Raw genomic sequence first — 144179 nt, 5'->3', positions numbered from 1 at the left:
AAAATCGATAATTTTCGGTGAACGTTTTTGGGTGGCCTTTTTTTTAGTTGTCCAGTGTTGTAACAATCAATTATTTTTTGTCATCCTATATGTATATATGTTTGGCTTGTGCCACTCTTCGCAGAATACCGCCCCGGGCCATAGCCCTTTTGGCCTTAGGATAAATGCGTTCACGGTTATCATTATCTAGTTTTTTGTATTTTGATATCTTAGAAGTGTAGTGTAATAAGTACATTATATATGGTCTTTTTATTGACGGAGTGATTTGTTTTAGGTAATTACATGGTAGTTAGTTATATGCATGGCGGGATTACCCATAAGGCAGAGTAGCAACTGCCTAGGGCCCCCGTTTTTTTTTATAGAGGTCTCGTGCATTAACTAAGGATTCAAAAAAACATGTCATTGAAAGACATTTATTACCTCTTTTTTTTAAAAACAATATCGATCCTCTTTTAGACGTACGAAACACTTCTTTCATACAGAGAAATCTAGTACCGAGATTTAAAATGAATGTACCAATCTAATAATTCGGACTTTAGCTGGTAGTCAGCAAGTAATGAACTGATTGGTTTTATTAATTTACTCTAAATCAACCTATTTCTAGCATGTACGCTAGTCAATTACGGGTATGGTGGCGGAATCAGTAGATGTTCAGAATTAAGTGTTCAGAATCGAGAATGAGGCTGAAGCCGAAATGCAAATTGTATTTTTATAATATTAGGAATATAAATAATTGGATCCATTTAATGGATGTAACAAAAGTAATAATTTAAATACAATGTAAATAAACCAATAAATTAAAATACTGTCCAACGATAGTTAATACCTTTCCTTCAGGTGTTAAACTCAGTAATTTATAAGCCGCAGTCAGCTACAAAGCCCATAAGTTTAGTTTCAACTACCCGATAGTCGACTATATAAATGCGTGATTACCGTATATTTCCAGTGCCGTTCTTATGAAAAAAATAAGAATAATAAAATAAAGTACATAAATACTTTTTTTTTAAATTATGCCTCGAATTTATCATAGAACAAAAAAACTATTAATTTTATTCGTCGTAAAAATGGGAAATAATAAATGTACAAATGTCTCACGGAAATTTAAAAAGTTTCATCATAAAGTTACAGGAGACTGTAGCGTGACATTAATCAAGGGTTGCCAACCATACGTATATAAAATCATATGTTTTTTTGATATTTATATGTACTATGTACTTTTGAACAAATATATATTTTAATACTATATAAATAATATTCTAAACTACTTTCAATGCTGTCGTTTGGGGATTTGGGTAATAGCTATTTTGATACAAATGTCGGTTTTGATAAATTGTCTATTGCCTAATTTGACATTTAAAATGGATCAAATGATATTTCAATATAAATAAAAAAAAATAAACATAATGCGGATGTTCAGCTTTTTTAATAAAGAAATATTTTTAAAGTGTTTTTGTTAATGTTATGTCCAAAAGTTATATCATCGTATATCATATCTCATATCTTTATAGTATCTTTATATCATAACGAGTACCTACCTACATTTTTTTCCTTTCTTTCCGCTTGTCTATGCCTTGTCCTATAATAAACATATATCCAAAGGTTATCTGAAAGAAATAGCTATTTTAGCGATAATGCCGCCGCTGTACATCTTCCTCTAATTGTACTACTTTATTTTTTTTTTCGTACCATTCAATGGTGTATACTTAAGAATATTATTATCGAAAGCAAAGGAATATGGTACAAAAGTATTCAACCAGCTTTATCGCGGGGTCCCTGGTTTGTCGATACAGGTTTGAGTAGACAAGAGGTCATCACAGCACGTAGGCTTCGATGTGGACACATTCCATTAAATAGAATTGTCTTCCTAATGAAGAAATTTGATTCGCACTGTGGATAGAATGTGACCGAGTAGAGGATACATATCATGTTTTAATGGAATGTGTGCGAATCGAAACTGAAAGAAGTTTGTTTTTTATGCAGTACCTAGAATATAATTTAAACAATGTGGGTGTATTTAACAGACCCAGAATATAATTTAAAAAAGGGGGTTCAACAGTATCTTGGTTTCACCAACTTCTGAAGAGGCTAGAAATGTTTATAAATTAGTCCTAATATATTTAAAGAGACGTTGTTGATTTAGTTAAGAACGATGGAGGTTACGTGGTCACTGTGTGACAAAACCTCCTATTATTTTAAAGAATAAAAAAGGATATTATTATTACACCAGAATTCGCTTTGTTTAGCCTTTAGTTTCTGATGTATTCGCTAAATTGTACCCTTATACTTTCTCCTACGATTTTTAAATTTATTCAGTAAATAGACGACATCAAGAACACATCAAACATTAAGAATTATGGTTCATCTACTCTGATTTTAGACAAGACCGATCGATAGCAAAAATTTTACTGTTGTAAATGATAATAAAAATTTCTAACTCAAAAGTCAAAATTATTGTATTGAAGAACAAATCAAAACCGAAATAAAAAATTATTTTATTCAAGTAGGTTTCAAAATCACCTTTACTTGTCATTTTAGAAATTAAATTAAATTTGTTTCAATTAATTAATTATCAAGTGAAGCTGCCTCCAATTCGGGATGTAACATCTGCAAAAAAGAATTGGCAAGAAACTACAGCGTTAGCAGCCCTATACTCACTACGTATAAAACCACGCGGTGCTAATTACTTTTTTCATGTCAGGCATTTTTTTTACTATCATCATCGAGTGACTAATGAGTGATTTGATTAAAAAGATATCTTTACGTATAACATTTTATCATTTATACAATATAAAAATAAGTATATTGTACTGTTTGTTTAAAACATATAATATAGAAAGGTTAATAAATATTTTTTGACGTTATTGAGTTAGAAACATAAAAAAGCGAATAGTTTTGTCATTATTATTATTATTCATTGAAAGGCGTTCTCGCATAATGACTCTAAAATGCCAATGCTTTTTATTATATATCATGCATTATGGTTATCCTACAGGCGACTTATTACTTAATAATTAATACTACAGTTCGACAGTCCTTGACGCCCGATGACGACGGTATTTTTCTGTTACAACATGTTATTTTTTTATGTGTACCTATAATTTTTTTTGCGTATAGCCTAGCCTCAGCACTATGGGCATATACCGTTTTTATAGCGTGTTTTAATAATTTTATTTTTTAATACACACACTTTATTTAATAAAAAATTATTTATCTATATACCTACGCATATGACGCATGTGACGCCGCGTTGGCGCAGCGGTCACAGCTATGGATTGTGTCGGTTGCGCTGGCGGTTGCGGGTTCGATCCCCGCACATGGCATACATTTGTATTGGCCATACAGATGTTTGCCATGGTCTGGGTGTTTGTGCAGTCCTTGTGGGTCTCCCCACCGTGCCTCGGAGAGCACGTTAAGCCGTCGGTCCCGGTTGTTATCATGTACACCTGATAGCAATCGTTACTCATAGTAGGGAATATATCCGCCAACCCGCATTGGAGCAGCGTGGTGGATTAAGCTCTGATCCTTCTCCTACATGGGGAAAGAGGCCTATGCCCAACAGTGGGATAATACAGGCTGAAGCGACCTACGCATAACGACTTGTAAGTACAGAGAAAAAAAGATTGAAAAACAAATATCATTTGGAGAACCAGCAGTTCAGAAGATAGTGCGCTTAACGCGTGCTACGGTTCTGATAAATATTGTTGTATTTAAACGAGAGGCGTGGTCGCCGTAATGACAAACACTCCCTTACGTAACATCTATAAATAATTTGAAAACAATTTTAAATACTTTTTATATCTTTAATATTTATGTTACTGTACGTATGACGTTGTTGGTTTCTCTAGATTGCGGAGATTATGTTTTATCTGTTTCCTGTATGAAAATGCGTAGAATATTGTTGTATGTTTTTAATATGACTAGTGGTCGCCCAGTGGTCAAAATTCGACTAAAATTAAAAGTTGAAATAAAAAAAAACCCCAAAAATAATGAAAAAAAGAACCTTTTTTTGTAAATTTTTATTTTGACTTCAGACTTTAAAAATAAACATAATTGTGTTTGCTGGCAAACGAAAAAAACCCGACTTCAATTATATCGACAAGTAATACAACGTAGGTAGACAAAAAAATTGTCGAGTAACGCATTATCAAAGATTACTAAAAAAGTTGTAATCAGATCTCGATGAAATTTAAATGGGACCACATGATAAACACCGGCTTTCGATTAAATTAAAAATTATCAAAATTGGTATACCCAGAAAAAAGTTATTGCGGATTTTCAAGAGTTTCCCTCGATTTCTCTGGGATCCCATAATCAGATCCTGGTTGTCTTATCATGGTGCCAAATTAGGGACACCCCCTTTCCAACAAAAAAAGAATTATAAAAATCGGTACAACCAGTAGAAAGTTATGCGGTATAATACAACGTAGGTCGACGAAAAAAGCGTCAAGTAAAAACGCATTATTAGATATAACTCGAAAAGTAGTTGTTAGATCTCAAATAAATTTAAATGGGACCAAATGACACACACCATCTTTCGATTTAAAGAAAATTTGTCGAAATCGCTCCACCCAGTCAAAAGTTCTGAAGTAACATACATAAAAAAAAATACAGTCGAATTGAGAACCTCCTCCTTTTTTGGAAGTCGGTTAAACAGTGTATATATGCTTGTATGTGTCAAATACATGGTAGTGTGTGTAATGTTTTTTTTATTGATTTAACGTATTTTAATACGTTATTAAAAAAAAATATATATTAGAATTCTGCACTTCTTCTCTATATAAACTATTAGTGATAAACACTATACATACATACATATATATATATATTATATACAGTATTACTTACTCTTCCGTCTGCGCAAAAAGGGGGTTTCGTGAAAAGGGGTACAAAGTTTTTGCTTCACGTATTTAATTTATTAGTTAAGGACTCCCCGAGGAAGTAACAGCAATAAAGTAGTAGTAATTACAATTAAGTAGGTTTTTGATGTGATGAGGTTTTTATAAGAAGTTATAATATTTATTAATTCTCCTAAAACATTTCTAAGACAATTATGAAAAGCGATCAACTCATTTGAATGTGTACTAACAAAAATCCGTTTGGAAAGTTAATACCTGTATGGTATTTTTTCGAACTTCTGAACAATACATCAAAATATTTATTAGCAAATTAATGTTACTTTGTGCTAAATTTGTAATCAGTATTATCTGGCTATGTTACTGCGGACTGAATAATTTTGTACACGCTTTTCTTTAACAGAACATAGTCTTTCCCCTCTACTGTGGACAGTACAAGAATACAGATGAGGTTTTTATTCTGTTAATAAGGGTATTGTACTATTGCTCTCTACTTACCAGTAGAAACTAACTAAGTCAAAAAATCTCATCACTCATCATCACTTCAGCCTAATATAGTCCATTGCTGGACATAGGCCTCCACAAGTTTGCGCCAAAAATGGAGTGAACTCATGTGTTTTGCCCATTTCAAAAAATCTAATATAGCTAATTGTCTTTATCATTTATCCCTCTTTTTTCATATTTTTCGTTGAGCGCCTTGCAATCTTGATGTCTGTCTAGAAAATTGTATCACGATGGTTAATTTTTCAAAATTTAATCAGATCCTGTATTTAAAGATAATATTCTCAAAACTTCAATTGCGTGTAGGCGTTTATTTATTTATTTACTTTGCACAAAATACAGTTTGTAGTTAGGTAAATACCTATTAGTCTAAAACCTCACCAAACAAGGAGGGGTTGGAGGGGTTTGAATTCAAAAAGTTGCTAGAAAACATCAAGTGATTATTGAACGATCCCAAACTAGGTGAATCATATTTAATTTAATTAAATATACATATACACCCACATATGTAGGTATGTTTTTGTAGCTCTATTTTTATGTTCTACAGTTTTGATTGTCACAAAGTCTGATCTACTTTTCGAGTACGTTGTCTTTGTTCAAAATGATAAGCCAACACATTTTCTGGACAAATTTTTGGCTGTTAATTATTATGTTCTTTCTTACATCAAAGAACTATAAATATTTATTGCCAACGTGATTGATGAATCTAAACATAAATGTTGCGCCATATCTCTGTTAATATGTAAATATTCTTTCATCACTTTATCGAAACGTATTTTTATATCACAATAATATTTACGATATTTTAGTGGGTGTGTTCCGAAGGGTTACCGTTGATACCAAGGACATGCGATTTGCATGTTAGAGCCGGTCTCACCGGATGTGAATAAAATTTGAGTTTATTTTGCAAATAAGTTACGAATAGACTTTAAGAGAAGTAGGAAAAAAAGCTCATTAGGACCTGTTTCTCCAAACTTAATAAATTAAAACTTTTAGATAGATCTTTGCTAATCGAAATATCTCATAAATAAAGTGGAATCTGATGGTAATAAAGAATAATATAATGGGAATTTTTATAAGTATCGTTATACACAACTGGGGAATAGGCCGTAAGCAGTGCTAGTTTTCAGTACGTTAATTTTGGTTGACGTAAATCTTACTAGTAATATTTGAATAGTCTTGGAATTTGATCGTCAATGCTCCCCACGTGTTAAGAAAAAATTATCAAGTATTTTTTAATGACTATGACTTCTGTCTATTGGAGGTAAAGTCCCTTTATTAAGTTTTGTGCGTACACAATATTTTGGAGATAAATTTTTATTGATATAGATTATACTTCTTTTTTGTTCAATGGTGTTGAATAAGCGTAATGTTTCGCCTTACGGTAAGCGGATACTTATGTAATTTATGGACTTCTGTAGTAACAGGTGCATTGCGAATATCTTGTTATTCCTGATCCTCTCCGGGAGCTATGATCATCTTACTGACCAAAGGAACACAACACCACTTGGGAGCAGCATTACTTCGCTACGATCTTCTGTAAGATTGATTGTGGTACTGCCCCAGTCTCCAGTGTGACACACACCACCTTTCGATTAAAAAAAATTGTCGAAATCGGTCCACACGGTCAAAATTTCTGATATAACATACATAAAAAAAAAATACAGTCGAATTTAGAACCTCCTCCTTTTTTGGAAGTCGGTTAAAAAACTATTCGATAGCGAAAAAGTCAACCAATTAATTTCAGTATTCATAATTACGTATACAGGTCAATCAGTTACATGTACAACCTCCGTGGTCAGCTCGTGACCACGCCGTTGTAATTTCGCCGTAACATCGTACCATTGTAACCTCACAATACTGCGATAACATCCGGACATATATTTGATTAATATTTTAATCACACGCACACACACAGAAAGTTATAAAATATACGAAAAAAATGATAATATATAGAAGTCATTTACAAATTGAAGTGAAAAATACAATCATCAGATAGGTACTTGAGATTTCTTTAGCAGAATGTATATTGATTGCAAATTAAGAGGGTGAAATTAAAATTTGTGCAGCGAGAAGAGCCGAAAGTCAAAATAGGGATATATAGGGATATTCGTACATGTTTGTATATCTTTTCTAAAGTTTCATTGCACATTTCTATTTGACGTATTAGATCTAACAGGCATGACATTGTGTATATGGGCGCAAATCGCCGACTATCGGCAATAATTGGAAACTATTGATATTTATGTTTTAGTTTATTGTTAAAGTGAATATATTATAGGAATATCTAAAATGTATAAGATTTAAATAGTTACTTTGTAAACATAAAACCGTTACTTATTGAGATCTGATATTTAATAGACACTGTTTTGACTGTTTGAATGCTTTGAAGACTTTTAATGTTTCATTTATTGTTAAAATACTCAATTTACTGTGTAAATATTCAAATTAATATCTATTTTAATTAATATAATTATTTTGTACTGAATTTTATTATTTTATGCAATAAGTCTTTTTTTCATTTCATTTCGAATCTTGCTTGCAGCGCCATCTTTACATTGCTAATGTTTGTTCAAATTAATGTTTGTTCAGATTAAATTAAGTAACCTTTATATTATATAAATCATTTTAACTTATTTAAAATCGTTAAAACATTTATTATAAATATTAAGATGTATTTCAAGAATTATTTTACAGTATCTAATTTATTTGTTAATTTTAAAAGGAGTTGTATTTGATTGTATGATAACTATAAAAGCAGTCGATTTATGAAAAGATCAGGTTGTTCTATACGAGCAACTGTGCGTTAATAAACGAGAAAATCTTAGTGTGTTTTTCACTTTAATGGACTCCGAACGAGGAAACTCTGGCGTATCGCCGACAGCAGCGGTGGGATCACAGCCCCAAGACTTCACAGGGCCTCCAGATGAAACAACCTTTACTATGGAACAAGTGATGGGTCTCCTAACCTCCATAACGAAAACTGCTGCGACAAGCGCTGCGAGAGCGACGTTATCTACGGAGACTGCACCCTTACGGCGGCACCATGACTTTTATCTACCGCCGTTCATCCCTGATGAAAGATCGCATGACATCAGGGACTGGTGTGCTAACGTGGACGAAACAATTACGAAATTGAATATTTCGCCCCATGAAGCTCGAATGAAGGCCATCTTGCAATTGAGAGGACGAGCAAAGACATGGGCTGACACCTGGTCACTACATTCAACCACGTGGGAACAAGTGAAGGAAGAGCTGATTCATACGTTTGGTACTGAGTTCCGGTACGCGGACGACGTGCAGAAAAAGGACGGCACGGACAGACTGCGTTGATTTCCGAGAGTTAAATTCAAATACTGTTAGAGATAATTATCCTTTACCCCTTATAGCAGACCAAATTGATAGATTAGGCAAAGCTCGATATTATAGTTGTTTAGACATGGCTTCCGGTTTCCACGGTATTCCTATAGCAGAAGACTCTATCGAGAAGACAGCCTTTGTGACGCCGGATGGGCAGTTTGAATATCTTCGAATGCCCTTTGGTCTATGCAATGCCCCTTCCGTATACCAACGCACGATAAATGCCGCCTTAGGTGATTATAAAGATAATATTGCTTTAGTTTATGTTGACGATATTTTGGTTGTATCTGAATCTGTACAGCAGGGTTTGATAAATTTGAATCTTGTTTTGACTAGGTTAACTCAGGCTGGGTTTTCTCTAAATATTGCCAAATGTTCTTTCCTCAAAACTAAAATTGAGTATCTTGGTAACATTATTGAAAATGGCACTGTTAGGCCAAGCCCGAAAAAAATCCAGGCTCTTACTGACTCTTCCACGCCTAAAAATGTAAAAGAAGTTAGGCAATTTAACGGCTTAGCTGGTTATTTCCGAAAATTTGTACCCAATTTCTCTAAAATCATGGCTCCTTTATACAATCTAACTAAAGCAAATGTTTCCTTTAAATGGACTGAACAACATGAACTTGCTCGACGAGAAGTAATTACCATTCTCACGTCTTCCCCAGTTTTAACTATATTTGATCCGAAACTGCCAACGGAGCTACATACAGATGTCAGCTCAATTGGTTATGGCGCCGTATTGATTCAGAGACAAGACGGGAATCCTTTAGTAGTAGCTTACTTTAGTATGAGAACTTCAGATACAGAGAGTAAATATCACTCGTACGAATTAGAGACTCTTGCAGTTGTGAAAGCTATAAAACATTTTCGCCACTTCCTTCATGGCCGGTCATTTAAAGTAGTCACAGACTGTAATTCCTTAAAAGCTTCAAGGCACAAACGCGACCTAACCCCCAGAGTGCATAGGTGGTGGGCCTTCTTACAAAATTTTCAATTTGAAATTGAATACCGCAAGGGCGATAAACTTGCCCATGCTGACTTCTTCAGTCGTAACCCAGTTGAAAATTCTAACGAACGTCGATTAAACCAGTGTTTAGAATTTAAAAAATCAAGACCCTTAATATGGACCGTTAATACCTCTACTCTTGACCACAACTGGCTCCTTATAGAACAAAAACGCGATTCAACTCTGGCTAGTATTGTTGAGCAATTGAAAAGTGATTCGATTCCCAAAAATATCTCCGATACTTACGTTATACTTCAGGATAAATTACTAAGACGTAAAGTACAGATTAATAACAAGACTCATAAGTTCATTATAGTCCCACGTAATTATAGATGGAATCTTATATCTCATTATCATGATAACCTTCAACATTTTGGCTGGGAAAAGATCCTTGAAAAATTACGAGAGCAGTATTGGTTCCCTAATATGACCAGATTAGTTAGAAAATTTGTAGAAAATTGCGTCATGTGTAGAGTAAGAAAAGGAGCATCTGGTGCTAGACAGGTGACTTTACATCCCATTGACAAAATAACTGTTCCTTTCCATACCGTGCATGCAGATATAACTGGAAGAATGAACGGAAAACGCAATGAACCAGAATATGCTTTTGTGTTTATTGACGGCTTCACGAAGTATGTCCATATGATTTACACAAATGATCGTACAAGCGAAACTGCTATTAAATGTTTTCAAAATCTAATTTCAATATTCGGCTCTCCATCACGATTAATTACCGACCAAGATAAAAGTATGACTTCTACAGAGTTTAAAAACTTTTGCGAACGATATGGCATTCAACACCACGTAGTAGCAAAGGGAGCGAGTAGGGCTAATGGTCAGGTTGAACGATTAATGAAAGTTATAAAAGATAATATGTCTGTTGTAGAACTAAGTCGGCCATGGCACACAGCTTTACAAGAATTACAATTAGCTATAAACTGTACAATATCAAAAAGTACAGGTAAAAGTCCCATGGAATTATTATTAGGAAAAAGATGTTCCCCACCTGCCATTAAAATATTTCAAATTGACGATGACATACTTACAGACGACTTAGAGGAAGTTAGATTAATTGCTAAAAAACGGATGGACGAGCGGTCCCTTAGCGATAAAACTCGTTTTGATAAAGGTAAAGCCACAATCCATCCATTTAAAGTCGGTGACTTCGTCTTAATGCGACGCCATGAACGACACACTACTAAGTTAGGCTCTAAATATGAAGGTCCAATGGAAATTTTAGAAATATTACCAAATGATCGATATAAACTTAAGCATGTTAATCTTCGTGGCTGTTCAGAAAAGATTGCAAGTCACGATGCCTTACGTCCTGCTCCCATAGCTCAATCAGACCCTTTCAATGATTCTGACAACTCAGACGAATTGACCGTATGGGCAGAGAAATCAGTGGAGACCGAGGGTGCCTCCACTTCCCTTGCGGGCAATTTTGATACTGTATAATTGCATATGTGTTGATAATTTATATGATTTGTGATTCATTGTAATTATTAATGTGTGTGTGAAATTTATTTTTCCTATCCAGTATCCTTCCTAAAACGCTGGCTGGCCACCATGCGTATCCTTTTAAACCTGGTCTTATTGGCTAATTCCCTGGAGGGGTGATGCCTTGTGTGTTGGCTAGATCCCAGGATGGGTGATGCCTTGTGTGTCGGCTAGATCCCAGGATGGGTGATGCCTTATGTGTTGACTAGATCCTAGTATGGGCAAGGTCTCACCTGAAATTATGTCATAAAAGCAGCGCAAGGGACGCGCTGGAGTCAGTATGGCCGTATGGGCGCAAATCGCCGACTATCGGCAATAATTGGAAACTATTGATATTTATGTTTTAGTTTATTGTTAAAGTGAATATATTATAGGAATATCTAAAATGTATAAGATTTAAATAGTTACTTTGTAAACATAAAACCGTTACTTATTGAGATCTGATATTTAATAGACACTGTTTTGACTGTTTGAATGCTTTGAAGACTTTTAATGTTTCATTTATTGTTAAAATACTCAATTTACTGTGTAAATATTCAAATTAATATCTATTTTAATTAATATAATTATTTTGTACTGAATTTTATTATTTTATGCAATAAGTCTTTTTTTCATTTCATTTCGAATCTTGCTTGCAGCGCCATCTTTACATTGCTAATGTTTGTTCAAATTAATGTTTGTTCAGATTAAATTAAGTAACCTTTATATTATATAAATCATTTTAACTTATTTAAAATCGTTAAAACATTTATTATAAATATTAAGATGTATTTCAAGAATTATTTTACAGTATCTAATTTATTTGTTAATTTTAAAAGGAGTTGTATTTGATTGTATGATAACTATAAAAGCAGTCGATTTATGAAAAGATCAGGTTGTTCTATACGAGCAACTGTGCGTTAATAAACGAGAAAATCTTAGTGTGTTTTTCACTTTAATGGACTCCGAACGAGGAAACTCTGGCGTATCGCCGACATGTACTTACTAGCTTGGATCGATCAGTCATTCGTATGTTGTTTTCCAATTTATGCTATTCAATCATCATATCATCACCATCATATATATATTACGCTTAGGTTAAGATGTTTGCCTCCCTTTTTAGAAAAAAACCGCACAATTACTCCACATAAATTATATACTATTTTATAGACAATTGCTTGCTCTACCGGAATCCATAACAAAAAAATTATTATTATTGCTTTTGTTTTTTGTATATTAATTAATTATTAAAATTATATATATGACGCTTTCAACTTTAGAAACAACGTCAACATGATTGACGGTCGGTAATTTTTTGTTAAATTTCATATCAACACTAGTATAAATATTTTTGAAACTTGCGCTCCTTCGATCTGTCATCTGAGCTTCATCATGTACTACAAAAAAAAGAAAGAAAAACATTAAAGCAGTGTGCAAAATTAACAACAAATTGAATACCTGAAATAAATTTCTGATTTATAAGTATAAGTTGAATGATTTATTAACACAATAATTACAAAAACGATAAAATAAAATGCCTAAGCGACGAACACTGGAGAATCAAGCAGAAAGATGTTGAAGTAAGTCAGTCCGTACTTAGTCGTGAGACACCCGAGCAACGAAATATAAAAAGGAAAAAAAAAACAATAAAAAATATCAATTAAACTAGTATTTGCTATGGACCTAGTATGAGCTAGTAGGATTTTTTCTGCCATCACCAGTATTCACTCATGGACAGTTATACGTTACGCTTTCCAGAGTTCGAGATTTCAAAAATTTAACTATATCAATTACAGATAGTGACAAACAAATTGTTACAGATGAGTTTATCTATACTTCGAATATTGTTTCTAAAGAAGTTTTGCAATAAAGAAATAAAAAAAAAAATGTAATTTTGTAAAGTGAATATTATTATACTTATTTAGTGCGAATTATTCGCACGGGTATTGCTAGCAAAAGGAGAAGTCCTTTTAAGATTCGCAAATTAATTTTAATAAGTTAATTGATGTAAATGGCATTATTAAATAAATTTATTTATTTTAAATACATTGAAAAATTTGAATTTACTTATGTAACATACTTAAATGTTGCGTCAGCCATATCAAAAATTATCTTTCTATGATGTAAGTGCCGGTCAAGTTACATGAAAGTGTGAAAAATCAAGCACAGTGTAATAAGCTAAAATGAAACTGTTACATGTCCAATTATGTATCTAAATTATTAGATTTATTTCTATAAATATCATTATTTATGAAAAAAAAAACTATAGAGGGAGTATATTGAGTCTCCTGTGATTGTGGCATCTGCAGTGTCACCGAAATATTGGCCTAAGTCTGAAAATCAAATAATCATAGTTGTTAGGAACAGAAATTTTGATGCTTCTCCGTGGATTCCTTGCAACGAAAGAGCTTTGTCGGTTCGTTAATTCCAAAATTACCGATAATGTGACGCTCAGGTTAAAATAACTTACAACCTGGAACGTTACAGAATCCTTTGAACGTACGGCTTAAATTATATTGGTGTTGTGTTTTATCTACTCTAACTTTAACTTTGATAAAAGGGAGACTAAACGCGGTAGAAGGCGCGTTTACAGTTCATTAGGAAATAATATCGTATCATCCTATTCATACTGAAACGTCCAATTTCTGGGCATATACTTCTTTTCATCTCGATCCGTCCAAGTAGAAGAAGGGTCAGAGTATTCTCCACCAGGCTACTCCACTGCGGTTTGAGGAAGAATGTCCTTTATATATATATAGTATATTAATTTTTAGCAATAACGTTTGCATCCATACCAATTTCCTCTCATTGTGCACGTTGGGGTCGTTGGGGTATCCCTTGTCAAAGGAAAATTGTTAAAAAATATGTTTGTTAAAATGTTTTAATTAACTGTTAAACAGTTAAAATTAAGATATATATCATCTATAAGACTGAGAACATTACGTATTAAATAAGATAACTCCTCGCCATATGCCTCCACTGATGACAAGAGGGCTGGTGCATTTTTTACCCAGAGCCTTGGCACAATACCACGCGGACATGATTTATACCAAAACTATCTGTAAATATTTAGTTCTTAAGTTGTGAATTGTTAATATATATAATGTTTAATAAAATATTAGGATATACGTATTAGATAAGTAATTATATTTGACGCAAAATTGCCAATATCTATATAAATAAAAATGAATCGCTGAAATGTATGTACGGTCCTAACTCTTTTTTTTTAGAGCTTACTCCTTAAGAATCAATTTTCATACAAGGCCCCCGGTATATAAGGTCCCCGGTATATAAGGCCCCCGGTATGAAAAAAATATGAGCAGTAAAATCTACTGAACGAATGACCTCGTTACGTATCTCGTAACGCCATCAACGACGTTTATTGGAACCCCGATAGACGACGCCATCTATCGGAACCCTATTGGGTACCGATAGATGGCGTTATTTGATTCGTTTATTTACCACTTGATATGTAAGCCTTTTTTGTGCATATTTAGACAGTGGATTTGAAAGAGTAAACTCCAGTCGTGCGTCAGAGCTGACACACACACACACTTTTTTTTGTTCGTATTGTTAGGAGAGCGTTTGTATAAAAGAAAATTAAAAAGAAATTGACATATTCACGATTCACGGATTAGCTAAGTAACTAATACATTTTTTACACATTAAATATAATCTTTTCGTTTTTTACTAAACATTTTTTTTTAATTTAAAATTAACATCCATAGGTTCTATGCCCATGCATTTTATTAAACGTCATGCATTATAATTATGGTTATCCCACAGGTGATTATCACTAAAGGCTACAGATCGACATTCCTATATATACCTAGTAAAGCTCCGACCTTATATATGGCTCATATTGTCCAACGCTGATGGTACTTTTACAATATGATTCAAAAATTAAGAACTAATAATCAAAATGACTACTACTAAAGAAGTCCTACTATTATCCTCCCTGGAACAACCTTCTTTTGCTTTTGTTTTTCTTTTTCGGACGATTTTTCATATAGATAGGTAATAGGTTGCACTACCACCTTGGAACTTAAAAAGCCGACCGATGGCGGGATAAACATCCAACTACTGGCTTTGAAATCCACAGACCGAAGACGGGCAGTAGCGTCTTCAGTGCGACAAAGCCAGACCTGCGGTCACCAACCTGCCTGACCAACGTGGTGTCTATGGGCATGATGGGCATGACACATGAGTTCACGCAATTTTTGGCTCGAACTTGTGGAGGCCTATGTCCAGTACTGGACTGCGATAGGGTGATGTGATGATGTGATGGTAAGAGGTACCAGGTATCTGACATACAATGATTAAACAATGAATGACAAAATCATTAGAAAATACTAATTTAGACTAACACTAAAAACGTGTACTATGAACTAAAGTAAAAAATATCCTGTCTAAAATCTAGAGCAGCCCAACTGGGGAAGAACCTTGACCTTACAGAAGATCACAGCTAAATAATGCTGCTTTCAAGTAGTATTGTGTACCTGTGGGGAGTAAGGTGACCAGAACTCCTGGGGGGATTCGGGGCTAAGGTCAGCAGCACGCTTGCGATGCTTCTGGTGTTGCAGGTGTCTATAAGCTACGGTAATCGCTTACCAGTGGGTGAGCCTTGGACTTGTTTACCGACCTAGTTGTATAAAAAAAGCCAATAAATTGCTAAGTGTTTCCTTTTTTCCGAAAGTACGTGTATTGTACCGATGAGTATAAAATCGAAAATATGCTAAATACGTACGTGATTATCAAACAAATATATGCATAAAGTAAAAATATAATAAGTACAATACTATCAGGTCATAAAATCGCTCATCAATTTTCAAAAGATGTAATGAATATACTTTGTAATTAATGAGTCATTGGTTTTGTATCAAAAAGTCACAAATATATTATTTAAGCTAATAATAATTGGACTAATTTTTATACTTACATTATTGAAATGAGAATGTTAAATATAGTTTTACTAGCTGTGCCCGCGGCTTCGCCCGCGTTGAAAATAGTGCGTAACAAAGTTTTCCCGGCAAACTTCCAGTGGAACTCTCATCAAAACCGGCTTAGCCGTTCCATAAACCTTCCTCTTGCCAATGGTGGAGCCCTCTCTCCAATGGTGAAACCGCATGAAAATCCGTTCAGTAGATTTTGAACGAATCGATCACATACACTTTTGGGGACTTTGTTTTATAATACACTAACTGTTGCCCGCAACTACGTCCGCGTGGTTATGAAGATATGCATTACTATTGAGATGTTTAACGCAAATTATTTTTTTATTTCAGTCATATAGTGCTTATCACATTGAGAAACTTTTTAAAATGCACAATTTAGTATAATTTAATGGTTATTTTTATAAAACCTCTCTATACACCACATTTTTCGTTTTATTTTCAGTTTTCAGTATAAATAACCTATCAGGCGAACTTATAGCTGCTGTATATGTTTCATACAAACTATCAACCCCAACTAAACCCCCTTAGCGGTGGAATATCGCAAAATCCGTTCTTAGCGGACGTCTACTAACTATAACCTACCTCCCTGCTAAATTTCATCTTTGTCCATCCTGGATCGATGGACCATCCAGCGGTTTTTAAGTTCTCGTGATGAGTGAGTCAGTGACTCCCCCCCCCCCGATTTATCCCCTTAGGGGATGAGTTTCATAAAATCCGTTCTTAGCAAATGTCTACGCCCTATAAGGAACCTACCTGCCAAATTTCAAGTTTGTAGCTCTTAAAGTTTTGGAGATTTTGTGATGAGTGAGTCGACCTACCATCCCCCGTTGTAACCCCAAAAGGGATTTGTTTTCTAAAAATACATTATTTAGGTACCTTCTCACCATCTATAGAGCATACATTTTAAATTTCAAGTCTCTTACTTAAAAAACATAGGACTTTCATACAAACTTCCAACCCCCGTTTTACCCTCTTAGGGGTCGAGTTTCGTAAAATCCGTTCTTAACGGATGTCTACGACCTATAAGGAGCCTATCTGCCAAATTTCAAGTTTTTAGGTGTTATAGTTTCGGAGATTTCCTGATGAGTGAGTCAACCTACCATCCCCCGTTTTAACCCCAAAAGGGAGTTGATTTCTAAAGATACATTATTTGGACACCTTTTCACAATCTAAAGAGCTTACATTTTAAATTTCAAGTCTCTTACTTCAAAAACATAGGTCTTTCATACAAACTTCCAACCCCCGTTTTACCCCCTTAGGGGTCGAGTTTCGTAAAATCCGTTCTTAGCGGATGCCTACGTCTTATAAGGAGCCTACCTGCCAAATTTCAAGTTTGTAGGTGTTATAGTTTCGGAGATTTCGTGATGAGTGAGTGACCTTTCGCTTTTATATATATTATAGATTAAATCTAAATTAAATAAATTTATATGAATATCCATAGCATACACACACAGTCTTCTGTTCCTAAGGTAGGTAAGCAACTTAATGCAAAAAATAAATATTTTCTTCAATAATTACATATCTACATCTTTATATATATATATTTCTTGTGTGCGTTTGTATGTCACTGAACTCCTCCTAGACGGCTGGACGGTTTTGATGAAATTTGTTGTGTGAGTTCAAGGGGATTCGAGGATGGTTAAGATTCACAATTTGGTCCACTGGAAAATGTTTATTTAACTAATTTTTCATTTATAAGTAGTTGTTAATTTTGGAATGTTTTACATTGGATCCGGTAGACTGCGCTACCATCGCAGCATCAAATATTAAATACTATTCTATTTTAATTTCAGTTTGTCCCGATAGTTGGTGCTGCGATCATATTGAGAAAAATATTTGAAATTTTGTGTTATGGCAAAAAACGTTTGCGGGGTCAGCTAGTATATATCATAAATACAAATATCAACCTTAGACTCGAGGCGGCAAAAAAACTACGCCAACGGCCTAGTTAAAAATATATAAAAATAAAAAATATATAAAACTATTAAAAAATCCCGAAAACTAAGAAACTTTTTTTAAAATTTGGTTGTTTTCGTGATTTTGTTATAATCCGGAAAAAATAATCGTTCGTTTTAAACGTAATATCGTGTTTGAAGTAAGCGCCATTTCATATTCTTCGTAAACAATTTTTAAACTTCCGGTGGTTCACCATACGTGTGAAATTCAGTTTTAGATCTCTGTATGGTGTTTATTGAATTTCGAGGCCAGACGCGTGTACGTTTTACGTAAACATCAAATTTATAATCTATACAAATAAATAAAAATGGAGTGTCTATTTGTACACGGTACATATACCGAAATAACATTTTTTACAATTTTTGTCTGCCTGTCTGTTTGTTACGGCTAATATCTGAAATGTCTGGACCGGTTTTGACGGGACTGACAGATAGCTGATGTAATATGGAGTAACTTAGGTTACTTTTATTTTAGAAATTTATTCATTTTATAACTCTGCGAACTGAACAATAACTTTTTTGTTAAATTCCATGCGGACGAAGTCGCGGGCACAGCAAGTATGTATATAAAAATCAATTGCTGTTCGTTTGTCTCACTAAAACTCGAGGATAGTTGGACCGATTTGACTGATTTTGATCTTGAAAAATATGTGGAAGTTCAGGGGAAAGCTTAACGTTTTAAACGGTGAGAAATATTAATAATAAGTATTAAGGTACCTGCGGCATAATGAAAAATATGTGGAAGTTCAGGGGAAAGCTTAACGTTTTAAACGGTGAGAAATATTAATAATAAGTATTAAGGTACCTGCGGCATATAAGGCCCGAGGTGTAATAAGGCCCACATTTGAAAACTCGCGCTAAAATACTTCTATTCCGATTCAAACTTAACTCAGACATGCATAAGACCGATAAGTATACCGCGACATTAGCTTGCGGCCGGTTCGCGCTGCCATCTTGCCAGTAGCAAACGATTTGTGACAGGCTACGCTACAGAACTCGGATTTATAATTATTGGTGACAAATAAATGTAAGTATTTTGATTGAATTTCTATTAATTAATAACGTAAGATAATTTTATTACACTTGAGATATAAGAGTATATAATTTCTATGGTTTTAATCCAAAGTAAGAGCTTTTTTGTCCTAAATCGATGGTTTTATTAAATAATGCTAAGCGGCTAATAAGGCCCAATGGAGTAGGTCATGGGCCTTATTACCCTACCTTTCTTATATAACTCAACATATTTTTTCGACTCACAGATTTAATAGATATGCCTCCACGACGGGCTCAGTGGACCCATGAAAACTTGCGTTCTGCTATGGCAGCTGTAGAACGAGGGCTGTTGACGCAGTGTAGTGTAGCAGACCAATATAACATTCCTAGATGTACGCTGAGGATCCACTTGAAAAGTGGAAATATAATAAGACGCTTAGGACGCATTTCAATTATAAATGAAGCTCAAGAACTCGATCTTGTCAAGAGAATCATAAGATTTGCAAACGTTGTGTTGCAACTAATCCCTAAGCTTATTCTTAGACAAGCATTAATGTTTTTCGACAAATATTTCGACAAAAAAAATATGAGCTAAAACATAACTTCAACAAACACGTTGGCCTTGCTGGCAAAGATTGGCTAAAGATGTTTTTGAAGCGGCATCCAGAAATTTCAAAAAGAAAGGCACAGTTCATGAATGAAAGCCAGGGCACAAAAATTGAACAGACCAATCGTAAGCCAACAATTTGAAGAAGTTAAAAAATTATATGACGAACTGGATGTACATATTAACATACCCGGAAAAACTTTACAACGTGGACGAAAAGGGATGCCGGTTGACTTTTATAATCAGCAGACTGTTTTAGCGCAAAAAGGAGCTCGACGAGTCCATTTCATTGTACCAGAGCATGCTGAAAATGTATCAATCGCTATGTGGATCAATGCTGTCGGGACTCTTATTCCGCCAATGATAATATTTGAAGAGCAGAGGCAGAAACTTGAATTTAGTGACAATTTACCAACTGGTAGTTTCATAAAAATGTTACCGAATGGCATGACAACCGAATTATTTCTGGAATTCATAGAAGAATCTTGGTTTTGCTGCGCTTGCAAAGAAGATCGTGTGTCGGATATGAGACGGTGTGTTGAATGTCACATATGGTACCACGAAAAATGCCTAGGATTGACCAAAATTGATAAGAAATTATTTTATTGTCAAAACTATGATGAATAAGTATCGTTATCGTTAGGTAAATTAGTACCTGTTTTTTAAATGTTTTTTTTTTGTTTGTTTACTCGTAAGTTCTTAGTCGTTAAAGGACAATATTTCCAAATGAATATAGTTCCGAAGCTCCTAATTGCAAGTTTGATTTAGAATATGTTATTTAAGTCATAAGAAATTTTGTGATAACTTAAATAGTGGCTTAAGTTAAGTGGAGTTTTAACTCCTAGGGAGTAACCCTAGGAGTTAAAAAAGCCCATTGTCAATATCTCTTAAGTTAATGCTAAAAAAAATGTTGGAATGATTAGCTGAAAATGTCAAATACTTTATTTTGTTGATAATTTCATAAAAAAAGAAACTTTTAATTTTGGGCCTTAATTTACAGTGGTAGTTTAATAAGGCCCATGGCAAGAGTTTTTAAAAATGGTTATATTTCTTTTCATGCTGATTTCTATATTACTCTTTATCTTTTATTCTCATCTTAAATAAAAAAACTTTTTCCTGAACCCATTTCTTTTTAATATTTTAAAACATTTTTGGAGTTTTTTAGTTTTAAAGTTAGGTGGGCCTTATTTGTCGCAGGTACCTTATATACGACAACGAATAATAACAACGTTTGACGTCTTTTGTTGTTGTTGTTTTAAAATTTATCCCCAATAGGGAAAGGCAAAGGACTATAATCCATACAGCCTTGACGTCTTTTGTTGTTGTTGTTTCTCATTTTGTCGCCTTTCGGGACAGGCAAAGATCTAAGACCATACAGCCTATAACGTCTTTTGTCTTTTTCGAAATAAAACATTGTCACTTGGTTGTCAAATATTTATCGGTGCGTTCAGAAAGTCTTTTCAATAATATATGTGAGCGATACGAAGTTCACCGGGTCATCTAGTCTATCTATCTACACTAATAAATGGAGAGCCGGTTTTTTGTTCGATTATGCTGCGAAAACTATTGAACCAATCGGAATAATACTCATACAATAAGATGCAGCGTGTTTCGGAGAAGGTTAGTATATGATATGTTGGTAATTACTTATCCTGTAAAAAAATATGGACGAACAGAGGTCTTTAGTCAATACATAAATTAAGGTTTTATTCCATAGCACTGGGTACCATGTAATACCTAAGTCTGTCATGAACCTAATGTATGTTAAAGCAACTTTGATATTATTAGCTACCATGACTCTTAATTTTTTATTGTACATTTTTGACGTTCGTTAAATGAGTGTAATCACCTAATACATACATTACATTACAACCTATACAGCCCACTGCTGGACATAGGCCTCCACAAGTTTACGCCAAAAATTACGTGAACTCATGTGTTTTGCCCATAGTCACCACGCTGGGCAGGCGGGTTGGTGACCGCAGTACTGGCTTTGTCGCACCGAAGACGCTGCTGCCCGTCTTCGGCCTGTGTATTTCAAGCCAGCAGTTGGATGGTTATCCCGCCACCGGTCGGCTTTTTAAGTTCCAAGGTGGTAGCGGAACTGTGTTATCCCTTAGTCGCCTCTTACGACATCCACGGGAAGAGAGGGGGTGGCTAAATTCTTTAGTACCGTAGCCACACAGTGCAATCACCTAATAGCGAAATAAATATTCACATTTCATTTGACATAAAAATGAATTGTTGAAATATGTGTACACGCATAATTTTCGATAAGGTATATAAAAAAAGAGATGAACCCTGTTTGGTGATTTATTTTTATTTATACAGGATTCAATTGTCTGTATTTAATGTAGCTCACAGATCATTACATTTTACTTAGGTGCTTGTAATAATTTATTTCCCAAATTTTTGAAACGATTAACCTCGATGTAAAACACGTTAAATTTCTAGTTTTAACCGCAAAACGGCAGCGCGGGAACGACCTTTCAGGTCAATTTGACATGTACGATTTTATGCTTTGATAAGAGTCGTAAATTTTATAATTTTTATTATCTTTTGTTATCACTGTTTTAAAAAATTAATGAACTAAATTAAATTGATGCGTAGATTGCCATCATCGGCGTACTGTTTTATAAATGACGCCCGAGTACAAAAAAAAGGCTGAGGTTCTCAATTCGATTTAATTTTTTTAGTCTGTTGGGTTTATGTTACCTCACATTTGTACTGGATTTACCGAATTTGATGATTATGTTACCTCACATTTGTACTGGGCTTACCGAATGTGATGATTCATTTTTAATAGGCTGGTTGCCATGTGGTTCTATTTAAAATTGATCGTTGAAATAGTACTTTTTGAGTTATCTATTATACAATAATGCGTATTTACTTGACTATTTTTGCGTCTCTATACGTTGTTTAACACTATAAGGTTAGTTATGAAGTATACCTCGTAGCTTTTTACTGGGTGCATTGATTTTAATGATTCTTTTTTAATTAAAGCTGGTGCTTGTGATCCTATTTTGTCGCACTGCTCTAAAGTTTTAGCAAGATATTTCCTGTTGGGTAATACATCGGTAAAATTTCTGTGATTGAAACCATAATTTTTGGAACATTGGGTTGTCTGGAAGAAATGGCTAAGTCCACCGATTTTTTTTATTTAAACTCATTTTAAATAAAAAAAATTACAGTAATATACTCCAAAAATCGCAGAGATTTGTCCGGAGTGTTAAGTTTGAATACAGTTCATTTGGGCAATTACACATACGGTCTGTAACTATCTTTATATTTTTTTTTGGTAATGTATTTGTGGTGTACAATAACGTATAGAATAAATAAATTATTATGGTGATAGTTTACGCTTAATTAGCAATAGATAGTTATTAAAGTTCCTTTAGAATATTGAAATAAAAAAAAAAAACAAGGAATCTAGTGCTGTATAATAGCCCTATTCGTGTCTACTGTCCTGCTGAGGCTGTTGAAGCTGCCCCGGATACGGTTCAACAGGGATGCGTTGCGATGCGTTTCAATAGCTGTAAAACTGTCGCATCCAGCTTCTACTAACATCTCCGATGCACTGCAGTTCCGTTTATTACATCTCAATTAGTGGCTTAGGATGAATATAATATTATAACAGATACAACCAAACCTTTTCTATTGGAATCACGTGTCACGTGCTACATGAAGATAACCACACATACTTAAATATAAATATATACGAGTTGTAGCGGAAGCGCGGGCGGTCGTTGGCGCTTTGTAATAATTCTTTTTGTATAAAATATAATAACTAATAATTTTCAGCTTTATTTTAACGCTTATCTATAATGGTATAATGATTTTATAAATAAAGAGAAAATAAAAGTCCCTTAGAAATTTAGGAGTTTGTTTTGAAAAACAATTTAGAAAGTGAACGATGTTTGTTCTTTTTTCAAATTTATATCAATCTGGATATAACTGGATAAGAAAACAATTAGAATAAATAAATAGAATTATTATGATTTAATAATAGTTCTCATAAATGTCGATGTCACGTACAACGTATACAACGTATAACGTAATAATAACTTTTATTTTTGTGACGGATATTGAGTTAACGTTTGTATAAGAGAAATTAAACTTACACTTATATTTAGGTACTACAAATATATAGATTGAAAAGTAGTGAAAACGACCGTTAATTCACCATTGATTTGTTGCAGTTGGTCTGCTTATAATTTTTTTAATTTTCCAAACTTACGGTATAATAAATTATTAAAACAAAATCTTCAGTTTCTACAGAGTTCGAGTACAAGTATATCTGATAACCATGAATAGTAAAAAATTTTTATTTTGTAATTAGCTATTGTGATAATTCACATGATTGATGGATTATTAATAAGATAATTTTTAAATATTTAAATCGGCCCAGCTTTAGATATAAAAAATTACACAGTTATATAACAGACTTACCAAAATTGCGCATTATTTGCTACTAGCGACCCGTCACGGCTTGGTACGACTACTAAATTATTAATTATTTATTTACGACATCACATTAGAAACTTTTAAAACTATCAGTGTTCCTCTGCTATATTATGCATGTATTATACATATAAATCTTCCTCTGGAATTTCTCCTCTACATTTACTAAAGAAAACCTTCTCCACTCTATTTACTAAAGAAAATCGCATCAAAATCTGTTGCGTAGTTTTAAAGATTTAAGCATATAGCCAGAAGCGACTTTGTTTTACTATGTACTATGTAATGATAATACTTACTAATGGGTTATTATATTATAAGATTATAAGAAAAAATAAGTCAGAACTGTCGTTTATTATAATTGTTTAGAATCCTTAAATGAGTGTAGCCAATAAGGTCCAGTTTCGAAATACAATTATATCAGACCTGAGTAATTACTAGTATTATTGTTACCTAACCCAGTTAGATAAATACTGAAGTCTGTCCAAGATGTTTACACAAGTCAAGGTTTTTAAACCTCATTGACCCAATTTTAGTTGTGTTTATGAGGTGTGATAATCGAGTATTTGGAGGTCGTGATCGAACCATTGGGACGTCTAGACGTAATTTCAATTGACCGATTTAGAGGTTTAAAATTAATCTTGTTTTAAACTTTTCTTGGTTTTTTTTTAATTTTTACCTATATGACTGTGAAAGATTATTTACAAGAAACTTCCTGTGCTGTTTTTTAACCGACTTCAAAAAAGGAGGATGTTACTCAATTCGACCATATATATATATATATATATATATATATTTATGTTCGGGGATAACATCGTCGTTTATGAACCGATTTTGATAATTCTTTTTTTGTTGGAAAGAAGATATCCCCGGTGTAGTACCATGATAAGGAAACCAGGATCTGATGATGGGATCTCAGAGAAATCGAGGGAAACTCGCATAACTTTTTACTGGGTGCACCGATTTTGATAATTTTTAATTTAATCGAAAGCCGATGTTTATCATGTGGTCTCATTTAAATTTCATCGAGATCTGATTACAACTTTTGGAGTAATCTTTGATAATGCGTATTTACTTGACTATTTTTTCGTCAACGTAGGTAACGTTGTATTACTTGTCGATATAATTGAAGTCGGTTTTTTTTTTCGTTTGCCTGCAAACACAATTATACAGGTTGATAGACGTAAGAATTTCGGCGGTGGAGGCGGCGGTAGATTAGGTTTTAACATTTTTCATCTGGACGGTCTTATTTTTCATCAGTATGATTTTTGTCACTGATTTTCCTGTTTGTATATTTTAAATTTTTTATTCTAATTAAAAAAAAAGAAACATAGCTGTGTGAGATTATTTTTATTACAAAAACATGAGATTTTTTATCAGAAGTCCATTGATTGAATAAGAGTTGATTGTCGACATTTTTTGTAAATGTAATAATGTATCAAATATTTAAATGTTAATTTACATATATATTATAAAATTTTAAAATCTGATTTAATCACAACGATAATTGCGTCATAGTAAAAAAAAAATATGCAATATCACTTAATTGTATTTATTAAAAATAAAAACACCAACTAAACGTGAATGAAGTTGTCAAAAATGAAAACATCTTACGAGAGACACGGTACCATAACCTACCTACCTAATAAAAGATAAATTTACTACAATGAATCGAATGACATTGAGCATCAGTCATCGAACTTAGCGTATCACAATTTGGTGGGTTATCGCAGTATCACACACGCGCCAGATAACCTCGCCTCCTATATAAGACTCAAATACTTAATAAAATCTTCAGTACACATTCAAACGCCAATTGATAAACTCGAACTGACCGTGCTAACTCCATATTGCATGTGGCCTAGTAATACCCCGGCGATTTGAAATCGATTTGTGTTCAAACATTGATACATTATTTACTATTTTAATAGTAATAATAATATACAACGAAAAAGAAAACAGTGTCAAGATGCGTTTCTTTAATATTTTTGTTGTAATCTTCGCCATTCTATTGCTTTCGGCGCAGACAGAGGGACGACCTTCGAAGAATCCTAGGAGGCATGTGCGCTCCTGGTGCCTACTAAAACTATGCAGCTACCCGCCAGTCCCGCACAGGGTGCACAAACTACACTAACTTCGAGGTGTTGCAACATTGAGGGCTTAATGAACGATTTAATTAATTTCATGAAAATTAATTGCTCTATTTCGAGTATTCACTCGTTCACTTGACCTATATTAGGTCGCCGCCTAACAGAAGTAAAATCTGTACTTAAAATGTAATCAAAGTATTTTTTTTTGGTTATCGTCATTAGAACTACGGTAGCTGAGTAAGGTATCTTTAGATAGTATTGGATAGTTGTAAGCGGTAGAATTATGTAGCTTTTAAGGTTGTATTTAAATTTAGTAGGTATAGTTTTATAATGTAGAATATCAAGGTACTAGCATTATATATGCATATCTAACCCTTTTGATGCTGATGTTTTGACATTCAATAATATTTAAATTGTAACCTTTATAATAAAATATATAAACCTTTCGTGTATTTTTTTATTTTCCTTCTAAATTTTAAAGTGTTTAAGTACTCGTAATATTAATGTGTATAATAAATAAAATTAGCAATTCAAGAGATATGAAAAAAGATCTATTCAAAATTATGTTTTAAATTATTATTAAAAATTTAATGTTTTTTTTTCCAAATACAATTTTTTTGTTGTTTTTAAATAAATGTTTTAAAGAGATTATATTTTATTATAAATGCTATTTTCATACATAAATTCTTTAAGCAATCGTATCAATCTTCACATTTTTGCTATTAATTAAAATGGCGATTAAGCCAAATAATATTTGAGTGGAAACCACAGCAGACGAGACCGAGAGGAAGATCCAGGAAAAGATGGAAGGACTGAATAGAGGAGGATTTAAGGACGATGGGCAAGTTTACGAACTGGAGAAGGGTCGTCAGAGATCGTGACAAGTGGAAAAAAATCGTGGAAGAGGCCAAGACCCACAAAGGGTTGTAGCGCCACTTGAAGTAAGTAAGTAAAGAAAGTAAAATGGTGTTATATTGTAATGAAATTTGCGATCAATTGAATAAAATTCAGCAGCTGATTATAGTTATGATTAACTTATTATTACATTGTCAGGGGTCAGTTATTCTAATGCATTATTAATGATAGTTCTGTAATAATTTTTATACAGATACAATAATTGATAAGCGTTGGGGTTAATAGTACCGATGTTACCGGGTTAAGAACTACAATGTTGAGTATAAGTTATATGAGAAAGGCGTGACTACGAGTGATAACTTTTTTTATCAAGCTGTTTAACGAGCATTATTGAACTGAATCGTTTATTATTAAAAAAAAGGCATTTTTAAGGCGTTACGAATTAAATTTAAAATATATATATATATTTGAAGAACGCTGCATGTCTTGCAATTGTAAAAAGTTGCTAAAAATTGTTAAAAATTTTTTTATATCGCAATAAATATATAAGTATATTTTTATCAAGTCAGTATTAAGAAAGATCACGTATAATTGTGTTTGTTGGCAAACGAAAAAAAACCGACTTCAATTACATCGACAAGTAATACAACGTAGGTAGACGAAAAAATAGTCAAGTAAATACGCATTATCAAAGATCACTCCAAAATTTGTAATTAGATCTCAATGAAATTTAAATGTGACCACATGATAAACACGGGCTTTCGATTAAATTAAAAATCATCAAAATCACCACGATTACGAGGGTTTCTCTCGATTTCTCTGGGATCCCATCATCAGATCCTGGTTTCCTTATCATGGTACCACATTTAGGATATCTCCGTTCCAACAAAAAAAAATTATCAAAATCAGTTCATAAATGACGAAGTTATCCCCGAACATACATAATATATATATATATATATATATATATATATATATATATATATATATATATATATATATATATATATATATACGGTCGAATTGAGTAACCTCCTCCTTTTCGAAGTCGGTTAAAAAGAAGCAGTCAGTCGGTCATTTTTTTAACACAACTAGGTCGGCAAACAAGCGTACCTATGGTCTACCGGAATAAGCGAATAAGTGATACTGGTGCTTATAGACATCTGCACCACCAGAAGAATTCTACTCCCAATTTCCCCCGGTAGCTCTGGTCACCTTACTCACAAACAGGAACACAACACTGCTTGAAAACAGTATTGTTTAGCTGTGAGTTTTTGTAAGGTCGAGGTACTACCCCAGTCGGGCTGCTTCATATTTTGAGCAGGAAATTTCTTGCTGTGCCCTACCTCAGTTAAAATAATATATATGTATATATTGAAGAAGCATATCCGCACGATACCCGTAGTATACGGCGGATTTGACATTATCTCTTTCTCTCGCGATTTTTTTTTACTAACATTTATTTAATTGTCATTATAAAGGAACAATCTAGAAAGATTCTACCGCGCATGATCGAGGTTTTATAAGCGTCTCAAAAACCGTCACTCGCATAATTTTAGATCCCAATATTAAATAGCTTAAGTAGCACATAGATTAAAAAAAAGTGCGTGCATACAAAGTACACATATCAGAAGTGAAACTTCTTTGGTAAACTAATTTTTAAGTCTCGTTTATATGTATACAAATCTAAAGCTTTAGATTTGCGTTCCAGCGCCATCGACAAAAACGTTGTCGTTTCGTACGTAACAATTTTACCCTCATGCGCCTAAAGAATTTTGACTTAAAAAAATCGACGGGTGCAAAGTAAAAAAAGTTAACTACAATTTTGAGATTTTTTTTTTTATTGCAGTAACTAACTAAAAGCTTAATATTTTACAACATGGCAAAATAAAAAATACAAATATCACCTCATTTCTTGTACTTTTGTCAAGTAAAAGAAGACAACTACTGCTGTTTTGTAAAATTACACGACGTACATGCGTTCAACTACCACCTGGCCGCTTTTACGCAGTCCGCACGGGGGGCGCACGTTCATTCCTATCGTGTCATCAGTCAGATGTCATGTGCTTCGCCGGCCGGCAACAATGTTTGTTTGTTTTGGTTTTATACGTATTAAGGTTTGTGTGAAAGTGTTATCATAATAATAAACCATTTGAATAGATCACAATAGACATGGAAAGACGTTTTTGGAAATTTTTTGAATTGGAAAAGTCATACTTATAAAATAATATATAGAAACATCTTTATTAAACCCAGATTTATTAATTCCTATGTAGAAACGACCAAGTGGTAGTTAACTCAGTTGTCATATTTTTAAGCACAATGTAGAGGCAGACAACTGCAATATCTCGTAAATTAAACATAATTAGAAGAAATAAAATATACATTTGTTTGTCTTTCTAAAAAATATAGCAGTGATGAAAATTTCAACAAATTTGGTTTGAAATTGACAAAATGGGAGCACTTTTTCCTATTTTGCGCTCTCCTGAAAAGTTGCTGTTTTGTATATAACTCTTTTTACTTTGCACCCGTCGAAATTAAAAAGCTAAAAATGGCCCTGACGTATATACGAACTTAAAGAAAATACGTTAGTCTAACACTATTTCGATTTTATCATAGATATTTGTTTATCTTAGAATTAAACGATGAGTTGTATTTATCTATCATCAGTTTAAACTATAATTGAATCTCGTATTAAATAAACTTTAACACTTGACAGGTCGTAATAACATAACGTCACAGATAAAAATTGATGCTTTGCTGTATTCGAACCGCTCTGGGTCTTTGAAATCAATACATATAATAAAAATGTAACGGATCGCTGTCTGTAAATGGAAGATATATGAGAAAAAATATTATTGGGACCTTTATAAAATAAATAGCACCCAAAACAATGATTATTACAATTTTTTTCTGTATGTCTGTGCATTTGTGCACGCTAATCTCAGAAATAGCTTATCTGAGTTAGATGTGATTTTCACTAATATATTATGGTAATTGGTTAGTTAAAAAAAAGTTATGCCACCTTAAAGAATCAAGTTGAACATGTAAATACCTAAACGACGGTGCTTATAAACCAAAACAAAACAAAAGATATACTCAAAAAATGTCCAAAGTCAGTATTCCACGCGGACGAAGTCGCGGGCACCGCTAGTATTTAATAAGACTAATATTTCATCACTGACGATACTTTGCTCACATAAACCAAAATGTGTTAAATTTAAAAACTGTGTTTACACCGTGGCTTGTTTCTTTAACTACAAAATCTGTTTTTAAATGTATGTCTAACATAATTTAAATTTTTCGACGACAAAAAAAAATAACTTAGCTTAAAGTATTTTTTTTTTTTTCATAAAGTGCTCAATGTGAGGATTTTAACATGATTGTGTCATGACCGTATTTAAAAAAATATAAAAAAGGTTTTTTTCTTCTTTTCAGTGTATATTTAAAGCAAATTTTTACGCAGTCGAGTTTTTTATTTTATTTTTTAAATATGCACTACTTGTTTATAAAATGTATTTCTGCGAGATATTTATTGTTATATTGATATATGATTTAACAAACAAGCCGTGTATAAATACAACATTATTATTTATGGTCAATATACATATAAAAAAATTGTAACTTTCCGATATCTGTACTTTTCAGATATTTAAGAAAAACGACTTCTCTTATATTTTAATAGAGATAACCCTATGAGATAAGTTGTAAACGAGTCATTTAAGCCTAATCACGTGAAATAAAATATACCTACTTTACGACTTATTCTCATACCAAACAAATATACAAAAAAGTTTGAATAGTTACGGGTTTCTGTAAAGAGCTCACTATAGACGGCGCCACGGTTCGCTTAAACCGAAAATTAAAAATTATCATATCGAAAAATTTCGCTCGAGCGGGTGCATCGTTCCATAGCTTAATTGGCTAGAGCGCCGACACGGCAAGTCGGAGACGCGGGTTCGAACCCCGCTGGAGCGGTCAATTTTTGATATGATATTCAAAAAATGTTTAGAATTCCTAATGTGGGTAACACAAAAATAAAAATCTTAGATATTAAAAATAGCACGGTGTCGTCTCCTGTCAAAGATTTTCATTGTTATATGAAACTTTGAATAGTTACGGGTCTCAGTAAAGAGCTCACTATAGACGGCGCCACGGTTCGCTTAAACCGAAAAAAAAAAAAAAAACATCATATCGAAAAATTTCGCTCGAGCGGGTGCATCGTTCCATAGCTTAATTGGCTAGAGCGCCGACACGGCAAGTCGGAGACGCGGGTTCGAACCCCGCTGGAGCGGTCAATTTTTGATATGATATTCAAAAAATGTTTAGAATTCCTAATGTGGGTAACACAAAAATAAAAATCTTAGATATTAAAAATAGCACGGTGTCGTCTCCTGTCAAAGATTTTCATTGTAATATTAAACTTTGAATAGTTACGGGTTTCTGTAAAGAGCTCACTATAGACGGCGCCACGGTTCGCTTAAACCGAAAATTAAAAATTATCATATCGAAAAATTTCGCTCGAGCGGGTGCATCGTTCCATAGCTTAATTGGCTAGAGCGCCGACACGGCAAGTCGGAGACGCGGGTTCGAACCCCGCTGGAGCGGTCAATTTTTGATATGATATTCAAAAAATACAAAAAAGTGTATGTGTGCAATTCACACACGGCAGAAGTGAAACTTCTAAAAAGTAGCATACGAGAAATTTCTTTTCTCCAAGAATATGAAATACTGTATAATGTATTCTATCTCATTTTTTCGCGACGACTTAATCCTATACATTTATATGTGTTTGTTTCTTTATCGTGACGAATTTTCGTTTCATTGTGTTTCAAATTACAACTCTAAGGAAGTTTCACTTTAAAAAAAATTACAAAAATCGGTCCGAGAGAAGTGCGACTACGAAAATCGTGCGTGATACGAGGTTTTTTTTTATATTAGACTAGCTGGACCTAACTTTATCCTGTTTTGCGAACTGACAAGTGCTTGTAGTTGTAATCGTTATTTTTCTAAAATTTTCCTATTTCTTAAGCAGTTTAGCTTAAAAAAAATCTTTCAGAATTTCAGAAATTCTCGAGAGGCAATACAGGTAAAGCCGAAGGTATCATCTAGTATTAGATAAACGAACGAAAATGACTCGTTTCGTTTATGCAGAAGTTGATGCACTTCGACACAGCGTCGAATAACTGATTACAACATTAGCACGTTCCAACATTGCCAGACGATTTTAGATCTTCAGCCGTCGCAATAGGAACAGTTGATAGGTCAAGTTTAGTTGACACGAATGCAGCAAATGTTTTCACTATCGTAAGATTAAAAGCGACGTGGGTGGGAGGTGGGTGGGGAAATATATATATATTGCAAGGTCATCTTAGTGCTTTTGCACTTCACTTAGTTTTATAATCTATGGCCTTTATAATTGTTACAGGAGCATGGACATGCACTAGTCATTAATAGCAGTCTTAAAAAACAAAGTAATTTTTATCTTCGACATTTGTATGCTGGGTGTTTTATCATTAAAATTACTATTTTTCATATCATAAGTGTACGGTCCCCTGATGCGAAGCGGTCTGCAACAATAGAAGCATTGCAAGCGTGCTGTCGACTATGGGCGTACCCACAGATGGATGAGGTGGGGCATTTGCCCCACTCTGACTCGAAGCTAATAAATACTTTAAATTATAATAGGGGAATATTTAAGTGACGTAGATCACTTCAGTCTATCACAGTCCACTGCTGGACATAGGCCTCCTTAAGTTCGCGTCAAACATTATGGCGCGAACTCATGTGTTTTGTCCACAGTCATAACGCTGGGCAGGCGGGTTGGTGGCTTTGTCGCACCGAAGACGCTGCTGTCCGTTTTCGGCCTGTATATTTCAAAGCCAGCAGTTGGCCGCCCGCCATCGGTAGGCTTTTTAAGTTCCAAGGTGGTAGTGGAACTGAGTTATCCCTTAGCCGCCTCTTACGATACCCACGAGAAGATATCGGTGGCTATATTCTTTACTGCCGTAACCACACAGCAGAAGTAGTGTAGATAGTAAAGGTTAATGAAAAGTTATAGTAAATAAAATGTATTTTTAATTTCTACTTCTTACTGAGTTTTTACATTTATTTATTTTTACCTCACCTTTATAAAATTTTGAGTACACCCATATTGTCGACTTTAACTCCTATGCTCCTAAGAAACTCCGGCGGCCTTACTCATTACAGGAACATAGTACTAATTCAGAGCCGTTCTTCTGCAGCTGTGATTTTCTGTAAGGTTGAGAAACTTCCCCAGTCAGGCTGCTCCAAATATTGAGCAAGATATTTCCTGCTGTGTTCTATATCAACATAATTATTTCCTATAACTCCAAAATTTTACAGAATTGGGCCTTTTTCAGAATGTATACTAGCTCACTTCTTTATTTATTACAAATGTATTTTTTATTCTGCCGTTTGAACTTTTTCGAAATTGGAGAATTTTTTGAAATTTTCGAAAAGTTTTTTCTAAATATACATTTTTTTGAAATGCCTTTTCATTTTATATCTATACATATTATCTAATTATATCAATCTAGCCTTACTTAACCATAAAACTTTTTTCTGTAGAGTAAGCTTGTCATCATTGGTATTATACCCATATCAGCCAACCCGCAATGAAGCAGCGTGGTGAATTAAGGTCCATTTCTACTCCTTCATGGGGAAAAAACCTGTGTCCAGCAGTGGGATATTACATGCTGAATTAAAGCAGGTAGATATATTAAAATGTACATATTAGAAAAAAAACGAGCGTGCTTTAGACCACACGACTGTAGTAAAACTTCTCTGGTTGCCCCTACAGTAACATACGAAACGTAACTCTCTCTCTCTTTTTATCTTCACTAACTTATATCTGTTAAATTTCGTTCGCCTCACCTGATCACACTCTTTATAATGCTCTCGTCACACATTCGCCAGCTTACTCCCCAAATCAAGCGTACGTAAAGAAGTTTTACTTCAAAAAATAAACAATAGGACATTTATAAATATTTGATATTAGTATGTATTTGATATTAATTTTTAATATTAGTATTTCCTTGTAACTCAAAAAATTAGAATTTGTACTTGAACAGTATACTGAATCGATCGAATCTACCTAGTTTCAAGTGCAGTTGCACTCGCTCAGTACACATGCACTATAGAGATCAAGCCCCTTAGTATACGCTGTGCACTCGTACGTCACACTAGCTATACTAATTGTTATTGTCAGTAAATGAAAAATGCCGCGTAATAGTTTTACTCAGTATTTTATTGCGTAAGCCTACGTCATCATTTCGTAAATTATATTTATCATAATTCATTTATATAATCTATATTATAAATATCCGTAGGTAGTAGGTACTAAGATAATAAATGTGTAAGGGCCTGCTCCACCAGTTTGTTTTTTGACGGATGACAGTATGCAATCCTAAAAAGTTTTTTATTCGAGTTTTGAGTTTTTAGCTAGAGAGTTTTTGGCATTTTCCAGCTAGTTTCTATTTGCAAATAATCTTAGTTGCAATTAATTAAACATAAGGAATAAAAAAAAAAAAAAACGGTTGTAATGGCCTATTCAACCTCCAGCTGTCAAAGTCTATATAGCGTTATCCACAACATGTGTAATAGGCCTTAAGTCTACTTGTATGTTTCGGGTATATTTTATTGCTAAACTGTCAAATAGATTACATTAAAAGCTAGTGTGTTATATACCTAATAAAAAAAGTGTGAGTGTGCAATTCAAATATGGCAGAAAGAAACTTCTGAAAAGTCATAGGAAGCTAGGCCGTAGCGATTTGTTCTATCGACGATCATCACAGTTTCGTAAAAAAGGTCACCAGCATCATGTAATCGCTTACGCGTCTTTCATTCTCTCCTATACATTTACGCGTTTGCTTATTTATCGTGACGTATTTTTGCTTCATCATCATCATCATCATTACTACAGCCTATACAATCCACTGCTGGACATAGGCCTCCACAAGTTTACGCCAAGAATAACGTGAACTCATGTGTTTTGCCCATAGTCACCACGCTGGGCAGGCGGGTTGGTTACCGCAGGGCTGGCTTTGTCGCACCGAAGACGCTGCTGCTCGTCTTCGGCCTGTGTATTTCAAAGCCAGCTGTTGGATGGTTATCCCGCCACCGGTCGGCTTTTTAAGTTCCAAGGTGGTAGCGGAACTGTGTTATCCCTTAGTCGCCTCTTACGACACCCACGGGAAGAGAGGGGGTGGCTATATTTTTTAGTACCGTAGCCACACAGTACGCTTTTTACGCGTTTTTGCTTCATAGAGTTATAAATAACAACGATTCTAAAGAAGTTTCACTTCAAAAACTTTTTATATCCAAAATTATTATGAATTAAGTTATTACGTATAATTTTAAAATTATTATGAATTAAGTTACTACGTATAATTTAAAGTAATTTGTAAGGTTTACGGAGAGCATTATTAAAGTAATTTTTAAATTACTTAATCAATTGTCAAGAATTTTAGCTCACAATATAATTATATTTGAATAAATCAATAACAATTACCAAATATAATAAGTAATTACAAAATATAAGAATACTTCACAAATTAATCAAATATTACTCAAACTGATATAGGTTACGCCTTTGCCATTTCATTACTTATTTAACCGACATTAAAGAGGAGGAGATTATATTTAGTAAGATTGCTTGCAGTTGTTACATTTTATCGTAATTTCGCTGACCAGACGTACTTCGTAAATTCGTATACATATTTTTTCTTGATTACATTGATTTCACTTCAATTTTCTTTAGAACAAACCTTGACCAAAAAGCAAGAAAAAAACTTGAAAAAGCAAGCTATACAGTCTTCAAATTTCTATTGAGGTTGTAACCTATAACTCATCGAACAACCTCCGTGTCTTCTTCATTCTATGTGACATTGGCGAAGTCATCTGTGTTGAAGCTACATAAATTAATCAAAAATATATAATAAGCCGATATTGGTACTGCTACTTTACCTTTATAACATACACGTCTATCACTCGATACAAATAAATAAAATTGGAGTGTCAACTTCTAATAATAAAATAACCGTTTTTTACTAATTGCATATGGATGTATACACTGTACATATACCAAAATAACATTTTTTACAATTTTTGTCTGTCTGTCTGTTTGTTCCGGCTAATCTCTGAAACGGCTGAACCGATTTTGACTTAACTTTCGCTGGCAGATAGCTGGTGTAATAAGGAGTAACTTAGGCTACTTTTATTTAAAAATGTACTTATTTTTAACTCTGCTAACTAAAAAAAAACTTTTTGTCAAATTCCACGAGGGCAAAGTCGCGGGCACATCTAGTATGTAATAAATTTTATCACCAGTAAAATTATTGCGAGGCCAAATAAATATGTTAATTGTTCAACTCTTTATACAGTACGTATTTTATTAACACGTTGAGTATGATATCGATTACATGTTTGGGAAAAGTACAAAGATATTGATAAAAAAACAATAACAATGTACACATAACATTGGTTTTTGCATAACGAAAACAATCAAAATATATTGTAACTAGCTGTGCCCGTGACTTCGTCTGAATGGAATATAACAAAAAAAAATATATATATTTTTCAGTTCGCAGAGTTATAATATAAATTAATTTCTAAAATAAAAGTAGTCTAAGCTACTCCTTATTACATCAGCTATCTGCCAGTGAAAGTCCCGTCAATTTCATCCAGCCGTTTCAGATATTAGCCGTAACAAACAGACAGACAGACAGACAAACATTGTAAAAAAAGTTATTTTATTATACCTACCGCGTATACAATTTGTAAATATATATGCATTTAGTAAAAAGCGGTTATTTTCATATTACAAACAGACACTTCAATTTTGTTTATTTGTATAGATGTCAAATATTATATAATAATTAGCTGATGTTAAAATAACAACATTTTTAGAGTTGTTCTTTCTGTATTGTTCTAGAACATTAAATTTAGATTATACTCGTAGAGAGCTACGAATTCAACGTAGCACGTGCTCAGGCACGTGTCTTGGTTTCGAGTTCATTGATTTTTATTTAAAAAAAGAAAATACGCGCAATTTTAGGACTTAGGTACATTGGTAATCTGTATTTTTTGTATATAATGTAGGAATCTTCGTTTTGAGAATGTATAGCTGTCGCTAAGTTGTTGTTGTTCATGGATGTCTTGAAGAAATTTTAAATAATTGTTTTTCACTTTGTAATATGACAATAATTTTAGGTAGAAGTTTTAGTTTCTGTTAGTATTTTTTTTTAATAATAGTTTAATAAAAGTAATTATTATTTCTTAGATGAAACTGTCATTTACCATGGCAACTTTTAATAAAACCACACAGCAAATAACTGTTAAATTTTTTGTAAAATCTATATAAGTATATGTTTTGTAAGTTGTCCACACGACTGAAGTAAAACTTCATTAGTCAACTAACTAACATAAATAGCTCTCTCTTTTTATCGTCACTACACTTTTCGTAACGCATTCACCAGCTTACTCCCTCGTCAAGCGTGCATAAAGAAGTTCCAAGCAATGTTCTCGTGGGTAGCTCTAGATCCCGAGGAGGGTTTAGGTTAGGATCGACCACGTGGGGGTGCTATGTCGGTGACCTCCTCGCGGTGTATCCCGAGCACAGAGCACGAAGGCTTCCAGGCTTGCTGGCTACGACTAATGACCGACCAAATGAGTGAATGTCGCCGCAACCCGCTGGGGTGACCCTGGATCATTGGAAGCAGTGTGATTCTTCTGGTCCTCCTACTTGGGCGGCGGAAGGTTGCGATCCCATGTCACCCCATTATCTACGTAAATATATTTCTTATTTAAAAAAAAGGGTTGGCAATGCGGTCGGATTCGCTAGTGGGGGTAGGGTCTGCACACTCTTGATCTTGCAAACATCTATAACTAAGCTCACTGCTTACTATCACATACCATCTAAAGATAAAAAAAGTATATTATATTTTCAAAACAGGTTATTCGTTTATAATATTTTCAACTGTAACATATCGCGTAAAAACGAAAAATTTAAGGTATTTTGTAAAAAAAAACATAGTTTTTTACCAAAATATCACCTTTATTAAAATCGTCAAACAAAGTCACATAACGAGCGCTACAGTTTAACTTACACGTATTAAGAACATGTAATACATATTACGCATAATTTAATCTTTTAATTGTAAACAATTATGCAATTATCAAAAAATATCAACACTTCGCTTATAGTAAAAAAAATCACAGATAACATCAACAATGACAATACGCGGGTATTGTTTAACCTTTATATATTTAATAATAAATTTTAAATAGGTATTATATATATAGGTATAGGTATTTTAATAAAATAATCTTTATTTTTTTTAATTATTTACTATTTCAAAGATAATTTAGAAAGATAACGCTTGTTATTATTTCAATTTATCTACTAAAAAGAAACACTCTCATTGCTATTCTTAGTAGGAACATTCTAAAGAGCCGAGGAGTACATAATTATCTTATCACAGACATTAATTCATTCATTCATTATTCTGTTCATTCATTCATATTAACTATAGCAAATATTTATAATGGCAAAACATCATAAATGACGCTTCAAAGCGTTCAATTTTTTAGCGTTTTTAAGTATTTGTACGAAATATTTTAGTATGGGTATAAAAATTATATTATCTATTTTGTTTGTATTTTTTTTTCTAAATGATAATACCTACTTTTGTATTGTATTAAAAATGTTTTTACATAAGACCGCACGAAGTTTATCTAGAAGCCGTCAAATGAAAATATTACAAATGTATACGCTATTTTTAGGCCCCGTTTTCCCTGCTTATGATATCTTTTGATGGCTTATCGGTATAATATAACTTTAGTCTTCACAGGTTACGAATAGACATATTTGATACATATGGAGTTTGAAGGAGAATCAGAAAAAACTGAAACTGCATTAGAATTCCGATAATGAGAAACTAATTTTAATGTTTTGAAACGATATTGATTTAGCGTTCAATTATAAGCTAACATTTAATTTAATTTCAAATAAATTACGTCACTACATATCATTTGTTTGATTTTCACGGTATTTTTAATAGTAAACTTTATTACAAAGATATTAAGTCATTTATATCGACCAAAAGCCTCAGACAAAAGAATATGTCTTATATAACATATTTTTCAGTCTGAGACACAAGCGTAAAACACAAAGTTTAAAAAATTTACCGAGGCACCGCCTGCCTCAGTAATTTTTTTCTGAGTAGTCACCTCGCTTTAGAGTTGTTTAAGAGCTGGTCGTATTTCTTCATGTGCTTCGAAGCGATTTCCACATCCACATCTGTCAGAAAATAGGCCTCGAAATTCGGAAGCGGTCGCATTATAGCATATAGGCGTTCAGCGTATTTCCTGGCAAAATTTCTAGGTAAGCTTTAATTTGTTTTGGCTAGGTGATGTAAAGAAACCAGCGATGATGTTGAAGATTATTGCCTAGGGTATATATGTATATACCAGACTGGTATGTTAATATTGCGAAGTCCATTTAGGCTCAAAATCATCATTTCAAAATCTGAAACAGCCCGACTGGGGAAGTACCGCGACCTTACAAAAGATCACCTCTAAACAATACTACTTTCAAGTAGTTTTGTGTTCCTGTGGTGAGTAAGGTGACCAGAGCTCCCTGGGGGGAGGGGGACTGGAGGTAGAGTCAGCAATGCACTTGCAACGCTTTTGGTGTTGCAGGCGCCTAAAAGCTACGGTAATCACTTACCAACCAGGTGAGATGCACGCTTGTTTGCTGACCTAGTTATATAAAAAAACTACCATATCCTGCTGATATTATGAATGCGAAAGTTTGTGAGTATGTATGTATGTATGTATGTATGTCTGTGTGTAAATCTTTCGCGTAAAAACTACTGGACCGATTTTAATGAAAATTTGTATGTAGATAGTTGGAGGAGAGAGAGGACTTTTTATCCCGACATTCCCATGGGATCGGGTGACACCGCGTTCGCAACACTAGAAATATTGCAAGCGCTTTGCCGACCCTATACCTACTTCCCCCCAGAAGTTCTGGTCACCTTACTCACCAACCGGAACACAACACTGCTTGAAAACAGTATTATTTAGCTGTGATCTTCTGTAAGGTCCAGGTACCCCAGTCGGGCTGCTCCACGTTTTGAGCAGGAAATTTCCTGCTGTGCCCTACCTCAGGTAAAAGTTCTTACCTTGTATCGTTATTCTTATCCTGCAGCAATTCCGCGAGTGATCGCAATGCGTGACGACGCGCGGTGGCGGCGGAGGGCGGGCGTGTGCGTAAGATCTGCCGCCCGCCCTCCGCCAGCGCGCAACACACCACTAGGAGGCGTGCGGACGCGCAGCGGACTAGCACGCTCTTGTGACTGAAGCAATGGGAACAATGACGAATTCCTATTATTAGTACCTATATATATGTATTCCTAGTCACAGCGCTGTTGCGCTCATTGTAGTGGTTTCAAACCCCGCACATAATAAACACTTGTATTGGCCATATAGATGTTTGTTGGGGTCGAACCCGCAACCGCCAGGGCAACAGCCACAAATCAGTGCTGTGACCGATGCGCCAATAAGTCAAGGTATCTAAGGTTCTACGCATTTTCTTTAAAAATAAGGGTAGAATATAAAATAAGAGCCGTTTAAAATATGTTTTCTGTACATAAGCTAAATAAATTATCTCGTTACAGCTCTACTTCCAATCATCACACACAGTTAAGCACAGGTCACGGCCAATATAAATTAATTGAAATATTGACAAATAATTGATAATTTACATCATGGTATGTTCTTTCTTCCATGGTATGTTCTTCTTTATGTTCGTTCTCTTTTAACCGACTTCAAAAAAGGAGGAGGTTACTCAATTCGACCGTGTACCGAATATATATATATTCGGGGATAACTTCATCGTTTATGAACCGATTTTGATAATTCTTTTTTTGTTGGAAAGAAGATATCCTCGGTTTTGTACCATGATAAGGAAACCAGGATATGATGAAGGGATCCCAGAGAAATCGAAGGAAACTCTTTTAAGGATTTTTAATTTAATCGAAAGCCGATGTTTATCATCTGGTCACATTTAAATTTCATCGAGGTCAGATTACAGCTTTTGGAGTAATCTTTGATAATACGTATTTACTTGACTATTTTTTCATCTACCTACGTTGTATTACTTGTCGATATAATTGAAGTCGGTTTTTTTTCGTTTGCCTGCAAACACAATTATCTTCATAGAATATAAATCTTGTTCAGTAGTGGAGTTAGTGAATTAGTTGTATAACACTGTTTATACTGTAATATTTATTGATTAAAATATTCCGTCTTTCTAAGTAGACAAATTATAGTTTATTGTCATTACCTGACCCCATAAACGCAGATGGCGGTGACGCAGTTGGTGACGTCAACGCTGCACACGATGTCGTCGAGAGCGACGTTCGCTTCTCGTCGAACTGGACGATTGTAACTACCGGTTTTCGCCAGTAACGTGCACATACATTCGCAAAAGTCCTAAAGGATGAATTATCAAAAACTAAAGAGACCAGTTTAACTGTTAAGTCGTGTTGGTTTCGATATTTTAAATCACCCACCCTACAGTCTTGATCTGGCCCCAGTTGATTATTACCTATTTCCGAAAATGAAAAAAAAAAAAAGAATTGCGTGTTAAGAAATTTTCTACTGAAAATGAAGTACGGAAAGCGGTTTAATTATACTTTTTTGGTTAAGGACAAAACTTTTTTTACGAGGGAATAAATAAGTTTATTAAAAGGTCTGAATGATGTATTCGTCTTGCAGATGAATATATTAAAACGGAAAAATAGTTTGTATTTTTATTTTTACTCAATACCCTCTATTCCGCGAGTATAAAAACGCACCCATGTACTTATACATTTTAATCGAAATACTAAATCCTACGCAAAAGCATTTAGCTCCCGACGCAAAAAGAGGGGTGTTATAAGTTTGACGTGTCTGTCTGTCTGTGGCTCCGTAGCTCGCGAACGGATGAAGCATTTCAATTTAGATTTTTTTTGTATGAAAGGTGAGTTACGGGCGAGTGTTTTAGATATGTTTGATGAAAATCGGTTGAGTCGTTTAAAAGTTGTGGGGGGTGAAAGTGGGAAGAATAACCGAGTGTCTGCAAATTTAATCTTGTGGGGTCTCAAATGAAAGCGCAAAGCGTGCACATTACAAAATAATGTATTCAATGAAAATCGGTTGAGCCCTGTAAAAACTTTGGGGGTAAAAGTGGGGAAAATACCCAATATCTGCATATATATGTGGTGGGGAGAAAATGAGGATGGAAATCCGAATGTCAGTAAATTTACCCAAGTACCAAATGAAATAACATCATATACACTTTACAAAATTAATAATAAAAATAAATGAAAAATATTAAAAACAATTGGTTGACCCGTTTGAAGTTAATGGGACTAAAAGTGGGGATGGAAAACAGAATGCCTGTGAATGTATCCTAATGTTGTATCAAATGAAAGAGTATGAAAATATTAATGACTTAATCGAGAGTGTTCTTAGTTTCGTTTGATGAGAAAATTGGCGAAAAGCTGTTTTAAAGTTATGGTTATGGTATCAGAAAATTGGGACATAGAAATAAAAGTGTCAAGTAAAAGTATCAATTACTACATCCCAGTCTTTGTAATTCTGCTAAAGATACAAAATCTTCATTATAATAAGTGTACCTATAAAAAGTATAAAATAAAAATGAAATTAAAAATTAAAAAAACCCTCGATACAATAACCTGAGTTGCCTTTAAAATTAAAAAATAATTAAAGAAACTCAATCTTATCAATTGTGCTGTGTGGCTACGGCACTAAAGAATTTAGCCACCCCCTCTCTTCCCGTGGGTGTCGTAAGAGGCGACTGAGGGATAACACAGTTCCACAACCACCTTGGAACTTAAGAAGCCGACCGATGGTGGGATAACCATCCTACTGCTGGCTTTGAAATACACAAACCGAAGACGGGCAGCAGCGTCTTCGGTGCGACAAAGCCAGTACTGCGGTCACCAACCCGCCTGCCCAGCGTGGTGACTATGGGCAAAACACATGAGTTCACGTTATTTTTGGCGTAAACTTGTGGAGGCCTATGTCCAGCAGTGGACTGTATAGGCTGTAATGATGAATCTTATCAAAGTACCTAAGTATGTACGAGTATTAATAAATCTTAAAAAATATATACATCGCGTTGGCGGACCGCTCCAAACCTAACAATTCAATGAAAAGAAGTCGGTTAAATAGTCTAAACTAACCTAACTTAACTAAGCAACATAGATGAATTTAAAAATAAAATTAAGAAAAGAAAACTTCTATAAAATTACTTCAAAATATTGCGTTTCGGATACGACCGTCAACGACGTCTGCCAAAATAATAAGGCTCGGGTAAAAGACTTAGTTAGGTAGGCATGTGATACTAATGAAAAAATAAATAGTAGATAATAAATAACTAGGAGTGGTCCCCCAACGCGATGTATTACTAGGTTACTTAGGTATTTTAAGATTGAGTTTCTTTAATTATTTTTTACTTTTTAAAGGCAACTCAGGTTATTGTGTCGGTTTTTTTTAATTTAATTTTTATTAACAGCCTATGATGACTTTTAATTGAAATTGACTCGATATTAGTAAAATCTGTCCGTATCTATCGTAATAAAGTCATAATTCAATCACTTACAGGTTTTTTGGTGTAGTTAGTATTTTTTAATATTTCGGCTAGAGTCTTGCATGCTGCGCGTGCTACTTGTGTCCTTGGCGATTCAATATGACCAGTCACCTGGACAATACTGTAATGTATTTACCTAGATATGAAGTAACTAACATTACAGAGATTATATGAACACTGTTTTACTTGTCTTAACAAATCCGCTATGCGAGTTTCAGTAATAATCGACCAGAATTTCTCGAGAGCTTTTGGCAAATCCTCCAAGGTTTCTGTTATTTCGACCCTAGAAATGTATTAAATAATTCAATAATAGTAAGGATTACAAAAATAAATGGTTAAAAGTTACCTGTATGATACTTTTCGAGTTTTATTCACAAATAATTTAAGAATAAACTTTACCAAGAAGGTGATTGCAGTCTACGTAGCAGTTCAACACAAAGAACTTCACATCCCTTTTCAGCTGCGTTACATATTCTGGATTCATCAGGTGACGATACACTAGTAGGGGATCCACTTCTGCTTGATAATTTGGCCCTATTTATTAACTATTGGTAATGATAATGCTTTGTATTTTTAATTAAATTTAAATATCAACAACTAATGAAAATGGACAAAACCGAGATTAGCTTTTTTGGATAAGTTTGAAGATTTTAACGAACAACATTAAACTATTCATGATGTCAATTTCTTTATTGTAATTACTACATAACCTAAAAGCTTTTTGCAATCGTATTGTATTTGTATCCTTTCTTCATTTTTAAGTGCTAGTTTCTGCTAATTAAGCCACAACTTCCTATATAATGCTATTAGACATATTCGTTGACCGTTTTTTGCAAGTAATACCTACTTCAGTTCTAAAGAATGTGTTTGTGTGTGTGTGTGTGTGTATTTTAAATGTTTACTATTGATAAAACATTTGGTTATATTTCTTTTGGCGTGTTAGGGAAAAATTGTAAGCGTAAATTCTTACGAAGAGCGCGCACACCGTCACGTAAAAAACCGACACCCTAAAGCAGCAGTTGGCAACCATTGACAGGGTGGCAAAACAAACTAAAGACGGGCCGCACTTGTGATAAATACCCTCGATTCTACTTGATACCTACGTATAATTGGTCATATCCCATAGAAATAATGAAAATGGTATTTAAATTGTTAAAACCAGCCGGGCCGCGTATTGCTGACCTAAAGTTGGCTAGTCAACGAAAAAGAAATTAGCAACGTGAAGTTAGCTAGCCAATGAACTGTAACTTCTTACGTGCGTATATAAGTACATACACACTTTTTTATATTTGGCCATGTGCCCATTCGTATTATTCATACCAACCTTGTTTTTCTTGTACTAATCTTTAACTCTTTTATTTTGTCTTGAATACTTATTGTATCACATGAATCACTTAGTAATGAACGCTTCAAGGACGTTGAAACATTTTTAGGGTAGTTTATACTACTGTTACCGTCGTTAGTAATACTTTCTGATTGGATTGATGGCAATTGAAGAGGATTTGTTTTGATCTTCAGAGAATCTAAAACGAAATTTTTTTTTTCTAAAAGATCTCAGTGATCTCTATATCTACATATCGCTAAGCTAATTTTAACACACGTTTGATATAACGTTTTAATTATAAAATTATTACCAAATACATATTCCTTACCGTTTTTGCCAGTAATACGCGGACTTTCACCTGACGCCAACTCTTTGTTACTTATCTCCCATCTATCAAGATATTTATCACTGTGTCTATCATATAAAGATGGCAGAATGCATGTATTTCCGAAGGGTCTTTGATTGTTTAAGGGAATAAAAAAGTTTAAATGAGGACTGTTCGGGTACGATTGGTTGTTGTAAATGGGAGGCAACTTAAAATTTCTTTGTTCCTCTGAACTAATATTATTATCTGATAATACATTTACTTTTACTCCACAATTATTGACAAACATATCATTATTACTGTTTAATTCACATGCTTTCATTAAAGTCCGAGCACTTGGAGTTAAATCGACGATACTTTCTTTTTTCTGTGCAGTTTCTTCTGTGAGGGGAGTCAATATAGCAAAGTTTCGAACAGCTGGCTCTGCAGATAAAATTGGTGATAATAACCGAGGACTTTCTGACAACCTGTTGTAAAGCTCCTCAACATCACTATCGATGCAATTGGGTATCTCACTTGTTTCACTATTCTCATCCCTTCTCCTAGTTTTATCATAACAATATTCGTTTTCCATTAACGAATCATTTTCAAAGTCAGATTCAAAATTATTTGATTCAAATTCACTTGTATAATTATGTTCTGCGTTATGTATAACTTTGCTTTCCGAATTATCTTTTGAATCATCTTCAATAAAGTGGATTACGTCGTCATCTGAATTGTTTAAGCTTCTTCTATCAGTATTATTTTCTATCGCTAGTCCACCGAAAATGGGCGACTTACCTTTGGAATTGTTTTCAAGCATCGAATATACATTTTGAATATCGGATTTAATTATATTTTGATCTATTGTCTGCATACGAGTATCTGGGTAGTTTCTAATTGCTGGTGTATCGTTACGATTTGTTCTAAGTACTTGTATTTTGTACTCGATTGATTTATTTTCTATAATAGAGACGAATGAAGTTTGCGTTTCCAATGTTTGCTTAGCTAATGGTATGTTTATTTCATTTTGAGCTAATTCTATAATAGTTTTACTTGTTTGTGTGAATATTTCCTGAGCTATAATATTACGTAACGGTAAGCTCGTGCAAACGGATCTATCAATTGAACGTATTTGATTATTTTCCTTTGAGTCTCGCTTTAAGTTTATTGTTGATCCTTTGGCAAATAAATTAATGATGCTCTCGCTTTTATGGACTTGAAATGTTTTGTCACTATCATCACTGTCGTATTCCAAGACGTAAGTTTCTTTACCGGAAGAGTTGTTTTTGTCTGAACTACTGTCTGTGAAATCTTGTGAATAAACGACTGACGTGGTTACACTTTTTTGGGAATCGGTGTATTTAACTTCCCCTACGATGTCTTCGACTTCATCATCCTAGAAAATGTTTTATTAAATTGATAATATTAATATACAAGCCTTACAAAGATGAAAATTTTGCTTGTATACTTTGTTAGTTAGATTCGAAATATCATTTTGGCCCAGATGACCTGTTTATTTAAGACACTAAAGCTACGCATAAATTAATATGTTTTTGTACAAAATCATTGCGTTAAACCATACCATGGTTTAACGACATTTAAATATTTAATGTAATTGATCTGTGCAAATGAACTAAAACAAAAAAATGGCAATGCAAAATACTGTACACATCAACACAAAACTAGACTGAATAGAATTTATGATTATAAAAATTGTGTTCTATTATGAAAATTATTAATTTTTATTTGCAAATTCATATGTAAATGAAAGGCATACAACGTATCCATAAGTTGTACTAATTTTTTTCAAGACTGACTTTAAACAACGTCGAAATAGAATTATAAGTAAGCCTTACGCACTACATGATTTGAGCCCTCGAGATACTTGTCATAATTACGTTAGAAACTTAATACTTTCAAACTCTTTACGTACTACTGTTTTAAACTTGTTAGCTTTTAGACAATACTTACCATAATTCTAAAATTTTGAACAAAAAACGAGACAAATTCACAACATGTAGCCGCCGTGTAACCACGAAACAGCGTTTTAAGTATTTGTTAATATTTACATGTAATTCTGACGGGCCATGACACTTTGAACTAGGAAACTGTCAGAATATAATTTTTTACGTAAAAACTGTAATAGGTTTTATATTGAAAATAAACGGAGCATTTTAACTTGTATTTTAGTAATAAAGGTCAACTAGGACTTGCATATGGATTATTAATTACAAATCCTCTTTAACAATTAACTATACAACTTTCACGACGCTAACATTTTCGAAAAGGAAAAGGGAAGTAGCAAAGCAAAGTAAATACGAATGTTACGCTTAGACGCCTGAAATTACTGTAATATGGTATTTATGGTAAGCTATAGAAATTAAGGGAAGTATGAGGTAGGCAGGGAATAAAAGAATATTATAGAAGGGGTATAAAAGAATTGTCGTATTTAATGAATGAGCTCGAATTTAAACAAAGTATAACACAAATATATAAACAAAGTAAATAAGTTCTTATTCTTCTTCAGGTTAAAATGGCATTTAATAGTGCCAAATGAGCATAGATGATTTTGCCAATGTCACGTAGTACAAAGTATAATGTTTATGAATTATTAAATTTTGGATGAAAATGTCGCCGTCTCATTTTGTGATCATCCGGATTTGGATAAATGAAACAGGTTTGAAAAGGATTTTGTATCATGGCTATTATATTATTTAAAAATATAAAAAACGAGTGTGCTTTAGACCACACGACTGAAGTAAAACTTTCTATCTTCACTAACTTATATCTTCCTCTCAACTTCCCTTCGCCTCGCCCGATCACACTTTTCATAACGCTCTCGTCACGCACGCACCAGCTTATTCCTTAAGTCAAACGTGCGAAAGAGGTTGTACTTCAATAATGTTTAAAATAGGACAAAGAAGACACTGTGCTATGTGGCTACGGTACTAAAGAATTTAGCCACCCCCTATCTTCCCGTGGGTGTCGTAAGAGGCGACTGAGGGATAACAAGGTTCCACAACCACCTTGGAACTTAAGAAGCCGACCGATGGCGGGATAACCATCCAACTGCTGTCTTTGAAATACACAGGCCGAAGACGGGCAGCAGCGTCTTCAGTGCGACTAAGTCAGCCCTGCGGTCACCAACCCGCCTGCCCAGCGTGGTGACTATGGGCAAAACACATGAGTTCACGTTATTTTTGGCGTAAACTTGTGGAGGTCTATGTCCAGCAGTGGACTGTATAGGCTGTAATGATGATGATGATGATGAAAGAAAACACGATATTAAAATGACGAAATATATATTCGGGTCTAATAAAATCTCACCTAACACTACAGCATCTTTGTAGAACATTATCACAACAAGATATACCCATTTTACGATATAAACAAAGACGCAGCCAGATATTCGATCATTTTTATACACTTCTGTTCAAAAATTAAAAAATAAAATAAAATGTGTCTTCATTTTTACTTCATCTGTGACTTACATAAGAAATAAAATATTTTGACAATATGTCATAACGATAAAAAAAAACAAAACACTGGCTACGTCAATAAACATTAATAACACAAAACGTTTAGATCACGGTTTAGATTCTAGAATATGTATCTGACTTGTCACTTGAAGTTGACGTTAAATCATTTCAATAGTAATAAATATTTAATATCTGTGCCCTTTTCGCGCCATTGAAACACTTAAACAAACCAAAAAAAAAAAAAGAAATAAATATTTAATTCTATGTTACCAAGTATAAAACACATTTCCGCCTTTAGTTAATAATTTACCAATTTTATAAATAATATATAAAAACATGAAATAACCCATAAATAGCACCCATCACATACATATTGGCGTCATTTCTTATTTACCAAATTAATCGAAAAAGGGATGCCAATTAAAAGTTTATGCTCTAAGAAAAAGAAGAACGGATATAAAAAAAATCAAAGATCAGGGACTATTACGGGTGATTTGTCTAATAAATTAATACATGTAACATTACATTATATGACATTTTATTGTTGGATTATGTTCCAACCAAAGGAGGCACCTACATGGAGAAAGAGGCCTATGTCCAGCAGTGGCATGTTACAGGCTGAATCAATCGACTGATCAATACAACCATCAAAATAATTTAACGTATTAATCGACTGATCAATACAATCATCAAAATAATTTAACGTGAACTTCCAAGCTTACAATTGGCCACTCAAGTAAATGTGCCAACACCTAAATTTCTTATTGTCTTAGAAACACGACGACGACGTCATCAAAAGACTAATGTCCGGTTGCTATATTCAGAAAACGAATCGTTTTACTCACGAATCGTTAAATTAAGAGTAGGAATGACTTCCTCGAACAACTTAAATTTAGAACGTACTTATCGAATAAAACGTCGTATTCCTATTATAACGATTCGTAAGGAAAACGTTTCGCTTCCTGAATATAGGAAACCAGGCGTAAACGTGCGACGGTCTTTTCATTAGAAAAATTTGAATGAAATATGACATCTTATATGGTTTTATACTTAAATAGTGATCATTAAATAGTAAATGTTGTACAAAAATCACGATACAGGGACAATTTTTCTTTTTATCTTAATTTTAAAATACATATACACAAGACAAAGAGTAGACGCTCATAGAGTACATTTTTAAGTTTACTTTTTTACTTTATAATTCTGACCACAGACATGAATTATTTATTTATTTTTTATATTTATAGAAAACTACATATTCTTCATTATACATAAAAACACAATAAAAATAGTCATTAAGATAATATAAAAAATAATATTCAAATTAAATTGAAATTATCACTCGTGTTATGTATTTTAATGTTTAATTGAAAACAAAAAAAAAAAAAAAATATATCTTTTAAGAATATCTTTTTAGTTATTTTGTGTAAAATTTTTATGTTTTACAATTTTCGAATTTGCTAAAAACTTATTTTATCTATATGAATTACTAAAACACGAGGCGAGGCACACATATATTTTTTTATACATTTATTTTATATAAAACCTCTATGAAAAAAAGTTTGGAATATTTTTTATTCGAATTTCGAATAAATATTCGAGAAGTTTCATTGCGTATGTTTGATGAAGTTTCATTGCTTTTTTCAGTTTACTCCTTAAGGCGCGCTTGATATAAGACGCGTGGTATGATAAAAAATATGGGGAGTGAAAGTGAAACAACGAAACAGCAGTGAAGCTGAGTCGCGCTTTACAGCGCTTTTAGTTAGCTGTAGGAGGGTAGGTACAATAGCATTTACTGTACCGATACGAATAGCAAGGGCCAATTTGTGTTTTAATTTTAGGTTTCTTTGTTTTAATTAATTACAATTAGATACATTTCATAGAACATTTTAATTTTTAAATATCACGGAAAACCTTCTTAAGGTGTAAACACCAGTCGCGTGTCGGAACAAAAAAAAAAGAAGTTACAACATACACTTTTTTTTGGGGATCAACAACGAGATCGGAAAATTTTCTGCTTAATTTCATAGAGGTTTATTACATCTAGAAAGATTACATGATAACAAGATTTCCAAACATTTATATATAAATACCCTTTATATCCAACAACAATAAAAATGATTATATAGATTACACAGGCAAGGTATAATACACACACTAAAAACTTTCACATATACATTTTATATATAAAACTTTTTTAACATATAGTTAATGACTATTAACATATATTTTAATAATCATTAGCAGGGCCGCATTTAGAGATCTACAACTTCGGACCCTTCTCGGGAAAGGAATACACAGTAAATAAAGAAAGAAAGACACAATAAATAAGAAATCTACTCTACTTTCGACGGGTCAAAAGTTTTTTCTTTTTTTTTCGATAAATATTTAGGGAACCCCGATCCTTCGTTCAAGACCTCAAAATCCGACCCTGGTCACTATTATAACTATAATATATTGGGGCGTCACATATTATAAAACACAGTTAAAAGATTTTTCTAGAACACTCACCAATCGTAAGTAAATTACAATACCTTTTTTTAATATACATAAATATATTAAAATTTTGACATTATATACTAACTACTTTGTTTTCTTGATCCATTTTATATAGGGATAAATGCTGTTGATATGTCACGAAATATGTTAGATAGTCAGATCATTAATTAAAAAAAAACCTTCAAGAACCTTTTTGCACTATTTAAAAATAATAAAATAATTAATAAAAAATAATTAATTTAATATATAATAATAAACTTAAAATTCTTTAACATACAAATTTCATGATATTTTTTCGAGCCAATTGGATTTCTTATATTTAAATTACATAGGGCATCACAGCGTTGGAGACAATATACACGCTTATTTTTTCCACAGAATAATAATGGTTATTTGCAAGTCATACTGTAAGTAACAGTATTAAGCTCTATTGTCCAAGAAACCATTTGATAAAAAATTATGTATATATATTTTATAAGGAAAAATATGATTCCATTTTCAAAAATAAATATGTTTGACGAATTTATCTAAGTAGGTTGTTGGTGAAGGTGAAGGTAAACAAAGAAATGTCAACATAATCGAATTTTCAGTGAAATTGTAAAATTATAATATTCGATATATCGAAAAAAAAAACAACGTAATATATTCCATATATAGTCAAAACCAAATAGCATTTTCAATAAATTTACATTATAATATAATAATTTAACATATATCTAAACATTAACATAACAATATAATTTTAAAAAAAAGCAAAATATAAAAAATGTCAAATACTTTTGAGTTAAAAGTGCACATCATTAGTATCGATAAAATCTTTATACACTTCAACACCGACCAAATAATAATCACTTAATTATTTCCGATGGCGTGCACATCGCTTTTATCGATATAATATATAGTCTGATATATATAACAATTCACCCAAGAAGAAAAAAAAACCTTCAATTCGAGACGCAGTGGTGATCACTTTTATCAATACTATATTCTCTGACATATAGCACAATCACCTAAAGATTTAGGAAAAAAAATTAACACCCACAAACCAGATCTAACTAATAGCCTATTTTAAGTCACAAAGTACATCACTATCGATATCGATATCGATGTCCATCTAGTCGGTCAGGTAGAGCCGCACTAGACGGTTTCTCGAACCTCAGCGAGGTGCGATACCCGCCATGTGGTCGGCGTGGAGACGCACGATTTCAGCCACTATCGTAGCCTCGATATCAACACCTGATAGGAATGTGAAGTTTTGTCACAAATTTCAACAGATGATAAATAACTGAGCCCGCGAGTTTGTCCGCGTGGAATTTAACAAAAAAGTTATTTTTCAGTTAGCGTTTATAAAATAAATAAATTTCTAAAATAAAAGTAAACTAAGTTACTGTTTTAATATATCAGCTATCTGCCAGCGAAATTCCCGTGAAAATTGGTCCAGCCGTTTCATAGATTAGCCGACACAAACAGACAGACAGATAAACAAAAATGGTAAAAAATATTATTTTGGTATATGTACAGTGTATACATCTATATGCATTTAGTAAAAAAGCGGTGATGTTAATATTACAAACAGACACTTCCAATTTTATTTATTTGACTTGGCTGAGGGAAACTCAACTTTACGGAAGATGGCTTGCAAATAACTGCTCTCAATTGTTGTGTTAGTGTGGTAAGTAAGGTGACCAGAGCTCCTGGGGGGATTGGGGGTAAGGTCGGCAACGCGCTTGCCATGCTTCTGGTGTTGCAGGCGTCTATAAAATACGGTAAACTACCAACCTGCTTTTATTAAAAAAAATAAATAAATAAATAAATAAAAAAAAATTGAATACACTAAAAAATATAATTTAATTGTTTTCTTCAAGAAATTTTCGTGAAAAATAAATGAATTGAAATATTCATACCTGCGTGCAGTTCTTCTTTAGTGAGAATGATTTCTTGATTCGATTCCGGGGTGACCAGAATAACTCTTTGGTGACGCGTTTGTAACAGATTCGCTACCACCATCTGTTGATAACAATTATGAAAATGTTTCGGTAGAACATACTTAGAATGAGAAAAAAAGGTTATTTTGAGGTAGGACACAGCATGAAACATCCTATATACTAGGGCAGTATTTCGACCTTACAGAAGATAACAGCCAAATAATACAGTTCTCAAGTTTATTTCTGTGCTAAGGGTGTGGTGGTCACGGTCACCAACCATTTTTGCCGTGAACTTGTGGAGGCCTATGTCCAGCAGTGGGCTACGATAAGCTAAAGTGATGAAGGGTGTGGTGAGGTTACGATGCTCCTGTGTTGCGTTCATGGGCTGCTTAAGTTTAGTCGGACGGTACGTTTGTATTCCATTATAAAAAAAAAATAATAATACATTTCATTTCAATGTAATGCTTACCTTATGTTTATATTTTTCTAATGCAGCCCTAGCTTTAGTTATGAGAAGATTTTCATCAGTTTCTAATTTGAAGGAAACTACATATGCTTCGGGCACCCAGAGATTTACGAGAGGCGCTAACATTTTGGGCACTAAATTTAGTTGTATCACGGGCGGTCCACTCGCAGATTGTAATTTATGTGTAGGCTGTAAAAAAGGACAAATGATTAAATTATTTTGCCGTAAGCTATAGTCCAACAACATTAGGAAAAAAGTAATTTTTGTGTAGATGTATCACCAATCTGGAAAATAGGTCAAATTGAGAGACAGGAGTTTTTTTAAGAGTCAAAGAGATTTTAGACTATATTTGATTTGCTCGACATAATCTAGAATATAAACGAGCACCATATAAAAGGAAGCTTCTAATTTTTCTGAAATATTGAAATGACACTTACAGTTAAGTACAAAATGATAAAACCAATCACTTACAACTCTATCCTTAGGTATGTAGAAGTCAGACACTGCCGCGGCCAGATATAGCAAAGCTCGTGCGCCCGTGTGTGCTAGACATTCGCAAGCCGCACGTAACAGCCAGAAGTACTCAGACACAGTAGTGAACGATACATGCAGTAGAGCGCCAGCAGCGTGGGCCGCTTGGTAGCGGGCAAGTACTGGAGCGAGGGCGAATACGCTGTCAGGTTTCACTGGAACCATTTTACAGAACTTCTAAGATTTACAGGTATACTAGCTGTTAGGTTAAGCTAGAGAAAATTCTAGGTATAATAGAAAATTATAGGTATAGTGTATAGGGTTTTCCAGATTTAATGCGACACTTTATTTGGACACAGTGGGAATTTTTGTTTCTACAGGACAAATAAACGTTTCTCACTCAACTCAACTCAACAGCCCCCAGTAGGATTTTCTCCTGTGTCGAGGGTCCGGAAACACACACAATACACAAACACAAACGCCTCGACCAAATTTTCCGACTATAATCTTATATATAAAATTCTCGTGTCACAATGTTAGTGAAAATCCTCCGAAACGGCTAGACCGATTTTTTATGAAGCTTTGTGTGCATATCGGGTAGGCCTGAGAATCGGCCAACAACTATTTTCCATACCTAAGTTATAGAAGGGGGGGAGGGGGCGTTAAGGGTTATTTATTTATTTATTTGGAGAACGGTACAGAAAAAATTACAGAATAACAGCGTAGCATAAAACAGAAAAAAAAATAGATACAAATTGTCCCCTCTATGTCTCATTAAGAACATAGGGATAAGATTTACAGCAAGGACAGTAATGATGATTAGTTATTACTATTAATAGTCTAGAGCTAATGAAAACACGCTTCAGCCTGTAATATACCACTACTGGGCATAGGCCTCTTTCCCCATGTAGGAGAAGGATCAGAGCTTAATCCACCACGCTGCTCCAATGCGGGTTGGCGGATATATTCCCTACTACGAGTAACGATCGCTATCAGGTGTACATGATAACAACCGGGACCGACGGCTTAACGTGCTCTCCGAGGCACGGTGGGTAGACCCACAAGGACTGCACAAACACCCAGACCACGGCAAACACCTGTATGGCCAATACAAATGTTTGTCATGTGCAGGGATCGAACCCGCAACCGCCAACGCAACAGGTACAATCCATGGCTGTAACCGTTGCGCCAACGCGGCGTCAATGAAAACACCAAGGCAACTAATTGATCTAACTAAATAGCTTCCTAACTTTAGTTTTAAAAAGATGCCGGGAGCACGAGAACATATCTATATCATTAAATAAACTATTGTGTAGGACACACATTCTGTAAAGTGGCGCGCGTTGACCTATATTTGTTCTAGTTAATTCTATATGGAAAAGGTTTTTAGAACGAGTTGGTTTAGCTGGAGCTCGAAAATACAGTTATGCAAGAAGTTGTGGTGCGTTTATTTCACCCATGCAAATATGTCTGAGGGTGAGTGCATCAGCCATCGAACGCCTATCGCTAAGAGAAATTATGCTGTATCTATCTAATAATTCATCATAAGAGCACCTTGGGGAATGAATACGGTAGTTGAAGATACGTAAAAACTTTTTTTGTACAAGTTCTAGGCGATTTTTGTATGTATCGTAGTATGGGTTCCAAATGGGGGATAAATACTCAAGTTGTGAGCGCACTAAACTTTTGTAAAGACACATAAATGTTTCTTCTCGCTTAAAAGATTTCGTGATGCGGCAGATAAAACCTAACATGCGGTAAGATTTTTTTATTATATGATCAATGTGTGTATCAAGCGTAAGCTTTGTATCCAGATAAACACCTAAGTCACGAATCGACGGTTCAGTATCGAGCATATGATCTCCCAGCGAAAAGGTGGATGTATTATGTTTTTATTTCTTGAAAATCGAATATGTTTGCACTTGCTATAGGCTAAAAATAGTTTATTGGCTCTACAGTATTCATTTAGTCTATCTAAGTCTTCCTGCATCAAACAGATATCATTATTGTTTGTTACGGTGGAGTATATTTTTAAATCGTCTGCGTATAAAAGAAACTTTAAATGTTTAAAGCAAGGCGAGATGTCATTAATAAATAAAGTGAATAGTAATGGAACCAATATCGATCCCTGTGGGATACCGGATGTCACATGTGCAGGAGAAGATGCGTATCCATTCATGACGACAACCTGGGTACGATTTTCTAAGTACGAAGAGAGCCACCGAAGAAGATTACCTTTAATGCCATTGTACGATAACTTTCTTAAGAGCAAAAGATGATCCACCTTGTCAAACGCTTTTTTATAATCAGTGTATATAGCTTCAACTTGGCCCTTTTTGTCTAAATTTTTAAATATGTAATTTGTGAAAACTAATAGATTTGACAAGGTAGATCGCCCCCTAACGAATCCGTGCTGCTCCTCGATAATAGTATGCTTAAGCTTCGATGATATGAAATTGTGAACTAGTTTCTCAAACACCTTCGGAATAGTTGATAGGAACTAACTTGAAATAACATATATGTCAAAACAACGGGGTCAGCTAGTTTTGATATAAAAAAAATAACTATTCAGAACGGCGGTAAAATTTTCTTGCGATTGTCTCTGTTTAAATAAAACTAAAGATAAAACAACTAGTTCAAGGTTAACGAAGCATCAACCCAAGTGCCTCTCTTTGTCCGGTGAACTGATGTTATAACAATAGAGCTTTGAGATGAGAATTTTTCAGACTATTCTGAATTCTTCACTAATGTAATAAAGTCGAAGAGTTAATTTTTTTAATGGACTTATCTAATTATCTAATATGTTAATTATATATACATTTAATTGGTATTTAATTAAGGTAGAATAAGGTCAACTAAATATATACCAGGTGGTATATTATAAGCACTAGAGAAATTAAATTGCACATTTAGATTATAACATCGACTCCGATACCGGAGTTAAACGAAAGGACGCCAGGTTTAATAACACATTGTATATATAGATTATAGATATTTATATTATTTATCTTGCAGTTCTAAATAACCGAATTTTAAACCCAAGCAAGATATGTAAACAATGATACAAGGAAAAGGATCAAGGATCATTACGTTTAAATACGATAATTTTAACTTTATTATTCAAATATGGGATATGCAGGAATTATTAAACATACCTGTAATAGTTGTATTTGGTCCCCGTTCCTGTAAATCAAGCATATCCAGTAACTTCTGTCCACTGAAGTGTCTCGTGAAAGGTTCCAAAGACTTCTGACGATGCATGAAGATGACCGCGTAACCACGTTCCAGGAAGTATTCCGCTGATGCTGACCCACGTGTCCCCGCGCTGAAGTTATCCACAAACCGTACGGTATTGTGTTCTAGTGGCACTGTCGTTCCACCAGACTGCAAGGTTAATGTTATAATTATTTATTACTATTTATTCACTCGAAAAAAAATATATACATATACATATATATACAAATTATGTTCTGACTATAAATACGGAAAACTGTCTACACATATTGTTGGCGAAAAAGGCGTTCGGGTTTTATACATACCGAAGAAAATAAAATATATTTGTGTTTGCTCGCAAACGACAAAAAAACCGACTTCAATTACATCGTAGTAATACAACGTAGATCGACGAAAAAATAGTCAAGTAACTACGCGTTATCAAAGATTACTCAAAAAGTAGTTATCAGATCTCGATAAAATTTAAATGTAACCACATGATAAACATCAGCTTTTGATTTAATTAAAAATTATCAAAATCGGTACACCCAGTAAAAAGTTATTGCGGATTTTCGAGAGTTTCCCGCGATTTCTCTGAGATCCCATCATCATCCCTTTCCTTATCATGGTACCAAACTAGGGATATCAGTTTTCCAACGAAAAAAGAATTATCAAAATCGGTACATCCAGTAGAAAGTTATGCGGTATAATACAAAGTAGGTCGACGAAAAAAGCGTCAAGTAAAAACGTATTATTAGATATAACTCGAAAAGTAGTTGTTAGATCTCAAATAAATTTAAATGGGACCACATGACACACACCACCTTTCGATTGAAAAAAATTTTTGTCGAAATCGGTTCACCCAGTAAAAAGTTCCGAAGTAACATACATAAAAAAAAATACAGTCGAATTGAGAACTTCCTTCTTTTTTGGAAGTCGGTTAAAAATTATAAAAACCAATTCTTGTGATTATTGCACAGATAGTGTTACAATAAATAATAATAATTAAAATGGCAAACATTTTATTATAGCGTTGATATTTTATTTTTTGTCATATTCTAATAGCATATCATTTTTAAGTAGGTAATCTTTTTATATTGTCAATACCTGTGTTTGGATTTATATATCTTAAAAAATCTATTTTGTTTGATACTAAGTATCAAATTAATGGTAAATTGCAGTTTTTGACAGCACAGTTATATAGCAATTAAACGAATGGGCATTCGGAGTCTTACTAGCGAGTAGAGCTTTAGTCGTCAAGTGCTATTTTAATATTAAATTACTAATTAATTAACTAGTGGTCACCCAGTGATCAAATTCGACCATAATTAATTTAAATTATAAGTTTCAACATTATAAAAGTTCTGTTGTCAAAGACTATACTTCAATAAACAAAAGAGTATACACATGCGTGTGTGTGTCAAAATACATGGTAATGTGTATAATGTTTTTTTTTTATTGATTTAATGTTTTTTTATGCATAATTAAAAAAAAACTATTAGCATTCTACACTCTTTCTCTACATAAACAATAAGTGTGCGAAACTTCATACATATAATTTTTAAAATAAGTATTTAAAAAAACACTCAAAATAATCAATACAAACGAGGTAAATATCCTACTTTCATTTAAACACGCATTTCATATTGACGACGCGTTGGCGAACGGTCACAGCACTGGTTTGTGGCTGTTGCGCTGGCGGTTACGAGTTCGATCCCCGCATGGCAAACGTTTGTATTAGCCATACAGATGTTTGACGTGGTCTGGGCGTTTGTGCTTGTGTATTGTGTGTTTCCAGACCCACGACACAGGAGATAATCCTATTGGTAGCCACAAGTATTACTAGTTCCTAAGACTGAGTTTTGTTTTAAACTAAAGCAAAATAAATACACTTACAGTAACAAGAACAATCTTGTTTCCATACTGGTCGTGTCTCTCACAAAACTCCTTTAACAACGAGCGGTTGTCTTCAAAGTCAGTTGGAGGTAGATGAACAGCAAAGAATTCTTCCCAGGATCCACTTGCCATGTCGATATTTTAAATTTGTTTTTGTATGCTACAAGAACATATATAAAAAATATACTCTAAGTGATAAAACTGATATACTTATAAGACATACTAAATATAAAGTCTTTAATATAATACACATCAAATATATATTTATTTAAATAGGCTTTAAAAGCACCTTCAATATGTCATTTTACAAATTATTTTTTTTTTTAAAGTGAAGTCACCACCGGTTCGAAATGCAGATTCTGCAGAGAAGAACCAACAAGAAAGTCTGCAGTAACTCTTTAAAAAAAAAAACTATATGAACTGTGTTTTTATACTGATCTTACATGAAATACAGCACAACGAAAGTCCACACATTTTATTAATTTATATAATCTTGCATTGAATAAAACTTCAGCTAATTAAATATACACAGGTCATCAAAAAAATCGACCCACCCACTTTTTGTTTAATATTTATCGATTGTTTCACAGATAAGCTGTTTCACACGTTTGTTTTTTATTTTGAGGGTCGGTCACGATGTTTGGCATCTTATTTGTCGTAAATCTTATTGAACTTGAAGGTACTTAACCATTTCTTATACAGAAACACTGTTGAGTACTGATTTGATGGTTTTACATCGTAACAAATTCGAATCGTTCTTTGAGTCCGGAAGAGCCCTTTGTAGGGATTACTTGTTAATAACGTTAAGTTTATTTACTGTGGCTGTATTTTGATTCATTTTGACTAAAAATAATGAACACTACAGAAGCTGAGGCAGCCCAAGTTGTGGCTTTGCTGCAACAAGGCATAAGTCAACGTATCGTGGCCAGGAGGTTAAATCTGAGCCGTTCTGCAGTTCGGCGAGTTTACCAAAGGTTTCTGGAGACTGGGCAGTATCGAAGAAGGTCTGGATCTGGAAGACATAGAGTGACAACTCAAAGAGATGACCGCTTTATAGTGTTATCAGCTCTACGGAATCGACACCTATCTGGTGTTGATCTCCAGCGACGCTTACGCGAAGATCGGGGGGTGGCTATAAGTGACAGTACTGTAAGAAGGAGACTTCGTGAGCAGAATTTAAGACCACATAAGCCAGCAACAGGACCACAATTGACCACAGCTCATCGACAAGCCAGACTTCAATTCGCACGTAATCATATCAACTGGACCATAGGCCAATGGGAGTCAGTTCTTTTTAGTGATGAGAGTCGAATGACTTTACACGGTTCTGACGGACGCCGTAATGTCATGCGACGGCCAGGTGAACGTTATACCCAGTGTTGCATAAGGGAAACTGTCAGTTATGGTGGGGGCTCTGTAATGTTTTGGGGTGGAATATCTTTGACTGGACGGACGGAGCTGGTTTTCATACGAAGAGGTGCTTTAACTGCTGCACGCTATATCACAGAGATCTTAGAAGACCATGTGATGCCTTATGCCGGCTATATTGGAGAAAACTTTGAATTAATGCATGATAATGCACGACCACACGTAGCGCGCATCACCACCGATTACCTTCAAGAGGTTGGCATTCGGGTAATGTCCTGGCCAGCAAGAAGCCCCGATCTCAATCCTATAGAGCATATGTGGGACACCCTAAAACAAAAGGTTAGAGCCCGTAATCCAGTCCCTACAACATTAGGAGACCTGGAAACCGCCATTAGGGAAGAATGGAACCGAATCCCTCAAGAGACCATTAAAATCTTGATAAGGTCATTAAAACGGCGGATGCAGGCCGTCATTCGAGCAAGAGGAGGGAATACGCAATATTAAATTGCAACAATTGTATGCATACCATTTAAGACTAAAAAACTAGAGCGTATTAAAAATTAATCAAAAAATCGTGTAAAATTAAAGATTCTGATTTTTAAATCAAAATCTTAAAAAAAAAACATTTTGATGTTTTAATTGTGATTAAATTGTTGTAAATAAACAAGTTCAATAAAACATTACTCAGTACTAAAGTTTTGTTGTGATTTGTTTAAAAAAAACGTGATTATCGGTAAAAACGCAGGTGGGCCGATTTTTTTGATGACCAGTTTATTATATAATTTCTTTTTCATACACATAAGAACGATTCTTAAAAAAAAATCTTCAAGTTTTTACAATCGTTAAACTTGTTTGTTTAATTCTTAATGTGTAAATTTAAATGTTACATATTATGTAATAAAGGGATTTCCAAATAAGCATATATACAAGAGACATTATACATATTCTTATTTTACTTAAGATAACCAAATAGTACTCGTAGTAGAAATTTAACTGAGGTCGAGTACAGCAGGAAATACCTGCTCAAAATCTGGAGCAGCCGGACTGGGGTAGTACCTCGACCAGTATTGTGTTCGTGTTGGTGAGTAAGGTGACCAGAGCTCCTGGGGGGATTGGGGATTGGGTCGGTAACGCGCTTGGGATGCTTCTGGTATTGCAGGCGTCTATAAGCTACGGTAATCGCTTACCATCAGGTGAGCCGTACGCTTGTTTGCCGACCTAGTGACATAAAAAAAAAAAAAAAAATATAAACTGAAATCAAGATGTTTATGTCTCTATGAAATGTGAAACTGCTTTTTGTAAGTTAAAAATATTTACATTTGTTTACTGACACCAAATATTACCAACAACTAAATCATCAGCACTCTATTTAAAAATATCGTTTATAGCAACCCAAAAATATAATAAAAATTTGTAATTGATTAATAAATCATATTGGATTTTAAATTGTTGTTATATCTTTTTTATATAACTAGGTATAACAATCATACAAATCACCAGAGGGTAAGCGATTAATGTAGCTTATAGATCCCTGCAATACCAGAAGCAAAAAGCAGAGCTCTGGTCATTGCAAGCACCCCGAATTCCCCCCAGGAGCTCTGGTCACCTTACTCACCAACACGAACACAATACTGCTTGTAAACAGCATTATTTTGCTGTGATCTTCTTTAAGGTCGAGGTACTACCCCAGTCGGGCTGCTCCATATTTTGAGCCGGAAATTCCTGCTGTGCCCTACCTCAGTTAATGTAATTATATGTGAAGTAATTTTTTAAGACACTATCAGGAAAGACTTTTGTGAATACCGTTCATGATATTTCATTCAAGGAAGTATTTGGGTAGTTAGATTTAATGAGATTATAAGTAATTTGATGTACATTATAAGGTATCCTCTTTCCTAAGGATTCTTGAATGTTCAAAGACATAATATCGAACCAAAATCTTAAATGAGATGTTTCTTTTTATCAAGAAAATTAACCCAATTTTTTTTTAATATTTATTTTCTATTTTATTCTGTATTAAAGAAATAGAGTAAATACTAGAATAAAAAATAACAAATAAGAACTTGTGTATAAAAATTTTACTTTAAAAATAGTGAATATTTACTAAAACTTTAATTTAATCTGTACTAAAAAATGGAGAGCCAGTTTTTTTATTTAGTCATACTGTGAAAACTAGTGAACCGATCGGAATAATACTTATACTATAAGATGCAGCGTGTTTTGGAGAAGGTGATATGAATATGATATGTTGGTGATTACTTATTGTGAAAAAAATTTGGATGACAGAGATCGCTAGTTAAAAAATAAATTAACGAAAATCCGTGTACCAAATGACACCAAGGTAAATTTTTGTTCTAAGTAACAGAATCAGTCACACATCAGGAAAGTGTTAAATTAATACTTTTTCTGGGATTCAAGAATCAATACAAATATTATGAAAAAGAGAAATGTATGACTTTAAAATGTATGATATTTTATTGTAAAGAAATGTATAATTTATGACTATTCATATTTTTAATGAATAATAATTCCTATTAAGTTTTCTGTTCGTTCTTCCGAGGTAATCTCAAGGCAATTAAAGGTAGCTTTCACATTTTTACTTAATTTAGAATTAGTAATTATTTCATGACAAGACATTTAATATCAATAAAATAAATTTTTTATTTTTATTTTTGTGACAGACAAGGTATAAAGATTTATGTTGTACTAACAACATGTTCAAATTGTTGTCTGGTAAACAAGAAACAACACAATACAGTGTTTTACATGAAGATTCTTCTAAGAGTTCTTATTTGTTATTATTTTTCCTTGTATATATAAAATATTTTAAAAATGGAACCAATATACTTAATTTTGCTGTTTAAATTTTCTATTTTTGTTAGGAAAACAACTTAAACAACTTCAGATTATAATGAAAATTTAAAATTGATCAAAAGCCAAAAAATTTTACTACTAGTTACTACAATCTCTGTCAATTTAAATCATTAATCAATATCATCAAAAAAAAAAAAAAATAAGACAAGAAGACTTGAAGACAGCAGAAATTAAAAAAAAAAATAACATTACAGAATTGGAATCAAGACTGTTTTAGTTTATTGCTAAGTAACACTGCTACTTGTTGCTGCAAAAAGTTTTAGGGAAAACATTCTTAAAATATACTTTATTTGTACTCTAAGTCAAGCATTGAGTACTTACCAAATCAATAACACGAACACAATTTCAAGCAATAATAATAGTTATTCCTTAATGATGAACCTCCCTATTGATACCTTGATATTCAATTTAAAAATATATATAACATCAATAAATTCACTTCTAATTTTATAATTTACACTGTGGGGCACAGTCTGCACTAGTCGGTTCTAATGATTACGGGCTAATCAGTTAGCAGGTTTTATCGAAAAATCGATGCTTAATAGAACATCACACTATGTTTACCAGTGTCATAAATTTTATGTTCCGGGTTTAGTTAATAGTTTGTTTAGAAGGTTATTTAGTAGTTAAGTAGTGTTGTGTCGTAGGGTAGGTTCTTCGAATATGTCTTGGCTTTTTAAATTATGAGAAATAATATAATGGGGCTCTTCGTATCGTTATCTCGTTATCAATTTGTGACAGACAGATAATACAAGCTTCTGACAGTTTAAGGCTGTTTCTGACAAATGATCTGTCAGAATTGTGTCAGATGGTGTCAGAAAATCGACATTATCTGTTTTTAAAAAATTGATGACACTAAACTACAGATAATAATTATAATATTCCATATACAACAATTAAATAATTTAACCTTTTCAGTTGGGTTTGCTAAATTTCAAAAAGTGCGTTTCATAACTTAAAAGCATGTTTTTTATTCAACCGTAATTCATGTAGTATGATTTATAAAATAATTTTTTTACATATACAATAATGTAGTAAATGCATTTATACACACATGCAAATTTTGCACTATAACACACTTATGTACGAGAGGTTTTTTAAATTTATATTTGGTTTACATTTCTTCACCACCTATCAGATGTAATTGTCAAAACTCACACTAGAAATATAGGTAGGAACAATATTTTATAAGGTAGCTAAGATATCATTTAATTTATGATAGTAAACATGTTTGGTAGATAGATTGCTAATGAATTATTTTAAGAATGCATTAATCTCTGACCCATATGTAAAAAAGTCATTTAGAAAAGACATATAAAACAAACAATACTTCAGCAATAAATTTTAGATACCTGACGAACTGTTCAAGTACCGTCTCCAAGTTGAAGTATATAACAATTTAACTAGTCAAGGGGTAGTGGCGAAGTAAAGGATGAGCAAGAGGCATCATGCCCCGGGCGCACAAAGGGGCGCCAAATGGTCCGCAAAACAAAAAATTGCTGGAGATATTATATGGTTTTCGAATGGAGAGGGGAGGGAGCTTGGCTGAAAAGGTATCGTGCCCTGGCCGCGGGCCACTGTCAAGGTGTGTGGTGAACTATAAGTGATAGTGATTATTTATTATTTATTAGTGCCAATAGTCTATGTTGGAGGACAACCTGACAAAGAAACTGGTTACTAAAATACTTGTACTGTAACTGTAATTGTGTAGTGCTACTTGTAATTGTATTTACAACAATTGTAAAACTACGATAATGTATCTAATATATACGATATGATAACGATGTCGATTATATGTGTTATATAATTATCAACAACAACTGCTAGCAAACTGCTGCAACTGCTAGCAAACCTTAATAAATATATAAAAGAGGCGGCCATACAAGGTAGCCTCTTACCAAAGTCATTGCATAAAACTTCTAGTTTTTATATCAGCCAGGATTTTGGATACATTCCAGCCAGCAGGAAAAACCTGAAAAGATTCTTCCTGAAAAGATTATTTCATTTTTTAGGTTACTTTGGTGTGAACTGGAATGAATGAACCGGTTTTTCTATCACGGCCGACAACTCTTAAAATAAAATATATCTTATAGCCAATTATGAGAGGATGTGAGATGTATAAGAATTTGGTCTTCATTTATTATGTTTTTATGAGGTACCTATATGAAATTTTTTTCCACACGTGGCTTAGGTAGTAGAAATAAAAATAAATTGATTTATGAAACAATTTATTGAACAATAATTTATTAAATAATATATTTGCAGCCATCCTTAACACTTTCGCGGGCTTATTTAAATAAGTCTAAAACAAAATCTGCGAAATATCTTATTTACAAATTGCATTCTATTTTTCAATTTTTTTTATTAATATTATAAATGTCAATGTATGTTTGTTTGTTGCGCTTTCACGCGAAAATTACTTAACCGATTATCGTGAAACTTTGTACACATATTCATAGAGGTATTAGAAGTAACATAGGATACTTTTTATAAAAAAAAAATCAATGCGAGCGAAGCCGCGGGTAAAAGCTAGTATATACATAATTAAATAAATATATAAATCAAATATTTGTGGAGTATCCACAGACATACAAACTTTTTATATCAGAATAATAATCAAGACTCATTTTAAGTTTTTAATTTAATTTTGAAGTTAACATAAGACAATTCTAAGTAGTTTAACGTTATTTAAAATAATTGTGTTTGCTCGCAAACGAAAAAAAAACCGACTTCAATTACATCGACAAGTAATACAACGTATATCGACGAAAAAATAGTCAAGCAACTACGCGTTATCAAAGATTACTCAAAAAGTAATTATCAGATCTCGATAAAATTTATATGTGACCATATGATAAACATCAGCTTTCGATTAAATTAAAAATTATCAAAATCGATACACCTAGTAAAAAGTTATTACGGATTTTCGAGAGTTTCCCTCGATTTCTCTGGGATCCTATCATCAGATCCTGGTTTCCTTATCACGGTACCAAACTAGGGATATCCCCTTTCCAACAAAAAAAGAATTATGAAAATCGGTACATCCAGTAGAAAGTTATGCGGTATAATACAACGTAGGTCGACGAAAAAAGCGTCAAGTAAAAACGCATTATTAGATATAACTCGAAAAGTAGTTGTTAGATCTCAAATAAATTTAAATGGGACCAAATGGCACACACCACCATTCGATTAAAACAAAATTTGTCGAAATCGGTCTACCCTGTCAAAAGTTCTGATGTAACATACATAAAAAAAAAAAAAAAATACAGTCGAATTGAGAACCTCCTCCTTTTTTGAAAGTCGGTTAAAAAGTCCATATTAGGTTCGAGTATGAGTAAATAATTTCTTAACGTTAAATATATATTTTTTAATATATGGTGTATATACGTCTATTTCGTTACTATTTTTCGTTCAGAAATACAGATATGTTAGTGTTTGAGAAAAATTAACTATAACATTATAACGTTCCATCCGACCGGTCGATTTTTGATATGATATTAAAAAATGTTTACAATTAGATCATTGTAAATTAGATTGTCGTGTTCACATTGACCTGCTGCTAATATCGTCAGACGGGCCTTTTAATTTACTGCGATTTAGTCAAGGGCCGTGGCCGAGCTGTGTATTAGCGATTAGTATCTAAATACTTTCTTAAAGCGAAATGACTGTAGTTTACTCTGTAGCTTACTTGCACTATTGCATTTCCTTATAAACATTATAATAACAAACTTTTATTGGTGCTATGGTTATCTTAGAAAGTAGTTGTTTCCATTATCTTCTGCGGAATCCGATCATCAGCAAGAAACGCCGCGATTATAGCTGAAGCTGCAAAAAAAAAACTTGTAAGATAATTGTTTTTGCTTGCAAACGAAAAAAAAAACACCAACTTCAAATACATCACCAATTAAAACAACGTAGGCACACGAAAATATTGTCAAGTAATGATTAATCTCGACGCCGCGTTGGCGCAACGGTTACAGCCATGGATTGTGTATCTGTTGCGCTGGCGGTTGCGGGTTCGATCCCCGCACATGACAAACATTTGTATTGGCCATACAGATGTTTGCCGTGGTCTGGGTGTTTGTGCAGTCCTAGTGGGTATCCCCACCGTGCCTCGGAGAGCACGTTAAGTCGTCGGTCCCGGTTGTTATCATGTAAACCTGATAGCGATCGTTACTCATAGTAGGGAATATATCCGCCAACCCGCATTGGAGCAGCGTGGTGGATTAAGCTCTGATCCTTCTCCTACGTGGGGAAAGAGGCCTATGCCCAGTAGTTGGGATATTACAGGCTGAGGCGTTATGATTAATCTCTACGACAAGCACTAACTTTATTATAAATGCTAGCTGTGCCCGCAACTTCGTCCGCATGGAATTTAACATAAAACTTATTGTTCAGTTTTCTGAGTTATAAAATAAATAATTTTTTAAATCAAAAGTAGCCTAAGTTACTCCTTATTACAACAGCTACCTGTCAGTGAAATTCCCGTCAAAATCGGTCTAGCCGTTTCAGAGATTAGCCGGAACAAACAGACACGCAGACAGACAAAATTTTTTCAAAATTTTATTTTATTTATTTGTACAGATATTAACTTACATGCAAATAGAGCTGAATATAAATAGAAGCTAAGTTCACAATTGTTTTCCAGTAGAATGTTGAGGATTTGTACTGACACAAACGAGCCTATACGACCTCCCGTCATCAAAAATGCCAACGCCAGTGTTCTGGAAGCAAAAGAAGATTATTAAACACTTTTATTGGTTGAATCTTTATGATCTCATTATAAAATATCACCAAATTTCGGAGCTGGTTTCTATGTACCTAGTGTTTTTCATAAAATGTACTCAAATAAATTTCTACTATAAAACTTTTTTTTATTATTTTTAAGCTCAATTCTTATATTCAAAAAAGGATTTGCTTTGCTCACCATAACCGTTCAATTTCAAACATATCGAATTCGAAATTGAACCGTTCGTAAACAAAACTAATCACATTAAAACGTAAGATACAGAAACGAGACTTTAGTAGTAATAATAATAATAGTCGTTTATTCGCTTAGTCATGACATAGTTTCCACATTTACGAGAGACAATATTCTAGCATAATATTCCGAAACTGAACATGCGGTAACTTAAATGAGTCGTTTTTTAATATACCTAGGAATAATAGATCTATTTGATCTTGACCTGACTAACCTGAGATAAGTCGGAAAATAGGCGACAGCCATGGCTGTGTATAAGCCCGATGTCACGATGCCGATGAGGAAAATGAAAAATAGTACAGCGCTGCCGATGGCGTTTGGTACGAGATTGGAAATGATGCCACTCACACCGCACAACGCTGTCACGATGATTACCATGTTGCGTCGACCGACACGGTTTACTATCTGGAATAGAAAAAATACTGTAATAAAATCAATGTACTTTAAACTGTTTTACTGCTGGGCTCAGACTTATACCTACACGGTGTTTAAAAACTAGGCCCTTGTTATCTGCTAAAAATTATATGAGTGAAGTGCCACGTTGACTCCAAAGGTAAAGTTAAACTTCTTTATACTCACTGTATAGTACTTTAAAATTTATATTTTACACATCATAATCTCTTAGCAATTATGTTTATAATATGTCTTCGGTGCGACAAAGCCTGCCCAGCGTAATGACTATGGGCAACACATATGAGTTCTTTGGCCTATGTCCAGCAATAAACTGCGATAGGATGACGTGATTTATAACAGGATGTAGTGATATTTATTCGTTATCAAAGATTACTCCCCTGTCCAGTGTCTTACACTACATTGTGGCTATTCGCTAGGAATTCTCTGTGGGTATCGGAAGCCGAATTCATCGCATCGGTCTTCTGATGCACGACAGAGGCGCGCCAGAGAGAGAAACAGGTCTTCCATAAGAGGTCGTGCGATGGAAGAGAGCAGCTTGCAGCGATCTTTTCCGAAAGTTATTGGCATGCCTGAAATGTTCAGAGGTAAGCCGAGAGCTGGTGGCGGCGATTCGACCCTGCCAACGCAGCTTGGTCGAAAGAAGACACGGTACGGTGTCGTTCCACTCGGCGCAGATTTTGACCGGGCACGGCTGCTTAAGTCGCTATCTGTCCAAGTCTGTCTTCACTACGATGATCGATTCCATTGGACTCAAAGCACGCCATTTCTTTTTTCAATTTTTTTTTGTCTTTTTAATATTTCTTTTTCTTGTTGACTATACGCTCGTTTTCTAAATATTGTTTTAATGTGAAAATAGCACCTTTGTTAATTGCAGATTTTCAGCTATAAGTGTACTTTCGAAAACGTCGTTTTTATGCGTAGCTGTCTCTAACTAAAGTGACGGTTTCCGTTATATATTTTTTTTTTATTTCGTGATGAACTTTCACAAAATTAAGCCCAAATTCGTAATTTCCCGCAAGTTGCGGATTCATGTTTTGGTGGTACGGGACCCGCATTGCGGGATTGAAATCCCTAAACTAGTGCAGTATTTTAGATTAATACAGTGTCAAATACAAAAAAAAAAAAAAATCATTTTCATAGATTTCGCAAATTTTTTCTATTACCTAATCATAAGTAACTATGATTTGTGCCACGGATGAATCTTTGAAACTTTGTGATTGAAGTTCATAATATGTTGTATTATATATCACTTTTTCTGATCTGATAAAATCTGTGGTTGTCTTGGTGTATATAAATAAATAATTATATATAATACGTACTATGCTTATGAAAGCGTTCGTCATAGACTTAACGACGGCGACAGCAAACACGATCAGAAGGGACGTTTCATTCAACGAACAAGGCACTTCATCTGGCTGAAATAATAAAAGAAAAAATTTGATATTTGAAACGGAAATAAGACTGATACTGATATGTCGATAACAATAATACTAAATGATGGATTTTAAAACTAATATTTAAAAATAAAAGGTCACAATGAAGAAAAGATAGGATATAAACATTGTTCTGTAGTTTTGTATATTTTTAGAAGACTGAGACGACAAAGTTCCACTTCCACCTTAGAACATAAAACCGACCGATGGCGGGATAACCATCCACCTGCTGGCTTTGAAATACACAGGCCGAAGATAGGCGCAGTAGCTTCTTCGGTGCGACCCCTGTCCACCTTGGTGACTATGGACAAAACACATGAGTTCTCGACATAATGTCTGTCGCGAACTATTGGGGGCCTATGTATAGCAGTGGACTGCGATAGGCTGAAGTGATGATGATGGTGATCATAAACTTACATCAGGTGGAGCATTTATACTTTCTTTAAGAATAGCGCAAAGAGTTAGGTTTGAGCCTTCTCCGGTGTTTACTATTTCTACGAATCGGTTGGAAATTGTTGGCAGCCAAATCCGAATGCTCCGACTCTGAAATAAATTATTGTTCATATATTAAAACACTACATAATATAAAACAAAGTCGGTTCCCGCTGTCTGTCCTTTTGTATGCTTAGATCTTTTAAACTACGCAACGATAGTTTTTGCGGTTTTTCTAAATAGATAGACTGATTCAAGAGAATGGTTTATATGTATAATACATGCATAATATAGAAGAGAAACACTGATAATTTTAAAGGCTTCTAATGTGATGTCGTAAATAAACACATTTTTGCGCTTACATTTCAAACGCTGGCTGATCCCTACGAGATAGATCAAAATGATGAAGAACATATTTGTATACTTTAAAAAGGTCTACAAAAAAGTCTGCGATGGTATATGTCTATCTTATAGATATAACCCACAATAAACGTTTTTTGTCCTGTACTTTTTTACGAGAAATAATGGTTTGTTTACGAAACAATTTTAAGCAAGACAACATTAATCCTTATTCAATCAAATACCTTAAAAACATAGTGCTTATTGCAAGTGCGCTACCAACATTATCCAGTATCTTCCCAGGAGTTCTGGTCACCTTACTCACTACAGGAACACTGGTTGAAAGCAATATTATTTAGCTATGATCTTCTGTAAGGTCGAGGTATTTCCTCAGTCGGGCTGCTTTAAATTTGAGCAGGATATTTCCTGCTGTGCCCTACCTCGTTATATAATCATATTAAAGAACAGTAAAAAAAATACTTAACTGTTGAAATATATAAAGCAAAGATAGAATAATTGTGCTCTTAAGTAACGGTGATTTAAACAACGGCAAAAATTGAGTTTTAGTAGATTTTGAACCTGTGTTAGATGAAGCTTCAAGCCGTAAGCATTTGACCTAAAAATATACAAATATAATTAACAGAACTCAAAAGTAAAGTAGATATTTGAGTTAAATTGTTTTTGGCTTACATTTAGCTCCTCCTTTGAGCTCAAATGATTTAATTTATGGATTTTCTTCAAAACGGTTGTTGCTTCAGTCTCCCGACCCTTAACGAAAAGAAACTTCGGACTTTCGCACATGAAAAATAGCCACATTGCACAAATAATACTGGGCGCTGAGTATACTAAAAGTAAAGTCCGCCAGGAATTCCAGTAGATACCTAAAGTAGTTAGCTCATAGGAGAAGGTAAGTGGAATGATTGGTATAGCCAGGACTGAAAAACAAAATTAATATACATAGCAAGGATTTCAAAACACATGTCGTTTGAAGTCCTTATGCCTAATTTAAATAATTGTGTTTGCTGGCAAACGAAAAAAAACCGACTTCAATTACATCGACAAGTAATACAACGTAGGTAGACGAAAAAATAGTCAAGTAAATACGCATTATCAAAAATTACTCCAAAAGTTGTAATCAGATCTCGATGGAATTCAAATGTGACCTCATGATAAACATGGGTTTTCGATTAAATTAGAAATCACCAAAATCGGTACACCCAGTAAAAATGATTTTCGAGGGTTTCCCTCGATTTCTCTGGGACCACATCATCAGATCCAGGTTTCCTTACCACCGTACCACACTTAGAATATCTCCTTTCCAACAAAAAAAGAATTATTAAAATCGGTTCATAAACGACGAAGTTATCCCCGAACATACATAATATGTATATTATGTATATATATTATGTATGTTCGGGGATAACTTCGTCGTTTATATATATACGGTCGAAATGAGTAACCTTCTCCTTTTTTGAAGTTGGTTAAAAATGTTTATAAAATGCTCGTACCTGCCAGTATTCCTTGAGATAAGAGAAATATACTAGCGACAATTAAGACGGCTACATTTCGTTTTGACATAGGAACACTTTCACTAAGTAAGGTTATAGCCATAGGATATTGACCCGATGCTCTGAAAATGTCATATAATAAATGGATTAAATTACAAGTTTTACAAATTTTTACACGTCTAAACTATACCACTGAAAGTATGACAAATGTTGTGCCAAAAATTAATATCGAATGCTAAACTCAAGTCTAGTCAACTAGGCCGGTATCGCAGTTTGTATTGACCCTACTTTTTGATTCAGGTTCGTTGGTTGGATGCCCGCTCTGAGTCTGGGTGTAATTCATGGACCACAGCTACCAATTAGAGACGATGGTATTAGCGTGAGAAAAATTTCGAGTGTCACTCTTCCTACGTTTCTTGCTTTTGTGCATAGTATCAAGGGTCATGTTCTAAAATCTTAAAATCTAACAGCGATATCTTGAAGGATGTTACAAAACACAGGTATTTGGGATATGCCAATAGTTCACAATACTCATTTAAATTTTACCCTAAATCTTAGAAGTGACAAAAACTGTGCTAGGCTTCTAGCTATATCAAATAAAGAGTCACTGGCTATACGTCGAAAAACCACTTTTAGACAATGAAAGTTTTAGAATTGCTGTCGGTCTCCGGATGGGAGCTCCACTGTCCTTTGAACACAAGTATCTGTGCTGAAAGGAGGTTGATTCTTTCGGACCACGTGGCCTTTAATTGCAGCAAGAGTTCAGGTAGATTTTTCCGCCTCGGTTCCCTAAATGATACCATAAAAGTAGCTCTTGCCACCATCGACGTTCTTGCTTTTATCGAGCCTACTGGAATTAGTCGCAATGATGGCAAGAGACTTGATGGATTGACGTTGGTTCTCTGGGAAAAAGGACGGGCGCTTTTGTGTGACGCAACCTGTTTTGATACACTTGCTCCGTCTCATGTCAGGGAAACAGCCTTAAAGGCGGGATCCAAGGCGGAAAAAGCTGAAATGATTTAACGTCACAGATATTCGTTACTAATTCCAAATTACATCTTTGTGCCGTTTGCAGTCGAAAAACTTGAACCTCGTAACAGTAATAAAAAAATTTAAATACTAAGATAACTTCCCGTCTTATTGCCTCCTCTGGTGACAAGAATGCTGGTGCATTGTTTGCCCAGAGAATCGATTCAAAGGGGAAATGCTGCCAGCATTTTTGGTACCATTCCACGCGGATATGATTTGTATATTAAATATCTATAAACATTTAGTTCTTGAGTTGTGAATCGTATAAAAAAAAAACATATAAATGTTACTTACATTTGTTAAAAAAAATGTAGCTATATCAGTTGACTTTTACATTGCATTAAGTTGTTTACCGTAGGAACCGACGACCGTGTGTGTATGTTATAAGATATTTAATTACTATATATTTAATTTGTGCTGCTGTGTGGTTATGGCAGTAAAGAATATAGCCAATCTCTCTCTTCCCGTGGGTGTCGTAAGAGGGAACTAAGGGCTAACACAGTTGCACTTCTATAAAAACCGACTGATGGCGGGATAACCATTTAATTGTTGGCATTGAAATACACAGGCCGAAGACAGGTAGCAGCGTCTTTGGTGCGTCAAAGCCAGCCCTGCGGTCACCAACCAGCCTACCCAGCGTGGTGAGTATGGGCAAAACGAAACAACAACGTTTTTTGTCGAGGTGAGGCTTGTGAAGGCCTATTTCCAGCAGTGGAAATGATAGGCTGGAGTGATGATGATGATGTGATGATATTTAAACTTACAAAACAGTAGCAAGGAATTGCAGAATTATAAGCATGATCCAGTTAACAGAAATGCTGGCAAGTGCGTTGACAGTCGCCGCTGAGGCCAAAGATAAAATTAGCATTAATCTTCGACCAAAAACATCGGCGAGGTAGCCCCAAAACACACTTCCAATGATTAAGCCTGATAAAATTAAAGATATTAGTTGGTTAATAGGTTTCTAGGGAATCATTTGGATACTCGTGTTTGAGCCATATAGTAAGGATTTTTATTACGACTAGGTCGAGAAACAAGCTTAGAGCCCACCTGATAGCAGCAACAGAAGTATCACAAGTGCTTTGCTCACACAACCCTTTACCATCCCCAGGACCTCTGGCCACCCTTCTCATCACAGGAATACTACTAATATAGGGGTGCTCTATAAAACCTAATATTTTATGCCTTGCGGGTGTATTGTTTGTAAATACTTTACTATATACTACTATTGTAAAAGTTTCGATTTTTGGACGTTATTAGCCCGAAGAAATTATCGATGTTTTTATGCATACTCTTCACTCGTTCATTAAGCCAGAAATGGGGAAATCCAGTTAGATTAGATGCTAATTTTATGGTAAACGTGTTTGCAGGTGATACACGTATCCTAGAGTACGATTGTTGGTGTTTTGTGTATGTTTCTAAAATTGTGGTACAAGGTATGTATCCTAGGGAATAAAGACTAGTGCATATGTAGCATTTATTATTTCGCTCTATGTATTATATAGACTTTCTAATATATCGGAAAAAATCCAATTTTACCTATAACCGGAGCCGCGGCCAGGAAACCTCTTTGGGCGCTTGTGGTCATCAATTCACAAGCACTAGTTGGTACGATTATCGTGGTGCCATAAGCCGTACATACTAATGCGATCACTGTGAGACCCGTCAGAGATAATAAGAAGCAGCTGTATAAGCCAAAACCTGCAATAATAAAAAATGTGTTTATAGTTATAATGATTGGAAACCTGTGGGAATTGGGGATAGGGCAGCAACGCGCTTGCGATGCTTCTGGTATTGCAGACGTCTATAAGCTACGGTAATCGCTTACCACTAGGTGAGCCGTACGCTTGTTTGCCAACCTGGTTATTATTCCCTCAATTCAGCCTATCGTAGTCCACTGCTGGATATAGGCCTCAACAAGTTTGCGCCGAAAATGCCGTGAACTCATGTGTTTTCCCATAGTCACCATGCTGGGCAGGCGGGACCGCAGGGCTGGTTTTGTCGCACCGAAAATGCTGCTGCCCATCTTCGGCCTGTGTATTTCAAAGCCAGCAGTTGGATGGTTACACCAACATCGGTCGGATTTCTAAGTTCCAAGATGGTAGTGGAATTGTGTTATCCCTTAGTCACCTCTTACGGCACCCACGGGAAGAGAGTTGGTGAATATATTCTTTACTGCCTTAACCATACAGTTACTGCTGAAACCAAACCTGATTATATATATAAATATTTGATTTCCGAAGATAAAGAATTTAACATTTGTGATAGTCTATAGTCGTTTGCGATAAATTTAAACTTTTATGACACACGTGACATCTATAATTTATATTTATAAGAGTCATTTGCCACATATTGAGAACATCTACCGATCTTATATTCATAATTTAGTTCCGTAATCATCAGATTAAATTAAAAGAGAAAATGTTTTAAAAAACAAGGTTTTATTTGAATGCACTAAAAAGAAAAAAAATAAATATTTATTTCAAAACTTTTGATATCTCCTTAAAAACTTAAAAAGTCATTATATAATTTATTATATTCCACTCATCAAATCCTCATCGAATCCTCCATCCTATCAAATCCTCGGTCGATTTTTTTTCTAATTGCACTCTAAATAAAATTGAAAAATATTATTCATATTTTAAAATCATTATTAGTTTTTAATTATTTTTTTTATTTTTGATTTTTTATATTTATTTATAGTTTTTATCATTGTCGGTAAAAAAAATATTATTCATATTTTATAAATAATGATTTCCAAGAAACACGATTTACTAAAAATACCGAGCTAAGCTCGGTCACCCAGGCACCATCAATATAAAACATATACGATCAGATATAATTATTTACGTTTTAAAAATGAAAATTTTGATAGAGCAGTGAGGTTTTTGAATGATGCCAATGCTATATCGCACAAGTGTAATAAGATGACCAGAGTAAGGTGACCAGAGCTCCTGGGGAGGATTGGGGATTGGGTCGGCAACGCGCTTGCGATGCTTCTGGTGTTGCAGGCGTCTATAAGCTACGGTAATTTCTAATTATGTCTTATCATCAGGTGAGCCGTACGCTTGTTTGCCGACCTAGTGATATAAAAAAAAATCGTCTCTGTTACTATATTAAAAAATGTTACTTTTTCTATGTATGAAAATAATTTTTAAATGCAAAATTTAATAACGACGGCTGGTTTTTAATACCTGATAGTTCCTTAATTATAAATTTAATAAAGCAAATTGTTATCAATTTTAACTGACTTTAAAAAAGACTTTAAGACTTTGACTTTAAAATTCTCAATTCGACCGTATACGAACATACATATATTGTTTTTTGTTAATGTGTGTTCGCAGATAACTTCGTCGTTTATGAACCAATTTTGATGATTATTTTTTTGTTGGAAAGGAGATATCCCAAGGATGGTACTATGATAATAAAATTAGGATCTGATGATGCCATCCCAGAGAAATCCCTATTATTGAATTTTTGTAAAGTTTAAAACATACCTGCTCGGTTGAGGGCTTCATCTAAAGTAACCGTGTCTTCCTCAGAAACACCCATTTTTAACAAGACTATTAATCTACCTAAAATGTTTTTTCTCGACTTCTCGGTCCTGTGTCTGAGAGGTCTCTAACACACAACTCATACACAACATTAAAAACGTATCGTTAATCGGTTCAGGATGATATCAATAAGTGATGAGTCTCTACACGTTTGTATTTACGCTAACGTATTTTTTATAAAAAAAAGTAATAATGTCTGTGTTTATATGTTAGCGACATAAATAACAATTTGTTTTCGATGTATTTCGCTTAAGCAAGGAGTATAAAGATAAAAAAAGAAAGTTGGTGACTTTTTAGTAATACGACGACCGTTTTATTGTGTTTAGTGTAATTTATTCAATTATCTGTTTGTAACATAATATGGTAATTTTAGAAAATATTTGAAAAAGATTCACTTTTCTCAATTTTTCTTTCTACTTTATCAAATTCAAGTGGCCCTTTTTTAAAATAAATGTACGCTTTCTAATAATATTCATTTTATATTGTAAGACGTATGATAGTATCTAATAGTTTAAAAGTCTATACCTAATACAAATAAATAAAATTGGAGTCTCTGTTTGTAATATAAAAATAACCGCTTTTTACTATACGCATATGGAAATTTACCAAAATAACATTTTTTACACTAATTGTCTGTCTGTCTGTTTGTTCCGGCGAATCTCTGAAACGGCTGGGCCGATGTTGACGAGACTTTCACTGGCAGATAGCTGATGTAGAATGATAGATGAAGAAATTTATCTATTTTATAACTGAACAATAACTTTTTTGTTAATTTCCACGCGGACGAAGTCGCGGGCACAGCTAGTCAGAAATAAGATAATTTTACATCAAGCATTACTCTATAAGGTCATAAAGGTCATACCACAAAGCAAATTAATTTATTCAGTTTATACCTAAATTATGACAAAAATAATTAGATTTTTAAATCACGGGGTAGCGTATATGTTTCCACAGGGTTTCTGAAGCAACCCGCCTGGGGAAGGACCTCATCTAAATCTTACAGAAGAGCACAGCTTAATTATACTGTTCTAAGAGTTGTTATTACTTCTGTTGTATTACTGATTATAATATCCTCCGCAATTCTGTTGGGAGGAGATCGCTATTTAGCGATAATGTTGCCAATTGCTGTTAGATTAGACTCATTGATTGTTCGTTCTACATATATATTATGTTTTTATCGGTGTAAAATAAAGAAAACTTACTTACTTACTAATTGTTCATACTAAGCCAACTAATGTTTAACATCCACACATGTTTAATGGAAAACATCTCATAAACTTCATAAAAACATGGACAAATACAGACCAAATTGTTATATCGAATTATGAGAGGATATGGGATCTATGACAATTTAGTCTGCAGTTGTCCATATTTTACGACGTATATGAGATTGTTTGCATAGGGTGACGTTAACATGACATGACTACTATGTTACTTAGGTAGTAGAAATAGAAACAAATTAATTTACACAATAATTTATTAACAATATATTTACAATCATCCTTATTTAAATAAAGCTATCGTATACTCTTAAAATAATATCTGCGAGATCTGTTATTTACATATAGCATTTTTCAAAAATATGTACATTATAAAATAAATATACAAACACATATACAAACTTTTTATATCAGAATAATAATCAAACCTCATTTTATGTTTTACATTTAATTTTGACGTTAACATAAGACATTGTTAAGTAGCTTAACGTTATTTAAAGAAAAAGTACATATCAGAGTGCCTAGTGCGAGTTTTGTTTAATCCATCGCGCAATAACGGGCGTAAATTTTAACTTCATTTTGTATGGGAAATTCGGGATTTCAACCTAGTTCTCGTGTTTGCCGCTAGATGACTCTGTATCGATTGTATCGTATACTATTCTTTATCGTCTTGGCTGCACTGTTTAAATTCCCATGCAAAATAATCTTCACGTATAATCGCGTTTCTGTCATGTTTCTGTGAATAAAATTCGCACTAGGCACTCAGGTTTGAGTATGAGTAAAAAATTTCTTGACGATATGTCGTTAACTAATTTTTTTATATGTGGTGTAGGTATATACATACGTCTTGTAACTTAAAAAACGGGTATTTCTGTAACAATGTTTGAGAAAATTAACTGCTCAAAGACTTAGTATAATCCAAAAATAAATAACTATCAAAACGCAAGTTTTATGTAATCCTTTGTATGTCTTATGACATGTTCACATGAACGTTGTCCAAATATGTTTTTGAATGTGGAATTGGCCTTAAAATATGAAAAAAATGAGTGTTTCGTTATTTTTAGCTTTATTTATGAATCTAGACACCATTGTGTATTCACGCCCTTTGACCAATTAGATCATTGTAAATTAGAATGTCGTGTTCACATTGACCTGCTGCTAAGATCGTCAAAGGGGCGTTTTAATTGACTACGATTAAGTCAAGAGCCGTGGCCGAGCTGTGTATTAGCGATTAGTATCTAAATACTTTCTTAAAGCGAAGTGACTGTAGTTTATTCTGTAGCTTACTTGCACTATTGCATTTCCTTATAAACATTACTTTATAATAACACACTTTTAATGGTGCTATGGTTATCTTAGAAAGTAGTTTTTTCCATTATCTTCTGCGGAATCCGATCATCAGCAAGAAACGCTGCGATTATAGCTGAAGCTGCAAAAAAAAATGTAAGATAATTGTGTTTAATCGTAAACGAAATAAAAAAAAAAAACTAAGTTCTATAACATCGGCAAGTAATACAACGTAGGCACACGAAAAAATTGTCAAATAAATACACGTTGTCAATGATTACTCAAACAATAGTCATCAGATCTCGACCAAATTTAAATGGGGCTCTACGACAAAAACTAGTTTTATTATAAATTATTAACTTACATGCAAATAGAGCTGAATATACGTAGAAGCCAAGTTCACAATTATTTTCCAGTAGATTATTGAGGATTTGTAATGACACAACCGAGCCTATACGACCTCCCGTCATCGAGAAGGCCACCGCCAATGTTCTGAAAGCAAAAGAAGATCCTCTACTGATTAAACCTTATAGATTTCACTACAAAATATCATCAAATTTCGAGGATGGTTTGGAGGAACTGAACTAAATTCGCTAATAAACTTATATTAATTTATTATTTTTAAGATCTGTTCACGTATTTAAAAAGCTCCAATGTACGACTGGAGGTTACTAAATAGTCACAATTAAATGGTAAATAAACGACGACGGCGTTTTCCAATAACGCCATCTATCGATCGATCGATGGCGTTATTGGAAAACGCCATCGTTGGCCCAACCCAACCTAATAGGGTTCCAACAGGAATTTATCTTTCCGTTAGATAACGTTACTCCTCATATTTTTTTCATACCGGGGATCTTATATGAAAATCGATTCTTATGGAGTAATGATTTGATTTGCTCACCATAACCGTTTAATTTCAAACATATCGAATTTGAAATTGAACCGTTCGTAAACAACACGAATCATATAGAAACGTATGATAAAGAAGCGAGGCTTTAGTCATGACATAATTTCCACAATGTCAATAATAGTAAGTACAGTCATCCCACTCGGAGCGAATAATTCATGCATACCAATTTTTATTTTGTTTACTAGATGTTTTTCAACTTCCTCGTAGAATACATAAGGACGTCAATTCCAAACGTTATTAAAACACTTGATACGATTGCTAGTCCGCAGTGGAGCAATGTAACGATTCTTTAAGTTATAGTTGAGATTCGTTTGTTTTGCAGTAAGCGACAAATTTCGAACACGATATGCTTATAAGCTTTTCACGTAAACTCCACCATATATATTTATTATTTTTATTAAAACTTTTCAACAAATATTAATTTCATTTATGAGAGACAATATTCTAGCATAATATTGTGAAATCGAACATGTCGTAAGTGAAACGAGTCGCTTTTTAATATACCTAGGTCTTGACCTGACTCTGCTGTGTGGCTACGGTAGTAAAGAATATAGCCACCTCCTCTCTTCCCGTGGGTGTCGTAAGATGCGACTAAGGGATAACACAGTTCCACTACCACCTTGGAACTTAAAAAGCCGACCAATGGTGGGATAAATATCCAACTGCAGGCTTTGAAATACACAGGCCGAAGACGGGCATCAGCATCTTCGGTGCAACAAAGCCAACCCTGTGGTCATTATCCCGCCTGCGTGACTATGGGCAAAACACATGAGTTTACGCCCTTGTTTGGCACGGACTCGTGGAGGCTTATGTCCAGCAGTGGACTGTGATAGGCTGAAATGATGATGAGTATGATGATGATTGACTTGACTAACCTGAGATAAGTCGGGAAATAGGCGACAGCCATAGCTGTGTATAAGCCCGTTGTGACGATGCCGATGAGAAAAATGAAAAACAGAATAGCGCTGCCGATGGCGTTCGGTACGAGATTGGCGATGATGCCACTCGCTCCGCACAACGATGTCACGATGATTACCATGTTGCGTCGACCGACACGGTTTATTATCTGGAATAGAAAGTAATAAGAATTTGTAATAAAGTCAATTTGGTATACTTTATATATATATATTACAAACCAAACCTGTTTTACTCCTGGGTTCAGAATTATACAGGTTTGAAAAACAAGGCCTTTGTTATCTGCTAAAACTTATATGAATGAAAATATTATATTATATATATTATATATTTGCTGTGTGGGCTACGGCACCAAAGAATTTGGCCACCCCCTCTCTTCCCGTGGGTGTCGTAAGAGGCGACTAAGGGATTCCAAGGTTCCACTACCACCTTGGAACTTAAGCAGCCGACCGATGGCGGGATAACCATCTAACCGCTGGCTTAGAAACACACAGGCCGAAGACGGGCAGCAGCGTCTTCGGTGCGACAAAGCCAGCCCTGCGGTCACCAACCCGCCTGCCCAGCGTGGTGACTATGGGCAACACACATGAGTTCATGCATTTTTGGCGCGAACTTGTGGAGGCCTGTGTCCAGCAGTGGACTGCAATAGGCTGGAATGATAATGATGATTATATATTTGCTTGCTGCTATATTAAGTTTATTTAATTTACATGTATCTAGTAGTATAGGGATTGCGATCATGCAGCTAATTCAACTCCGCGGGATCTGATAGATAGATATATTTTTGTTTCTATTTCACTAATTTTTTTTATAATCTAATCATAGATAGATAACTATGATTTAGGCCACGAATGAACTTTTTGAAACTTTGTGATTTAAGTTCATAATATAGTCAATTATTTATCACTTTTCCTTATGTGATATTATTACTGGTTTTCTAGGCGTATCGGGATTATTCTTATAGTACTATTAAATAAATAATATACTTACTATGCTTATGAAAGCATTCGTCGTAGACTGAACTGCAGCGACAGCGAGCACGATCAGAAGGGACGTTACGTTCAACGAACATGGTACTTCATCTGGCTGAAGTAATTGAAGAAAAAAATTAATATTTGAAACGGAAATAGCATGATATATTGATAACAATAATACAAAATGATGGATTTCAAAATTAATATTTGTTAATTAAAAGGTATTAATGAAGATAAGACAGGATATAAACTTAGACGCTCTCACCGCCCAGAACAGAATCCTCTCGAGGAGACCGCAGAGGATCTTAACGGTGAGAGCCATACGTGAGTACTATACGGTGTCATGGACGGCGGCGACACTTCTTGCAAGCGATCCACCTTGGGAACTCCAGGCGCAAATGTTTGCGGAAATGTACCGATACCGGTCGAGCCTCCGAGCTCGAGGACAAATTCCGAGTGCGGACCAGATTCGTAGGATCAGGACTCAGGCTCAGAGAGCCTTAATCGATTAGTGGATGGAGGATCTGGGGTCTCCAGCGGCGGGTCTAGAGACAGGGGATGCCATACGTCCTCACCTACGTTGCTGGGTCAAAAGACGGCACGGGGTGCTATCCTTTAGACTGACACAGGTACTTACCGGGCACAGATGCTTCGGTCAGTACCTGCATCAGATCACGGGTAGGGAGGCCACCCCTGCCTGTCACGTGTGTGGTGAGCCAAGTGATACGGCGCGTCACACTCTCGAGGACTGTGTCGCTTGGGGACCCCAGCGCTACGCCCTAAGGGCCGTAATAGGCGAAGATCTGTCACTGCCGAGCGTGGTCCGCAGCATTCTCGGCAGCAGAGGTGCTAGTTAGCCGTAACCTCCTTCTGCGAGGATGTCATGGCGTTAAAGGAGGCTGCGGAGCAACAGCGCGAGGCTGATGCTCACAATGCCCGTGGGCGCTCTGTAGACGAAGGCGTCGCGGTAGCATGCGAAAGCGATCCCGTGGCGCCCTGCTATGGCGATGAGGGCACCGCTGGGTTTTAGTGGGTAGTCTGGGTTGGCCAGGAGTCCCACATTCGCGCGCGAGGGTGCGTAAAAGCATTTCCCCGTGAAAAAAAAGAAGCATATAAACTTTGTTCTAACTTTGTATGTTTTTTAAAACATTAAAATTTGATTCATAATTTCAACGCTAAATTAACAGTGGGACTTTTTCATAATAGAGAACGAAACATGGGCATACCCAGAGTTTTGTAAAGATAGGATAGAATCAAATGAATGTAAGAACTTAATAGTTAGTAGAAAATTACAAAACCTTTTATTTCACTGCAATTTTTCATTTACCTCCACTATCTGCACCAGTTCAATAATATTGCGGTTTTGACTAAATCTGCCTAAAATTTCCATATTAAAATCTAAAATACCTATTATTTGCTTTGAGTCAGTGTGGGGCAAATGCGTGGGGCATTATTCCCACACTTGCCCTGAAGTGGGGACACCCATGAAAAGAAATATTTACATAATCTTTGTTGTACACAGAAAATTATTATTTATACAATTTAATTGAAATATAAAAGAAGTATGGAGATATTAGCAGTGCTACTTTGGCACTGTCTTTTAAAATCAATTAACTTGAATGAATTAAGAGCCATTTCACAAAAATCGGTAACAATCCGCGAAATTGTAATATTGTGACGTCGTTAATCTCAGTGTTGGATGCAATAATGTAATTTATATTCTTGAAATATAATAGAGCAACCTTTGTTGTAGTCCATAGTCAGATCAGAATTTTGATTTATATTATGTGTATAAAATTATTAACCTTTTCATCAGCCTCCTCCCTGGGTAAACGGTCGCAATGTATACTTTGAAGTCCTACTTTTATATAACCTCTACGTTGAAACCATTTTAAAAAAATATCATAATATGTGGAATATAATTTTGTTGTCCACTATCATAGATTTTTATTCCATTTGTATCTCTATTAAACGATAAAAAAAAATTTAAAGTTACGAATATTTTCCAAATAAGTACAATTTAAAAGCGATATTTCTCTTAGAAAACTAAGAAATTTTAACGAACTATCTTCATCAAAGTAAACTTACATCATTAAGGAATACAAAAAAAATAATTAAAAGATGTAATTATTTTTAATACATTTTATATTAAATAATAAAAAGATAGTATATATTGCCACGCATCAAGCCCGGTAAATCAGTCGAGCGCTAGCGCTCTTAGAGGTAAGGTCCACGCCAAATTCTGCGCAGCCGTCTCTTTCGCTCACACGCGCCAAGCGCCTGTTGTTATAGCGGATAAAACGCATTTGATACTTTCATAATAAAATATAAATAAAATAAACATATTAAGAAAATGACTGTAAAATAATATAATGATAATTTCTGTAAACAAATGTATAATTTACTTTTCTTTTCTCACACTATCAATACAAATAGGCATTTCAATCTGTTTGTCTTGTTATTTGTTAATTAATATGTTTGTCGGTGTCGATGTCATTAAATGCTTTTTTATTCATATCGTAAATATTAGATTCATTCGTAAACTGAAAAAAATAAATCAATTTAAAAAAATTGTTTCATAAAATTGATTTTTTAAATTTTATTTTAAATTTATTGACTGTTGTTATATAACATACTTGAAATTTTTAACAAATTAATTATGTAAAAAACATTTTATACCATAGTTATAATTTTTATTATACATCAGAAAATGATCACGATGGTCTTTTGGTTGTCACACTATACGTACTAGCACAAAGATCGCGCGGCTCGTACGACTCGCGCGATGCGACCAAATTTACCTAAACTTGCAGAGCGTAAAATTGTGAAATGGCTCTTAATGAAGAAATCAGAATCTTATTTGCTATACAATATAGTTGCCTTATAGTAATTACCGTAACACCAATATTTCGATGACATCTTAATTTTTTTACATCTAACATTTTCATTTTTCTTAAATTAAATATTCCAAGTTAAATACCCAAATATCTTAAGCTTGCAGTAGACCTTTGTTACTGATACTTACATCAGGTGGGGCATTTATACTTTCTTTAAGTATTGCGCAAAGAGTTAGGTTTGAGCCTTCTCCGGTGTTTACTATTTCTACGAATTGGTTAGAAATCGTCGGTAGCCAAACCAGGAATGATCCGACTCTGAAATAAATTAATGTTCATGTTTTAAATAATTAAAAAAAAAAAAAAAAAAACTTATCTAAAATACGTAACCTTACGATGTTACATAAGGCTTATTAATAATTTCAAATAGACTAAGTGAGTCAGGAGAACAAAAAGTCAGTCCGAGAACGTCAAATTAGTAGAAAATGAAATATTTGAGTACTGCATTTTTTAAATTTGAAATACGAATTGATTGAAAAATTTTAGTTTCAGATGTTGTGAGGTATGAATTAGAAAACAGGCCGTGGAGATAAATTACATGGCTAGAGATCCAATGAAATTGTTCTTCTATCTAGAAATCAGAATCACTACATAGTATAAAACAAAGTCGCTTTCTCTGTCCCTGCACATGTATGTACGCTTAAATCTTTAAAACTACGCAACGGATTTTGATGCGGTTCTTTTTAATAGATAGAATAACATCCATTAAATAGTGGAAAAATACTGTTATTTTTGAGTTTTCTAATGTTATGTCGTAAATAATTATTTTTTTTTCGCTTAAATTGCAAACGCAGGCTGAACCCTACGAGATTTATCAAAATAATGTACTAAGTACACATTGAAAAGGTCTACAGAAAACTCCGCGATGGTATATACCTATCTCTTATGGATATCCCACAATAACATTTTTTTGTCATTTACTTTTTACGACAAATAATGGCTAATTTTCGAAGCGATTTTAACCAATACAGTATTAATCCTTATCCAATTAAATACCTTAAATATATTTTTTATTTAATATAGATCTATATGACCCTTTACAGCATATGATTTAAATGAATATTTTCGAAGATATTACAGATTTAAAAATCGCGGTACGTAGCGTTTCCGGCGGTTCCGGCCGGCTTTTACTCTAAGTTAACGCGTGCGGGCCACGGGCAGTAATGAATAAATCAAAACTACTGAATCGATTTTAATCATTTTTTCAGTGAATGACATAGGCTATAAATATATTTTATACCCGTGCGAAGCCGGAGCGGGTCGCTAGTATTTAATAAAGTAGATTTTTTTTATACAACTAAGTCGGCAAACAAGCGTACGGCTCACCTGATTGTAAGCGATTATCGTAGCCTGTAGACTCTTCTATAACACCTGAAGCATCGCAAGTTAGTTGCCAACCCTATTCCTAATCTTCCCAAGAGCTCTGGTCATCTTACTCACCATAAGAACACAACACTTTTTTAAAGCAGTATTATTTAGCTGTGATCTTCTGTAAGGTCGAGGTACTTCTCCAGTTGGGCTGCTCCAAATTTTAAGCAAAATTTTTCTGCTGTTCCCTACCTCAGTATATGATAATAAAACAGTAAAAAAGGTTACTCAACTGTTGAATTACAAAAAGAAAAAATATAATAACTGTGCTTTTAAGTAACGGTGATTTAAACAACGGCAAAAATTGATTTTTAGCAGATTTTGAACCAGTGTTAGACGAAATTTCCAGCAGAAAACCTTTAATCTGAAACATACAAATGTATAATTGTAATAATACCCAAAAGTAAAGTAGATATTTATTTTAAATTATTTTTGGCTTACATTTAACTCCTCCTTTGAGCTCAAATGATTTAATTTATGGATTTTCTTCAAAACGGTTGTTGCTTCAGTCTCCCGACCCTTAGCGAAAAGAAACTTTGGACTTTCGCACATGAAAAATAGGCACATTGCACATATAATACCGGGCGCTGAATATACTAAAAGTAAAGTCCGCCAAGAGTTCCAGTAAATACCTAAACTAGCTAGCTCATAGGAGAAAGTAAGTGGAATGATTGGTATAGCCAGGACTGAAAAAAAAAATTAATATATATATATGTATATATATATATAACCAGGATTTCAAAACATGTGGTTTGAGTTGCTTGTGCCTAATTTCAAAAATATTAATAAAATGCTCGTACCTGCCATTATTCCTTGCGATAAGAGAAATATACTAGCGACAAGTAAGACGACTAAGTTTCGTTTTGACATAGGAACACTTTCACTAAGTAAGGTCATAGCCATAGGATATTGACCTGATGCCCTAGAAATGTTATAGTAAATGGATTAAATTACGAGTTTTATACTATCCGTCTAAAATATAGCACTAAAATTATGACAAAAATTAATATCGAATGTTAAGCTTGACTGGGCCGTTATCGCAGTTTGTATTGACGCTGCTATTTGCTTCAGGTTCGTTGGTTGGTACCCACCCTGAGCCTGGATGTAATTTAATACTATTAAAAGATGATCGCGAGAGCGAAATCGCCCATTCCCCGCATTCTCACCACGCTCAACGCTCTTCTGGATGCATACCCTGAGTGTGATCTGTTTGCGGATGAATAGTCGATAATACTATCTGTATGCATGAAGTTTTGTGAGCGAGATGTATAATTGTTTTATTGACTGTTGTATTTTTCTTTTTCAATTTTGTTTTTTTTTTTCTTTTTTCTTTTAGTTCTATTTGTTGTATAATTATCTGATTGCTGTTTTTATGTTTATGTTTTATGTTTCTCTTAGTAATTAATGTAACTGGTGTAAACCGTTTTAATTATTATAATAAATAAATAAATAAATGATAATACTGTGAATGATACACATAATAATCTGAATCTCGGAAACGGCTCCAACGATTTTCATAAAATTTTGTATGTAGGAGGCTTCGGGGGCGATAAATCGATCTAGCTAGAATTAATTTTTGGACAATGTCATTTTGTCCGTGTTTTCAGACAATGAAAAAGAGTATCGTTAGATTACGAAGGTAAATTTTGCTAATATTTACAGAGTTATAATGGCTCAAGTGGGAAATGCGCCGGGCCCGAACTAGAAATCCCTGGTTTAAACCCACATGTCAGTAAATCGGTTATTTTCCCTTTTCTTTTATAAGTTTCAGTCGTGATTTTTTATTTAAATAACCAGTACATATTTTATATTATGTCGGTAAAATCGAAAATTAGTATTCATATTTTATCAATATGTAATTTGTATTTAATTTTTTGTGTGTGTGTGTGTATTTTTTTGTATATATAATTTATTCATATAAATGTTATTTATATTTGTCAAATAAAAAAATGTAGCCATATCAGTCGGCTTTTACCTAACATATGAATTAAGTTGTTAACTGTAGGAACCGACGACTGTGTGAGTATGTTATAAGAACTATTCATAAACGGGATATTTACCATGTTTTTTATTTTCATTTTGCGGAGCTCGATATCTTGACATTAACTGCGAATGTCTTGTTCACGAGACTCCGTTTATGAATAGTTTTAGTAGTAGAAGTAACCATGTTAATATAAAATCTTATATGTTATAAGATATGTATTTACTATATATTTAAACTTACAAAACAGTAGCAAGGAATTGCAGAATCATAAGCATGATCCAGTTAACAGATATGCTCGCGAGTGCGTTGACAGTCGCTGCTGATGCCAAAGATATGATCAGCATTAACCTTCGACCGTAAACATCGGCGAGGTAGCCCCAAAACACACTTCCAATGATTAAGCCTGATAAAATTAACGATATTAGTTGGTTGATAGGTTTCTAGGGAATCATTCGTATACTCGTGTTTGAGCCATATACTCGTAATAGGATTTTTATTACGACTAGGTCGACAAACAAGCTTAGAGCCCACCTGATGGCAACACTAGAAGTATCACAAGCGCTTTGCTCACACAACCCTTTACCCTCCCCAGGACCTCTAGCCACCCTTCTCACCACAGGAACACTACTAATATAGGGGTGCTCTATAAAACCTAATATTTTATGGTTTGTGGGTGTATTACTTTACTAAATACTACTATTTTAAAAGTTTCGATTTTCAGACGTTATTAACCTGAAGAAATTGTATCGATGTTTTATTTATTTTATTTTTTTTATTTTTTTTTAAATATATAGACTAGCGCTTGACTGCGATCTGACCTGAAGTCAAGTGAAGATGCAGCCTAAGGTGGTGCGCGCTTGCCTAGAAGATGCCTATTCACTCTTGATTTAAAGATACCCAAGTTATAGTTCGTTGGAAAAACGGAAGCCGGAAGGGCATTCCAAATTTTTGCGGTGCGTATTAGGAACGAGGAAGCAAATCGTTTAGTGCGAGATTGTGGGATTTCAACCACATAGCGGTGCAGATTCATGCGATGCCTTGCGGTTCGGTGGTAGAAAGGTGATGGTGGAACCAAATTGTATAGTTCTAGAGCACACTCTCCGAAATATAACCTGTAAAATACCGACAAACAGGCAACCTTGCGCCGATGTTCGAGACTTTGAAGTCTAGAGTGAACCAGCGATTTATCACCGATGAGTCTTCTGGCGCGTCGATCCACAGAATCCAAAGCAGCGAGCTGGCACTTGGCAGAGCCATCCCATAAGTGGCTGCAGTACTCCATACACGATCGAACTTGTGCTTGGTAGAGAGTAAGAAGCTGTTCCGGTGTGAAGTACTGCCTGACTTTATTGAGGATACCAAGTTTCTTACCAGCAATTTTTGCCTTGGATTCTATGCATTGTCCGAAGTTCATATTAGACGAAATATTTATGCCTAGAAGATCAATACTATCGGTGATCGGTACAGATACACCCCGGAAAGTCGGAGCTAATGGGAATGGACTCCGTTTAGCGGTGAAAAGACACGCTTGTGTTTTGGAAGCATTAAATTTGACTAGGTTGGCGTCACCCCAATCGGATACCTCTTTCAAAGGCAAATTCATGCGTTCAACCAGGGCCTCTTTATGCTCATGAGTTTCAGCCTCACCAGCTCGGGGACCGGACACGTATCTCTCCGTAACAGTGCTGTCATCCGCGTATCCAAAGGTACCGGGCCTGAGGAGGTCATTTATGTGAACACACACAACCCTTTACCCTCCCCAAGACCTCTGGCCACCCTTCCCACCACAGGAACATTGCGCTACTTGAGAGCAGTATTTTTTAGTTGTGATCTTCTGTAAGTTTAAGCTACTTTCCCACGCGGGTTGCTCCAGATTTTGAACAAGATATTTCTGGCGTAATATTTTATGGTTTACGGGTGTATTGTCTGTGAATAGTTTACTACATACAACTATTTTAAAAGTTTAGATTTTTGGACGTTATTAGTTCGAATCAGGAATGAGGACGATACAATTAGATTAGATGCTAACTTTATGGTAAACATGTTTATAGATGATACACGTATCCTAGAGTACGATTGTTGGTGTCTTGTGTATGTTTCGAAAATTGTGGTACAAGTATCCTAGGGAATGAAGGCTGTTAGGTGTGTAGCATTTATTATTCGCTCTATGTATTAGATATAATTTCTAATATATCGGAAAAAAATCCAATTTTACCTACAACCGGAGCCGCCGCCAAGAAACCTCTTTGAGCGCTTGTGGTCATCAACTCACAAGCACTAGTTGGTACGATTATCGTGGTGCCATAAGCCGTACATACTAACGCGATCACCGTGAGACCCGTCAGAGATAATAAGAAGTAGCTGTATAAGCCAAAACCTGCAATTATAAAAAATGTGGTTACAGTTATAAATAATGATTGGAAACCATAAATATTTGAATGTTGAAGATAAAGAACTTAACATTTATGATAGTCTAAAGTCGTTTGCGATAACTTTAAACTTTTATGATTGTCCAAGCGTTTAGCAGATACTCATTACACGTGACACCTATCGTTTATCTTTATAAGAGTTATTTGCCACACGTTGAGAACATCTACCGATCTTATCTACATATTAATTACGTGAAGCAAAAACTTTGTAACCCTTTTTACAAAAATTTCGCGGACGGAGGAGTTTGAAATTTCGTACAGTTATAGTTTATATTGAGAAGGAGTGCAGAATGCTAATTTTTTTCAACTATGCATAATAAATAATACGTTAAATCAATATAAAAACATTACACCCACTGACACGTATTTGACAAAGACGCATATATATATACTTTATTGTTTATTGTTAAAGTCTGTGGTCAAAATAAAAAATTAAAAAAAAGATATTCTTTATTTAAATATTTTTTTTTGTGTATTTATTTTAACTAAATAAACTAATTTAGTTCCGTAATCATCAGAAAAAGGGTATGAATTGAAATTTATCGTATATTTCGTAAAATATAATTTTGTAGATACTAAATATTTGATAATAAGTTTGATAGTAGCTTTGTTAGATGTTACAGGACCAAACAAATGAGAAACACATATATAATGTTTATATGCTAAGCGAACTTCTTATTTTATTTATTTAGAGATATAGGTATACATCGAAATGTTCTATAGTACTTTGCTAGTCTATTTATAATAATAATTATTATTATTATTTTATTTGCATTAAACATGACATACATTATACAGTATAGTTAATACATATACATGTTTAGTCAACAATATGACATGCAAAAATTGATTACAAAGTATTTAAAATCAAATATGTACCGTAAATTTGTCGTATCGTCAAGTAAAATATTATAATGTAGGTACAATAAAGTTAACATATTTTTAATTCATACTATAAGATGTCAAATAATCTTTAAATTTATCAATGGAATATAACAACATGTCAATATTTACACAATACAAAACTATATTTCAAAACTTCAAATCAAGGAACTGTTTTACGGAGTAAAAGCATTTGTCAACCAACCAGTTACGTAGTTTTATTTTAACTTTAAAATATGGCAAATCTCTAATAGTAGAAAGGCAATATATTAAAAATGATTATCATCATGTGGAAGCAATTTTTTGAGCTAAGAGCGGTACTTATACGCTTCAGCTTGTAATATCCCACTACTGGGCATAGGCTTCTTTACCCGCGTAGGAGAAGGATCAGAGCTTAATCCACCACGCTGCTCCAATGTGGGTTGGCGGTAGAGCGGTCCTTATTTGAGGGTAATAGATTTTACTTTTATCTCTTGTATTGAATGCTATAGCATTTCCACGAGTCTCATAATAGTCATGACCAAACCTCTTCATAAAACATCCCAGCTCATATATATATATAAACGCAAAGAAATCTTAAAATTTTTAGGCGCATGAAATGGGGTTTACATGATTGCATTTGATTTATTTTGCAGATTACTCTTATACATTTTTTTTGAATAAGAAAAAATTTGTTTATATCTGAGCCATTTCCCCAAATCAGAACTCCGTAGCGAATATTCGATTCAACGTACCCGTGATATCCTAATAACGCTGTACGCTGATCAGCAATCTTCGATATCTTCCTTAATGCAAATATGAACTTACTAATTTTATTACACAAGAATGCAATGTGAGGACCCCAGGAATAAATTTCATCATCAATCCAATTCATCCAAAAGTATGCCTAGGAAGCTTATTTTTGAAACCTGTTCTATTTGTTCACTGGCGCATGTTATATATATATCATTTTTCTGTTCTTTAATACTATGTATTTAGTTTTTTTCCAATTTATACACAAATTGTTAATTTTTAGCCATTCAGACACATCTTTTAAAGTGTTGTTTATTTCTGCAGTATAATTTACGTTTTTGAAACATGGTACGACTATAGATACATCGTTTGCATATAAAACACACTTATGTTTGGAGCAATTAGGGAGGTCATTAATATATATTAAGAAAAACAGTGGCCCAAGGACACTGCCTTGGGGCATACCAAAAGCATTTACTTCTAGTGACGAGTTATAATTTGTCAGTATCTTTTCCTCATTTAATTTTAATATTTGGACAAATTGTTTTCTATCTTTAAGATAACTCTCTAACCATTTATTGCATCAACCAACCATTATTGTATACTAGTGACTCAGCGCGGCTTTGCACGGGTACAATGCTGATACTAAATATAAAATAAATATACGCAATGTATGCGCAAAAATGTGTTTATTTACGACATCACATTAGAAACCTCTAAAACCATCAGTGTCCCTCTACTATATTATGCATGTATTAAACATATAATCCTTCCTCTGGAATCAGCGCATCAAAATCCGTTGCGTAATTTTAAATATCTAAGTATACAGACAGCGGGAAGCGACTTTGTTTTATACTATGTAGTAATACCCGGTGTACAAAGGGGTTTCTAAAGAAAAAAGAATGTCAATAATTGCTAAGCTTTTGTGTAAGGGACCGTATTTGTTATATTACGTAAAGTAGTACGTGTGAGTTTTTGGAATAAAATAGATTAATAAATAATCGATTATTGTGTTTGACATTTTCTGCTGACCTTTTTTTATACACCCCTAGTACGTATGCTCGTAGGCTTGCGCCGCCCCTCTCAAGGTGTCGCCTTGGACCATGGCCTTTTGGGCACTAGGGTTAATAATCCCATGTTAGTAGTAATTGTAAGAATATAATATAAGGCACAGTGTTGAAAATAATACGCCTCAACGATTTGAAAATAAAAATGTAAATAAATATACGCACTTAAGAGCCCATGGATGTTAAAAATTTAAAAAAAAAAAATATATATATATATATATATATATATATAGCATTTATTTAATGCTTTATATATTTTTTTATGGAACGTTTAAAATTAAATCGAAGAAAATAACAATATTTTAATTAAAAAAATTGCGAAGCGGTCTTATCACGTATATCTATTACACATTTTTTCTTTGAAACACAAAATACCAAATACCTAGTTAGTGTAAAAATAATATCCTAGTGTTATTACAACAAGGCATCTAACTGCATTTTCTTATTGAGTAATAAATTTTCTGTGCAGTACACACGTAATTAGGTCTTTTAGAATTTCACAAAAACGAGTATTATAATTAGCAGAGTTTAATTCTTACTTAGGAAACTCGTCTAAACCTGATTACGGTATTGCAAATTTTTGCGATCATTTATGTTATCCACGTACGTTTATATTTTACGCTATTGGTCCAATTTCCAGTTTATAGCTCAATACTGTTCTGACACACTTACAATCACTCTGTCTTGTGTTTACTTTTACTTTATTATTAGTCCTATCTGAGGGTTTGTACGACAAACAAGTGAATATCGAGAGAATATAGCTTGTAACTGTATTTAAATTTGTAACATTTAAATTTTCGAAATAATATTGTTTTAAGTTTGTAGAAACGTGAAGTACATGTCAAAATGAAAGCGTAATTCTTTAACAGCTGCTTATAAATTGAAATTATTATTAGATTACGATAGCAAATTTCGCATAACGAACTGAACGAAGTTTAATATACTGACATTATTTTTATTTTATTTATTTTTTTATTAAAAAATTAATATCCACGGGCTCAAAATCCCCACGCATTTTGTTAAACATGCATGTATAATTATAAAACCACAGGCGATTTTTCATTAGAACTACAAATCGACAGTCCTGTAGCCTAGTAAAACTAGGACGTGGACCGACGCTGACGGTTTTATTTTACCTATTACTATACGTACTTATTATAGCCTACTTACTATAATCACCATCTTGCTATAATCAATCACTCATGTAATTCCCGATACAGGGGGGATGACAGTATAAAAATTCTTCGGTTTACTACTTAAAAAACGATATGAGTCCTTTTGAAAAGTTATGGAGAGTGAAATATTATTATGTATATGATCAAGTATCAAGAGTCTATTCATTTTCCACTATTTTCTTAATATGAGTATATTATAGTCAAATATGTATGTCCACGTAGATAAACAAACACTGTGTGTAAAATACGGATTTGTTTTATTAATATTTGAATCTTGTATATCACACTGGTTTGTGTCTGTTGCGTTGGCGGTTGCGGGTTCTATCCTCGCACATGACAAGCTATCTGGTGATAGCGATCGCTACTCATAGTAGGCATTATATCTGCGAACCCGCGTTGGAGCAGCGTGGTGGATTAAGCATCATATAATCAAATATCAAATAATGATAATTTACTAAAATGACAGTTCAAGTTTTTTGGCATTAACTTTTTTTTGTATGAAAACTATATATAAATGATTAAAAACCAATTCTAGGTCCCTTAAGGTCCTAGTTATAACGGATTTCTCTTGTTTCAGTAAAAAAGCCGGTACACACATACTGTTAAGCATGCAATATGTTAATTTATTTTAACAATTATGCACTAATTACGACGAATACTCTATTCGTGATACAAAAACTTCCTTCAACGTTTAACGTTAACCTTGATGAATTTTTTTAGTTGAAACTCTTTAACTGATTTCTTATAATCATGTTTCTATTATGATATATTATAATAAGTGAAATTACAGAAGCACCTACGAATAAACTATGGGTCGTGTGACACAATCACGGTCTTCTACAGAGGTCTTGCAACAACAGTAGTATGGTGTAATAAAATAAAATGTGGTTATAATAGTATAACAGCAGTTACTGTACACGTCTTTTTTTTTAAATTGTACAAATTTATTTCATACACTACGGTTTTAACTTAGATTGATATAACAAAAATATGTAACAATATAAGACATATAAGATTAGATATATTTACGTTTTAATAATAAAAATTTTCAGTACTTTATCGTACGTCTTAAAAAAAATTATATGTAAGAAAATAAGTTTTTGAATGCAAAATTTGGTTGTTTTTGAAACTAGTCAGTTTTTTAATTATAAATTTAACGAAGCTTTTCTATTCAAGTTTGTGTCAAAGTGAAATTGTTAATTATTGCGTGTAATATCCCTATAACGATTTTTTTTATTATTTTATCATAAGGCTTGTAAAGTAAAACATACCTGTTCGGTTGAGGGCTTCATCTAAAGTAACCTTGTCTTCCTCAGCAACATCCATTTTTTAACACTCTTAATCTACAAAAATATTTCCTCTCGACTTCTCGGTCCTGTGTCTGAGAGGTCTCTAACACACAACTCATACGCAACACTAAAAACGTATCGTTAATCGGTTCAGGATGATATCAATAAGTGTACGACTCTCTACACGTTTGTATTTCCGCTAACGTATTTTTTAACAAAAAAATAAAATATTGATAATTTTTATGTATTTTTATTATTTAAATTAGCGACCTAAATAACAAATTTGTTTTCGATGCATTTCGCTTAAGCAAGGAGTTTAAAGATAAAAAAGAATTTTGGTGACTTTATAGTAATCATCATTACAGCCTATATAGTCCACTGCTGGACATAGGCCTCCACAAGTTTACGCCAAAAAATAACGTGAACTCGTGTGTTTTGCCCATAGTCACCACGCTGGGCAGGCAGTTATGGGACACCAAGTAGGAACGAAGTTCCTTAGGATATTATAGAAGCAACACAATTCGAAAAAAAAAAAGTTGAATTTTATATGTATATTTTCTAGTTCTTGATTTCATTTTATTTTTTGATTGGTTTTAATTAAGTACATAAAAGTATTTAGGAAATTTAGTATTTTAGAAAATAACAAATACAAATACGGTATAATAATACGTAAAATATACGGTAAAATAAAATAAATCAAACAATAACGAATAAAAATAAATAAGTGAAAAAAAAAACATATGTCTTTATTTTTGTTGATAGTATAAAATTACATAAATAATTTTAAAAAAGTTTACTAGTAATATTTTAGTTTTACAAACGTCATATTATACAGTCGTGTGACTGATAGTACGTCATTTCCGTTATATATTTTGCTTACGGTTTTAGTATCACATTTTTTTTCAGTTCGGTCACCCAGCCAAATGTCAAGCCTGCCATAAGGAACTTTGTTCCAAAAACAGAAAAAAAATTAACATCCAACATAAATATGCAACTAACATTTTGAAGGTTAAACATAGAAACAAAACTTTTATTTAGTAAGTAATCTTAAGAGTGTATTTAAAAATTAAACATGTTAAAATTTATTGTTTAAAAAACACATATGAAATTCGATATATTATTTTTATTACTATAGTAGGACGTCCTTCGATTCACAGGACCGACGATGTACGTAAAATTGGCGTGGAGACTGGAATTGGATGAGGATTGCGTGAAAACGGGATGTCTGGCGCGACCTTGGGGAGGCCTATATCCAGCAGTGGACTGCAATAGGCTGAACTGACTGACTGAGAGTTTTCCGCAATACTCATCCTTCCTACACCAGCAATCTTACGTAGATCGACGGTCCAACAGGTAGGAGGACGTCTCACACTGCATTTGCCAAGATGCGATCTCCACTCCAGGACCCGTCTGCTCCAACAGCCATCGGTCCTGCGACACAGATGACCAGCCCACTGCCTTTTCAACTTGTTAATTCTGTGGGCTATGTCGGTTACTTTCGTTCTCTTCTTCGACTTTAAACTTGTGGACCAGTCCCTTCGTCAGTGTCCACGTATCGTCTTCCTATGTTAACACAGGAGTAGTGGTGGACTGCGATAGGCTTTGAACTATCTAAGTATATTAAATCTTCAAAAGAACAACAAAATATATTCAACACCTTAGTAAAAAACTAAAGATAATTGTTTGCATAAACAGTAAAAATTATTTACTTTCATTACCACGAATAATGTCATTGTTTTAGATATGGTGTTTTTTATCACATCATATGTTACTTATGTTGAAAATAAAAGTAAAAATGTTAATTTTGAAAATTATTTAAAAAAAATCTACGACATTGACAACCTTGGCGAATACTCTGGTGTATTGGCGGTGCCACCGCACCGATATCAACGGTCGCGGATTCGATTCCCGCTCGAATTGGATATTTGTGTTTATACATATATTTATTTCCGGTCTGGTTGTTAGTCCTTATGGGTCTCCCCACGGTTCCGGTTGTTATCATTTACACCTGATAGCGATCGTTACTTATAGTAGGCAATATATCCGCCAACCCGCAGTAGAGCAGCGTGGTGGATTAAGCTCTGATCCTTCTCCTACATGAAGAAAGAGGCCTATATTCAGCAGTGGGATATTACAGGCTGAAGCTTAAAAAACTGTTTGCTCACAAACGAAAAAAAAAAGTTTTTCATCGACAAGTAATACGATTTAGACTTTAATTTTTTTTTTTCAAAGTGTAGTAGAGGATGGGGGAAAACGCCAAACAACGCAGTTGCGGCACGACGACAGGTTGAGGATGCGAAGACACGATATGGATGCGACGACACGATATGGATGCGACGACACGATATGGATGCGACGACAAGGCGATAAGACGACACGACGAACGGATAGGGGCAGGAGGCAGAAAAGAAGGCCTATGCGAAGAATAATATTTATCTAAGCGGGATGGAACTTTCTGAGAGCAGCCGGTCTAAAGACCAAGGGCAATCAATACATAGCGTGCACAAACTAAGCGCTAGAGTCTAGTGTGCCACCAGGACTGTTTTTTTCCTTATTTTGACATTTGGTACCTACTGGCCACTAGCCAGGAAGGTATATTCATTCTTAGGTATAACTTTGATAGCGTGATGTAACTGAGGTCAGTGCCATCTAGTGACGAATGCGTTACTTAACAATGTCATCTTATTTTAAAAGGTTTGTTACAATTTATTTTTTGAAGTAAAACCTCTTTACGCACGCTTGACTTGGGGAGTATGCTAGTGAATGCGAGACTCGTTTTTTTTTTTTTTTTTTTTTTTTTTTTTAAATACTATTGTTGTAAAATAATTCATTAAATAAATATTGTTGGATGTGAACATATTAGATGTACGGATGACAGCATAATAAATGCGATAACCACTTGACGAAATAAGCTGTTTTTTTCTTTATTATATCAGGTAACTATATTAACTAAGAAGTCTATTTTGTTGTAGCACTAACAGTACATATAAATTAAACCAAATTTTAGTAATCATTATAATTTATTGCTTACGATTAAAATTCTAACAATCTTATTAATTATTTCAGTTCTCAACGCAATCTTATAATACTTACATTAATTTTTTATAAAATAACAATACATATTTTAATTGAGTTAAATCGCAACATACTAATTTGTCCAAGAATAAAAATAAATTCATCATATTATTATTATTACATCACTTAATCTTAAAATATAGCAATTTTAAATAAATTGACAATAAATTGCTTCTGTCCTTATCTGAAACTTCAATTTTATATCATCAGGTACAATTTTATACAAAACAATTATTCAAATATCATTACAGGATTAGTTCACACTTTAATGTTCACGCTTTTTTGCTAAACAAATATATTATACTAAGATAATATTAATATATGCAATAAAAATTACAAAATGATAAGCGTTGTCACAAAACAAGAACATTAACATATTCAGATAATTTTTTTTTTTAATGTCTTTCAAAGTTATTGATGTAAAAGAATTAAATTAAATAATCAAAGATATGTTTTGCTTGAATAAATTTTCTTAGACTGAAAAATTAGTCAGTAGTAGTCTAAAATTTTTTGCTAATATTATTTAACAACCTTTCTTTTAGGTCATTGACAGTCTTTGGATAGGTATTGGACCTGAGTATTGCCATGCATAATATTTATGTCAATTTTTTTTTTGTAGGCTATCATCTCTACCAGATATTTTTTTTATAGGTTGCCTCTAGAAAGCATATCAAAGTTTATAAAAATCTATTACTATATAATTTATCCTCTTAGTATTTTTCGAGTAAAATTCCATATAAACTTTTTATATTAATCTACGGCTTTAAGTACATTTAGTTCTTGGCAACACTTAGCTCAAACCATGTCAAAACCCTCTTAAAAATAATTATATATTTTAATAATGACAACGAACTCCTTTTTTGTTAATTTTTAACGAAAAAAAAAAGTATTCAGCTTTACTTTGGTCTTATGACTTTGTAAATATAATTACTTCATAAAACCGATGTTAAATCTGATAGAGTTCATTAATACACCCTTATATACAATAACGCATTCACACATCTGAATCACGCGCCATGATTTTTATTCGAACCACTTACTATAATAGCGTCAACAAAAAAATCATTCAAATGGATTAAAGCCGAGCGCCGTCAATTAAAAAAATAACAATTGGCAAAAAAATGTTTATAACATGATTCGGCTCAATTTATCGTTCATTACAACAAATCTCTAATTGTACTATTTTTGTGAGAAAATATTTAATTCAATTATCACATTAAATACAATTCTAAAATAACAACATCAAATATCGCACATTTGTTGTTAATTAATCGTAAATAAATATTATACTAACATTCATCATCGCACCTCCGTCGAAGAGATCTGCTACCCTGCGAGAGCCAATTCAGTTGTTTTTTGGACAAATACTTATGTGTTTGGTTTTTTGTCTTTTGGTAGGAACCACGAGAAGACTACTGCAGCTGAAAAAAATACATAACAGCTGTAATAAACATAAGAAATAAAATAACTGTTCCATAAAACAAAATTCTACACCAAGAGAAAAATTGCGAATCTGCGCTTAAAATTTCGTTTATTTCCTTTAAATATTCGGAATATGATGAGGGTAAAACGTCGGCAGTCTATTATTTTCATTTTCTATCATTTTCTAATAAAAAGTATAGAGACTACTTACAGAGTAACAGAACAGCCCAGCCGTAAAATGTGGCTTCGCAGTTCGCTGTTAACAGGGCTCCAATAGCGTTGACACCGAGAAAAGCACTCGATCTACCCAGCATCACTGAAAGACATGATGCCATGCCCCTATACAAAAATTATGATTAGTTTATAACAATTTAAATTGAGTATCACACAAATTAATAAAAATCAATTTTAAAAAGTAGTAAAAACTTTATCGTTGAAAAATTAACCTACCTCAAAGAAGTAGGATATAGTTCCACGAAGTAAACGCTGAGAATGCCCATCGATAGTGCACAGAGAAGGAAGAAGAAAAAGAAGATTCCTCCAGCAATGGGAATGGCGACAACATTTAGGAGAATAGCGGCTAAGGCCGAGACGGTGATGATGCAAATCATGGCCAATCTTTTCCTGGAGCCACAAGTAAGAGATAGCACGAGGTTACTTGAACTGGCTAAAGCACCGTACGACATAGCTGACAGAAGAGTAGTTTCCTGGATCTTATCGTTACAGACGTCTTGAACGATCTGAAAGAATATGTGATAAAATTAATGTGATAATATAATACTAGTTATCTACATGTTACATTGCGACAAAAACAAAGTTTTCTTATATCTGTTATTCTAAAATACCTACAGTGTTATTTCCAGCATAAGCAACGGCCTCTGTAGAGTATCGCATCACAGTGCATAGGTTCATGCCTTCTCCACCACCGGCTTCGAGGACGGAAAAGAGGTTGTTCATGATGTAAGGCAACCACAGGATGAAACCACTGCCACTGTAATATGGTAGCTTATGCTTGAATACTGTATTAAGTTTAAATGGTAGCTTTAGTTAAATGAAATATGTAACATAAAATTGGATTTTAAAAATGGTATTTTAAAAATGTAACTGATCACACCGGAACCTACATAAACCTTTGCCTTATTTTAGTCACGCTTTAATATTTCCATTTCTATCACATTGTAAAATAATTAGCATTTAAAACTTTATTTACTAAAAATCCTATCTTTAACATTTGCGTAACCTTGAAATAGAGCATTGAACTTATTTCGAAAAAAAAAAAAACATAATAGTGCGATTAGTCTTAGAAAACAATCAGATATCTTACGTCATGTAAATTATGGTTATGAGGTAGAAAAGTTTCAGAGTTGTTTTCAGTAGAGGTGGTTTAAACAATGCTGAAGTCTGTTCCCACATTACTCTAAGGAACGATCCCTCATTACCAGACTGCTCTGGTTGGCCAATCAGCTTCTTAACCTGGAATAATTTTGAATTAGTAAATAAGTATATATATATATATATATATATATATATATATATATATATATATATATATATATATATATATATATATATATATATATATAAATCTCGTGTCACAATGTTTGTCCTCAATGGACTCCTAAACTACTTAACCGATTTTAGTCAAATTTGCACACCGTGTGCAGTTTGATCCAACTTAAAAGATAGGCTATATTTTATTTTGATATATTATGTTATTATTATATTTCAGAAAAAAATAAGGTGATACGAAGTTCGCCAGCTCAGCTAGTATATATATACTTTCTAAACTATATATATATATAGTTTAGTAAGTAAGTATATAGTTTACAAATTATCGTGTATTGTTTATCAACTCACGGGAAAATTTTCAGCTTTATCTCCAGTATTACAAGCATAGATCTTCTTTAATACTTGCAAAGCCTTATCTTGTTGCCCTCTGGATACTAGGAATTTAGGACTTTCATGGAAAAGCTGTAACAGGCAGGCAGTGACGGCGCACGGTATCGCCATAACGAGCGCCAAAAGACGCCAGGGTCGGTAGTTGATGCCCAGAAATTCAATCCAATATGAAAACTCCAGCGGTAAAATGGGGTACGCGAATACTGTAAAATAAAGTTAAGTTATTAAATACAGGTATTAAATTCAAAGTAATATGTTTTTGAAGTTATACTTCTTATAGTGCGTTAGGGAAAAATGATGAGAGCAAATTTTCAGGATGCGCGCGCACACCGTCACAAGAACTAACATTCTGAACCACACACACCACACCCTAATCAGTCAAAGAAGAAGTTAACAACGTGAAGTTAGCCAACGAAGTATAACTTCTTATGTACGTACATATGTACACAAACACTTTTTTTAGAAATTTTAAATTTAGGACTCAAAGAACCAAGTTGTCATTTAATTCTAAGTGGTTTATAATTTATTAAGTGGTTTATTATTTATTAAATTACTTACGAGCAACAACAGCTTGCGAACACATAAGGGAGCAAGTGCATAGCAACATGGACCTTCCTCGACTGCGCTCCGAACAACTCTCTCCCAGAAGCGTGTAGGCGCCAGAATTACTTGCTGAAGTGCTATGGACAATAAATTGATGTTTATAAATAGCTTTGTGGTTTGTTCTGTTGTGGTCAATGGTTAAAAGAAAAATACAAAAAGAATAAATTACAATTTATGTTTAACTACCAGTCGAGTACTTTCCCAAAATACATTATTTGCGAAAATAACGAAAAAAAAAAACTGAAACATTTGCGAAGATATTATAAGCTTAGCTACATGTCATTGCTGCGACTTTGCTACAAGTTCTATTTTTGTACAAATACGAGTCGGAAAACATTAAATATTTATTTTAATAACATAGTTTTATCAAACATCGTACGAGGTGTGAGTGATGACGCAGTGTTTATTTGCTAAAGATTTACTCTGGGAAATACGGTGAAAGCAAACAGTACAGTTATAATATCTTACTTAACTTCTTTTTTAAAGTCTGAGAATGTTGTGGAAGGTTCGGTTACAAATGAGTATTGCGGCACTAAAGAGATTTTGTAAAATATTGATTTTGAATTTATTTGTAAAATTTAACCAAATAGTAACTATAATTTTATGTAGGTAGCCGTAATTTTTCTGTCGATTCGAGTCTTCTCGACCGTTATCTAAATTCTGGTCGTCGTAGTAAATATTTACCCTATTTATTAGTTGTGTCATATGCTCAGAAAACCGATGCTTCCATTACGTCACGGCGACAAGAATTTTGGCTTATCTGATGAATATTCTTTTATTTTTTAGATTTATATCACTGGTACTTAAATATTTTTTTGATTATATTGCTTATAATACGTTTGTTTGCATCATTTTTAATGTTCTTAAGTGTGTATTGAAAGTTAATTGCCAAAGAAATTAATAGTCGTGTGGGTTCGATTCCCGTTTTAAATTCGAGGGATATTTATTTCTGGTCTGTATGACCCTTTGGGACTTACTATCGTGCTTCGGAGAAAATATAAAGCCATTGGTCTCATTGTTTATATAAACGCCAGGTGGGATCGTTAAACTTAAGATAAGGGAACTGAATGCCACCCTGCAGAGAAGGCGCTTAAGCACATGAGCAGGGTTTTGCTCTTACTATTCTCCTATATGTATGTAAACCTTTGTTCAGCAGTAGAACGTTTACAAATTGTTGTATATTACTTATTATATATTACAATATTGTATACTGTAAAATATTATAACTCTTTTCCTTACTTCAATGATATTTGGCAAAAAAATCTACTGATGCTTTGATTCATCTAAAATTCACGTGATTACTTGATTATTGATACTACAACGAAATATATAGGAAATAAAAGTTACTTACAAGGTAGAGGACGCAAGTTTCAAGAGCGCCATGATCTTCCAGTCTGGAGCGAAACTGCTGAGTGAAGAAAAGACGAACCCCACTGACATTGACAGCACTAGAGTCAACCGACGGCCTTTCGTATCAGACACGTATCCCCATAGCTGTGCGCCGAGAACAACTCCTATAAAAAAAAAATAAGATCAAATACCATCAACATTTTGACTAGCCGTGACTACTGCTCTAGAGCTACGAGTTTTCTTTGGATACTTAAAGAGTGCACTCAAACTATAAAATGTTAAAATAATACCTCAAATAAAACTAATAGAGCCATCTATTGGGGATATTCAATATGATTTGTGATCTGTTGGATTGATTGAATTGATTTATATTTGTAACTCTTTCCTTTTGTTATAAAATATAGTTCGCTGTTCGCCACCATTGAGTGAGCTTGTTAAATCATTTTATTATAATTATTAGTTTATATAGAACTTATCAGCATATCTAGCAAATCTTATTTGATCTAATCTCACATTGATGTGAAAAGCTGCTGCTGTTTTCATTCATTATTTTTGAGTGAATAAAAACGGTTCAGTTATAATTATAGATGGTGATTAGGTTAAAAAATTAATAAATTACCAATAAGTGGTGTAGCAGTCAACAATGATCTTTGCTGCATTGTCAATTCTAAATCGCATACAGCTGCAGCCACTACGAAACTTGTGCCGAATAAATCCATGCCCATAGCCTGCAGTGTCCAGCTGCATACAAGTAGCAGTCCAAAGTTGTACTTGCCAAAGCCTATTAAAAAAAAACATATATATATTAACCATCTATTGAAAAGCCTGTAAAGGTATCAATGCTAGGCAAATGCCTCTAGTGATAAAAATAATAAGAAGAATAATATACAAGGGTTAAAATCCTAGCGTCTAAGCTCCTAGCTCTTAAACATATTTAAAACTAAAAAAAAAAAACAAGTAAATAATCATAAATAATTATGATTATTTTATGTTTATTACAGTTATCTATTGTAATATATCTAAAGATCATGGAAGTAATACATTAATCAAACAAATGATAATGCAGACACTGTTCGCTTAGCAACGATTGTATTACAGTTACATGTAACTCGACTTAGAAGAAGGTTAAAATTATTTGATTTATATATATAGAATAAATACCATATATAGACGTAACACCACCCTTATAAATGATAATTCGTAAAAAAGAAGGCTATCATCATCACTTCAGCCTATCAGAGTTCACTGCTTGACTTAGGCCTCCACAAGTTCGCGCCAAAAGTGGCGTGAACTCATGTGTGTTGCCCATTGTTACCGCGCTGGGCAGGTGGGTTGGTTACCACAGGGCTGGCTTTGTTTCACCGAAGACGCTGCTGCCTGTCTTCAGCCTGTGTATTTCAAAGCCAGCAGTTGGATGATGAACCCGCCGTCGGTCGGCTTTTTAAGTTCCAAGGTGGTACTGGAGCTCTCTGGTGGTAGTCGTCTCTTACGACACCCACGGGAAGAGACACACATACAGGCAGACTTACTTATAACTTGTAAAAAAGAAATAAGCCCTTTTATTGAATAAAAAAAGCTATAAAAACGCCATACCATAACTCAACACTATAAAAGGTAGACTCGGGTGAAACCACATAAATCGTCTTGCTTATTATGATGATATTGCCGTGTCTAACTTTGGTGTATTTTAAAAATACAATAGCTGCTAGATTAAGATCAGCACTATTAAAGATCATTAATGATTATATTGTAGACTCCTATAAATTATGGACAAGATTAGATACGATTACCGTTACTGTTAAATGAAATAAGAAGGATACAGTACTATATTGGAACTACCATTAGTAGGTACTTAAAATATAATTTGAAAGTGTACGAAGATGAATTAGTAAGAATGCATCTCCTCTATCATAATACCTGTCTTGTAGGAAAATAAAGATATTTTTATATCCCCAGATGAGGCTATGGCTGGAGTTAGGAGAGAAGACGTGTTTGAAGTGTTGCTACAGATATCCTATAAAATTGTTCACGTTGGTTCTTACCTGTAGCATTTAGTGCTTCGTCAACTGTTGCTGTTTGTATGGGGTTGATCTTCTCAGAATCAACCTCCTTTAGTATCTTTTCTTGTTTAAGCTGCATTTTCAGTTCTTTATATCTGCTAAAGAAAATAATAACAAATGGTATAGTTGCAAACTAAAAGAGAGTTACATAGAAAACATAGTAAAAAGCTATGAAAATATCGTAAAATGCACCCCACGTTTTTTACTCTGAATTGAATTATTCTCTTAATAACTTAATTATATTATAATTTTATTTTGAATTAATTAATTATGATTATACTATAATCATAAATAAATTCACAAGGTCAACGGTCACAACCATGGATAGTACCTGTTGCGCTGGCGGTTGCGGGTTCGATCCCCGCACATGACAAATATTTCTATTGGTCATACAGATATTTGCCGTGGTCTGGGTGTTTGTGCAGTCCTTGTGGGTCTCCCCACCGTGCCTCGGAGAGCACGTTAAGCCGTCGGTCCCGGTTGTTATCATGTATACCAGATAGCGATCGTTACTCATGGTAGGGAATATATCCGCCAACCCGCATTGATGCAGCGTGGTGGATTAACCTCTTAAGCTCTTATCCTTCCCCTACATGGGTAAAGAGGCCTATAGTAGTGGGATATTACAGGCTGAAGCGTATTTTACACCAAGAAAAAAACAGTGCATAGTACAAAAGCGGATTTATCCCTAAACAGCAATTTCTTCCAGGTAACCTTAAGGCAAAGGAGTTGATATATTGTAATTATAGAGAAATACAATAAATTAAAGTGTCAGTAGTTTGTGCCCCATTGGGAAATCATAAAACACCTGATTTAAAAACCTGTCAGGTTAAATTAAAGATTTATATTTAAAAAAATCAGAATTGAATTTAATTGTATTGATATTTAAAATAAAAAGCAAGTATAAATAATATTAGTATATAATTTAAAATAGTATCATGTTTCCTAATATTAAAAAGATATATTTTTAAGACATTCAGAAGTGGAAGCTGGTTATATGATTTACTTTTTAAACAACGTTTTTTCTCCTATATAATGTGAAAACGTTAACATAATTACGTACGATACATTGAATAAAATCAACAAATAACCAATGTTCCCATTTATATATATGTACAGCATGGTAGCCGTGACACTTTTGGTCAAATATTACACCGAAATGCTTTGCAATTATTACTACAAATTATTATTAATAAATGTAACGTTGGTACCAAAATATATTTTTATAATTTTTTTTTATAAAAAAAATTCTTACCTTCAAATATTATAACAAATAAACAATCCTAACAATATGTAATTTAAAAAACAAACCTAAAATAAATTCACTCTTCCGAGTTGAGTGTTAATTAACTTCGTGTAATTATTTTTTGTAATAAACCATCTTTTGAAAATACTATCTTTATATAGTCAGATGCCGGATACGTCATTGTCTCACGTAAATCTACATTAGACTAGACTTTGGCGCGCGTATTCGCTCTTCCCCGAAAACAATATGTTAATCAATGACAATTTTTTTCCACGATCACCCAATTATAATGGATGTGCAAAGAGCCTAAACATTGAGATAGATGAAGGCTGTAAATTTTCCGCTGAAAGAACCAGATATACTGCGTTTCTTTAGGTTTATAGTTTTAGGATTTCAGCATTACAACATCTTTCTAAATATTGTTCCCGAATATCAGTTACTGAATGGTAAAGTTTCGGACCATAAATCCTTCTAACTCACCATTTTCGTCGAAGACATTCATTGTCAATTATACGCAATTTTCGAAAAAATTCTCACTAAAGTATAATTAAGAAGAGTTTCTTTATTATATATAATAAAGTAAATTAATTTATAAAAACAGCTCCGACGCACGACTGGAGCTTACTCCTGCAGATCGACTGTCTAAATAGGCACAAAATTGCTTATTAGTCTACGAAAAAAATTAATACCATAATTATTAAATGATAAACGAAGGAATCATATAACGCCATCTATCGGAACCCTATTAGATTCCGATAGATGGCGTTAACAAAAACGTAACGAAGTCATTCGTTCAGTAGATTTTACGCCTCATATTTTTTTAATACCGGGGGCCTTATATACCGGAGACCTTATATGAAAATCGATTTTTAAGAATAAATACCAAAAATAAGTGTGCTACTGATTGAAAAAAAAATACATAAACGAAATGAACTTTTTTTTAAACAATTTCTTACAGACAGACGAGATTTTTCTTGTTATTATTATTAATGAAAAAGTCGTATCGCGATGGGTATGCAACAAAACTGCTATCAAGATTACGCGTCGCGTGATCATATCATTATTTGTCCAGCATCTTGTTATTCTATAAATAGAGTGTTTATGGCGCCCCAGGGTGTTTATTTGGGTTTGTATGTACATATTTGTATTTGACTATCTAGTTGTTCAACCGATAGCGTCTATATCCTTATTTATTTCCCTTTTCTCGGGAAATTATATTACATTAGTAAAATAATTTATTAATATTATAAATAGCAAGAAAACAATAGAAATAACATAATTATTTTTAAGGGACTCGTTACGTAAAATGATTTCTTTTCTGTTTAATTAATATTAAATTTTAACCATAATTTATTTATTAATAATTACAGCGTTAATTTTTATTTTATTTTATTGAAACGTACTAAATATCTGTAGCAAATTTTTGTATTACAATTTTAATTTTCTTCAGTTGTTCTTTGTTGTTCTTATATTTGTATTTATCTTTTATCTAAATTTAATATGAAAGTTAACAACACAGTCTAAATAGAAGTCGTATCGAACGTTAAATGAATGAAAAACCATCATCAGGTTTATTAATTTTGTTTCAAAAAACATAGTAAGTATTGTATTGTTTTAGAAATGTACGTTTATTTCTCAGAAATAAGTTAAAATTGTTGGTTCATACAAATCTGTGTAAGACCTAATTTTTTCGGTTAAATCTAAGATATTGAATAACTTGTATTAAATTACTTTCTAATTATTGTCTTATTTAATTTTGACTTCCAAATCCAATTTTAATTAGCTAACTATTATTTTTTTTTACCTCTCTCTAGATTAGTTCGTCGCGTAAAAAAAAAAACCATTTTCTCCTTCTCTCTTAATCTAATTTTTTTTTACCCGCGCCACCGGAACCACTAATTCATCAGTTAGTCGCTGTGATCAACGTTAAGTTACTAGTTACTAACTAGAGTTGAAGTTACTAGAATGGTATGGCCTACTTGTGCATATTTTATATACGTACATTTTTTAAGCTTTGGTAACTAATTACCGTCAGGAATACTTTAAGGGCTTCGTGTAGGTTCGAAGTTATTTCTATTTGGCAAATTCCACAAACTCACAAACTCACCTCGGCTTACAGTTTAATAAGAACTGTTTTAATAATTAGCAGCTAGTTTCGTCACCTACCCGTAGCAAAGAATCATTGCTCTGATTGACTACGTTAGGCGCTAAACTGTTGAAAATAGCAAATTCAAACTATTGTTGAATGATTTAAAGAATAATTACAATTTGGATTCATATCTTTCACTGTGAAATATCAGAAAGTTCTTTCGAATACATTATAAAACTAAGATAACACATCAACAAGTATTACAATCTGTTCGACTTACAATAATTAGCAATAACTTATATACATAAGTATATGATCTACAACACGCCTTAACTTCAGCCTATCGCACGGACATAGGCCTCCACAAGTTGACACCAAAAATGGCGTGAACGCATGTGTGTTGCCTATAGTCACCACGCTGAGCAGGCGGGTTGGCGACCGCAGGGCTGGTTTTGTCGCACCGAAGACGCTCCTGTCCATCTTCGGCCTGTGTATTTTTTTATTTTTTTATTTTTAAATATATAGACTAGCGCTTAACTGCGATCTCACCTGATGGTAAGTGAAGATGCAGCCTAAGCGCGCTTGCCTAGGAGATGCCTATTCACTCTTGATTTGAATATACCCAAGTTATAATAATTTGGAAAAACGGAAGCCGGAAGGGCATTCCAAATTTTTGCGGTGCGTATTAAGAAAGAGGAAACAAAACGCTTAGTGCGAGAGGGGGAGATTTCAACGACGTAGCGGTGCAGACTCGTGCGATGCCTTGCGGTTCGGTGGTAGAATAGTGATGGTGTATTTCAAAGACAGCACTTGGGTGGTTATCATCGGTCGGCTTTATAAGTTCCAAGGTGGTAGTGGAACTGTGTTATCCCCTAGTCGCTTCGTACGACACCCACGGGAAGAGAGAGGGTGGCTATATTCTTTAGTGTCATAGCCACACAGCTTACAATACGCCTAGTGTGTCAAAAAGAATTCACAGCAAACGACTTCCTATCAAGTTTATATCTATACTAATATTATAGAGCTGAAAAGTTTGTTCGTTTGTTTGTTTAAATGTACTAATCTCAGGATACACAGCTAAATAATACTGTTTTCAAGCAGTATTGTGTTCCTCTTGGTGAGTAAGGTGACCAGAGCTCCTGGGGGATTGGGGATTGGGTCGGCAACGCGCTTGCGATGCTTCTGGTATTGCAAGTGTCTATAGGCTGCGGTAGTCGCTTACCATCAGGTGAGCCGTACGCTTGTTTGCCGACCTAGTGACATAAAAAAAAAAAAAAAAAAAAAAACTGGTTCAAATTGAAAAATTGTTTTTATGTTCGATAGCTCATTTACTGAGGAAGGGGTTATAGGCTATTTTTATACACAAACTAACGTGCGTTACTACACACACGCGGGGCACAGCTAGTCATTTAATAATATAGATTTTAGACAGAATTTGTTTGAAAGCTTTGAATAAATAAATTAAAAGATATTTGAGTAAAATAATGATTGATTCTTTTATTTACGTCAGTAACGAACGGTTGATTACGTCAGTGTTACGAAAAATGGAAAATAAACTCTAAGATAATTGTTTATTTAAAGCTCGTGACCGCGACAGATGTAACTCCGTTAACACCTCAATTCGAAATAAAAAAAATACACACATAATACTACGGAGATAACATCTGAATACGAACGTAAACATACGAGTAGCTGTAAAAACTGTGTCCCATATTGCGAACAATTTAAGTTTTAATTAACGACATCGGCCATCAAAGTACTAAGAAAATATTTAATGTTCTAGATAAAAATGTACTTATGAATAAGTAAACATATTTATAAATAATTAATAAATGTTGTATATAAATGTACTTCAGTAGGTACTTACCACATAAATAATTTTAGTACTCGATATTAATTTAATTAAAAAAATCACAGTTAATCGTTAAATATGGTTTCTTTGTTTGGAACTTAATATGTCAAATAATATGAACGAAATTTAAGCATTTTGAGTATAAAATTAAGTTTCGTAAATTTTTCTGATTTCGTATTTTCTGTTAAGTATGCTGACTTTATAGGTAAATTACAATATTAGTTTTGTTAAAAATTAAACCCAAAAACATCATTCACAAAAAAATATAAATTGAGATCATTCAAAAATTAAGATATCGACAGATATTTTGAGACCGGTGACTTAAAATGCTCATTATTGTGCAGTATGCCAAAATGACCAAAATTTTAAACGGTAAACGTCATCTATCTAAGTAGAAATCAGAACATTTAATAAAGTTGATATTTTTTTATACAACTAAGTCGGCAAACAAACGTACGGCTCACCTGATGGTAAGCGATTATCGTAGCCTATAGACTCTTCTACAACACCCGAAGCATCGCAAGCGAGTTGCCGACCCTATTCCCAATCTTCCAAGGAGCTCTGGTTACCTTACTCACCACAAGAACACAACACTGCTTGAAAGCAGTACTATGTAGCTGTGATCTTCTGTAAGGTCAAGGTACTTCACCAGACGGGCTGTTCCAGATTTTGAGCAGGGTATTTCCTGCTGTGCCTACCTGTGATATGTGAAACTAATTTTATAGTCTAGTAAAGTAGTCATTCCGACAATGAAAAACTATTTCCTACGATGATGCGATAAGTGTTCCCACTTATAATACAAACCACGGAATATCTCTTAGGTTCTATGGCGTGGAGGTTGTCCTATTCCTGATCCTATTCGTATTAGTCTGTTCAATGTTGTTATTTAGTGTCTTATTTAGGATACAAAAGATTCATTTGTAATCGTCTCCCATCCAATTTAACCATACAACAATATTCTTGTCTGGAACCTAGCGACATGAGCTTTCAACGAAAAAAAAAACCGAGTGGGCTTTAGGGCACATGACTGAATTAAAAGTTTTTTAGTTGGCACTACAGTTATATACGAAACTTAATTTACTCTCTCTCCATCTTCACTAACTTATATCTCCCTCTCAACTTCCGTCCTCCTCGCCCGATCACACTTTTCGTAACGCTATCGTCACGCATTCGTCAGCCTACTCCCCAAGTCAAGCGTGCGTAAAGAAGTTTTATCTCAAAAAAATTTTTATACTATTTCAAAGCGGATTTTGTGAACCTCATATAAAAGGCGATAAATGCCACCGATTATCATCATTACAGCCTTTACAGTCCACTGCTGGACATAGGCCTCCACAAGTTTACGCCAAAAATAACGTGAACTCATGTGTGTTGCCCATAGTCACCACGCTGAGCAGGCGGGTTGGTGACCGCAGGGCTGGCTTTATCGCACCGAAGACGCTGCTGCCCGTCTTCGACAAAGCCAGCAGTTGGATGGTTATCCCGCCACCGGTCGGCTTTTTAAGTTCCAAAGTGGTAGTGAAACTGTGTTATCCCTTAGTCGCCTCTTACGACACCCACGGGAAGAGAGGGAATGGCTATATTCTTTAGTACCGTAGCCACACAGTACACCGATTATAATACCACCGATTATAAAGGCCTACTTCTCTGGAGGCACGCGACTACCACCAGTCGTCAGTCGTTAAATAAAAGTAAATATGGCGACATTTCACAGTCACAGAGATAATATTCTCCATCCTCATCATCGTGATGATAATATTTTTCAGTTCAACAATCGTAATAGTTATTTATGACTGACAAGTAAATAACAATATACAATGTATATGTTTGCAAAATCTTCCGAGAGCTGATAAGAGCGGTTGGAGCTTGAGAGTGATAGTTCTGTTTGAGGTACGATTTAGTCGTTGGGGGGTCGAGATAGTGCGTATTTATTTTGTATTACGGTTATTTCTAAAATTCTATTAAAGAGTAAAATGGTGTTTGCTCAAGTATTACACGCCTTCCTTTTTTTTTAAATTTTTGCAATCGAAATTTTCCATCGCTGTTAACTGAAAGCGCCTTCGACTGATTACATATTTTTGAGGCGCATACATATGTCGTAATTCTGTCACTCTATTTGCTTAATTTTATGTTCAGATGATGAAAATTTTATATTTTCGTTATAATTGCGACTAATAGATTTAACACTGGGGCGTATATTAGTTATAAATAGAGAAACATTGTCATATTTGTAACACCGGAGAAGTTTCGCCCAGTATGCGTTTGACTCTGAAGATGCTAGAGAAGTACCCGGAGCATATCTCCCCAGTCAGTCGTTTGCTGCGGTGGGCATCAGTTCCGCAACTTCCGCAATTCCATTAGACAGGTTGCAACACGAGGATGTCACCGACAATTGGCATTCCAGGAGAAAGCCTGCAATTTTATGATGTAGAGTTAGAAAATGTATCCAGAAATTAGTTGAAATTTATAATAATAATTTATTTATTTGACCCGTTATTAAACATTCAGAATAATAATATTGTAACTTGAAAAGTGCAAAGGCGGTCTTATCACTAATAGTGATGCTATGTTTTGCTACAAATTTCGATTTATTATATTAAAGTAATAAATAGATAATAAATATTAATTAATAAGCAATTTCAAGCTCTATGAGTAATAGAGTTCATTGTACGAACATAAATTAATTTTATTATTAAACAAGGATGAAAGCTACGCATATCGGTAGAAAATTAATATTGTAAGCAATTGATAGGTTGATAGGTTTGTAATTATATTTTATTAGCGTTTCAGAGGCCATTCACGTTAATATTGTCGCATACAACAGGATTAGAAAAATTACGATGTCAAACAACACCTAAAAAGAATGGTATTTTTTTAAAGAATCAGTTCTTTTTTCAAAATATTGCAATTAGTTCATTTAAAAATTTATACATTTATTTATAAATTTACTAGCTGACCCCGCAAACGTTGTCTTGCCGTATAATATGTTATTAACCACCTTAACCCGCCCCCTCTTATAATTTGGGGGTATGAAAAATAGATGGCCGATTCTCAGATCTACCCGATATGCACACAAAGTATCATAAAAATCGGTCCATCCGTTTCGGAGGAGTATTTTAACTAGTGTTGCCCAAATTCAGTCTTGGTCTTGCAGTCTTGGTCTTGTTCTTGCGTTTTTGCAAGACCAAGACCAAGAACAAGACCGCGTATTTTTAGCAAGACCAAGACCAAGACTGACCGTGCAAGACTTGAGCAAGAACAAGACATAGCCTGCAAGACTCTTGCGTCTTGCAGCTAGGACTTAGCGCTATTTCACTGAGTAGTTAGGTGTAACAGTTCGGTGTATAGGTAGGTACGCTTAGGAATTCTATGAGACGCAAAAAACTGTATCAAAGAATATGAAAAACTGGACCTATGCGCATTACGACTAATACCATAAACATAGCGAATAAAAAAATATCTATTAAAATCAAACTGAGTGCATGCATAGTTATGTTTTAACCATCGGCACTTTGATAATGCGGCATCAAAGGTTTTGTACTTACTTCTCAAAGAAATTTGCCGCTTTTCGGAAGTACATGGTTATGATACACGCGCCGGCGGCTTCTTTTGAAATCTAAAACAATCGTTGCCGCCACGCCGAAATCATAACATTTGACACTATTTGATTGCCGCCATAGGGCGTAGGTATACTCATGCAAAATAATTTCGAATTTTAAGAGTACCTACAGGTGTTCCAAAGAATAAATAAGTTTCAGAGTGCTTAGAATGAAAATGAATACATTATACTGATCACGCAAGTAGTATTATGATTAGGATAAAATGGTAAGGATAGGTAGTAGATGTCATATTAATTCATTCTAGTAAGTATATATTATAATATTGATTACTTATATGGTTTTAAACTAATTACTTAGGTACTATTATTGTACATTTAGTCATTATATTTCTTAAGTTTTTACAAGAAAAAATAGCAAAAAGTGTTCAAATATCACCCGTTTAATAAATATTGTAGCCACTTTTAAATATACTTGAAACGTGTAAAAAAATTCTACAAAACTAATAAAATAATATAAAAAGCGTAGGTACTTACCTACTAATAAAATAAAAAGCCTGCGATAAGAGTTTTGTATTACTTACCAGCCCGAATATCTCTGAGAGAGATGATGAGAGTAAGTATTTACTAGCTGTGCAGTCAAGTTATTGTAATTAATTTGTTTTTTTACATGTTTTAGCAAATGTAAGCTTATAAATCATAAATGTTTATTAAGAAACAGTTACTTCCATGGAAAACGACATATAGGTCAGTTGATTTTTCGAATTTCTTATCAAATCTTCAGTTATTTATTAATCTGCTTGATCTTTACTATGGCTATGTTAATTCAAGCTCACAATGTTCCAATTCTAATACGTTTTTCTAAGATTTAAAGTAAACTTTAATAAATAGTAATAGACTAATAGGTAATTGCAAGACTTGCAAGACTCTTGCTGCAAGACCAAGACCAAGACCAAGACTGGGAGCGCAAGACCAAGACCAAGACCAAGACCAGGTGTATTGGCGCAAGACCAAGACCAAGACTGGCTAAGTCTCGTCTTGTTCTTGCATTTGGGCAACACTAATTTTAACTAACATTGTAACACGAGAATTTTATATATAAGATTTATTCATTCAAAGAATCGAGCTTAAAAAAGCACGAATAATTTCGACATTATCACAGAAAATTTTCTTCACATCAGGATATAACCTGCTCAATATCTGGAGCAGCCCATCTAGGGTAGTATCTTAACATTACAGAAGATCACAGCTAAATAACGCCGCTCTCAAACTGTGTTGTGGTCCTGTAGTAAGGTGGCCAGAGCATCTGGGATGGTTGAGGGTAGGGTGGCAACGCACTTGCGATACAGTCGTCTATAATCTACGGTAAACGCTTAGCAACAGGTACGTTTGTTTGCTGACCTAATTGTTTAAAAAAATACATTTTAGAACAGAACATTTAGAAGTATGAACAGTAATGAGACAGTTACTCAATTTATACTACACCAACTGCTCGCTCTGTTTGTACCTACTAGGTGTTGTAGGTTTCATTAACAAAACGAAAAATTGTTTATTTTTGAAGTTATACTTTTTTTGGCGCGTTAGGTTAATTTTTACGATGCGCGTGCCCACCGTCACGAAAAAACCGACACCCTGAAATTAGCTAGTCAATGAAGAAGAAGTTAGCAACGTGGACTTAGCTAGCCAATGAAGTATAACTTATTACGGGCGTACATAAGTACACACCTTTTCTTTTGACTCATCTTGATTATTATAGCATAAAATAATATAAATATAGATATCCCTAATAGTTACCACGTGACAAGCACTAGCTTTTTTAGCACCCAACAAAATTTACGAGTGTGGTATATGTTATGTGTTGAGTTATGTGTCACACATCAAAAATTTAGAATCTCCTCCTTTTTTGCAGTAGGTAAAAATATACATATTATTATTTAATTTGCTTATGTCCTAAGACGCTGAAATATATTATTTATAAGATATTCGGGGTTTATGAAACTTAAAAGATAAAATTTATTATTTATAATATTACTAGTTAGTAACCCTTAGGTGAAGTTATTAATATAAAATAAATAATTAAAAGATTAGACAGAAAGTGCATTGTTCTATCGTAAAAGGGGATGATAAGAAGCGCTTCAGGGAAAGTTAGTTAACAGAATAAAGTTGGACATTGGCCAGTTAGTATGTGTTTATAGTGTAACAAAAAATATATGCCCAGATAACCTATAACCTAAGGAAAGACAACATATGGTGATCTTTTTACGAATATATTTTTGAGTAAGTACCCATTTCTTAACAATAATTTAAGCCATGTAGGTATAATAAAGCTAAGTTACAGAAGTTCGAGAATTCATCTCTTACTGTAGCATAAATTGTGGACTATTACTAAAATTGAACACGTTAAAATTATTTTGTCTTGTTTATTACGCTTTCTAAATCAAAATATACGATTTGATTCAATTTTAAATTTCGATACTCGTCAGACAGATTGAAAAATAAAAGTATCGTGCTGTATTACAGACTAAAAATTTCTTAAATAAAGTCTTATTTAACGTAAAAAAAAACTCAATTTAGAACTGCAATTCTTAAGTAATCTAATTTCGAAAATAAACAAGTATAAGCTCATTTTTCTTATGAATTTCCGATGGAAAATCCAATTGGTCATATACAAATAAATACATAATATTGACTTTTACTTATACACAGAATCAAATTGTTGGTTCAACATATAGGTAAGTTAACGAGTAAATATCATTGCTTGTCGATAATGTTGTCTTTTACAGTCGTTTATATCTCAGTATTACAGTGAATAACGACAATTTTTGACGTTCTTACGTAGATTTTACATATATGTGGATCCTAGTTATCGATATGGTAGAACTGTAATAACGAATAACTTAACTGTATATAATATTTAATGTTTAAAGTAGTTGTGATGTTCAAAAGTAAAAAAACAAATTAATTGTTTACAATACTCTACGTATATTGTTGTAAACATACACCTGACATCAGGAAAAGGTAACCCTCTTTATTATTTTTACATTTAAGCAGGATTCCTAAAAATTCTCCGATTCTTGATTCTCGAGCAAACCCAATCGTTTGGGTTCAACCCTTAAATATAGGAACATGGTTTTAAAATATTTTGCGTTATTTAAAAAAAATCAAAGAATAAATTCATACCTTAAAAGGGGAATTCAAGAATTACGTCGGCAGAATTTTAGCAATTTTTAACCCTCTCCTCCTTATCAGTGAAAGTAACAAAACCTTCCCCCCTATGCTTGCGTAAACATTGGTGTATATATTTTTAAAACATGGTGTATTCTATTCAGGTGTACATTCTATTCAGGTTTTTTTATTGTTATTCATATGAATTTATTACACAATAATTATATCTATTCAAGAAATATTATTTCAATTTTTATTCAAGAAAATTGTTAACATTTATGGATGTATTAAAATATATACTTATCGTATAAACGATATATTTTTTTTTTCTATTTCAAATTTGGTAACTTTAAGTAACTTGTTCTCTGTCCACTTGGATAATCACTGGATCGATAATATTTGGTATTTGTTGTTCGATGTGTTTATAGACATAATGACAAAAAATTATAATTGGTAGGTACTACAAAGTTGATTTTGTTTCTATTACAACTACTGTTTGAACTAGTATTTCAAGTTTTTTAAGTCACAGAATCATTCTTTTGTGTGATGTATTCTATTTTTTACAGAAAAATGAAAAGTGACAATAAATCTTTATCTCTCCACAAAATGAAAGGAAGTGATATGGGAGTCGATTTAGAAGAAGCACTAGAAATATGTGGTAAGATCATATCATTAGTGTGCTGTTCTGTTGGTCTATTCTGTTTTGAATACTCCCTACAAATATTTTGTTTATTAAATAAGCTTTTAAACTAATCCAAATAATCGTCAGATTCCTTGGAAAAGGATAAAACAAAAAAATAATAATGGAAACCTACCTCTGCGATTGCAGTGTCGTCTGTTTTATTTTAGATCATTACTTTTTTCTATCGGGTCTCATAACAAACATTTCAACGATAGAATAAAATTCAATCTTTAACTTACTCACCCTTGCCTCTCCAAGTTTTTCTGTTTAAAATTTTAAAAAGAATTTTTTGACCGATTTTATCGAATTTCAAACGCCTGATAAATTTTTATAGCTACACAAGTTTTACTAATGTTGCTCTTTTTATTCTACAGGAGCAGGAAAATATCAGGTATTTCATTGTTCACTAATGGTGGCAATTCTCGGCGCTGCAATTTTGGAGATGATCGGTTGCTCTTTCATTCTACCAGCTGCGGCTTGTGACCTTGAGTTATCTAATAGTATTAAGGGAATTATAACTTCAATTCCTAACATAGGTAGGGGTATAAAGTGTTACGTTTTTAAATCTTATATGTACTGTTATTGTTTTGTTCCCCATGTAAATGATTTTTAATAACTTATATCAATTACCGATAGTGTTCAATCTTGGACATTTTTGATTTCTTTAAAAATGTATGGTGTCAAAGAACTTAATAATGTAGTCAATGTTATAAAAATTTTAACAGTTGCCATATAGGAATGCGCGTGAACAAACTGCATATTTTTTATCTTTAACTATCATTTCTGATCTTATGTTAATAGATACAGCGAGCCGTATAATATCAACAAACAATTTACTTTTAAGAATAACATAACTTTTACACATCTATTTATAGCTAATTACGACATTTGCAAATATTTATTAAAAAAGAAAAATGCCCAAGGAACAGTCATTAAACTTAACATTGCTACAAAAAACCGTTCATTAGATAAGAAGAACAAAAGAATTTTTAATTATAGTGCCAAATAGAAATTTATTTTTTAACAAAATAGTGATGAACCAAGAGTGTTGAATGTTAAGGGTATTTATTTATACTGAAGTCAAAACATCTATTTTTCATTATAGGCCGTACGGCTGAAATAAAGTCAAATGAAAAATTTCATGATTTTAGCCCATAATGTGACCTATGACAATAGACAGTTTTTGTCTCGAAATTTAGTACGATTCTCTAGGGAGAGGGGATGAATATTAAAATATGTAATAGTAAACGGAGTTAGGCGTACAGCTTATTTATATCAAACATTTTTACTACACTACTTAAAGTTTTTTATAGACTTAAAACATCGAGGTAGGCACTGCAGGATATATTTCTCAAGCCCAGTTGAGGAAGTGCCTCAATCTTATATTATCATAGCGGAACAACACTGCTTCCAAGTCGTGATATGATCCTATGGTGAGTAAGTTAGAGCTCTCAATATGGGTTGGGAATAGGGTTGGCAAGGCGTTAGTAAAGGTCAATTTTTTTAGGTGTTTCTAGGCTGTGGTATCCGCATACCACCGGTAGGAGCGCTACTCTTGCTTGAATGGAAGTAAAACGTAATCTTTTTACAGGTGTTATAATAACTGCACCATTCTGGGGTCGAGCAGCTGACACCTTCGGCAGGAAACCAGTTCTGCTGTTCACGTCTCTCGCATCGGGAGTTATTTGTTTGACAGCTGCTTTCATGCCCGGTTTACTTAGCTTTGCTATATGCAAGTTACTCGGTTCGCTTTTGTAAGTACACAAATAATATATCTGAACAAGTAGACTAAATATTTGTAAAGTCAATATTTGATGACACACGTGATTCTTATATTCAGTTTTCTTACATTATGAGATGGTGGCAAATTAAACAGGCTTTTGTTTCCATATTTTATCTAAATCCCAGTTGGGTTCTACCGCGTTTATTTTTGATTGTCCGATTGATTAGCGTAAAAACTATGTATAAAAATGTATATGATGTATGTATAAAAATGAATGTTTGCCTGTATGTCCTTTATAGAATCGTAAACTATGCATTTGATCATGTCGTGATATTCAGCAAAGTTTTGTGCATGAGCCCACAAAGGTTTCTGAATTCGTACGACAAAAAAAACGTAGCAACGCGCAGGGTACCTACAGCAAAAAGAACGGGAAAAATAGAGTAGTGTCGAAAAAAGATCTTGAGCGTTTTTAGAAAGTATAAATTATGAATTATTTTCAGCAACCATCGATAATATTTTATTGTTATTAATAAAAAAAACTTATTCTACTGGAAGAAGATTTTACTAATTTATAGATAATATAAGGTTTGAAATTAATTATCTGATGTTATTGAGGTAGTGTACAGCAGGACATCTTCAAAACTTGGAGCAACCCGTCTGGGAAGTACTATATTCTTACAAAAGATCACGGCTAAACAATACTGTTTTCAAGTAGCGTTGTATTCTTGTGGTAAGTAATGTGGCCAGAGCTCCTGGGGAGGGTTGGAAGTACGGCCGGAACACATGTGTGAAGTTAATATTATTTAATCGTTTGTAATGTTTTGAGTAGCTAGCTTTACTTTGATGTTCACTTGTTCAATTTCTGCTCAGCGTATATTATTTTTATTTATATAGTTTAATTTGGATGTATGACCTTGTGAGTTGTCCTACTGTACCTTGGAGAATACATAAAGCAGTAGATCCCGGTTGTTATCATACACCCTGATATCGGTCGATGCTCGTCCTAATGAAATTTCCTTACAACTCGCAGTGGTGCAATATGGTTGGTTAAGCTCTATTCATTTTTGAAATGAACAAGAGTCCATTACAACACTGTGGGACATTTAAAGGCTGGTTTATTTCAGTTCATATTTAATACACGTAAAAAAATGCATCACATCCATTCTCATAAAAATTGTTAGCCAAATAAATCAAAAATTTAAATTCTTTTTTAGTTTGTCCTGCCCTTCGTCACTTGGGTTTGCATACGCGGGCGAGCTGATGCCCAAAAGACGGAGAGATCTCGCTTTAATGGTCTGTAACGCTGTACTAATGCTTGTGGCGTCGATGTGCCCAAGTAAGTATACTTTTTAAAAGTGAAAGACATACTGCTCTCAATTAGCGTTGGTAAATGAGGTAGCCTAAGTTTACGAGGAAGCGCTGTGGTAGCTGCAGGGTCGGGCTCCTGATGTTGCAGGCGGTTATAGGTTACGGTAAAAAATAATAAAATTAGATTTTTTGTACTCTTCTTCTACATGGAGAAAGAGGCCCATGCCCAGCAGTGGGATGTTACAGGCTTAATCGTGATAGTGGTCGTATTTCTGTAAAAATAATTTAAAATAAATGAAGACAATTAGACACGTGAAGAATTTATATTTCAGCATCATCATCAGCTCAGCCTATTGCAGTCCACTGCTGGACATAGGCCTCCATAAGTTCGAATTTATATTTGTTTAATTTAAAATTGATATCATACAAATTTTTAAAATGATTTGTATCTAACTTTACGTTTTATTTTTACTTGTAGTAATTGCATGGGGCGTATTATCTTACGACTGGTGGAATAGTCCTTTAAGGTTACGACAGTGGAGAGTGTTGACAGCGGTATACGTCACTCCCCTCATACTAGCTGCATTGTGGCTCACACAGGCGAAGGAGAGCCCCAAGTTTCTCTTGATGAAGGGCAAGCACCAGGAGGCTCTGGACGTTCTAAAACATATCTACGCCTCGAACAGTGGGTGCTCGAAGGATGATTATTGTGTATGTTTTTACCAATAAGCCCTATTTTATTTATAAGCTTATAGTTATCACTTACTGTACATCAAATTTCACTGGGTCAAACTCAAAATAATTAAAATGATTGAATTGCGCTTCTGTGATATTATGCTCTTCTAATTGACACACATTTATGATTAGTTTCTATACATTTAACTTAGTAAATCAATATTGAAAGCAGAATGCATTTATAGTGAATGCGAACATTGTGATATTTATTAAAATGTTTTAAGTTTCAAGATTAATAAAGAGTTATTTCGAGTTTATTAGTCCATACATCTATACAAATAAATAAAATTGAAGTGTCTGCTTGTAATATTAAAATAGCCGCTTTTTACTAAATGCATATGGATGTAACACGGTAAATATACCAAAATAACATTTTTTTACAATTTTTGCCTGTCTGTATGTCTCTCTGTCTGTTTGTTCCGGCTAATCTCTGAAACTGATGAACCGATTTGACGGGACTTTCACTGGCAGATAGTTGATGTAGTAAGGAGTAACTTAGGCTAACTTTTGTTTTAGATTTGTTCAATTCCACACGGACGAAGTCGCGGGCACAGCTTGTTGTATATAAAAAAAAAAACATTTAAAAAAATGTAATATAATAAATGTGCTGTGTGGCTACGGCACTAAAGAATTTAGTCACCCCCTCTCTTCCCGTGGGTGTCGTAAGAGGCGACTAAGGGATAACAAGGTTCCACAACCCCCTTGGAACTTAAGAAGCCGACCGATGGCGGGATAACCATCTAACTGCTGGCTTTGAAATACACAGGCCGAAGACGGGCAGCAGCGTCTTCGGTGCGACAAAGCCAGTAAGTACTGCGGTCACCAACCCGCCTGCCCAGCGTGGTGACTATGGGCAAAACACATGAGTTCACGTTATTTTTGGCGTAAACTTGTGGAGGCCTATGTCCAGCAGTGGACTGTATAGGCTGTAATGATTGAATATAATAAATTACAATCAATATCAAGTACAAATGACAACTACTACATTAACCTTCGAGATATGTTGTATTCGAGATATATTGACTAGCGCGTTGGCGCAGTTTGTAGTGGCCTTGCTTTCTGTTCTGCGGGTTGCGGGTTCGATTCCCGCCTGAGTCTGGGTGTAATATAATATTTGTATTTATATATTTATATATGTATTATTTCTATGTACGTTTATCAAAAAAAAAAAATAGTTATAACACAAGCATTAAGTTTCTTACCATAGGAACAGACGACCGTGTGTATGTTATATGATATTTATTTATTATTTATGTTATTACGACTTGTTGTTTTATGTTAATTAACTTTATAAATAGAATTATACTCTTCAGAAAGTATTTTTGATTCAAAGATAACTGCCATCGAGAACAAGAAAACACTATTTATAGGTACTATAACTAGTGTTTACGTAATATATCTAATGTTTAAATGTATTTTTTTAATTAATTAATATTTTTGCTAATTCAACTTTTAATTTTTTTGATTTTTTTATTTACTTTTTTTATTTTATTTATTTATTTATTTTATACTTTATTGTACACCACAAATATATTACAAACAAAGCATAAAGACAGTGAAGTACAATGGGCGGACTTATGGCTAATTAGCCATTTCTTCCAGACAACCCATTTTTACCTTGTATTTTACCTTGTGACGAAATAAATGTTTTCATTTTATTTAATGTTTGATTTTGTAGTTTAGTGCTATTTATTTATCGAAATATTAGTTTAAATTAAGCATAACATTTTAAGTAATATTAAAACAACAAAAATTTTGGTCACTGAGCTAAACATCTATATAGTAACTAGCTGACCTAGCGAACTTCGTACCCCCTTATTTTATTTTATTTTTTAATATAATAATTACATATATAGCCTATCTTTCAAGTTGGACCAAACTGCACACGAAGTGCAAATTTGATTAAAATCAGTTAAGTAGTTTAGGAGTCCATCGCGGACAAACAGCGTGACGCGTAATATATATACCTATATATATTAAGATAGGACATAGTATATATAATAGCATATCATAATAACAATAAATGTCTTAGTGTTTTTTCCATGGTAATGGCTAACATCCGCATGTTCTATATGCCACGCATCTATTTTCCATGAATAGGAATCGAACCGCGACGGCTGGCGCAACTGTCAGTTCCTGTGATCACATGGCTATTGTGTGGTTGATAAAACTGAGAAACCCATTAAAATATATATAAATATCTATATTTCAGGTAAGATCCTTGAAAGTTTCAGCAGAAGATACCGGAAATTCTTCTAATAATGGCAATTGCGAAGTCGGTACTAAAGTCATGGCAGATTCTGCGTTTGCACTTCTCAGACCACCACATGTCAAGTGGCTGGCGTTGACCGGTTTTCTAATGTTCGGATTATTTTCATTGTAAGTATGATAATATAAATATAATAAGTAAATTAAATAATAAATAATGTTTTTTTTTCTAAATTAATTCACGTATTAACACACACGCTATACAAAATTCTTTTTTTTTTGTAAAATAATTTTTAAAGATTTTCATCCTCATAGTAGCACTGTTTTATTGAATTTAGGTGCAATTTATTTACAATTAAATTAATATTCATTACACACACACAGACACACAGTAAAGGTAGTTTCATTGCCTTTTCAAATACATTTATTATGATTTTTTACGATATTTCAAGGCCTGCTTCATAGGTTCCTGTTTAATTTTATATAATGTATGACCGTATCAAACACCACATTATCCTTCAAAAATTTCTATTTACAAACTGCGAATTGAATACTTATCCGTATACTTTATTAGTTGACATGAAAGACGAAATAATAGACCTTATGGTATGTTCTACATCATGCTAATAAAGCCTCTTAGCAAGTTACGTTTAAAACAAAATTTATTCATAAGAAGTGAAACAGGTCCTTTCGTTGTAAGGACAATTTTAAGTTTGTGCTGTTTTTTTAATAGTACAACATCCACAGATTCGTAATTGCATTTTTTTACATCTAGCGCTTTTAATTACATTGGCACTTCAAGCAAGGAGTCCTCAGACTGCCTATGAAAGCGGTCTGACACTGAGGGGTTTTTCGGTTACTGTTTATATACTTTTATCTTTTTTTTTTACTATACATTTTTCAATTTTTTTTCCTTCACGTATAGGCAACGCCGTCGACATATACTTTTATTTCGTTTGTTGTTTTTGTGTTTGTTACATCGAAATTTTTTTTTTTGTTTTATGTCACTAGGTCGGCAAACAAGCGTACGGCTCACCTGATGGTAAGCGATTACCGTAGCTTATAGACACCTGCAACACCAGAAGCATCGCAAGCGCGTTGCCAACCCAATCCCCAATCCCCCCCAGGAGCTCTGGTCACCTTACTCACCAACAGGAACACAATACTGCTTGAAAACAGTATTATTTTGCTGTGATCTTCTGTAAGGTCGAGGTACTACTACCCCAGTCGGGCTGCTCCATATTTTGAGCAGGAAATTTCTGCTGTGCCCTACCTCACTAAGTAGTGTCACTAATAGTGATCTTTTACTTACACATCATATTTATTTATGACTAAGGTAGCACAGCAAGAAATTTCCTGCTCAAAATATGGAGCAGCCTGACTGGAGTAGTCCTCGACCTTATAGAAGATCATAGTTAAATAATACTGTTTACAGGCGGTGTCATATTTCTGTTGGTGAGTAAGGTAACCAGAGCAGCTCCTGGGGGGAATTGGGGATAAGGAAGGCGCTTGCAAAGTTTCTGGTGTTGCAGACGTCTATAAGCTACGGTAATCGCTTATAATCAGGTGAGCCGTACGCTTGTTTGCCAACCTAGTATGTATTAAATATGTATGTATTAAAACAAAGATGATGATTTTATCAAACTATATATCTTACTATTTTAACTGTGTACTGTTTTGATTGAGTTCAACGACATAGTCGTATAATATGTTGCACAATGTTAAACGCTATGTTTTTCAGATTAAACGGCTTGTTTTTGTTTGCTCCTGACACTATCAACAAGGCTATGACGCACCCATCTAACAAACCCGTTACAATTTGTATGCTGATGAACAATTCAGAAAATTCGGTAATTATTTATATTCTAACTTAACTACTACAAACTCACTATTATATATACCATATTACTACAAGGTATTGTTAAACTGGCGTCTTTCCATTTAAATGCGATATTAGAATCAATATTACAACGTGTAACTTACTAACCCTTAAACTTTAATTAAAATAATAAAATTATTAGTAAATAATTATTATTTATAATATTACCATCATATTATGTAAGTTAGTGTCGTGTCAATGACCGAATCACCCGAGTTGTACATTAAAGTCGATTATTTATAACAAATTTTCCCACGTCTTCTCAAAATTTTTATTCAAATTCAGCAGAGTCAAAAAATAAATACATATTTTAAATATAAGTAGCCTAAGTTGCTCCTTATTACAACAGCTATCTGCCATTGAAAGTCCCCTCAAAATCGATCCAGCCGTTTCGTCGTTCGTCGAGGTTAGTCGGAACAAACAGACAGACGGACAGACGGACGGACGGACAGACGGACGGACGGACGGACCGACGGACAGACAGACAGACAGACAGACAAAATTGTAAAAATTGTATTTGTACCGTGGTTACATCCATGTGCACTTAGTAAAAAGCGGTTATTTTAATATTACAAACAGACACTTCTATTTTATTTATTTGTATAGATTTTCCCACAGTTACCTCAAATCTATATGTGTGGACAGACAAACAATTCCTGCCTTCCTATGCGCGTAGGAGTATTTATTAGTCCTTCAAGATATTTTGTACCAGAGTATTACGATGAAATCATTTGTCTTCCAGACATCGTCAGACAACTGCGTGGATATGATATCATACAGAACGTTCACGATCACTGTTGTGACATCACTGATCAACGGGGCTCTAGTGATGCTGATCAGCCTCAGTCCCCTTTCGAAGAAAACCTCGGTAATAGGCATGTTCGGACTTGTCGGCGTGGCTTGTCTCGTATCTGCAATTACGACTAACAGGTATTACTTAATTTTTACGTTGTTGTGGAACATTCGTTACACAAACTATTTTGTTTTGCTCGAAAAACGAAAAATAACAGAATTCAATTTCATCGACAAGTAATACAACGTAAAAAATAATACTAAAAATTATATACCTACGAAATCGGAGATCGATATTTACGTCATAATCAGTTTTGTGTCCACCGATCATCAGTCCAATGATATAGTTGTATTTACATAATTATTAACTCTACGGAATCGAGACATTTTATAAACTAAAAAATAAAATAAAAAATAAAACGAAATGTCAAAACCGATAATTATGACACTAATAAGGTAATATGATAATTATGATACTAATAAATCCATTAAATACGTAAGCTATTTTTCGATCAGTTTAGACTCCTCCCTCCTTTAAATGAGATTTTGATTGAGATTTGGATGAGATTAAAATTGAAACTGTACAATAACGGCTTTAATTCGAATTTAAGTGTTTTATATTAATTTATATATATGTATAGAAAGGATCTTAATTATGCTAAATATGCTGTTCTAACTCTATGTTATTTTTCGTTTTTAGAATAATCGCAGGAGTGTCGATGTCAGCCCTTCAACTAACTGCACTTGGTATCGGTCCGTTGACAGCATACTCTGTGGAACTTTTCCCAACCAGCTTAAGGTAAGACAAATTTTAGTCGAGACATATTTAACTGCCCTGTTGACGCAATTAGCAGTATACCTTTTTTATGGACTCAGGGCAAATTTGTTATGGATACTCTCCAGTGGGTATTGACTTAAAACCCTGGGGTATTTCTTCTTCACGCCTAGGTTGGGATCACGCGGACGCTATGTACACAATTGCTCTGTTCATAAAATAAAAAATAGAGAGTTAATATTGTTACGAACACTCGAAGAAACTAGCGCCATCTAGCGGCAACCATTGAAACCACACAAAGACAGAGACCGCATGAAACTCTCTACTCAATACTAGATGGCGTTAGAGGAACTACTGTGGAACTTTGTAGAAGTATAGTCTCGAAAACCGGGCACATGCGCGAACTTTCCAGAATGGTCTGGGCCTCGTGTCGGCCGATATAAATAGCCGCAGGGAGGCGAGCGAGTGCAGTTCAGTTTGAGCGATCTTCGAGGCGACTTCAAGAGTGAAAACTAGTGATCAAGAGTGGTACCAGCGAAACCTACGACATTGGCTACGACTGAGGACATTGTGAGTGCTTAGTGTTTGAACTTAGTGCTTAGTGTTTGAACCTAGTGCTTTGTGTTGGACCTAGTGCTAGTGAATAAAGTCTTGAAAAGAGTCAGCAGGTCTTTCTCTCCAAATCCTTCGAACGCTAACACGTAACAACTGGTGTCGGAAGTGAGATTTGGAGATGCCATTGACTCCGAGAGAAGACTCCAAGGACTTCAAGGGCGTCAGGACAAGGGCACAACGAGCTGCGGAGCCCACACCTACTAGGGACCAAGCTCCGCCCACCACGGACCAAGCCCCGCCCACTGGATCCGCCCACCTTACCACGTCCATCAGCGACCCCGTAGCTTCTACAGACTCTCAAGTGGCTCTTCAGTTAGGAAGTTTAATTAAATTAATGGAGCAACAAAAGGCTGAAATTCGTAGTGCTTTGCAAGAATCACAAGAGCAAACAAGTTTCAAATTGCAAGAATCAAAAGAGCTCCAAGAAAAAACGCTTTGGGCTGTAAAAGATGTTAGTGACGCGGTGACTAAACTTCGAAAAGATGTCGACGTAGTGGAAGAACGAGTTACCGGGTTAGGATTGGATCTTGAAAATGTGAAAACCGGCCTCGCTGAACTACAGAAGAGAGTAGTGCGCCTTGAAACCATGAGAATCGCGATGTCTAGTGGAACTACCGGAGTGGGGCAAGGAGCAAAAGTGAAAGTGCCTCCATACGACGGCACTACTTCGTGGAACGCTTATCGTCGACAATTCCAGACTGTTGCTACTGCCAACGGATGGACGGAAGAACAATGCCTAACCGCTCTCACTGTTGCGCTCAGGGGGCAAGCTTTGTCGGTTCTGGAAGCACTGCCACATACGGAAAATGGGTTCCAAGACTTGATGGAGGCACTTGAATCCCGGTACGGGGATAGACATCTGGAGCACGTGTTCCGTGCCCAACTGCGTGACAGAGTTCAACGCCCAGGAGAAGGACTACAACAATGGGCGTTGGAAATCGAAAAACTCGTTAGGAAGTCACACCCAGGAGCAGACACCAAGATGGTAGACACGAATATTGTTCAAGCATTTGTCGACGGAATCAAAGACCTGGAGGTCAGAGCTGCAGTGAGGCTTCGTCACCATACATCGTTAAAGGAAGCATTGGCGCATGCTTTGGAGGTCGAGGCTGTTCGCCATGACATACGGCATAAGATCCGCGAGGTTTCTGAGCAAGTCAAGGTAGTTAAGGCTCCTACGAAGAAAAGTTCTGGAGTCATGTGCTACAAGTGTGGCGAGAGGGGCCATCTTCAGCTCAACTGTCCGCAGAAGAAGACCCAGATAGCACGGATGAAAAGGATAGAGGAACAAATAGAGGAGCTGAAGAAGCAAAGGGCTTCGCCTCCTGCCCGGGATCAGGAGTATGACTTCAAGACGAAACACCGCAGCGGGAAGTTGTATGGGAATGCCGACGCACTCTCACGAAGGCCGTGTTCGGAAGACTGCAAACATTGTGTTAAGCAAGAATCTAATGAAGTAACATTAAAGCTCACAAGAACAAGTCCTTTGGGTATCTGGGAGAGTGATGCTATGAGGGAAGCTCAAGAAAGAGATGACGACCTTCGGCACATCATCACATGGAAGAAACGGGGTGACGTAAAACCAATCTGGAGTGAGGTTGCACCCACTGGCGCTGTCACTAAGGCGTACTGGGCGCAATGGGACAGTCTGATACTTCAAAACGGAATACTCTACCGGAAATGGGAGAAGACTAACGGCAGAGAGTTCCACCTTCAGATAATTGTCCCAAGAACGAGAGTACCAGATGTTCTCCGTGAAATACATGATGGCGTATCAGGAGGTCATCTAGGTGTCAAGAGGACGTTAACAAAAGTGCGAGAACGATTCTACTGGTTGCATTGTCGAGATGATGTACAGGATTGGTGCCGCAAATGTACTACTTGCGCTGCTGTAAAAGGACCTCAGACCAGGAGCCGTGGGAATCTGCGATTGTATAACGTCGGTGCACCGTGGGAACGAATTGCAGTTGACGTAGCGGGGCCATTTCCTGTAACGGAATCGGGAAACAAGTATTTTATGGTCGTCATGGACTACTTCACCAAATGGCCCGAAGTGTTCGCCATACCAAACCAAGAAGCTACAACAGTCGCTTCTAAGTTAGTCGAAGAAGTGATATGTCGCTTTGGTGTGCCTCTAGAAATCCATTCTGATCAGGGCAGGAACTTCGAATCGCAAGTATTCCAGGAAGTGTGCAGAATTTTGGGCATGCATAAGACGAGGACCACCGCGTACCGTCCACAGTCTGATGGAATGGTTGAGAGATTTAACCAGACCCTTGAGAGGCATTTAGCGAAATTGGTAGACGACAAACAAAAAGATTGGGACAAGTATATACCGCTCTTCCTTCTGTCGTATCGAACCACCGAGCATGAGAGCATAAAAGCTACCCCGGCGTATGTCAATTACGGTAGAGAATTACGAATACCAGTAGACTTATTGACTGGAGGGTCACCGGAGGAACCAAATACCGTACAAGACTATGTCAGCGATTTAAGGGAAAAAATGCGCTATATACACGCCTTGGTTCGGGAAAATGGTTTACAGTCAAGTGAGAACATGAAAACCCGATACGACCGGAAATCGAACACGAGCGGCTTCAAGGAAGGGTCACTGGTGTGGCTGCATAACCCAACCCGCCGGAAAGGGAAATCGCCAAAGTTGCAGACCAAGTGGGACGGTCCATACAAAGTGGTTACCCGACTGAATGATGTGACTTACAGGATTCAAAAGCAACCAAGAGGGGCATTCAAAGTGGTACACCTAGACCGTTTGGCGCGTTACCATGGCAGTAACAACGATGCTCGGGACGAGCATCTCTAAGAGGGGAGTAGTGTTACGAACACTCGAAGAAACTAGCGCCATCTAGCGGCGACCATTGAAACCACACAAAGACAGAGACCGCATGAAACTCTCTACTCAATACTAGATGGCGTTAGAGGAACTACTGTGGAACTTTGTAGAAGTATAGTCTCGAAAACCGGGCACATGCGCGAACTTTCCAGAATGGTCTGGGCCTCGTGTCGGCCGATATAAATAGCCGCAGGGAGGCGAGCGAGTGCAGTTCAGTTTGAGCGATCTTCGAGGCGACTTCAAGAGTGAAAACTAGTGATCAAGAGTGGTACCAGCGAAACCTACGACATTGGCTACGACTGAGGACATTGTGAGTGCTTAGTGTTTGAACTTAGTGCTTAGTGTTTGAACCTAGTGCTTTGTGTTGGACCTAGTGCTAGTGAATAAAGTCTTGAAAAGAGTCAGCAGGTCTTTCTCTCCAAATCCTTCGAACCCTAACACGTAACAATATTTAGGAATGCTTCATCGTTTACTAGAAACACCACAAAAATGTAAGAAAAATAAATTATTATGAAACGAGAAACTTCTTAACTACATACACTCTTTAAATCTAAAACATATTTACTTTTTACTTAACATCTGTGCAGATTATTTATCTTATTCTCTTGTATAAAAATATTGTCTCAGTAAATGTTGTTATACGTCGTCGGGTGGGAAAGCCCAAATATTTTAAACAATGAAAGTAATAGTAAATAGTTCTAATGTAATGATAAGACGACGTGACTCGTGATATGTATCTTCATCATGCATCATATATATATATATATATATATATATCAAAATATTCAAAGACAGAAGTTGAATGGTTATCTCGCCATCGGTCGGCTTTCCAAGTTCCAAGGTGGTAAATAAACTGTGTAATCCCTTAGTCGCCTTTACCACACTCTCGGAAAGAAAGGGGGTGGCTATATTCTTTACAGTCGTAACCACACAGCAGTATATATAGTATAGTTCATAAAATAAGTCTCAGTGTATTTGATGGCCTACTTCGAAAAGTACTTTACCCACACAAAAAAAGACATTTTTAACTGAAAAAAAAAGAGGAGGTTGCTCAATTCGATCGTATATATATTTTTTATGTATGTTCGAGGATAACTTCGTCGTTTATGAACCGATATTGATAATTCTTTTTTTTTTTTTGAAAAGAGTTATCCCACGTATGGTACCATGATAAGTAAACCAGGATCTGATGATTGAACCTCAGAGAAATTGAGGGAAACCCTCGAAAATCGCAGTGACGACTAGTGCGTTTGTTAATTTTTTTCGTCTACTTACGTTCTATTACTTGTCGATGTAATTTTGAAGTCGGTTTTTTTTCGTTTGCGAGCAAACACAATTATTTTTCTATTAGCGTCAGTAGATCATAAGCTATAATTATGCGCTCAAACAATCAAACAAATTAGTTAAGTTTGTAATAAATAAAGATTAGTTCGTCGTTTGGGGAAATTATTTTATCTAATATTTTTGTTACAAATGTTTACTTAATTTAAAATAAAGTTTATTACGTTCTTACTTGTGTTAAAGTACAAAAAATATGTATAACGTGGGTCAGTTTTATATTTTATTTCAAACATTACCCTACATTTACCTTCATTTACCATTCTTCTTATGTGATTAACCATGATTTCGTTTGGGATCATATAATTTTAGGATAAAATTTATCAAGTGGCCTAGCTAGTAATATGACCAAATATCATGTCTTTATTTAAATTAATTTACAAATTTAGACGTAGGCGACGGCGGCGGCGTTAGAATCGATTGAAAAAAAACAGTTTCCAAAAAAAGGGTTCCCAAAAAATTCATTATACCCGCCGTGTTGCTGTGAACCTGTTACAGTTTTATTGTAGATCGAGTATCTAAAGATCCTAAAAATTGGAGCTCCTTGGCATCCCTTAGATTCGGGACCCTCATAAGAATTTTCGAAATCGGTTCAAAGTTTTAGAAAAGAGGCAGACAGCCTTTGAAGCTGGTTGAAACTACACTAAACTTATCTCAAAATTTAGAACATTACAAAAAAATCATATGAGATAAGAAACTTGATAGCAGTTATTTTAATTAAACAATTCAAGAATATTTATTATTTACACAGATTATGTTATATTAACAATTTACGACACTGTTATTGTGTTGGTAAAGACATGTCGGGAAAGCCCGTTGATAATTTTTGAAATAACAAGTTTTAATAAAAATAAAGGTATTAGAAAATGTCGCTCAAAATGTTTTATCATCACAATAATTTATCACAAAATCTTTTAAAATACAATTACTACTCGTGTCTTTAAATAAAGCAATAATTATTTCGTCATCATTAATTGTAATGTGTACAGATTATATTTGAGAAAGAAATGACATAAGGGAAGTTCAATGATGTAAACCAAACCCAATGAACGTCGATCTAACACTGAATTTATTGAGACACTTGTAAGTTAATATAGGCAGAAGCACAGATATCATATGTGCGGTACGAAAATCTAAGGTATATGGAAAAACATCAATGTTGCAAGAAGTAAGCTAAATTAAATTAGATCGCAAAGACAATAACATTGCTGATTGTGTGCGATAACTCGTACACTATCACTTTGTTAAAAGCAACTGCAATAGTCAAACTTTGCATCCGTTTATCTATTAGGCGCTGTCTTCCTTGTATTTCTCAGGCTCATCTTAACATTAAATTAAAACATTAGGTTTAAATATTATTAAGGTTCTCTAGTTTACTTCTATAACACTTTTTCTTTTATTACTTCTATATTATACTTCTATAATCACAGATTTACAATGTTTATTTGCCTATTTTTTTCCATACAAATTATATGAAATTTAAGTAAAAATATTCATGTCATGATTTTCAGCGTTGTGCATGAGCCCACAAGGTTTCTGAAAAATGAAAAAAATCGTAGCAATGTGTGCAGGGTACAGCTAGTTCACGATATAAACTATAAGTGTACAAAATTTCATACTCCTCCGTCTGCGCAATTTTCGCAACAGTTATCTTTAAGTTTTTAATTCCTTAGAACGTGAATACATTCATGTGGCAGGGCGTTTTCAATGTTTTACATGCTGGGCCAGCAGGGAACTGAGGGCCGAATTGCCTGCGTCGAAATCATTAACGATAATGTCCATAGTCACCACGCTGAGCAAGCGGGTTGACTTTGTCGCACTGTAGATACTGCTGCCCATCTTCGGCCTGTGTATATATAAGCCAGCGATAAATGGTTACCCCGCCATCCGTCAGCTTCTACTGTCCCAAGTTCGTAGTGGAACTTTGTTATCTCTCTTACGGCACCCATGGAAAGAGAGCGGGTGGCTATATTCTATTCTGTCGTAGCCACACGACACGGCACAAATATGATATTTAATTTTAAGTGATTGTAAATTGCAACAAAGACTTTTTACTTATTTTTAAACATTATTGTCATTGCATATGGTACTACGATTTAAATTAAATCTTACAATTTTTAAAACATTAGCGTGCCAATAAACGTATAAACGTTACCAGGGCTACAGCAGTAGGAGCAGTGCTAATGTTCGGCCGGATAGGATCCGTGGTTGGAGCCAACGTTTCCGGAATCTTTCTCGCAGGCGCCTGCTCGCTGATATTCTACGTGTTTTCTGGACTTTTGTTCCGTAAGTAACTAGATAAATAATTTCATATTTGAGGCATAGATCAAGTAAAAAGAATAGATAACGCACTTAGAACAAAAAAAGTGAAGCCACTTTTTTAAATATGTGTGAGTGAGTGAAGTGTTGACACTTTTTAAAAAAAGTCCCTGAAAATTTTATTAAATGGGATTAAACACAATTAATTTAATATAGGTAAAATGGGTATGCGAAAATAAAAATCTGTTTATAGTTTTAAATACATTTACTCCTTTTTTGCTTCAAATTGTTAAATAAATCTATTGCAGCCATGTTTTGATTTAATGAATTATATAAATCTGTGTCAATGAAAATTGCGTTTTTAAGTAATTGATGATTCCTCTGAAGGGCAAGTTCCTGTTTTAAAGACGTCTAACTCTTTGCTGTAATGATTTAATTTTTTTACATTTTTTTTAATAAAGTTCCTGTTTTTTTAACTTTTCTCTTAGTTTATGTTTTCTAGGTGTATCAAAGATTGAATCTTGGTTAACGACTAATTTAAGACTCATCCGGTAAACAAAAAATTCAACATTAAAATACCTAGTAGTAAGTAGTAGTATATACGTGATGGTACTCTGCGAAGTCCACGTTTTGTACCGTACATGTCAGCTTTATCAAAATGGTTTGAACAAACCACACTAGATGAGAATGGCTGTCGTTGTAGTTCATTTCAGCTCAGTCGCACAGCAGCTACCTATTCTATCTATCTCCTATTAAAATATTCGTTGGAAACCTAAAATCATGATATTTAGTAGTAAAGTATGAGTAGTTAATTCACAAATTTAAACAGACAAAAACGAGTTAAAAATTCATATTGACTTCAATTTAGGTAAAACATAAAATCACACGATAAAAAAAAAACACAATAATGATGTCCACTTTCTACTTAATTATTTTTCTATGATTGCCTACAATTTACTTACCCGCATTTTGGGCTAATGGAAATAAAAATTACTGGTAACACTCCCTCGGTACATCATTTCGGGGCATAGAAATTGTAAGTTCCGTATAACCTCAATATTATTTTGGAATAACAAAAAATATAAAGTTTTGTATGTATTTACGTGTGAAACGATATTTCTTCAGACTTTTTGTTCACTTTGGTATTGTTTTTGCACCATTTAATTACAAAAGAACGGCATTTTATAGGCAAAGTACGAGGCCTCGTGAGATACTAACGAAAATGAGCGTAGTTTGATGCATATGTGTGCGTGAGCGCGTGTGTTTACTTGAAGGAGCCGAGTTTTGTGGCTTCACTAACAACAAAGGCCGCGCATTATCTACTTTTTTTTACTTCATCTATGATTTGAGGATGACACTTTATTTAAAAAACATCGTAAGACCAACAACAAATTTGCTTCAGCCTGTAATATGCTACTACAGGGCATAGGCCTCTTTCCCCATGCCGGAGAAGGATCAGAGCTTAATCCATCACGCTGCTCCAATGCGGGTTGGCGGATATATTCCCTACTATGAGTAACGATCGCTATCAGGTTTGCATGATAACAACCGAGACCGACGGCTTAACGTGCTCTCTGAGGCACGGTGGGGAGACCCACAAAGATTGCACAAACACTCAGACCACGGCAAACACCTTTATGGCCAATACAAATGTATGTCATGTGTGGGGATCGAACCCGCAACCGCCAGCGCAACAGACACAACCCATGGCTGTGACCGTTGCGCCAACGCGGCGTCAACAACACATAAACATGAGGACACATAATCTGTATACGAGTATGTGTCAAATTGCGTCAACGCATACCATACCAACCATATCACAACGGTAATTTAGCCCAATACTCTGTTCATGTTTTTTTTTTTTTAATATTTATAATACCAGGCCTAATATCAATAATGAATCTCATTCTTTCATTAATTTAATTTATTGACTTTCAATTGTTCTAATAAATATGATTATGCCAATGTCATCTTGGTATATACAATACAGAATAGTGTATACAAAGAACGTGGTCAAGGCTATTATCTATATTCTTCTCTATGTGTATATTTAATCATCAATTGCTGTTCGTTTGTCCCACTAAAACTCGAGAATGGCCGGACCGGTTTGGCTAATTTTGATCTGGAAATATTTGTGGAAGTTCAGGAAAACGACAATTTAATTTTCCAATTCAAAACGGTCCGAACTGTGATACATTTGATGTCCTTTGTCAAAAAAAAATTACTTCGTTCAGTTCAGCCTATTGCAGTCCACTGCTGGATATAGGCCTCTCCAAGTTCGCGTCAGACATCGCGATTTTCCGCAATCGTCATCCAGCCTACACCGGCAATACTATAAAAGTATCAAAAATGTAACGATGTAATTTTAAATTTCAACGAGGAGAATTTGTAATTTGTCTTAAGAATAAATACCCAAACGACCTCTAAATGTAAATCACCCATATTTTCAAGGAAGGAAAATGTATAAAAATAAATCTTTATTGAAATAAGTTGTTCTATAAGACTTAATTGGTTTTTTTTTTTTTTTTTTTATTCTACGCATATATTGAATAATATTATATTGAATGACGCTAGTAACTGAGAATAGCATAATAATGAAAGGCATTTGTAACTTCCTAGATTTGTTGCACTTTTAAATTTATTTGAAATATATTTAAAATGTATTTAATTAAATAAAAATAGGTAAAAAAACTTTTTAAGTTAAACGGTTTTATGTTAAACATACATTGCAATGTTTAAGATAAATGTACTAAAAACCAAAAAATAATAAAATAGATACAGTCGTGGGAATTATAAACATATGCATAGACTAGACTAAAATAAAACCGTGGGGCACGTCAATTGTCTACAATCGTTGATTAAAATGTTTGTTTTGTAATGTTACACTATAATTAGGCAGTTGTTCAACCGACAACGATGGACGTGTGATAAGTAGGGCTAGAATGTGGAAACAAGCTAGCAAGCTCGATTATAAGCGAGTTTTAGGGTTTCATAGTGGTGAGCGAGTAGTACTTTTATCATATGTTTTGTCGATTAAAGACAAACTACGAGCAGTGAAACGATTCCTCGCCAGCCAGCAGTGTGAATGTCCAACGATAAACTAGTTGAAACATCTCTTTTATTTACATGGAGTGTATAACTATTGGAATTTCCATGAGCAAGAAAATAGTAAGTAATTTCCTCACCGTCTGCGGGCCAACTGCCTATTTTAACGACGAATTAAACGATTCTTCTATCGCACATTAAGTCGATAATTTGTAGACAATTGACGTGCCCCACGGTTTTATTTTAGTCTAGTCTATGCATATGTTTATAATTCCCACGACTGTATCTATTTTATTATTTTTTGGTTTTTAGTACATTTATCTTAAACATTGCAATGTATGTTTAACATAAAACCGTTTAACTTAAAAAGTTTTTTTACCTATTTTTATTTTCTAGTTTTTAGTTTTTATTTCGCATTCTGTTTAATTCATTTAGTGCTTCATTATTGCAAGGCCCATCTTAAATATTGAGGTTGTATAGTGCACTGTATTCTTCTTGTCAAGCCCTTTTATTTGATACCCATATTGGTGGGATTGATAAAAAATTGTTATCAGACATTTGGTAGCGGCGGCCAGCTTAGATTTCAATTTTGCATAGTAAATTGTATTCTACTTGTTGAGACCTTTCATTTGACACCCATGTTGATGGGATTGATAAAACCTAAGTTATCCGCCATTTTGTAGAGGCCGCCATCTTGGATTTTAATTTTATATAGTACATTGATTATACTGGTTGAGCACTTTCATTTGATACCCATATTGATGGGATCGATAAAACCTACGTTATCCGCCATTTTGTAGCGGCCGCCATCTTGTATTTCAATTTTTTATAGTATATTGTATTCTGCTTGTTGAGCCCTTTCATTTGATACCCATATTGATGGGATTGATAAAACCTACGTTATCCGCCATTTTGTAGCGGCCGCCATCTTGGATTTCAATTTTTTATAGTATATTGTATTCTGCTTGTTGAGCCCTTTCATTTGATACCCATATTGATGGGATTAATAAAACATAAATTATCCGCCATTTTGTAGCGGCGGCCATCTTGAATTTATAATGATAATGAATAAACATAATTGTATTGTCACCAAAATCCAAAGTGTATACAAAATTTCAGATTAATCGGTTGACAGGAAGAGGGTGAAATTTGAATTACTAAATTTGACCCAAGAATAAATAATTTGTATTTGTATTTGTGTTGGGCTCTATTTTCCGCATTTAGACGCAAAGGTGGTCCATTATGCGTGAAAAGTGGGCTGACTAGTTCAGCCAGCCCAGCTCCTTCCAGAAGCTCAGAAGCCTCCTGGGGCGTTCACAGGCTTCTCGGAGCGTCCTTATATCCTTAAGGATGGTAGCCCGGTGTGCGGCCACTCCCTCGCATTCCAGGATTACGTGGGCGGCTGTTTCTTCAGCAGCCAGACAGCCCCTGCAAAGAGGGCTGTCTGTTGCATTCATGATGAATAGTTGGTGGTTGAGTGCCATGTGGCCGGTAATCGTGCCAACAACTATTCTGATGTCCAGGCGGTTGAGACTGAGCAGTCGGCACGCTAGGTGCGGTGATACTTCCGTGAGTATCAATTTGGACTGTCTACAGCCGGTTTGGTTTGCCCAAAGGGCATTGTGATTTGCACGTGTACGTTGCCTTACCCACGAGCGCAGTTGTCCAAATGGTAGCGGCAATAGGATGGTTGGGCCGGCAACCTTTGTACTGGACCCTTGTCTTGCAAGCTCGTCGGCAGCATCGTTTCCGTGCGATCCACTATGTCCTTTTATCCACTGGAGAGTTACCTCATTGTGTGAGGCTAAAACTTCCAGGGTTTGATGACATTCGTATATAAGACTAGAGTTAGTCGAACTGCTCTCTAGCGCTTTAAGTACGGCCATGCTGTCCGACAGAATACGGATATTGTAATCCCTAATGCCTTTTGACAGGGCGGCGGTGGCTGCATGGGTTATCGCAACACACTCACATTGAAAGATGGAGCTGTGTTGGCCCAGCGTTAGTGATAAGTTGATATTGAGGTCTTGTGAGTACACTCCGGCACCGGTGCCAGACCCCATTTTGGAGCCATCCGTGTAGATGCGGACCTCGCGTATGCCGGATTGGTCTCTTTCAGCCTCAAACGGTTGTATATGGTACTTTCTTTCGAAAATATGTTGTTTGGGAATCCTATCACAAGGAGCAGCAAGTAGTGGCTCATAGCTCACAAGGTTGCTCCAAAGTCTATTGTGTGGACCCTCCTGGTTGCACCACAAGCCCAAGTGTTTCAGCCTGATAGCTGACATAGCCGCCTCCTGTTGTATGAACAAGTCAAGCGGTGCCAGGTCAAGCATAACCTCAAGAGCTGCTGTTGGGGCGGTACGCATACAGCCAGTGATTGCAGAGCATGCTATTCTCTGAAACCGCTGGAGTTTGTTTCTAACGGTTGTAAGTTCTGTTCTCTGCCACCAGATTACCGCACCGTAGGTGATTATAGGCCTGACAATAGTTTTGTAAAGCCATAGAGTAATTTTAGGTGATATGCCCCAGCTTTTGCCGAGGAGCCTTTTGCATTGGCAGAGAATTATGCTGGCTTTGTTGATTTTTGAGTCTAAATGCCTGTTCCAAAGAAGCTTACTATCCAGGATTACTCCAAGATATTTGACCTCCTTGGTTAGGGCAAGACTGGTGCCAAATAATTTAGGAAGTTTAAGGTTTCCTAAATTCCGTTTATTTGTGAACATCACAAGTTCCGTCTTTGCGGGGTTCACTGTTAGTTCGTGGTCCGTACACCACTGTTCAACGACTTTTAGTGCGGCCCTCATTTGGTCGCAGACTGTCCTCTCAGATGGTCCACTGATGAGTACAGTTAAGTCGTCTGCATAGCCCACTGTTAGAAATCTGCGGTCGTTGAGCAAGGTGATCAGTTCGTCGATCACTATGTTCCACAGAAGTGGGGAAAGGACCCCCCCCTGCGGACACCCTCTCGCTACAACGCCTCTAGTTATTTCATTCACAGTGAATTGGATGGCCCTGTATTTCAGCATGCTGTCAATCCACCCGGCAATCGTGTTATTGACTCCATGCTTGGTCAGGGCACGGCTTATGCTGGTGAACTTAGTTTTATCAAAGGCCCCTTCAATATCAATAAAGGCGCCTAAGGTTGATATTTTGTGATGGAGATTGCCCTCTATATAGGATATAACCTTATGCAGGGCAGAGTCCGTTGATTTGCCCATTGAGTAGGCATGTTGGTTGGGATTCAGGGGTTGCTCAACCAGAGTTGTGCTCCTCAGCTCCCGATCTATTAGCCTTTCCAAAACTTTCAATAGAAAGGAGGTAAGGCTAATAGGTCTGAATGATTTTGGTTGTGAGTAGTCTCCTTTGCCGGGTTTAGGTATGAAGACTACCTTAACTTCCCTCCATAACTTTGGAGTGTAGCAATAAGCTAAGCAACTCCTATAAATGGAGACAAGGTGGTCGATAAGTTTCCTATCACTCCATCTTAGCAGACCTGGAAACACCTTATCCACTCCAGCCGACTTGTATGGTAAGAAACTGTTGATGGCCCATTTTACTTTGTCATGTGTGACAATTTTCTTGGCGGTGATCCAGTCCACCATTATAGGTGTCTTCTTTGGCTCTTCCTCCCATGCCGCAATTCTTTCGATTTGGCATCCTGGGAAGTGTGTAGTTATTAACAGTTCTGAAGTTTCCAGATCCGTTTTGGTGTATGTTCCATCCGGTTTTTTCAGGTTACCCAGGTTGTGCACCGGTTCGCTGCACAATATATTCTTAACTCTGTTCGCCTGATTGTTCGTTTCTATGTTGGTACAAAAGCGCCTCCAGCACTCCTTCTTCCTTATTCTGATGCGCCTTTTGTAGTGATATTGGGTCTGCTTGTAGGCATCCCAGTGGTGTTCTAGACGAGTATTCTTTGCTCTGTTGAACAACTTCCTCACCCTGCGTCGTAGCTTTTCGAGCTCCGGTCCCCACCAGTGCCCCTTGCAGAACTGTCGCGCTCTAGGTGATGAAAGTGGGCATGTTTGTTCGAAGCTGGTGATTAGGCAGTCAGTTATCTGGTTGATATGGTTATCAATGTCCTCCGTGCCTTCATGGTTATCGGGTAGTTCGACGCCTTTGAGTTTCTCCGCTGTCAGAAGCTCATACCTGCCGCGGTCCATCCTCCGAGGGTTACGGCGGGGTGCAGGTGACGTCAGCGTGACTTCTAGGTTGTATTTGATCCACCGGTGATCAGAGCACGACACGTCGTCAGACACATGCCAATCTGAAATATATTCGGACACATGCTCTGTCGCCAGAGTTAGATCAATGATGGTTTGGGATCTCGAAGTTACAAAGGTTGGTTCCGATCCTTTATTAATTACATTAAGCTTAGTTGCGAGTAAAAAAGAAACAAAATCCTCACCTCGCTGGTTGTTGTCCTTGCTGCCCCATAGCGCATGATGCGCATTGGAGTCAGCGGATATGATGAGCTCCAGACCCTGGCGCTCGCAGTACTCAGCAAGCGCGGCCAGCTCCGGAGTGGGGATGTCAGCATCGCCCGGCAAGTAGGCGGATGCCATCACCACATCAGGCAGGCCCGAAGAGGGTTCCTTTTGGAGCCTAACGGTTGTAAGATCTCTGCTGCAGAACTCGGTTATTAAGGTGATGTTCACGTCCCTGTGTGCATAGATACAAGTGCGTGGGTGATATACGTTATTATTTAGAAGTAACTTACCTCCAATGTTGTTTAGACCGCAGATTCTCCCGTTCCTGATCCACGGCTCCTGGATCAGGGCCACGGTCTTCGTTTTTCCCTCCAGCAATCTGCGTAGGTTAGCCGTCGCAGTCTGGCTATGCTGGAGGTTGATTTGGGTGATTTTTAACTGGTTTCTAGGTGGGGCTGGCAGCGCCATCATCACTAGATAGGATGGCGTCGTCAAGGTCACCTGGCTCATCCTTGGAAAGATCACCCAGATCAAACTGGGGACTCACCTCAGACGAGCCGGTGTCGACGACAGGCTCCTTACTGGAGCCCGGCTGTCCCTCCACCATATTGTTATTTGCACTGCCTAGGTCACTAGGGACCTTCTCGTCCGCACCGAGATTCGGCAGTGCAGTGGTGCGGTCGTCGTGGAAACGAGCGTAGATATTACCAAATTTGTAGTAAATTCTACGCTCGCTTTCCCTCAGCTTTTCCGCGTCATCCTCCGGGATGCCAAGGAGGAGA

At 34.6% G+C, this 144179-nt stretch overlaps 6 protein-coding genes across 6 annotated transcripts; 1 reads left to right on the top strand and 5 right to left on the bottom strand.

Annotated features, from left to right (window-relative positions):
* Window positions 1–39360: 39360 nt before the first annotated feature.
* Window positions 39361–48804, bottom strand: LOC123657987. The gene is made up of 10 exons (XM_045593465.1): window positions 48755–48804; window positions 47399–47405; window positions 45449–46823; window positions 45121–45319; window positions 44196–44330; window positions 43983–44079; window positions 43809–43907; window positions 41484–41632; window positions 40321–40494; window positions 39361–39502 (listed from the first exon to the last, which is right to left on the bottom strand). The coding sequence occupies exons 1-10, from the start codon at window positions 48802–48804 to the stop codon at window positions 39361–39363; spliced, it is 2427 nt and encodes an 808-aa protein (XP_045449421.1).
* Window positions 48805–52561: 3757 nt separating this feature from the next.
* LOC123657986 (phosphopantothenate--cysteine ligase) lies at window positions 52562–59508 on the bottom strand. Its single transcript, XM_045593464.1, has 6 exons — window positions 59377–59508; window positions 57423–57651; window positions 54268–54482; window positions 53800–53985; window positions 53310–53412; window positions 52562–52641 (listed from the first exon to the last, which is right to left on the bottom strand). The coding sequence occupies exons 1-6, from the start codon at window positions 59506–59508 to the stop codon at window positions 52562–52564; spliced, it is 945 nt and encodes a 314-aa protein (XP_045449420.1).
* Window positions 59509–67369: 7861 nt separating this feature from the next.
* Window positions 67370–77306, bottom strand: LOC123657984 (4-hydroxybenzoate transporter PcaK-like). Its single transcript, XM_045593463.1, is given in 13 exon segments — window positions 67370–67443; window positions 68215–68342; window positions 68814–69004; window positions 70333–70428; window positions 70864–70973; window positions 70976–70989; window positions 71703–71833; window positions 71908–72152; window positions 72726–72847; window positions 74519–74681; window positions 75294–75499; window positions 76064–76070; window positions 77252–77306. Coding segments are annotated over 13 exon segments (1542 nt in total).
* A 2577-nt stretch (window positions 77307–79883) lies between these two features.
* On the bottom strand, window positions 79884–96474 carry LOC123657983 (putative transporter svop-1). Its single transcript, XM_045593462.1, has 11 exons — window positions 96420–96474; window positions 91079–91240; window positions 89104–89266; window positions 87680–87801; window positions 87321–87565; window positions 87113–87243; window positions 85639–85769; window positions 82634–82725; window positions 81604–81794; window positions 80180–80307; window positions 79884–79957 (listed from the first exon to the last, which is right to left on the bottom strand). The coding sequence occupies exons 1-11, from the start codon at window positions 96472–96474 to the stop codon at window positions 79884–79886; spliced, it is 1494 nt and encodes a 497-aa protein (XP_045449418.1).
* A 4398-nt stretch (window positions 96475–100872) lies between these two features.
* LOC123657982 (synaptic vesicle glycoprotein 2C-like) lies at window positions 100873–106925 on the bottom strand. The gene is made up of 10 exons (XM_045593461.1): window positions 106829–106925; window positions 105406–105567; window positions 104788–104950; window positions 103392–103513; window positions 102792–103036; window positions 102259–102407; window positions 101784–101925; window positions 101385–101674; window positions 101146–101273; window positions 100873–100933 (listed from the first exon to the last, which is right to left on the bottom strand). Exons 1-10 carry the CDS (start codon window positions 106923–106925, stop codon window positions 100881–100883), a joined length of 1551 nt encoding a protein of 516 aa, XP_045449417.1. The 3' UTR covers window positions 100873–100880.
* Window positions 106926–119324: 12399 nt separating this feature from the next.
* LOC123657981 (organic cation/carnitine transporter 7-like) lies at window positions 119325–135954 on the top strand. Its single transcript, XM_045593460.1, has 10 exons — window positions 119325–119412; window positions 119811–119972; window positions 121028–121190; window positions 122374–122495; window positions 122946–123178; window positions 125415–125581; window positions 127152–127260; window positions 128032–128219; window positions 128782–128880; window positions 135819–135954. The coding sequence occupies exons 1-10, from the start codon at window positions 119325–119327 to the stop codon at window positions 135952–135954; spliced, it is 1467 nt and encodes a 488-aa protein (XP_045449416.1).
* Window positions 135955–144179: the final 8225 nt, after the last annotated feature.

This window comes from Melitaea cinxia, chromosome 11 (assembly GCF_905220565.1).
Source record: "Melitaea cinxia chromosome 11, ilMelCinx1.1, whole genome shotgun sequence".
NCBI classification, from domain to species: Eukaryota; Metazoa; Arthropoda; class Insecta; order Lepidoptera; family Nymphalidae; genus Melitaea; species Melitaea cinxia.
The sequence above is the reverse complement of the archived record's forward strand: the minus strand, read 5'-3'. Positions and strand labels throughout refer to the sequence as shown.

Bases quoted from the DNA above. Each gene is read 5' to 3' on its own strand.
- LOC123657981 (XM_045593460.1), top strand. From the start codon at position 119,325: ATGAAAAGTGACAATAAATCTTTATCTCTCCACAAAATGAAAGGAAGT. The intron at 125,582-127,151 runs GTAAGTATGATA...TATGTTTTTCAG, and splicing joins ATGTTCGGATTATTTTCATT to ATTAAACGGCTTGTTTTTGT. The intron at 127,261-128,031 runs GTAATTATTTAT...TTTGTCTTCCAG, and splicing joins TGAACAATTCAGAAAATTCG to ACATCGTCAGACAACTGCGT.
- LOC123657982 (XM_045593461.1), bottom strand. From the start codon at position 106,925: ATGCAGCTTAAACAAGAAAAGATACTAAAGGAGGTTGATTCTGAGAAG. The intron at 105,568-106,828 runs GTAAGAACCAAC...TTTTTTTAATAG, and splicing joins CGAAGCACTAAATGCTACAG to GCTTTGGCAAGTACAACTTT. The intron at 104,951-105,405 runs GTAATTTATTAA...TTTTTTTTATAG, and splicing joins GACTGCTACACCACTTATTG to GAGTTGTTCTCGGCGCACAG.
- LOC123657983 (XM_045593462.1), bottom strand. From the start codon at position 96,474: ATGGATGTTGCTGAGGAAGACAAGGTTACTTTAGATGAAGCCCTCAAC. The intron at 91,241-96,419 runs GTATGTTTTACT...TTATAATTGCAG, and splicing joins TGAAGCCCTCAACCGAACAG to GTTTTGGCTTATACAGCTAC. The intron at 87,566-87,679 runs GTACGAGCATTT...TTTTTTTTTCAG, and splicing joins ATCGCAAGGAATAATGGCAG to TCCTGGCTATACCAATCATT.
- LOC123657986 (XM_045593464.1), bottom strand. From the start codon at position 59,508: ATGGCAAGTGGATCCTGGGAAGAATTCTTTGCTGTTCATCTACCTCCA. The intron at 57,652-59,376 runs GTAAGTGTATTT...TTAACCTTGCAG, and splicing joins ACAAGATTGTTCTTGTTACT to TCTGGTGGAACGACAGTGCC. The intron at 53,413-53,799 runs GTAAGCATTACA...TGTTATCAACAG, and splicing joins TAGAAAAATATAAACATAAG to ATGGTGGTAGCGAATCTGTT.
- LOC123657987 (XM_045593465.1), bottom strand. From the start codon at position 48,804: ATGGGTATATCTTGTTGTGATAATGTTCTACAAAGATGCTGTAGTGTT. The intron at 44,331-45,120 runs GTTGGTATGAAT...GTTAATAAATAG, and splicing joins ATTAGTACAAGAAAAACAAG to GGCCAAATTATCAAGCAGAA. The intron at 40,495-41,483 runs GTAATGACAATA...CCATTGCTTCAG, and splicing joins ATCTGCGTTTATGGGGTCAG to TCACAAGAGCGTGCTAGTCC.